Here is a 144,179-nt window from a genome sequence, read left to right as displayed (position 1 = left end):
TATGTATAGTTATAGCCCTGTTATTGTCTTCCTTCATGATACTAACCCAAGGAGTTTACCTCTGGGGTTTCCCGTCTTTACTCATCTGTATAATGGTAATGGAAAGTATGCAGGGTGTCCCAAAAGTCTTAGTGCAGTTTATTAAAGCTTAAAACTGCACCAAGAATTTGGGACACCCTGTACTATGCTTATAAAGAGAATTATAAATAAACTCCAGCTAGTTAAATGCCATACTCTTAGACTAGAGCAAGTACCAGCTGGAAACAGAACCAGGTTCAGTGCTGTAATCATTTACCACCTTTATATACATGACTCACAAAACTATCTTTCCTCCACCAACATTCTCCCCAAGAGCTATAATCCACATTCCTAACTGAATCACAGACTATTAAAGCTCAAATGGAATTTCAGAATCATTTAATCCAACCTCTTCATTTTATAGATGAGGAAACTAAGGTCCAGGGAAAAGTGATTTTCCCAAAGTCACTCAGCAATTCAAGTGGCAAAACTAGCCTTAGAAATAATCAGATCTCTTGGTTTTAAAATTAGTGATCTTTCCACCATATAACACATACTTATGACAACTTGCTGATGGATAACTCCACTTGGATGTCCCTTCAACATCTCCAATTCACATCCTAATTAATCCCCACAAAATTCTTCTATTCACCCAAATTTCTATTTCTAATGATGACAGTTCAATCATCCCAGCCACCTAGTCTTGGAGTCATTGGAAACCTTGAAGTTATTTCTCCCACTCCTTCACCTTATACGTAAAAGCATTTGTCAATACTTCCAGTTCTTCTGTCCCATTATCTCTCACATCTGAATCCTCCTTTCTACTTCCCTGTTTCAGATTATCATTGTCTCATCCTAGTTGATATAGTAGATAGAGTGCTGGCCCTGGAGTCAGAAAGACTTCAGTTCAAATTCAGACTCAGGAACTTACTATCTGTGTGACTCTGAGCAAGTCACTTAACCTCTATTGACAATCATTCATTGACTATGAAGCCTTTTAATAAAATTTAATTTCCCTGATTATCTCTTTTAATTTTGGTCTATTTTTGCTTTGCTTTGTCTGAGATCATGATTGCTACACAGGTCTTTTTATACTTTGCTTGAAGCAAAACAGATTCTGCTCCAGTTTCCTATTTTAACTCTTTCTTATAACTTTGTTTCAAATGTGTTTCCTGTAAACAACACAATGTTGGATTCTTGTTTCTAATCCAGTCTGATTTCCTCTTCCATTTTATGGGTAAGTTCATGCCATTCATATTCACAGTTATGATTACTAACTGCATATTTCCCACCGTGCTATTCTCTTACATTTACTCTTCTCTTTTTTAACCCTGTCCCCTCCTCAAGAATCTATTTTGCTTCTGACTACTACCTCCCTTAATTTACACTCCTTCCTCTCATCCTCTTTCCCTCTCTCTTAACTCCTTTTCCTTACTACCTCTTTGTTGGGTAAGATAAGTTTGCATACTCAACTATTTGTGCATGTATAATCTTCCCTTCTTGATGAAGTTTATTTGAGAATGAGGTTCAAGTATTACCCGTTCTCTCCCTCATTATTTCTCCATTGTATAAACTGTTCCTTACATGCCCCATTTATATAAGATAATTTTCCCTTCTCCCACCTCCCCTCTCCTTTCTTCCAGAATATCCTTCTTCCTCACCCTTCTGTTCTTCTTTTGAGATAATCCCAACATAATAGAATCACACTTTTGTTGTGTTTAGTTGTCTTTCAATTGTGTTCAATTTTTGTGACCCCATTTAGGGTTTTCTTGGCAAAGATACTAGAATGGTTTGCTATCTTCTTCTCCAGCTCATTTACAGATGAGGAAACTAAGGTAAAACAGGGTTAAGTGAGTTGCCAGGGTCACATAACTAGTGTGTTGGTAATCAAAATGGGCTCCTTAGCACTTAGTTGAACAAGTGCCCTTGAAAAGTTTGGCCTTTATTTCCTTTGATTAATTCAGTGTCTTACTAGATGCTAAGCCCCAGGCCCAAACCTCTATTAGGTGTAAAACCTTAGTGGGTGTGGATTGGCAACTAAGGTGGGGCCCAAGGTAGGGATAACTCCAGGGAGGGCCCAGTTTACATGTCTGGGAGAGCAGAGGCTTTTAGACCACATGGGTTTAAGTCTGCCTCTCTGTGACGATTCTAGGTCACGTGGGTGAGTCGCATGTGTGACTCACCCCTGATGCTGAAAAAGATATAAAAAACCAGGGGTTGGCCATTTGTTCTTTGGAGCTCCTCCTTACAGCAGTTGTGGTGAGTGTGACCCTGGGCCAGCCCTTGTTCTGAGCTCCCAGGCTGAACCTAGATGTTGGTAACTATGAATCTGTATTGGGTCTGTCTGTTGATGTTTGTAATTTGTTTGTATTTTATTCTGAAGTTTAGGATGCTGGTTTTTTCCCCTGAACTAAGTGAATGCTGTCTGTATGCTGGATTAAAGTAAACTTGTCAACCCCTTCACCTTGCTTTCCTTATTAAGGCAGATCAAAAGAACCTGTGCTGTTGGCAGCTTTCTGGGTTCTGGCTGTGGGTGGATCTTATACCCCCACAGAAGCTGCTAGTCAGATTGTGGAAACACTAGTAAGTGTCTCAAACCAGATTTGAACTCAGCACTTTATCAACTGCACTACCTAGCTGACCTAAAGCAGACTCCTTCCAACAGATGTAGGGATGATAAATTTCTGAAGGGTTACACATATCATCTTCCTATATGAGAATGCAAACAGTTTAACCTTGCTCAGTACCTTGTGATTTCTCTTTCATGTTTACCTTTTCATGCTTCTCTTCAGTCTTATGTTTGAACATCAACTGTTCTATTCAGCTATGGTCTTTTCAGCAGGAATATTTGTTAAGTTCTCTATTTCATTAAATACCCATTTTCCCCTATAGAATAATAGTTTGCTGGATAGGTTACTCTTAGTTGTGATCCTAACCCCTTCGCCTTCCAGAACATTATATTCCAAGCCTTCTGTTTCTTTATCGTGGTACCTGCTAAATCTTGTGTGATCCTGACTGTGGCTCCACAGTATTTTAATAATTTTTTTCTGACTGATTTCAGTTTTTTTCCCTTGACCTGGGAGTTCTGAATTCTGGCTATAATGTTCTTGGAAATTTTCATTTTGGTATTTCTTTCCCAAGGTGACTAGTGGATCTTTCAATTTCTATTGTGCCCAATGGCTTTAAGATATCTGGGAAGTTTTCCTTATAATTTCTTGAAATGCTATGTCTAGGCTCTTTTTTGTCCCTATCTTTCATGTAGTCCAATGATTGTCGAAATATGTCCCTCAGGTTTCCAGATCAATTGTTTTTCCTATGAAGAAATTTCACATTTTCTTTTTTTGATCTTTCGACTTTGTTTTGTTGATTCTTGATGTTTCATATAACCATTAACTTGGCCAATTCTAATTTTTAAGGAGTTATTTTCTTCAGTATTTTGGTAGCTCTTTTACCCAGCTATTGATTCTCTTTTCATAATTTCCTGGCCTAAATCTTATTTCTTTTTCCCATTTTTTTCTTTCAAAGTTGTTTTTCTTTATAATGTTGTTATAATTATATAAGATGTTCTCCTAGTTCTGCTCATTTTGCTCTGCATGAGTTCAAAAAGGTCTCCTCAGTTTCCTCTGAAATTGTCCATTTCATCATTTCTTATGGCACAATAATATTCGATTATGTTTGTATACGACAATTTGCTTAGCTATTCTCCAATAGTTCACCCCCTTATTTTCCAGTTTGGGACTATTATTCATTTATTCATATCCAAACTAGCCAGATAATTTGTCATGATCACAGTACTTAATGGTTGGGACTGCTGATACAAGTGGAAGGCAGGTAAATTTTGTAGCATTAGTCACTGTCCAAGTACGGACATACCCAGGTGGGGTTCCATAGTTGTCAGAATTTAGTACCTGTGCAATGGGAATAGAAAGATGGACATGGGAGGAAATGTGAAGCAATGAAAGGAAAGACAGATGCACAATAAAACTAATCTCTGCTTCATAGTTTGTCTAAGACTGGCCTTATCTGAGTAGAGGTTAGACATTTCTGTCAATATCACTAAGCATGCGAATTCAGGAAATTACTGATCCATTACAGTCAGTGGTACACACTGAAGTAGTCTGGTAGATTTAATGAGCCTCCAAAAATGCCTCACAGACTTGGGAGCAGTTTACTTGCCTACCAGGTTCTAGCCCATTAATTTATATCTAATGCCAATGGTTTTGCCAGTAAGTTAATGTCTGCATCAAGCAGTAACCTGGCACATTAGCCAAGTCACAAGCTCCTAGTTCTTGCAGAGCAGTGGTTCTTAAGCTGTTGATCTCTACATCACATTAACAGGACAAAGGTTCTTAGGATTTAACTATCCCATATACTCTCTCTTAGCATGTGGTGGGAAGGAATTCCCCCTTCTCCAGATTTTGATGCAATGTATTTATTCCAGACTTCCTATATGCGAGGCACAGGGAATGCACAGATTTTAAAAAAATAATTCCATGTCCTCAAGTAATATAGGGAAATCTATAACTCTTTCACCAAAAAAAAATTGAATTAAAAGCATGGTAAGAAAATCTGGGGATAGAAAAGAAACTTTCAGCTGGGAGTTGAGAGAGGGAAGTAGTGCTTGAGCTAGTCATTAGAGAGGTAAAGACATTCTTGTATCTTCAGCATTTCCTGATGCAAAGAGAAGGGAAGGGAAAAGTGAGTTGGAGTTATACATACATGCTTGTGGGTTCTTGAGGGAACTCCTTTCCTGATTTCCAATCCCACTGCAACCACTGCATTGTGATCAGGACTATCACTTCTTGCCCAGCCATTGTGTTAGCTAATTGGTCTTCTTGCCTCACATTTCCTTCTTCTCTATTCTATCCTTCACAAAGTTGCCAAAGTAATGTTTCTCACTTACAGATACAGTCAAGTTACTTTCTGCTCAAAAACCTATTGCTTAGCTCCCCCTTTGCCTACCATACTAAAATACAATATAGGTCCGTGCTACTTTTCAAGGTTCTCCTGTTTACATATTCTGTATTCCAGTAAAACTAGAAGAGTCCCTGATCTTCCCCCCTCTCCTAACCTCTGATTTTCTCATTCCATAAGCCTGGACCAGACTTCCCCCAGCTTTCAACTCTGCCTGATGAAATACATCTCCTCCTTCAAGGTCCAGCTAAGAAGCTAACTCAATATGCCAGTCAGTAAACAAGCATTTATTAAGTACTCACTATGTGCCAGACACTATACTAAGTGCTGGAAATACAAAAGCAAAGAAAAAGAAAGCTAGTCCCTGCCCTCTAATAGACAAAGACAACACATAAAAAAGAAGGAGGGTGGGGGGGGGGGAAGGAGTAGAGGAAGACCGAAACAAGATTGGCCTTGGTTCTGGGAGGAGCCGTTCAACCAGAGGGACAGGCTGTACGGGCCAAGGCCTTTCACTGTGTGAAATCCAGTACTAAAGTTTGCTTCCGGGAGTAAATGGTTTGGGGGGCATGGTAGAGAAAATCCTGAATGTAGCCTGGAGAGGAATAAGGTCTTCCATCTGCCTTCTCTGATCACCCCAGCTAGAAGTAACCCTTCTATCCTTAAATTTTTTAGTCCATTCTGATTGCCTTCTTTTATGAACTTAATTATATTCTGAGTTTTATTCTAAGTTACTGGTGAGCATGCCTTATCTCCCTACTAGAGTGTAAACTCCTTAATGTCAAAGCCTAGGCCATTTTTCATGTTTGTATCCTCCAGCATTTAGCATAGTGCTTGACATATACAGAATAGGCACCTAATGCATGTTTTGTTTTGTTTCCAGTTCAATGGAATTGAATTCTGTGGTATAATGAAAAGAGCAATGAATTTGGACTCAGAAGCCTGGGGTTTCTGCTACTTACTATGTGTTTGACCTTGAGTGAATTCACTTGATCTCTGTGGGCCTCAGTTGCCCTATCTGTAAAATGAGGGGTCCAGGCTGGATGATGTCCAAGTCCCCTTTCAGCTGTAAACTCCAGGGTCTTCCTTGAAGCACATACAGACCACACTTGAAGAATCTCCGCTTTGGAGCAGCATAAGGGGGGCCCAGTTAAAATCAGATTGTATGCCCATCTGTGGTTTAGCTGGCTGCCTTCAACCCCTTAGTTATTCACACAGTAACTGGTCACTTGAACACTCAGCTGCCCTTATTGTAATCCTTCAGATGGCCATCTGTTCTGCTCATGTGGGAGAGCTAGCCCAAGGGAGAAGCACTCAGCTGCCCTGCATCCTCAAATCAGGTCAATTACACCACTGTGCTTTAATTGTTCATGATGGCTAGGCTATTGTGTTTGAGCCATCAGTAATTTCCAGTCCATTGTCACTAAGGATTTCAGGGTAATGAAAGTGCCAACCTGTTCCTAGGGGGCTCCTGGCACCACGCAGTTTGTAGACCAGCCTGCAAGTGTACATTTCACACCCTATCAGCCCCTGATTTTCAAGCCATCATGTAGGTTAAAGCAAAGCCAGGCCACAAAGTACAGGCAGGGCTGGAGGAAGCCTTGTTCAAAGACAGCAATTCATTTTCGATGAAAAGGAGCAGGGGATGGCTATTTCCTAACAATGGATCTAATCTTCCTCAGCTACGGGCAGCATCCTGTGGCTCTGGGCAGAGCTCTTTTATTCCAGCTGAAGGCTAACCATTCCCTCATGTGATTGGATTGACTGTTTTACCAAGCCAAATTTCAAAAGTGGTTTTGAAAAATTCCAGGAAACTGACATTCCTATTTCTTAGACCTCAGATTTGAGAGACTCTCTGATGATTATTTCTCATCTCACACAGCTATAAATGAATAATCTTCTGAATAATTTTTACTTCTTTGAAGAGAATTTGGTTCTTTTTGTACATGAAGGAGAATGAAAAAAAATAGTTGATGGAAATATCTCGGGTGGCACGTAGGAAGATGTTGTATTTGTCACATAATCCAAACATTGAGGACTTCCAATGAGAATCAAATGTTTTAAAAACATGTACATGGCCTCAGATTTGCAATTTGTCCATGAGACCTTAAGCCATTTAACCTCTCTGAGACTCAGTTTCCTCATCTGTTAAAACAGAGGAGCAGTTAGGTGGCACAGTGGATAGAACATTAGCCCTGGGGTCAGGAGGACCTGAGTTCAAATGTGACCTCAAACACTTACTAGCTATGTGACTCTAGGCAAGTCAATTAACCCCAATTGCCCCAGAAAAAAAAAGAAGAAAAAAAACAGAAGGTAAGATTAGATGGTCTTTGAGGTCTCTTCCAGCTCTAATTCTATGATACTATTATTCAATAACTTAGGTTCCTTCCTGCTCAAAATCCTATAAGCTTATAACGATATGTTTTTATTATGGTATATATGTGTTTTATAATGATATGCATATATGTTTTATAATGAAATATATACATGTATAATGAAACTAATGAATTTCATTGAACAGTATGCTCTTCAACAGTAGGTAATATGTTATTAATAGTTTTATATAGGTCATGTGTCACTGAGCAAGTTACTTATCAGTGCTCCAGGCCACAGGCTTCAAACACAAAGTTCTTGGGGTACATTTCACCCTCAATACTCCCTAGTAGAACCAGAACCATATTAAACTATAATAGAGAAATATTTAAGAAAATAAATAAAAATACAATAGAACATAGATAATGTTAATATGTGATTTTCTAAGTCAGTATGTGGTAGACAGGGATCCTTCTACATATTTTAGGGGCCCCCAGTTTCTGTTTGACACTATTGCTCTATGCAACTTTCTAAGACTACAAGTAACAGAGAAAGTATCAGCCTGCATTAGTAAAGAAAGTTCCCTACACCTATGAAACCATAGATCCAGTCCCTAAAGCTATCCCTATATTTGATGGCATGGTGAATGGAAGATGGGCCTTAGAATAATGAAGGCCTGAGTTCAAGTCCTGTCTCTGACACACTGGCTAGGTAACCATTGGCAAATTGCTTAATCATTTAGGAGCCTACATAACTATCTAAAACTATAAGTTACAGAAAGTTGTCTAAATGCATCAATAGAGGAAGGGAGATTTCCACACTTGGAGCTCCCTACACAAATAAAACCACATGTCTAGGGTGCCATTCTCCTTCCCCCCAAAAAGAGAAGATTATATCTAGCATATTATAGAATCCCTATTAACTAAATATCCTAAATTTTGTATGTAGTAGATTTACAGTGTCATGTGCAATCATTTTTTTCTATTCTACTATGTAATAGAAATGCTTGATTTATTTCTTAAGTTCAGAATAAAATAAATAATGTTTTAAAAGAAGCATAAGTTTACTTTCAAACTCAAATATGTCTTTTGGCTTCCTATATCACAACTGAATCCTTTCCATAAAGCCAAAGGGCCAGGCTTGTGTCTCAACTTTAACTGTTTTGAAAGTCAAGTCAAGACAAACTGTTTTAATCAAAGTCAAGAATTTTAGACTGAATATTCATTTTCAGAATCAGAGACTATTAGACCTGTAAGGGAACTTGTAAATCCTCTATTCTAAGACCCTCCCTTTAAAGATGAGGAAAATGAGGCCCAACAGGGCTAAATACATTGCCAGAACTGGGACTTGAACATAGTTCTCCTACATCTCAGTCTAAGACTCCTCCCACTCTACATTCTCTATTTTATCTTGGTTCTTTCTTTCCAACACATACAAGTGCTTGACTGACATCTGGAAATTCTATAATCCATTGAGATTCTATCTGTGGGATCAGATAATCAAATGGGAGTCATCCTTCCAAACAGCCCATTTCCTCTCATCTCCTGAAGATACACTTGAGCTTTACAATGGAGCACTTTCAGCATTTAGTGAGTTTAGGAGGTTTCTTTTGCTAGGTTTCTGTATACTAAGTACATTCTAATGGTGGAATATATTAATTGGCATGGGTAAATTTTGGTATGTTTGTTTAAAAATAGTACCTGGAAAGAAGGCTGGACTTGGAATCAGGAGAAACCTCAAATACTTACTGATTGCATGCGTGTGGAAAAGTCATTTAACTCTCTGATTCTCAGTTTCCTCATCTGCAAAATGAGGAAACATATAGCAAAACATATAGTAAAAAAAAAATATAGTTGTGAGATCAGAGTTAGAGTGTTTCACAAACCTTAAAAACCTCTATAGACATGATAAAGAAGTTGGAGAATTAGACATTTTCTCTGATTCTCCTTCTGATGACCTTTCATACCTCTCCAAAACAGAAATTATGCACCAAAGATAAATCATGTCTCCTTGATTTAGGACACCTGGAATCCAAAAGAAGGTTAAAAAAAACCTATGAAACGACATCTAAACGAAGATTACTCAGCCCCCTTCCTCCCCACAAAATCCCACCCTTCTGGCATGAGGCTGCACCAAACCCAACCCTATTGCCTGATCTCTCTTTCCAGTGCCATGGATATCCCAGCTCTCTAGGGCTACATACAGAGCCAGCAGCACAACAGGCATTATTCTGTGCCACAAAAGATCTCTTTAGGAGAGTCAGGAACATAGGGAAGGGACAGGACACGTGTATGAACTTTTAATAGAGCTCAAAGCCACATCACACCCCATCTTCCTCCCAGTTCCTTGGAGACCCAAACTACAAAAATCAACTCCACAGCATCAGCGTGGCAGATTGCTGAATTGCTAGTGGCACAAAGGGAGAAGGATAGGACACTGGGACAGGACATGGTATGTGGGAGCTATGCAGCACTCCAATAAGCCTGAGGGAAAGAAATCAGTATCCAGCTGGGACTAGTTCTGTCCACCCAAAAGTCATTTGGGGCACAGACCTAGGCTGGTGAATGGTTGATTGTCAAGTGGAGGAGGAGTCCAAAGCATTGAGATTCTACATCCAAGGAAACCATCAGAGGGAAGCAAGTCAGAGAGTGAGCAATAGAAAAAATAAGAGGAAATTACCAAAGTTCTCAAGAAGAAAAAAACTCAAAGACCTTGAACATAAGCAGATAAATCCACAAGGAAAACATTAACAGGAGAAAGAAATATGGCCTCCAGAGCTAATGTGTTCAGACATCCATGAATAAATACTGCAAAACAAACAAAGGAAAAGGATCCAACACTTGATGAGACAGATCCTGTGGAATTTGAGGAGCACATGGAACCATAACACACTGTTAGTGAGTGGTTTAAAAGAGAAATGAGAATTATGGGAGTAGAATTTATGTCCTGCTTAGCAAAAATAAGGAGCAGAACAGAAACACCATAATCTGCAATGACAAATTCCACCAAAGGAACAAAAGAGAGAACAATAAACTGGGAATGCAAATACACATAAGGGAAGGACAAACTAGAAGAAGAGAACCGAAAAATAAGAACAGAAACAGTAATAACATTAATAGAAAACATGCTCAGTATACAAGCAAAAAAAAAATCCTGAAGACAGGATACATACAGACAACCTAAGGATCATAGGTCTCCCAGAAAAACAGGACAGGATAAAAATCTTAACAACATAATGCAGGAAATAATATAATAGAACTGCCCCAAACTTCTGAACATGGACAATGAAATACCAGTTGAAAACATTCATAGATCACCTCCAGAAAAGATTCCCATGCAAAAGCTTCATAAAAGCCTCCCAAGTCTTCAAAGTCTAAGACACATAGTAGTTAAATTTAATAATTTGCTTCAGAAAAACCTATGCAAATGTCACTTGCTATTACTATTATTTTTTTAACAAAAATTTACAATGAACTATCTTCATAACAACTGGCCACATTACTATTTTACTATACACAAAAACAGACAGGGAAAGACACACAGAGAATAGTTTTCCATTTGTCTCTACAGATCACTTTTTCATTTTGCATGTTAAGAGTGCTACATGTATCTAAGATGGGGGACCATTAGGTCTTGCCATCTTCCCTGAAATTACATCTTACAGCCCCTCAAGTATTATCATCTGACCTGCCAATTCCCCCTAACAACCCTTGGGTCTTGCCATCGACCCTGAAGTTGGATCCTCCCATATGGGTTGCCTTCCCTAATTAGAATGTGAGTACCTAGAGAACAGCAACTCTACCAATATTTTATTTGTATTGCTAATAATTTGCCTAGTGTTGGTACATAGTAAGTGCTTAATAAATGCTTTTTCGTTCATTTATTCATCTTTTCATCTAGAAGTTACGGTGTGCATGGCTAGGGACACAGCCTAAAAATCACCCCCTTTTATTAAAGTACTTTGGAAGTCTATAAGTTTCAGTTCCCAAAGAGTCTTTGCCTTAGTTCCCTCTCCAAAGAAAATAAAATTTTACATGTAAGATCTCACATTAGTAAAGTAATGTGGTAAGATTATGGATCTAGAGCCGGGAAGGGACCTCAGAAGGCACATGGTCCATTCTCCTCATTTTAAAAATGAGAAAAATGAGGCCCAGAGACATTAAATGTCTGCCCAAGGTCACACAGGTAAGTAAAGGTCAGAAGTCAAATTTTAGACATGAACCTCAGAGTTGCTTTGTTTTGTTCTAACAGGAAGAAAGATACAATGCATTCCTTAATTAGCAAAGAAAGTGTTTTAGGAATGCAGTTCAAGAATCACAGGTACTAGAAATATCGTAAGTATGTATTTTCATAAAGGAAACCTACAGCCCCGGTCACTGCTTCATGTAAGCAAAGAAAAGAATAGCTATGAAGGACTAAAATCAAAGGTTCTATCAAGTTTGATTCACTCAAACGCCCCAACTACACAGTGTCCCTTCAAATCAAATCAACACTTGCAGTATCCTACCAACAGTGCCAAACAGGACTTTCATTGGTTAGATGACGGTATTCCTGACTCTAGCTAGAATAAGACACACCAGAGAAGGGGTCCTTAACATTTTTGTATGTCATGGACCCCTTCTCAGAAGAATGTGTTTAGATGCATAAGATGAAATACATAGGATCGTAAAGAAAGCCAATTATATTGCAATTCATTTCCCTTAAAAAAACTTAAACAAGTTCACAGACCCTAGACTAAGAACATGTATTAACTAAAGTAACTGAATTGAACTTTTGGCTCTGGTTTTATTTGGTTATTGATATACATATATCCATCTGCATTATTATAGGTTAAAGATAAACGAAGACCATCTACAGAGGGGATAATATTACAAGCATCTAACATGGATTATGTGCCATATTATGCTCAATGATAGAGTCCAATCCCTGTTGAATTTTATTGCTTGTAGTACTAGATTTCCTCTTAAGATACACTGAAAAACCTGTATTCTCAACGGCAGTGGGCTTAAATTATTCAAGGTTTGGGTGTGGTTTTTTTTCATCAGAAGTCAGAACTAGGACCAAAACTGACCTGTTTTCCTTTCAATTCCAGATAAAAGAGGGTCCCAGTCCAAACCATTTCTGAGGCTTTGCTCCTAAAGCTATGGGGGCAGGGTTAATAGAGCTATCACTTGCTTTTATCTGTAAACAGAGAATGATAGATGACTGCTTCCTAAATGTGCTTGATTTCAGCCCAGAAGACCTCTTCTTCTTAGCATACATAAAGAGCAGTTAGATTTCCAATAGATGAAAGGTTCAATTCGATTCAATGTGTTCTTGATCTCACAGTGACCTCCACTTCTTCCTCTTTGTTATCTCTTAGGCCATCACTCATGCTCTGGCTTCCCTTTCCTTCTCTCTCTATCTTGACTTTATAGTTAACTGGTTCAACTATACACACTACCCTCTATGCCCAAATCCCTTGCCTCCTTGTCCTATCACTGCCTTTCCAAACTCCTAATGTTGGATTATCCCCGCCATCTGCTTTCTGTACTCTTATCCACATGGAACTGAATGGTGTTGAAGGAATTCAAACAACCATGTGGACTTTACATTTTTATATTACAAAGTTATGTTATCTGATCTCAATTTAGCCCTCACTGCCATGGGACAATCCTTTTACTCTTCCCTAATTTTCAATCTTTCCTTTTCTATTATCTCTTTGTTACCTTCAAGCATACCCAAGTCTCTCCCATCTTAAAAATGAAAAAATATGTCATTCACATGACCTCATCATTCCCTCAAGATATCCTCCTATATTTTTCTCTTTTTCAGAGAAACTCCTAGGAAGAAGAAAAAGAAACTATTTTCTCTCCACTTCTACTTACTTTTCTCTCACTCATTTTTCAATCTCTCACAATCTGGCTTCTGGCTTCATCACTCAATTAAAACTGCTCTTTCCAAGATTACCAGTGATCTCTTAATGGCCAAATCAAATGGCTTTTCTTAGTCCTTATCCTTCTTGACCTCCCTTCAGCATTTGACGCTATTAGCACCTCCTTCTTCTAGATGTTATCGCCTATCTGGAGATTTGTGACATAATTCTCTTCCTCCCTTTTTGGCCACTCTTTCTCAGTCTCATCCATGTCCCATCCCTTAATGTGAGTGTCCCCTGAGGCTCTGTCCTGGGCCCTATTCTTTTCTCTCCTAGCTCTACTCTCTTTTGGATGATCAGCTAACATGGGTTCTACTATTGTGTCTATGCAGATGACTCCCAGATTCGTATATCCGGTCCCAGTGTCTTTCCTGAGCTCCATTGATATAGCACCAATGGATGCCTTACAAGCACATTCAACCCAACATGTCCAATCTCAGGGCTGTCCAACCTTAGGTTTTTATTGAAACAATAGAGAGTATATTTTGATTTTCCATTCTAGTAAGAGCTCTGTGGTAGCTTGGCTTGGTTTACTAAAGCATTTATATAAATTTCTATGCTTGTAGCGGGGCCGCATAAATCACACTTTGGGCGGCATGTAGCCATTTGGACAGCCCTGATATAGATTATTATTATCTTTCTCTAAAATTTCCATCTTTTCCTAATTTCTTCAGAATCATCCTCAACTTTTCCCTTCCCTTAACTGCTTCCATGCCATGATCCAATCAGTTGCCAAGTCTTAGAGATGTCACATCCAATCTGTCCTACCTATCCCCTTCTCTCCACTCCTATGGTTATCACGCTAGATTAGGCCCTCATCACCTATTGCCCAGAGTACCGCAATAGGTTTCTAACTTGTCTCCCAGACTCTAGTCTCCTCCAGTGCCTCTCTGATCCATCCTCCACACAGCTCCCAAATTGGAATCCCTAAAACATGGGCCTAACCATAACACTTCTGTTCAAGAAGCTCCTTTGGTTTCTTATTGCCTTTCAGATCACTATAAGCTCATTTACTCAGCCTTTAAAGTCTCTAATAATGACTCTTAACTACCTTTCCAGGCATATTACTCATTTGTCTCCTTCACCTATTCCACATTCTAGTTAGACCAGACTACTTACTCTTCCCTTATATTTCATCTTCTGATTCTGTGCTTGTGCCCAAAGTCTTTCCCATGTCTGAAATGTGCTATTTCCTTATCTATACCTCATTCAATCTATAGCTCCCTTCAAGGTTCGGCTCAGTTCCAACTCCTAGAGCAGATACTGAACAAAGTCCATTGTTATCTCCCTGGTCATTCACGCCCTCCCCCAAATTATGCTGGTTATACTTTAGATATATTTTGTCTTACTTATCTTCTGTGTATATATTATTTCCCCCCACTAGAACTCAAGCCCAGTAGAATATAAGCTTAGTGCAGATAGCTACTCTTTTTATCTTCGAATCCTCCTGTACTTAATACTAGTGTCTGGTCCTTAACAAATGCTAATTGAATGAATAAATGCATTTATTAAACACCTATTGTGTTGGGGCCCTAAAGGAGATATGAAGAAGAATAATATAGTATCCCTGCTTTCAAGGAACCTGTGATCTAACAGGAGAAATAAGAGAAGCATACCAATAAAAAATTTTTAATATTTCAATGGCTTTGCAGTCTTATAGTTATGGATTATGGCTCTGGCAGCAATCTGTACACTAGACTACTTGCCTCTTCTCAAACAAGCCATTCTACCTTCTAACTCCATACATTTATACTGATTGTCCCTCTATGTCTGTAATGTTCTTCCTTACCTGATTCTTAGTTTCACTAGCTTCTTTCAATACTCAGCTTAAATCACATCTTCACCATGAGCACTTCCCAGTCTGTTCCCCCACTTCCAGTCCAGTCCCTTCTGTCTGACATTACTGTCCATTTACGCAGTTTATATCTTGAACAAGCATAGGGATCTAGTGATCTGTACCTGTTGTCTCCTCTATTAGAATGTGAGCTTCTTAAGGGCAGGAACCATGTTTTTGCCTATCTTTGTATCCCCTGTGCTTAGCACAGGGCCTGGCAAGTGCTTAAAAAAATGCTTGTTGATTGATTGGTTCCTTCCATTGGTCACTACCCACCCACATCTTTTATACTTAGCAATTATTTACATTCTCTCATAGATGTACTGCAGAGCATCTACCAAAACTAATGAAGACCTTTCTTCAGCTCTTCTAACACTTTGTGCATATCAGTGAGTCACTCAAGATGTCCATCTGTTATCTCTCACTCTTACCACAGAACTGTATAACTGGCTCAGCTCCTTTTCTGCACATAAAATTACTCAATGGCATCCTTTTATGCCACTTAATGTTTGTTGGGTTGGATTTTTTTTATTATAGGTCAATACTGGAAATATACTTCAGTCTATTTATATCTACCATATGTTCTATCCAGGCATTTTCCAGACTCCAGGCATTTTAGCTGGCTGTTCTCCATGCCTGGATTATTCTCCTTCCTCATCTCCACCTCCTGACTTTTTTGGTTTCCTTCCAATCCCATTTCCTATAAGAAGACTTTCTTGATCCCCTTTAATGTCAGTGCCTTCTTTCTGTTAATTTTCTCCAATTTATCATAGATGTAGATGCAAATATAGATATAGTTTTCACATAATTATTGTTTCTTCCATTTGATGAAGTCCATGAGAGCAGGGATTATCTTTTTGTCTTTTTTGGTATCCCCAGTGCTGGTACAGAGCACTTAAAAATGTATTGTCTTTTGGGTCAAAAGAATTTTTGATTTTTCAAAGACTATGATGTTCCAAGATTGGCAGCTATACAGCATCACCTGGATAATATTTGTGTGTGTGTGTGTGTGTGTTTGTATGCATGTATATATGTATGCATGTATACACACATATATACACACAGTTTGTTTGGTGGGAGCAAGGGGTGGGTTCACAGGTAGAGAGAAGTACCATAGAGTATTTATGTAGTTTTACACCTAAATTCATGTCTATTTACAGTGTGGGTCCCATATTTATTTAGTGATGTACTAAGTAAATGATCTGGCCATCCAACAATGTATCTTTGTCTAGATAATAGACATTTTTTATCCACTTAGCTTTTCTAATACAAATCAAAATTGGGTCCTAGATACATTTAGTACATACCTTCAGTAAACTATCATTTGCAAAGAGAAGCATCTTGATAACCTCATAATCTATAAGGATTTTTTCCATTTATACTTGAATTCTGATATGATTCCCACTTCCTTCACCTGTCATGTCCTATCTTAAGATCTAGCCATTTTCATTTTTCATCAATGCTATTTGGTACTTGCCATGTCTAGCACTTTCAAACTCTTCATTAGACAGTAGGGTAAGGCTGCTTGAGACTACAAGATTCTGGCCTCTTACTTCTTAAAAATGAACCGCCTTTCCAAACATGCTTTTCTCCATCCTCCCCTTGCACACCTTTGCATTAAAGTCATAAGGTTTCAAAATATATGTTGACTTGGTTTGAGGAGCTTGTGATGTTTTTAAAAAGAATTCTCGAACCTCATCCTTTGCAACAGATATTAGAGCATAGGATACAATTATCTTTGTGATGGCCATTTTGCTCACATTTACTTTGAGCATTTTACAGCAAAATGATCAAGTGGCCTATGAATATTTTTATTGTTGCTTTTTGGCATGTGATTAAATCAATTCTACCAAGCCCTTTGTTTGATTTTCCAAGGATTTTTCCCTTTAGCTATAGCTTCCATTTGCCTTCTGGTTTTATTTATCATGAGAATATTAATATTTATGTGATTCACTCCTTCCGAGAGTATACGAATTCATTGGTCACCAAATGTCTCATATCAAGAATTAAGTATAAAGATGGTCTAAAACCTGTATGCTTCCTAATACTTTATGCCCCTTTTTTCAACACCCTACTACCATTCCTGTGGAAGCAAAAGGAGCTGCATAGAAACAAGGACCATTTTTAAAAGTCTTTCCTTCATACTAAGGGTTACCAAGAGCAAAGAATGCATCACCTAGAGTCCAACCTACTAGTGATGAACTTCTCTGTACTTATAAATGCAGATCATAGAATTGTACACTTTTACATTTGAAAGTGGCCATCTAGTCTAACTCAGACATTTCTATACATTATTCCTGATTCCTTGGATCTCAGGTCTGACTTCTCAAATGCTTGAAGACAGTGGGTATCACATCTCCCCAAATATGTCCTAAAACAGTAAATGTATTCAATTACTTGAATATTACTTGAAGCTTTTCCGAGATGGTTGAAACTGGTAGAACTTACACTCGGCTGGTATTGCCTTTGAGAGCACAGAATGACTTCCCACACAAGATAAATATACAGGATATTTACCAAAAAAATGCGATGAGAAACTCAATTAAGAAGAGATTGTTTCTCTTATTTTCAGAGAAGCCTTCATGAAGGAGCATATTTCATGCATTGGATCTGGGCATCTAAAGGTGTATGCATTCCATGAGAGATTTCAATAGAACCAAGGGAGGAATCTGGGAAAAGTTCATTCTAGGCATGGATCATAGGTGAGAGAAAAGAGAAGTCTCATGTATCAGGAACGATCCTCTAAAGAGGAGTTTTTTTTACCTGTGGTCCATGAACTTTAATAAAAAAAAAATTTTGATGACCGCATTTCAAAATAATTTGTTTCCTTTGCCATCCTCTGTATTCTTATGCATTTAAAAATTATTCGGAAAAGGAGTTTGTAGGCTTAACCAGAATGCCAAAGGAGTCCAGGACATAAACACAAAAAAAGGTTAAGAACCTTTGCCCTGGAAGATTTGTAGAAGGGAATGACTGCCTTGAGAGAGACAGACATCATCAGTGGAATACTGAAAAAAGCTTTTAAAGGACAAGGGGGTTGATGAGCAAGTGGGTCAGTTGGTGAGAAGGGATTTGGGAAGTGCTTAGTAGATGAGCTTTGGATAAGCATTTTAATTGAGGGATGCCCATCCAAACTAAACACAGATTCCAAAACCTTCGGAGGCTCCCACATCATTAGTTTTTATATGGATTTCTGCGATGGTAACACCGCCTGCCTTTTATTTGGCCCCCCGGTATTACCAGCAGCTAAGAAAGAATTATATAGGAGGGAAACAAATTATTTTTTTGAGAGTTGGATCCTCACAAGTGAACAGGGGGAAGCCTGGAAAAATGTAAAATACTGAGCAAATCCATTGGCCATTCATGAGGAAATAAAACCAAAACTACCTGTGGTTTGGCTTGAGCAAAAAAGAAAACTAAAAATGAAGTGCAGACAAATTGAAAATCAACCCTTGATTTGCTCATTTGGAGTCTGTATTTTCTCAAGATATCATCATGGGACACACAGTGCTCTCAGCTCATTAACACAGTTGCACAGAGCGATTCCTTTGCAGGTGTAACTCCACTGTTCTGTGGAGATGAGCAATCTACCTTGCCTTGGTTCAGGAATACTCAAAGAAAATAAAATTGAGAAGAAATAATTAGTCCCCACACTAGGACCCTGATTCATTTTCAAGCACTGCAAACCACAGTCCATTTACTGAAGGAAAGGGTTTTATTGTTACTGTCTTGTCCTTGTTTGAATAAGAAATGGAATTACAAAGACATCCATTCAATCCAGGCATTTGTCCCTTTGTCTTCTAAATTGGCCACCCCCAAAACATTCTCCAAATGGAACCATGGACCTTCCCGGCTAACTAACAGGTGCTTACATAGGCAGGAAACAGAATCCCAAGAGGAAAATCTCTGTCTTCCTTCAGAGCATTTACAGAAACACAGTATCCTCTGCTAACATGGTAATCACCGCTGGATGTCCCACAAGGGGATGCAACTCTTCACCTTGTAATGTTTAACTGCTGAAGTTTCTGTATGAGAAAGATTGATTTACAACACAAGGTGCCTCATTCCCCTGGGCCAGTCTCTTCAATTTAGCCATCAAGAATGCAGTTTCATACTCCTGGGTAATCTGCTGGGGTAAATAACCAAAAAGGGCGCCAGAATACAGGAACAGAGAAGCCCTCAGCTTTTAGGCAGGACCTAATGCTGCCCAGTAATGGTGGGGATTGGCTGTCAAGCATCTTGATTCACTATTAATGCTTTCTCCCTCTGCCCCATTTCTCTCATTCCCCCTCTTCCTCTTCTTTTTCCCCCCTTTTCCCATCTCTTTTTCCTTCTTTTCTCCTCCCTTTCCCTTTCTTCCTATGCTCTTCCTTGCTTTACCCCACTCTTTCTTTCCCCCTCTCCCTCCCTCTCCTCCTCTCCCTCCTGTCCGCACCCTCTTCCCCTCTCTTTCCTCTTCTCTCCCCTCTCTCTCTTTCTCCCTCTTCCTTTCTCTTTATGCTCTCCCCTACTTTCTCTCCATCTCTGAAAAGCCTTAACCCCTGGGTCAAGACTTCTTTGCCCGGAGAGGTTATTCCTCTGTTTGTTTCCACAGTTGCTTAGAACTGCCCATTTCTGTTTTCTTAGCAAAAACAACCTTCTCCTCGCACCACCCAAACATCTATACACTTTATTCAAGGCATTTCTGAGTACTTTATAACGTTCATTTATTAAGTGTGGTGAACAGGGGGGAAAAGTGAGGCCTAGATAGAGCTAAAGTCATTCCTCCCCCGCCCACCCGTCCCAATGATCGATAGCAGAAACCTGAATAAATGACATGTGGCATGCCTTCTGTCCTGAGGCCAGTGCCCTTTCTGCCTCACCACTCAGCTCCTCCTGCAGTCAGAGCCATCTCTGCTTTTAATCATTCTGATTCCTGTTTATTAGAGATGCACAGGGTGACTGGGGAAATACTGGTGCCAGAATTACCTCCAAATTACCCCGACACCTGGGCCCCAACACAACTGTAAGCAGTCACTCTGGGATTTCGCCACTTTCCCAGCTGGTGTATTTTTAACTCTGGGTTGTTTTTCCTGTCTGATTTACAGCTGAGGGCCAAGACAAGGGAGTACATCCCTTCTTTAATACCTCATAAGGCCTAAGTAAACTGTGGGTGCTCCGCAAATAATTATCATTAATGACAATGTGTCAATTACTTTTCAGCACAGCATATTCCAGAGGTATGAATCTGTCCTTTGGCAGAGGGAAGAGACCCATCTCACTGGCATCTCCCAAGTTCTCACTGGATCATTCATTATCCACCAAAGGCTGAATGTTTGTTTCTTTAGCTTGTGAGGCGGACAGGATGGTATTTCTGACTGGTGGTTTGCAGAATCTGTAGTGTGCCCACATTTCTCATGCTAACTACATATGCCAAATATTTCCAAGTCTGTTTGCCTTGCCTTCCATTATTCCCAGTAACTCTCCAGGGCCACTGGCTTTGCCTAGATCCAGTTAGCTACGTCAGGCTTCAAGGGTACGGCATTATGGAATCGTAGAGAGCAAGGAAGGAAGGAATTGGGAGGAGTGGAAGGGATTTACAGGGGGAGGGGAGATAAAAAGTGGGGAGAGAGGCCTTGGTGGGGGAAGGGGAGGAGGAAGTATTGTTAATAACAAGACCACTGGGAGAACACTCAGCCATGGGAATGATTTCAGTTTAAGCAACAAAGAATGTTTTGTTTCCTGAGCTCACAACTGAGCAGCACTTGGCTGCAACATAAGAAAGGGATCCCTGGGGGTCTGGGGTATTCAACTGGCTCCCTCATCACCATAGGCTGTCATCTTGTCAAGAGCCTATAAACCAAACAGGATTGGGCCTAGTCAGCACCAGGGAAAGAGGCCTCTAAGGAAAACTTAAGACTCTGCAGATGTGATGGCAGGATACAATGGAATACTCCCCCCCACCCCCTCCCTTTCCCTCTCAGTCTACAGTGATCCCCTTCACTACCCTGGGAACCACACCCTCCCTGAGATGTTTCTGACTGGCCAAGGAGAGATGTAAAACTGAGCTTTTGACCACCTGTTACATTAAAGATTCTAGGAGCAATTTTCAGGAGGGATATTAATCACAGAACACAAGCCAAGATCAGGGAGGCTTGGGGGTATTTTTAAAAAGCCACATTTTAGTTTCTGATTTTTTTCACTCTTTCACCTCAACTTTAGCTTAAACTGTTAAGCAGTTATCTTTATTAAAAGGATCTGTTATCTGATGATAGTAGTCTATTCTTTGATAGGAAGAGATGGAGCCCTCTGAGTAGCAAATATAATCATTTAATTAACCTTACAAATTTCTAAAAATTATGGAATTTGAAAGAACCAGATATCTCATTTTCAATGACAGCTTTTTTCTAGCATGCTCCAACGCAAAAAATGAACACACACCTGAAAGAGATAAACAACCTCTGTATCAGAACAGGAAAACCGGGCATTTGGTGATAGTCTTTCAACTGGAAGAGGTATGAACTCATCAACAAGCAATAGTACGATTTTTTAATAAAAACTTTTTTAACCCAGTTTTTAAAAATACACAATGATATAAGTGTATCAATTATAACTGTAAAGAATATGAACTGGGAGTAGCTGAAAAACCAAAAATGTTCCCAGAGAAATGACAATGAAATATCCCTCCTTTCTTTCAGGAGAGTGGTAGGGGAATTCTAGGAGAGCATGCTGTATACATTGCCAGATATAGTTATTGTATGGGGTACGTTTTTTAAATTTTATTTTCAAACAAAGATTAGTCTTCTTTCCTTCCTATGTTCCTCCCCTTCCTCCCCAATGAGAAAGAAAAACAAAATCCCTGTGACAAATACGTATAGTCAAGCAAAATGATTTTTTACATTAGTTGTTTCTAATAAAAATATGTCTTAGTCTGCACTTTGGATCTATTGCCTCTCTATCAGTAGGTCGACAGCATGTTTCATCATGAGTCCTCAGGAATTTTGTTGGTCATTGTGTTGATCAGATTCCCCAGGCTTCCTAATATATCTTATATTAGTATATATTATATGCTATGTATCATATAACTATGTCTCTATATTAATATATTATATTTCCGTAACTATTTTAGAATATATGATACAAGTATATAAATACACATGTTTTGTTTTAATCAGCCAAGATCCGTTCTTACCCTTCTACCCCAATCCCTCCCCTCATTGAGAACATATGAAAACAAAACATTTTGTAAACATGCATAGTTAATTAAAACAAATTTCCAAGTTGGCCATGTCCAAAAAATATGTCTCATTCTGCTTTCTGAGTCCTTCACCCCTCTGTCAGGAGGTAGATAGCATGTTTCCTTATTATCCCTATGGAATTCTGGTTGGTCACTATGCTAATGAGTCTTTAGCACAATAGTATTTCATCACATTTATATACCATAACTTGTTTATCCATTCTCCAATGTACAGGCACCCCTACAGCTTCCCATTCTTTGCCACCTCAAAAAAGCTATAAATATTTTTGTCCATTCTTATAATTTGTTTTGCTTAGAATTAATCTCTCCCTTAATCTATCTTCCCTCTAATTTCCCCTCCTACCTTCTCTCCTTTTGCGCCTATTTACGCATTGAGTGAAATGTATTTCTGTACCCAACCCTGTGTTTATGCGTTTATCATTCCTTTGACCAGTTCAGATGAGAAGAAGGTTCAAGTGACAGACTCTGCCCCTGCAACCTCATTTCCTTGTTTGTATAGATATCTTCTCATGTACCCTGATCATGTGAGATGACTTTCTCTAATCTTCCTTTTTCTTACTCCTCCATCTGTGTATTTATTCCTATTCTCTCTTCTGCATTTTTAAGATCAAGACAAAATAGAACCACTCTCAGACTTTGTCTAATTGGACTCTCCCTATCAACCCTGACCATGCTAGAGATCAGAGGGAACACATGTATCATCTCCCCATATTTGAATGAAATCAGTTTATCCTTTTTCAGTCCTTTATTGTTGTTCATTCATGTTTACTTCTTCATGTTTCTCTTCACTCTTGTGATTGAAACTCAAAGTTTCTCGACAGCTGTCTTTTCAACAAAAATGCTTGAAAGTCCTCTATTTCATTAAAAGTATATTCTCCACCCTCCCCATCCCCCCACCAGCCCCTACTCCCCATAGCATTATACTCAGGTTTGTTAGATGTCATTCTCAGCTGTAAACCCATATCCTTTACTTCCTGGAAAATCATATTCCAAGTTCTCCACTCCTTTATAGTAGTGGTTGCTAAATCATGTGTGATCCTGACTGTGTCTCCTTGCTATTTGAATCCTTTCTTTCTGACTGTTTGTAGTATTTTTTCTCTTTGACTGAGGCGTTCTCAGTTTTGCCTATGATGTTCCTGGGAATTAATTTTTAAATTTCTTTCAGGAAGTGACCTATGGATTCATTCCATTTCCACTTTGCCCTTAGTTCTAAGAGATCTAGGCAGCTTTCTTCTAAGATTTCTTGAATTATGATATCTAGACTATTTTTTGGTCATGATGTTCAGATAGTTCAATGATTCTTAATTTTTTTTCTCCTCAATCTGTTTTCCAGCTCAGTCATTTTCGCTATGAGATATCTTAAATATTTTTTTCTACTTTTTTCAGCCTTTTGACTTAGTTTTAATACTTCTTGTTGCTTTATGGAGTGCCTGGTTTCTATCCGATCCATTCTAATTTTCAGAGTTTCTTGCTTGGGTGAAGTTTTCTACCTCTTTTTCCAAAATGTTAATTCCCTTTCCAATTCTTTCTTCCAAAGCACTCATTACTTTTCCAATTTTTTCTCAAGTACTCCCATTCCACTCATAAAAATCTTTTTAATTATTTTTAAACTCTTGCTTCGTCTCTTCTAGGAATTCTAGTTGAATTTGTGCCCAAGCTATGTTTTTCTCTGAGGCTTTGCTAGGTGTTTTTGGAGTCATTCTTTTCTTCTGGGTTTAGATTTGAGACTCTCTCCTACCATAATAGCTCATTATAGTGGAGTTCTCTTTTGCTTGTTTGTTTATTTGCCCATTCCTCCAGCCTACTTCCTGACTTCATAATGGATGTTAAGGCTGGCTTCTGCAGCACTTCTGAAGGAAAAATCTGGGCCAATACTGTTGTTGCTTCCTTAGGGTATTGAAGGTTGTGTTATTCTAGGACCTCAGAGACAGGCTGGAGACTTCCAAGCCTTCAGTGCTCCCCAAATGGTCTAATTCAGAGCAAAATCTGATTGCTGCCCTCCTGGTCTGAGCTCGACAAGTTTCTGGCCTGGGTTTGAGTCTGGGCAAGAAAAGACACCAGTTGGATTCTGCTCCATCAGATAACCAGAAAGCTCTGTTAGGTTGGTGGCAGAACTGTGGGCTCCCATTTGGGTCTGGGATTCCTGTCCTAGTTATTCATCTGCAAGCTGGGCTAAACACTAGAAGTGAGAGCCTATACCCCCTGATGTCACGCATGCTAGAGCTGCTGGCTTCTAAACTTCCTCCTTTATCCCTACACAGCCCAGGGCCTCATTACCTACTCCCCAGCACAGGTACCCTTCTCAGTCCACCCTGGAACTTTGATGCAAAACTCAGTAGTGGGCAATAAAGGTGCCAGTTTATACCTGTGCCTGTCACAGTGCCCTGCTCTAAGTCTGGGATCTCCTGTAGACACGGTGCAGAGCTTCGAGTGCTACACTGGCCAGACCCTTCTCCAGTGTCCACAGATCTTCCTATTTGTCCTTCTATGTTGAGCTAGGCTGGATAAATGACTCACTCAGTGTGTTGTTTTCTGGATTTCCCCTTCAGGATTAGATCTGGTGCATTTTTCTAGATCTGTTTGGAGGAATTTGTGGATGGGAGCTCATCACACTGTTTCCTATCATTTTGCCATCTTGGCTCCACCCACCTGAGGTATTTCTATTTAACTATTTTTCTTTATTACAAAGAAAGGTTTCAATTGACAGCCAAAAATTGATTGTTGCTTTACATTTTCAGCCTTTAAAGAAATCACTTTAGACATGGCATAAAGGCTTCAATTACTGGACTTTCCAAAGCTAACAACACCAGTTTAATAGAAGTTTCCTTCTCTCCCCACCCCCTTTGACCCCCAGAATACTAGTACACACTCTCAAATTAGATTGGGCTTGAAATCTTGACTCTTAACTATACTGACTTTGATGAATGCCCTAATTATGTTATTTTTAAAACTTCTACAAATAAGAGAATGTGAACTTTATGGTGGGCAGGGAGAACTGATAGTGATACAAAAACAAAAAGCATCAGTAAAACTAACAATAAAGATGATATTAATGAACTTATAATAATCAAATGCAATTAAAACAAGCAAGCCCCCAATTACAGGATTAACTTAGCCTCTGTTCAAATAAATTACACAATCTCTCCCAAAAGAAAGTTGGTTCACATCTTCCAATGGTTTGGTCATTTTATTTAATCCTACAAATATGTATTGAATAGTACCTACTCTGGGCTAGATAGTGTAGAGGACAAAGAGATGTATACGCATGATCCCTGCCCTCAAGGCCTTAAAGTATGGTTGGTTCAGGAAAAGCCCAGGCCATAAATGTAGCAGATCTGGGGAAGCAGCAGTAGACCCTGATAGAGTCAGATTGCCGGGTGTGTCTTTGATCTCTCCTCCTTTCATGAACAAGAGCATGTAGCCCCACCTCAGAAATGAGAGCTGACAGCCCCCACACACCCACTGCTGCTTCTCTGAAGTTCCCATTTGCATGTGCATGGGAGAGTGAATTCACAGTTGCCCTCTCTGGTGTCTCATTTGTTACTGCTCTAAACAGGTTGGGACTTGCTTTCAAAAGGCAGCTGGGCTCTGGGACTATGTTTCACTTCTTGACACCATTAATTGGGTTATGAGTCAACCAAGCCCTAATGAAGACAAGTTTTGGTGTCTCTTGGAACTGTCCAGGGAGAGTCACACATTCAAGCAACAAAAGCCACAGAGCTGGGAGGCTTCACGTTGTTTATCAGGCCCACATGGTCACTAAATGAATGGTTGGGGCCAGGGGACTCCTCTGTGGACAGGCCTACAGTTTTTCTGCTCCTCCCAGAAGCCCTTGGATGTCTCCAAGATGCTCACAATGAGGTGCTCAGTAATAACCAGAGGAAGTGGAAGGAGACAGGAATGGATTTTTAAAAACAAACTATTGGAAAGTGGTTAAATGAATAGAGTTTTTTGAGAACCAGTCATTACATATGTAAATGCAGGAGTCACTCTAATAGGCAAACCCATTAATCATACATTCAAGGCCTGCTATGAATTTCCTAAAAAAGAGGACTCATTAGTGATCCACTGGAAGCCAGCACAAGGTAAGTGGAAACCTTTCAGTGGGCCTGCCTTGAAGAGCAAACCTCCAAAAGTCTGATGCAGAATAAAGGGCCCCTGAATTTTAGTGCTTCTCCATCTTGCCCCCAGTCTATTTTATAGCTCATAATGCATCTGGCCAGTTAGGGTGAATAAAAACATGCATCCTGGCGTGTCCAATCACTAACAACCACGTTAAGGTCTGTTTCTGTTTATAGGATTATTGGCTGCCCTAATACTTAAGAATATAGCACGCTTTCAGCCTTCATTCAGCCTCCCTTGCCTCTGGGGTTATATATTTGCAGCTCTAGTTGTTAAAAGGGTTTGGATTTTTAATTCCCCTAGCCTGTTGTACCATTTACAACTGGCATGAGACTTAGCCACAGACAACCCTTTGGAGGGGATGCAGTTTTACATCATCTAAGGAAGTTACAAACAGGCATGGAGTCTGCTAGCTCTCCCTTAAGCCCTCTGTTCCAGAACAGCTCCATAAATCCCCAGGTCCTATAAGCCAAACATTAGAAAAAACATAATAAGCAGCCCATGGAAAGACTCTTTTTCTGAAGTGAGGTCACTGAAATGCCTTTCTTTCCCAGAAGAGGAAGGGGAAAACTTAGTAGGACATTTTCGTTGTTGTTTCTTGAGGAAATACAAAGGTCTATTGACTTTCGTGCTATAGTTTAGTCTGTTTTCAGCCATGTTAGACTCTTCATGACCCCCTTTGGGGTTTTCTTAGCAAAGATGGTTTGCCATTTCCTTCTCTAGCTCATTTTACAGTTGAGGAAACTGAGGCAAACAGAATTAAGTGAGTTGCCCAGGGTCACACAGTCAGATTTGAACTCAGGAAGAGAAGTCTTGCTGACCTCAGGCCTGGCACTCTATCCACTGCACCCATCTAGACCAGGAGTTGGGAACCTGTGGCCTCGAGGCCACATGTTGCCATCTAGGTCCTCCATTGCGGCCCTTTGACTGAATCCAAACTTCACAGAACAAATTGCCTTAATAAAAGGATTTGTTCTGTAAAACTTGGATGCAGCCAAAAGGCCACATTCAAGGACCAAGAAGGCCACGTGTGGCCTTGAGGCTGCAGGTTCTCCACCCCTGATCTTCAATGCCCCTGAGGGAGCCAGGGAAGCAAACAGGACAGGTGGGGAGAGAAAGAGAACTTTATAGTGCTCCAAGCTTTCTAATTCCTTGAATTTCGATTTGTAAAAATATTACCAATAATTGCCCTGCAGAACAAATATTGAAACATCAATTGATCAACAAGTATTTATTGAGTACCTAAGATGTTCTTCCTCTTGGCAGAGAAGTAGTAGACTAAGACAGAACGTTGCTTACTTTGGCAGATATGGTCACAGTGTCTGATGTTTTTGCTTCACTGTTTTTCCTTTATTTACTTTTTAAGAATCAATGGGTTCTGCTCTTGAATGATTTACCTACATATTATTGATTGAGACAACACACACACACACAAATAAAAAAACCAGAGCATGTAGTTGGAGCTAAAAATTACTGTTGCCTTTACATTCTGAGACTTTAAAGGAGTCACTTAAGACATGGAATAAAAGCTTCAATTACTGAACTTTCCAAAGCTAATGGTACCAAATGAACAGAAGTCACCCCCACCCCCATACACACCCCCCCAATACTGGTATCAACTCTGAAATTAGATTGCCTATGGGCTTGAAACTTAGCCTCTTAACTACATTGAGTCTGATAAGTCCTGATCGTGTTACCTCTCAACTTAAACAAATAGGAGAATGTGAACTCTGGGACATTAACTAGTTAAGGAAACTCTCTCTCTCTCTGCCAGACAATTTTCTTAATGTCATCTTAGTGCCAAAACCAATCAGTCAACAAGCATTTATAAGTGCTATGTGCCAGGCAATGGGTACTTGAGGACGTAATGATAAAAAGTGAAACAGTCCCCTACCCTCAAAAGCTTAGTTTTAACGGGGGTGAATGTACACACATGTACGTGTGTATACCCTTTAGAGGTTAGTTGGGAAGAAAGGATGATACAGTGGCAGAAAACCCAAGGACTGGGCCTGGGGGAGAAGGAATGGGGGTCTGGTTCTGGCTCTACCAGCTTAGCAGCTGTGTTGCCCCTGGGTGAATCACTCAATTTCCCTGAGACAGCTTTCTCAATTCTAAAAAAGGGGTAATATTATTAGGGCCTGCCTTCCTGGAAAGGATGTTGTGGAAATCAAATGTATTTTTATGTAAGGTACTTTGTCATTGTAAAACATTAGATAAATGTGCATTATGATTATCATTCCCATTACCTTCAGTGGTTATCAAACCTCTCCTATTGATATATAATCAGCCCTAATAATGAAGTTATTTATCTCAGCCAGTATGTCCTTGTTCATTAAATGACAGGAATCTAAGACGCATTCACTTCTCTAAGTAATTCAAGGGTAAGACCTGAGCCAATAGTGACCATTCAGGTAGAACCCCTGTATAATATCACGGTCCAGTCCCCAAAGCCTGCAGTTCAGTGGTTACTTAGAGACTGTTGTCAGAAAATGTCATTTTAAAGTGTTAATGGGGTTTTAGTCTAACTTGGCCTCAACTGAGTATTTCTGGGCTCAGTACCTCTAGCAGACAACCACAATGTTTCTACATTGACATTAACACTCTTTGACACATCACACAATGCAAGTATAACGTTTAGGAAGAAGGAAAAAAAAAGAAAAGAAAAGGAACTTGAACATGAAGGAATCTAAAAAGGCATAATTACCCAAGGCAAACTGTTTTGTTCATTCAGTGATTACAGTGGTTTTAAAGGCTTATAATTTATCATAGTTCAGAACAATTTAAATCTCAGTTGTGTGTGTTTCTAAGAAGCTGGGATACTTCTCTTCCTTCCCTCCCTCTCTCTGCCAGACAATTTTCTTAATATCTTAGTACTAAAATCAATCAGTCAACAAGCATTTATTAAGTGCTATGTGCCTGGCAGTGGGCTAAGCAAGGGGGGGATGTAATGATAAAAAGTGAAACAGTTCTCTGCCCTCAAAAAGCTCACATTCTAATGGGGGTGAATGGACACACAATGTGTGTGTGTGTGTGTGTGTGTCTACAGTATATATGCAAAAAGAATACAATGTAGTTTGGGGAGGTGATGGCTTAGGATCTGGCAAAAACCAGAAGGGCCTTCATGAAGAAACTGGTCCTTGAGCTGAGTCTTGAGGGAAGCCAGGGATTCCATGAGGCAATGGGGAGAAGAGAGTGTATTCCAGCCATGATGGACAGCCAGCACAAAGCCCTGGAGAAGAGACAGAGCATAATGTATTCAGAACAATGAGTGGGTCAGTATGGCTGGAATGAATATTATAAGGGTACTGAAAAAGTAAGAAGCAGCCAGAGCATGAAGAGCATTAAATGTCAGCAATATATCTGATCCTAGAGGTAATAGGGAGCCACTGGAGTTTATTGAGGGGGAAGAGGAGAAGCATACCATGAATAAACGGCATAGCCCTTCCATCACATACAAAAACCACTGATCCCAGCACGTGCTTACCTTTGCAGGAGGCTACAAAGCACAAGCAGGCAAGTAGTAAAGCATTTCCAAAAGTGTGTCTTTTCTTTCAGGTTCAAGTATCAGTTTGCTTGTTTTGTTGCTGCTAATCACCTCTTAAACAAACAATTGCTTTATCTATGTACTGTGCCTCATTTCACTTTCAAATTATGTGTGTGTTTTGCTCCTAACAGCTTATTATGATCTATAATTAACAATTTTGCTGAAAGCAGAGTCTTGCATTGAAAAGAGCCCACATGCTATCTGGGAAGTGCTTGAAACAGGAGGTCTCTGTTTTAGTCACAACCAGCAGGTACTGTCCCTCTTTTCCTGGCACTGGCTTCTTCAAAAGTCCACCTGTTTATTAACATCTGAGCGAGGGAAAAAAAAATCTAGGTTGCAGAAGAATTTAAAACTGATACCTTTAAATTGAATACAATATCCAGTCTACCCCGGAGGAACCCCTAAAAAGGAAATCTCGTGGAGAATCCAAGGCTCAAAAGGTACCCAGCCTCACATTCTAAGTGACCTATAGGTTACCGGAAGTATTCAAAAGTCAGGTGACCTTTTGGCAGGGATGCTGTAAAAGGCCTTGGGACCAGATGACCTCCAATGTCCCTTCCACTTTGAGATTTTATGACTGAAATTTTGTGGTATGTTCCAAATTAAATTAACAGGTACAAGTATAGAGCAGGGTTCTTAATGTTTTTTTTATTCTGTCATGGATAGTACCATGAAGTCTATGAACTCCTTTGCAGAATAATATTTTCGAATGCATAAAACACACAGGGATAAAGGAAACCAATTGTGATAAACAGAATTGTCAATTTTTAATTTTTATTTATTTTTTAATTTTTTTAAATAAGTTCACAGACCACAGATTAAGAATCACAGGTGCAAGACACTTTCTACTTAACACCTCTCAATTGTTATCACAGATTGATAGCTGGAAGGGGTGTTAAAAGTCACTTAGTCTAATCTCTTCATTTTACCGATAAGAAAATCGAGCCCTGGATGGAAACTCAAGTTCACATAGGTACTAAGAGGCAGAACTGCGATTCAAACCCAAATCCTTTGACTGTAAAGGCTGGTACTCTGGTTGCGGTGCAATGACCTCCCATCAACGTGTTCTTGTTCAGTCATTTCAGTCATGTCTAAGTCTTTGTGACGCCATCTGGGGTTTTCTTGGCAAAGATACTGGAGTGGTTTGCCATTTCTTTGTCCAGCTCATTTTACAAATGAGGAAACTGAGGCAAACAGGTTAAGTGACATGCCCAGGGTCACAAAGCTAGTGTCTGCTTCCTGACTCCAGACACTGTACCACCTTCCTGCCCTTTCCTATCAATACAGACACCTACAAATATCATCCCTGGCAGCATTTCTTTTAGACAGTGTTTATAATAGCAGAAAACTGAATAAAAAGTGGTTTGAGAACATGTTTCCTGGAAGTATTCTGGAGTATTTTACTTTTGATTCATTTGCTTTGCGATTATCTCTTTCAGATATGACAACATGCAATTAATTTCTATCAGGTGTAAAAAAATCACCTGTGAAATAGCAAAATATTATTTATGAACTTTCTGAAGTACCCCTTGAAAATAGTCTGTTCATCGGATGAATACAGTGATGAGCCAAGATTCCAAAGGACCAAAGATGATCCCTGCTGCCCACACTTTGCCACAGAAGGGACGGATTTAAAATGCAGAATGAGACAAACATTCTGAGACATGAGCCATGAGGGAATTTCTTTTGCTGGACTTTGCTTATTTGATATGAGCATTTTCCTTTCCTTATTTTATTCAGTGGTAGGGGAGAAATTTAAATTAAAAAAATGATCTGTTCACAGATGGGGTTAGGAAATGAGGAAAGCAATACCTTCATTCCTTTCAATCTGGGGAACTAGACGGAATTTCGCTCTTAAGCCCAAGTGCCCTGAGAAGTCTGGGAATGCATCTGCGCTACAAGGATTTATCGATTGTATAAAAAAGATTTCAAGGATGTACTCATTCATACAAGAAGGGTTCGAGAAGACACACGCATTATGTTCCATGGCCTCCTGATCAGTTCTCAGCTTTCTAAGCTCAGCAAATGAAAACTGCTCACTAGCCACCCCCCAGAAAGTCGTGCCCTTCAGATCGAGTATAGCCACTAAATGGCATGGAGAAGTTAGGGGGCTAGCCAAAGTAAATATAACAATAACAATAATAATAAAAATAACTTAAGGGGATGGAAACTAGGAGCTGCGGGGATCAGGGAAGGCTTCTTATAGGAGGAGCTATGTACAGGAACTGAGTTTTGAAGGAAAATAGGGATTCTGAAGGGTAGAGGTGAGGGAGGAGCCATTCCAGCCTTGGGAGACCCAAAGATATGGAAATGAGAGATGGGAATATTGTGTATAACTTTGGAAGTTGTAAAAAAGGTAGTTTAGTTGGACCCTAGAGTGAAGAGGAGTGATATAAGATAAGGCTGGAAAGGTAGACCGAAGTAGTCAAAAGGAGCATAGTGTGTCTACACATATGCCCGTCCTGAGTAGGTCACATAATGGTAAGGGTACATCTTGTTGGGATTCTTGTGGATTATTCGGGCTTTTCAAACATGGATATTCACCAGTCATTCATGTCCTCCCAATTCCCCATCTCCACCTTTGGGAGAAGGGAACAATCGAACCAACTTTGTGAACCAGATCAATAACCAGCCAAGTGATCAATAAGCATTTATTATTATGATTATTAGCAATAATTAATAATAACAATAATAGCTAACAATTACGTAACAAGTAGTCTTCTGAACACTTTACAATTATTATTTCATTTGATCTTTAAAGTAACTCTGGAAGGGAGGTGCTATTATGATCTCCACTTTGCAGATGAGGAAACTGAGGCAAATAGAGGTTACTTGCCTAGGGTCACACAGCCAATAAGTGTCTGAGGCTGAATTTAAACTCAGGTCTTATAAGCATTTCCCATGTACCAGATATAGGCTAGGTGCTCAGGATACAAAGGAAGGAAGGAAGGAAGGAAGGAAGGAAGGAAGGAAGGAAGGAAGGAGGGAGGGAGGGAGGGAGGGAGGGAGGGAAGGAGGAAGGAAGGAGGGAGGGAAGGAGGAAGGAAGGAAGGAAGAGAAATAATCATGGCCTTCAGGAAGGAGAAAACCTGTACACATTAAGAAAGAAAAAGAAATATAAGGTAATTGGAGGGAAGGAGAATCAAAAAAGGTAACAGGACTCCTAGAAATCAAAATTGTGAAGTAAGTCAGATTTGTCTTTAATCTCCTCAATTTTAAGCTGCTTAATCATTTGGGCCTCACCACTCCCCAGCACTTATTCCAGGTGGCCCACAGACTATGCCGGTTGAACATCACTTCACAATACCATTATCCTTCACTAATACTCAGCTCCTGGACACCTCTCTTTTTTTCCGTGCTTTGGACTAACTTTTCCTAAGCCCTCATCCGTTCAGGGCTCATTGTGTTCCTAGTAGGATAAATTAATCCTTTCCCTGAGTTAAAGGAAGAAAGCTAGAAGGTCCAGGTAACATGTGAATTTTTAACAAACACCTCCCTCCCACATTAATTTTGCTACCTAACCCACCAGGAAATGTCAAGCTAGTTTTGGAAAGTGGGGGCTGAGCCATGACAGACTGGTGGGGGAGATATTTATAGGCAGATTGGGCCTTCTGGTACTCCTCAAATCACATCTTGTAGACTTTCTCTACCTGCCAGCTGCCCAGGCATGGCAGGTGTCTGGGAGTCAGCTCCAACAGTATATAACCTGGGGTCCACAATCTGTCATCATGAGGATTTGAATAGTTCCAAGGGCTATCAGGAGACAGGAATACCTTGGGCCATACTTAAATTTCTCATTAGCTTAGGCCTACCTTAAATACCACACATGAACAAACATAGTCTATGTTACAGGGGTCTGCCCATGGCCAGAGAACCTTAAAATGAGTCTGCCCTAGAGAAAATGGGGGACAGGGGAGTGAGTGAGGAGACAAGCAAGGAGGAAAGATGGGTGTATTCAAGCGTAGACTTCACTACAGCTTCTAGAACTCTTTTTGGAGGGTCAACTCAAGTGCCACCCCCTACAGGAAGCCTTTCCCAATTCACCTCCCCACCCTCTCCCACTGAAATACCTCTTTAAAAAAAATTTTACTTTCTATACATTTTGCACTGATGTGTATACGTGTCATTTCCTTTCAAATATAAGATCCTTGAGGACAGGGACTTTTTTTATCTTTGAATCTTCAGAAGCAAGCACAAAGTATGGTCTTAAATGCTTATTGAATTAATGAATGAACAAGAAAAGAAACCTTAATTTTCAAAAATCTATTTTCTAGAAAAACCAAATGCAATTTTAAAAAAGAATGTATTCATCGTGGAAAGAGATGTTGGAAAGGGTTAGAGTGATTCCTGAAGCTTTTTCTATACAAGAATTTAAAGGGACCATCACCCCACATTTGTCGCTTTATTACACAGAGAACTCCTCAGGAAAAAACACATTGCAAGGCAAGAAATATTGTGACTTAAATTGCATTCATAAGATTCTCTGATAAAAAAAAATCAATTTGTCAGATCAATTTTTCTTAAACAAGTTCATCATTCTCTCAGGCAAAGAGGCAATCAATAGGGAATGTTTTTCAGCCGCTTTGCAGCCATCCCACTTCAGTAATTGCTAGAATTTCATATCGACAGGTGATAGGATGCTTTGAAGGCTGAATTGATCTGTTAGCCCGTAGTGCTACAAGGCTGTGCCACAACAATAAAACTCTATCCCCAGAGGGTCTGGGGTTGGAAATCAAACAGGAGGTAAGCAGTTACATTATGCATTTGACCCTGGAGGTAATTCAAAAGTGCAAGGTTCCTTGTTTCATGGAAAGCCCTAAGAAGGAGGAAGGGAAAAAATAAAGTGGAAAGAAAAGGAGAAGAGGAGAAAGAGAAGGAGGGAATCAAAGAAAGAGGAGAAAAGATAGGGGAAAACCTACACAAGAATTTTGACTAATCCTCATTGAAGAAGAGATAACTGTGTGAGCTAGTGTGACCACATATGTAGGGCAGCTGCACCCAAATGGAAACAAACTAGCAAACTAGCAAAAGGGAGCTAAATGATGCTGGTCAGTATCAGTTCGGTGTTTCATCTTGGCTAATGGTTCCTGTTTTAAAAAGAATGTAATTATTCAACGCTAGAGAGGAGGTAAGAGGGGACAGGTAGTGAGTCCAAGAAGCCACAGATATAAGGAAGAAAAGGATGGAAGGGTTTAAAAAAAAACCTTATCTATTGACTTGAGTTAAAATTATTCACCTTGTAATCATTCTTGGACAGCTGCATTGTACATTTATACAACCTACTAGCTCAGCAGGTTATCTTAACATGGATTACAATACAAAGGTTTCTAAGTGAAATCAAGGTTTGATTCACCATAAGGAGGGCTTTCCACAGGTGGTCAGGTCACACTGCCAGTCAGAAAGCAGATTTGAGCATTAGTGCCTGGGGAAAAAAAATCTGTAACTTACATTATAATCTAGCAAGAAGCACTGATTTACCCCTTACAGAGTCTCTGGTTATCCATTAACCAGAGAATTGTTCGTTATGGATATACACTCTCTAGTTCTGCAGATTTTCATAAACTTGTTGAAAAGTAATGCTTATTGAATGCAAATTTGCACATGACATAAATCAGTTTAACCTTCAAATTTTATGCAGAAATTAGGTATGCCTTTAAAAATCAGAGTCAAGTGTCTTACTGCATTCAAATACAAGCATATGTAGGCATACTCATTTATATTCAGCAGTATGTGGATATTTCTAAATGCTACATTGGTATACTTAGATATAGCATGTCAAAACCCTACAAAGTATAAACCATAGGAAAATAACTTGTCTCAAATGATCTCATTTGTCAGGCTGACTACGGGTATCCTGCAGTCTTCAGATCAAATACATGAAATGTCCCTATGGACATATACATAGGAGACACCTTTCACATCCTCTTCCTAAGATGGGTAAAACATCAGAAATATACACTGACCCCTACAAAAGGGAAAACGGGAACCCCCAAACCATGATAGCTGAGCTGCAATGGGAGTCTAATCTGGCTCTTGTCTTTACCTTCCTCATCCTGGGTCATTCTGTGTCTTCAAGACCAGTGATGGTTGCATAGCTCCTGTCCGCTTACATATTCTAGCTGAACCAGCATGGTATAATGATATAATGGGAAGCTAGGAAGGTTAGGAGTCAAAGACCTTGAGTTCAAATCCCATCTTAGATACTGACTAGCTGTGTGGCTCTGACAAAGTTACTTCACATCTCTTGTATTTAATTTCATCATTTGTAAAATGAAGGGGTTGGGTCAAACGGTCCCTGAGGTCCTTTCCAGCTTTAAATCTATGATCCTATAGATACAGGACAGAAAAAAAAACAGTATACTTTGACTGTCCAGTGGTATTGCTACTTCTTTACTGCCTTCCACATAGACAGAAACACACACACACACCAGAGTTGAATTGCTTTGCCTACACTGTTGTGCTAACAGAGCCATACCACCCTACAGGTTTGTCCAGCATATCTCCTCTCACAAATGTTCTTAGATGATACTGACTTTTGTTATGAATAAAACCCCAAGAGACAGAGTTTCCAAATATTAATAATCAATTTATTAATTAGGCTAGACAATAATCAATAAATTGATGATCTGTGGGGTTTTTTTCAGGAACCAAATACTCCAAGAAAGACTCTGAAACATCTTAAATCAGGTATGCACCTTCCGACAGAGGACTTCCCTGACAGTGATACTCAACTCTGATTGGTGGATATTTAATGAGGAGGTGGATTAAAAGTCTTCAACTTCTCCTCGTGAGATTGTGGCTTAATCATGAGACTCGTCAGCCATCAGCAATCTGGGCAGGGGAAGCCATTTCTATCTGGACGTCTCCAGCTAGTTTTTTACTTCATGAGCTGGGTAGCCCTAAACTCTAATGGAGGGATCAAAGTCAAGAAGACCATCTGGGTAAAAGACCTAGCTGAGGCTGGCTTTTGTTTATAAGGTAAACAAAAAGTAAGGGTCCCTGCCAGAATCCTTGCCTAGATAGATGTCTTAGGGCTGGGAAAAGATGACCTTATTCAGTTAGACCCTTCAGAGACTAACTGACATTTTCAGGAGTGGGACCTTAACAAAAATAGGAGGGAAAAGATGGATCACAAATTAATAATTAGTTATTAATATAACAATATAATATTAATTGCACATACAAGACATTGTCCCAAGTGAAAACTTGTGCCTTTTTTTGGTTCTCTGGAAACACTCTCCCCAGTGACTTGGTAAGGGAATTTGGCCTAATTCATAAAAGTCATCCAGCCCTAACTGAACACAAAGCAAAGGAACACATATCATCTATGATACTGCTCATTATATGCCAATAAAGTTTAACTATTCCGACAGAAACAGGTCAATCGACACCGTGTTTTCCGAATACTTGTGCTCTTCTTCTTCATGTGATTCTTCCTTTACCTAATTGTATTTATTTGTACCACCATGCGTCAAGATCTACTCATTTGAGACTGAAAATCAATGAGGATCAACTATTTGGTCTGACATAACGAGAAGTTAACAGTTGTTTAAGAAGTTTTCAAATAGGAATATGATGACCTTGTTTTCAACAATGGGTTTGCATCATGTTACCCAAACAGCCAGTCAGTACCTGTCTAGGATTTATATAGCGTTAGAGAGTTGCCTAAGGCTCAGAGCGATTAAATGACTTGTCTATAGTTATCAAGATAGTGTCGGAGGTAGAATTTAAACCCAGGTCTTCCTTGTCCTGTCCAACACACAATCCATCACTCTATGTTGTCTCTCCATATCTAGGACTTTCATCTAAAGAAAGGGCTCAGTGGTATCAAGTTCTTCATCTTAATTTTGATAGATAATAATATAGCCACAATTGATATAGGATTAGAGAGGGTATTAGGAATATCTTTAGATTGGAGGACCAGGAGGTAGGAAGAGTTACCACCAAAGGGAAGCACCTCCCCTCCCCTTCTATTCCCCCCACATCCACCCTCCCCTAGCCCCTGGTCATCAAAGAACCCATCAGAGAATGCAAGTCTTAGAGATGAACTGCCAGCACCAGGGGCAACCTCACCCCTTGCCCCTGGCTACTTGCCTGTTCCCGGGACTTAGTTGAGATGGGAGTCAACTCTTCCATTCTCCTGATGAGATGGAATACCACCAGGTCTCACCATCTGCCCTGCTACTGTATCCCTAGATCCTCCAAGCTTTACCATCTGTCCCGTCTCTACGCCCCCAGCTGTCATCTTAACTACTTATGTAACTGAAGGGCTTTTGGGCCTTGCCATCAATCTCACTGTGGTACCCCTGGGATTTCTTGGACTTTCCATCTGCCCTGAAGCTGACCTTTCATTTGTGCTTTGTATTCCCAGCGCTTAGCATATAGTAAGTGCTTAATAAGTGCTTTTTCATCCTTTTATTATTCTCCAAAATATCTCCCACATGGGCCTGGAGTGAAGAGACTGGAGGCAAGGAGGTCATTCAGAAGGCTGCTGGAACAGTCTAAGCATGAGATGAGGGTCTGCACCAGAGTGGTGCTTATGTCAGAGGGAAGAAAGAGGTATATGGCAGAAGTGTTGTAAAAGGAGAAGCTCAAGATTTGGCATGCATGCATGTATACACATATGCATTGCACAAACATATATGTATGTGTATTTATATTGTTTGTGTATATGTATATACACATATACACACATATGTGTGTATATAGTGTGCTGTATATGTATACATATATATGTGTATGTGTGTGTGTGTATAATATAGAGGATGAGAGTTAGGAGCTGAGAATGACACCTACCTTGTAAACCTGGGTGACTGAGAGCGTGGTGGTACCCTGAAACAACCAAACAGAAACAATAATGACGTAGTCTAGAATTAAAATGGCTCTCAGAAGCTCTCTAGTCCCTAGTTATCAAACATGTAATCCACTTCTGAGTGTGGAACCAGATTAAAATATAATTGGGAAATATTAACAAAATAAATAAAATATAATAAAACATAGATAATATTAATTTGTGGTTTTCTTAATTTAATAGGCTGTAGGGATCCTCACGTCTAGGTTAGCGGTCCCATTTTTATTTGAGTTTGACACAACTGGTCTCGTTCAACCGCCTCATTTGACAGCTGAGGAAGCAGAAAATGGTTACATGACCTCCCTAGCATCGTATCTCCTACTAGACACTAAGCTCTATGAGGGCAGGGAGATTATCTTATGTCAACTTTTATCTGCCATTCTCTAGCATAGTATATAAGTGCTTATTGTACTGAAAAGAATCGAAGGAAAGCAGTTAGAATTGTGTAGTTAGCAGAGAGATTTTTAGGGTAGAACAAGGGAAGAAGCGGTGAAAATCCATGGGAATGCCAGAGTAGCCAGGTTGGAAGCTGGGGAGAACTAGGTACAGAAACACATATTTTCTTCATAAGGTGCTCTCCTGATTAACTATCCTTTGGGAATAATGTCAAGGGAGTTGCATTATCTATCCCTGAGGTAGCACATGCACCTATGGCCATCCTTTCCACTGCTTGGGACTGGGAAATGTTTGGTCCTGGTAACAGAGGTAAAAGATGTGCCTAGGCTTGGCTCAATCCCAGCAATCATTCTTCCTGAGCCCCAGGGCACACCTATGCGGGAGGTCAGGGACCCTGGTGGTCAGAGGGTAAGGGACCCTGACACATTTCACTTCTCACATTTTACCTTGTATGATGTTTGTGTCCCAACCCCTTAAAATACCACTACTCACCAAACACCAGGATCTATTGGTAATTTTAAAAGCTGGGGGAAAAAAAGGATTTCTTTCTGAAAAGGTCTAAGATCCAAACTCACAACTCATAAGCCCTTCTGAGCTATAAGTCATAAATTCACACTGAGAAAAGATCCACAAAACTAGACAGAAAAACAGAATGGTCATCCAACTTTGAGAGCCAAAGTTTCAAAAATCATGTGTGGTTAATGGAGGTGGCTACAATGGAGAGAGTGGGAATAAGGAAGAAATGGCCCTACAAAAGTTCACAAAAGGGAAGGTTAAGGGGAAAAAAAACAGAACATCAGTATAACATTTTTTAAAATACACAAGAGAAAAAAAACAAATACAGAAGCCAACTGGACAATTTTGTTACTTTCAAAATTTTATATATACACTTTAAGAAACAAACTGTAATTGTACTTTTTCACATGTGTGTTTTTTTGTTCTTTGTGTTTGAATGTTTATTTTTGTTGTAAATTAAGTCCATAATTTTTTTAAAAGTTTAAACTTTTTTAAAACACCTAAGACAGCAAGGAGGGAGTTGAAACTCATTATTAGATTGTCCACTTGCCTCACGCAAGAAATAAGGTCCCAGCTGTGGGCTCAGCTAATATACAGGGTGTCCCTAAAGTCTGGACACATAGGCAAAAATGCATATTTTGAAATATTTGGAATATTAATAGATCTTAGTCCCCTTGACTTCTTTTTCTGGGGTGTGCTAAAGGAGAAGGTGTACGCAATGAAAATCACAGATGCAACACACTTGATTGAATGCATAAAGAGTGAATGTGTTAAATTGACGGCAATGTGGAGTTACTGCATCGAGTTCACATGAATCTTGCAAAGCACATCAACCTTTGCATCACAAATGATGGAAATCATATTGAAGATGTTACTTGTTAATATTCCAATTAAATAAAATGTTGTTGAAAATTTCATTCATCTCATTTCTCAAAAATATGCATTTTTGCCTATGTGTCCAGACTTTAGGAACACCTTGTATTTATTTGTGTATATTTCTTTTGCTTTATTTTTTTGTTCCATATTAAACCAAAAGCTCTTGGAAGGCAAAGACTTTGTTGTTTTTTAGGAGTCTAGTTGGTCCAATATACAGGGTGTTAGAGTCAGGAAAATCTGACTCTACACTTACATCATTTAACTAACTGTGACCCTAGGCAAATAACTTAACCTGTATATACCTCAGTTTTCTCATCTGTAAAATGGGAATAAATAATATCACCTACCTGCCAAGTTTGTTGTGAGGATCAACTATGAGGACAAACATTTTGCAAACCATGAAGTGGCATATAAATGCCAACTATAATTATTGTAATTATTTCATCTTTGTTTCTTTAGCTCCTAGCACAATACCCCACATATAGTAAGCACTTAGTAAGCATTTACTGAATTGACTTCAGGAAGGGGTTATGTTAGCTAAGCTAGAATGGAGGACTTCCAAAAAGGAACACAATACAGGCACCTAAAGGAGAGCTGAACTTCAAAAAGAGGAAAGAAAACTGAAAGGAGGGATAGCAAAGAGCTATCAGGATAAATTTCATTTCTTTCACAGTTTTGTCTAGGTCGGAGTACCTGTCTCAACAGGTTAATTTAGTGCCAACCATAGGACAAACCCATAGGACATCATGAGAGGCACAAGGCTTGGAAATGGCGTCCACTCTATTATAAACTTTAGATTTCTACATATTTAAATACCAGTGAGTGGTTCTGTTAAGGACTAGAAAATGGAGGACAAAATTGAAAATTACTTTGTTAGCAGAATGATTCTTTCAAGAAAACATGCCCAAGATGCAATCTACTCCTAGGAGACACCATCAAATAGAAAGCTGGTCTTCTGAGCCTCCGAGGAGGAAATCAGGTAGAGAATAAAACCAGACAGTTCCCATAGCAACTTACATCAATTCAGAGGAGACTTAACCTGCTGTCTATTAACTAACTTCTACCCAGCAGACAAGGATTGAAGCCTGCTCCAATGTTTCATAACACTTCCTTCATTCTCCGAGTCCTTAACATGTAGTTAGTTAATGCTGAGAAAATTATTAGTGTGTCAATGACTTTGAACTAGATAATCTTCATCCTCTAAATAAAAATCACGGTAGTTCTTTGACTTCAGTATCCAAAACAAAACAACCTGTGGAGAACCAAAATAATTATAATGATAATAGCTTTGATATAGCACTTTGAGGCTTGCAAAGAGTTTAACAAAAAGTATCCCACTTTATCCTCACAACAATCCTGAGAGTTAGGGGCAACTATTATCTCCACTTTACAGATGAAGAAACTGAGGCAGAAGTTAGACAATTTGCCAAGAGTCACCCAGCTAGTTGTGTTGTTGTGTTTGTCCTTCATTTTCGAAGAGGACCATGACATCAGAGAAATGATGACATGACTTGCAGTTGACTTTGATTTGAGTGAGGGAGGGCTGTGCAAGGTCATCAGCCTCACTTTCTCCTTCAGAGCCATCTGGGTCCATTGGCCTGATATTCACCTGGACGACTGGAGATGGCCCAGGATGGCCCAGCTAGTAGGTATCTGAGAAAGAATTTGAACTCAGTTCTTCCTAACTCCAAAGCCCTGACCCTATCTACTGAGCTATCTGGCTGCAAAAAAAAAAAAAAAGCAATTAAATTGCATTTCATGAAAGCTCATATATTTTCTTATCTATGTAAAGTTCCCTTGAGACTTCTTGGATACATGCACATAAGACATAAAGGATTTCACTTCTTAAATACCAGTTCAAAACTGGGTCAGGGTAGCTATCAAAAGCCGATGCTGTGACATCTGGGGGCTTTTTAGTTTTGAGATGAACCTATAGCTTCATGATAGCATGCATAGGTTTAGTCTTCACACCACAAAAAGTCCAGTGGAGCTGTTACAACCGGTCAAGTACAAATTTGGTACAAAATGAGGTTTTCCTTTGATAAAATAAAGTACTTCGGTTTAAAAACAAAACAATAATAAATAATGAAAATAAAAACAAACAAAACCTAGGATAGTTGTTGGGAAGCTTGTGGGTAGTTGGAATAAGGAAGACAAGTTCAAATCCAAGCTAGATTCTTGGTAGCTTTGTGACCCTGGGAAATTAATTTCATTTCTTTAGGCCTCCATTTCCTCATCTATAAAATGAGGGGGTTGACCTCAATAGCCTCTAAGGCCCTTTCCAGCTCTAAATCTATTGTGCTATGGCCTCTGATGAAATCAGAGTCAGCTTTAGGAGATAATGAGGATTTCAGAGTTCATAGATGCCAGTTTTTTAGAGCTATAACTTAATTTTTTTCTACCTGGGTAAATAAAAATAGTTGAGTGGAAATTACAATGAAGGGGACAATTTCTCTGTAGATTAATGGAGAGGAGGTGGCCCAGCACTTACCCCTATTAGAATTGGGATAGGGGGAGGTGGACTCAGTCAACCAATCAGCAAGTATTTATTAAGCACTTTATCATATGGCAGGCACTTAGGATAAGAAGGCAAAAGTAAAACATTCCCTGCCCTCAAGGAGCTTACAGTCTGTGGTGGGGGGAGGAGTGAGGGAAGGAGAAAAACCCACATGTACTTCAATAAGTATAGAGAAAATAGATGCAAGGTAATTTTCTAGGAGGAGCCATGATAACAAGACTTAGTAATGGTTGCACACAGGAGCCAAAGGCAGGAGCAGGAATGATGGCTGCTATGGGTAAGAAGTAAAAACTCGGAGGGAGTAAACTTTTTCTGCCACATCACATCTGTTACCTCAGTTGCTTCTGCCTCTTTGACTGGAAGGCTGGAGGGCAGAGCAAAAACTTCTCCCATAACCTCACTTTATAGAGGGCTCAAAATGCCAACCATTTCTTCATTTGCCACCAACTTCTTTGCATGGTTTCAATTCCATCATCATCTTTATCATGGCCCTACCACAGGTATCCCAAGGCCATCCCTAACCACTCCCCAGTGCCTTTTTGGCTTCCACTTGTATATCGTCTTCCCCAACCAGATTGCACCTTCTTTAAGGGCAGATTGTCTTTTTGGTTTTTTTTTCTTTATTATATCCCTGGCCTTCAGCACAGTATATATATATATATAGTAGGAGATTAATATGTATTTTTGTTTGATTTCATATCCCCAAATGTCAGCACCCTGGGGCTAAGCCTCATTCATCAGCTAGTTAGGACTCAGCCAATAGAATTCTCTACTAAAGCTAAGTCCACTATAACTATAAAAACAAACATCTGGTTAACATAATTTTTTTTAGATTCAGTCAAATATCTTAAGCAGTTTACAGGTACTATGACATTTGGCAAGAAAATTGTATTCTGCTCTCTCCCTTTTACAACCCAGATCATGGAAGACAATAATTGCATCCAATGTCTAGTGTTCAGAATTATGTCCAGTTTATGCAATGTTCATTCCTCAAACATGCTTCTTGCAGCTAATGAAAAACTGCCACAACCACATGTCTGGTTCACCTCAGCAGGCTACACCACCGAGAAGACTTCTTCCATCAGAAGGCTGTCTTTAAAATATTGTTTCTAAGTCCTGGGAGCTAATTAAGCACAGCTGGGGCTACATCAGCACAGCTCAAGTGTGACGATTAAGCCAGAAAGAAAGAATCAATCATCATTAATCACTAAATCTATTTAGCGACTTTTAAAAGTGCTAAATGGGTTCAGGCTGGTGGCAGTTTCGATTTCATACTGAACTTCCAAATAGTTCAAAGAACGAGTGTGTCTTTCACCGGTAACCTGGGTGGCAAGAGTCTCCTGTCCACATGTGCATGCAAAGAATAATAAAACCAAGGCAAAGAAAGGGGAAAAGGAGTTTATGATACCTACTGACATTACCCTACCCAATTACTTTACACAGTTTCGACTCCATTTGTGTTAGAAAAACCACTACCTAATGCTCTAAATCTGATGCAATTTGAATGAGACCTTTGTTAACACTTCTTAAAGGCATCTCTGTTACATCCAACATGTTTTGCTTAGGAAAATTTGCTCATTGAGCAGATTTTTTCTTCTATTGAGCTATCTTCTTTTGCATTTTGCCTTATGGCACACCAAAAGTTTATGAGGTCCCCCCTCCCAGATTCCTTCCTGAAGTGTTTATTGGGAGGGAAAGATGGCACACTGCAATTCAGTTGACTGGAACATTTGCGGTTCCCAAAAGGTAGGTATCCCTTTAAAGAGGCAGTAGTATCAACTATGTAAACCAAATCTCCATATGGTGAACAATTAGCATGGATCCTACTGCTATTTTGGTGTCCATGTGTTTTTCTTCGGTCAAATATGTAGGCTCAGGATGCTGCGCATCTATTTTATAGAAAATAAGAATAAAAATGGCTTCTACTTCAAAAGGTTGTTTTAAGGATGAAATGAGGTAATGTGTAAAATACTACTTTATAAATTTAAAAATATTATGCAAATGCTAGCTAGTAGCTGTATTCTCCAAAGCTCTCTCGTGGGCCTTCTCCTCTTTTCCCTCCTTGCTTCTTTTTTTTTGAACTTATCTACTTCTCCTGCTTTAATGATCATTTCTTTGAAGGTAATTCCCAAACCTAAAGTTAGGGCAGCAGAAGACCTATACTTTGGTCTTTTGTGTTACTGAGTGACGATGCGTGTCCAATGAAATGGAAGTTGACTGTCCAGTGGCTTCAGTGGCACTATAAACTGGAGAGGGAATGTTCACGACCTTGTAGTAGAGCTAAGCATTTACCAAAATAGCAGAATATTGCCTCATTAGCAACCACAAAGCCAGTTCCCTACTCAGCAGAGGCCGTACGCTTCTGCGAGTGCTTTATGTATTTTCTGTATCTGCCGATAGACCACTTGCACCTTCTGCGTTTTCTATGGGGTAAAATAAAGGCTATCTTATACCTGGTATGCATTGTTACTTTTAGTGTTTGCACAAGACCATGCTTGTGAGAACCAAGACATGGCCTATATTTGGAGAATTTTCCAGAGTAAACTCTGGGTGGAAGCACCAAGCCAAAGAGAATTAAGACCTTCTAGGGCGGTTGTTGTTGCTCATTTGTTCCAGTCCTGTCTGACTCTTCATGACCCCATTTGGTGTTTTCTTGGCAAAGAAATTGGAGTGGTTTGCCATTTCCTTCTCCAACTCATTTTACAGATGAGGAAACTGAGGCAAACAGGATTAAGTGACTTGCCCAAGATCACATAGCTAGTGAGTATCTGAGGCCAGGTTTGAACTCAGGAAGATAAGTTTTCCTGACTGCAGGTCTAGCACTCTATGCACCACCTAGCTGCCCTGATTCTAGAGTTAGTCCCCTGGTTTTAGAGTTGGTTTATATGAGCTCCCAGAGCTGAGCCACAAATCATACTAAGAAATCTTATTTCAAGCATAGGTCAAATCATGCCCCTCTACTGTACAAAATCCATTATGGCTCACTATTACTCACCAAATTAAGTTCAGACTTCTTAGTTTAAGATTTAAGGCTCTCCACAATCTGGCACCACTCTGCTTTTCCAGCTTTTCTTCAAATACCACCACTCTAAGAACTCTGTTCCAACCAAAGTGACATATCCTCCTCTATCTCCAGAATATATCCTCTGTTTTCCCATCCCCATGCCTTTGCGTGCAATCCCTATGAGTATAATGGACTCTCTCTCGTGGCATTTTTAGATCTGAGTAACTTTTAAACCATAATCCAAGCCTCATCCCCTCCAAGAAGGCTTTCATGCCATTGAACTTAATTCTGCAACTATCTAATGTATGTATCAGGTAATATTGCATATTTGTAAGTACCAAGAGGGCAGGAAGCATGTCTTATCATGACAACATCCAGTACAACATTCTACACACAATAGGAACATGATCAGGTTTTGTTGAATGAATGAAGGATTGAGTGTCTTTATTCAGGGGGACCTTCTATGTATGAAGTACCCTTCATCTTCACTATCTCAAAGCAAATGTAGCTCTCTCTATAAAGTCTCCCCACCCCTGTTTGAGCCTCCCAACTGGAGCTTTTTATTTATGTATAATATATATCTTATATTTATGGTTGTTTTTTTTAATTTCTTATCCCCAGAGATATAACTAACATGAGACAATAGGCTTTGGTCCTAGAGGATCAATATCTTGAGGACAGTGGTGGGGAGGGGAAAGCAGAAAAAGAAACAACTTTGTCCCCAATGGCCAACAGTTGACGATCTGTAACAACAATGATGCTTGCAGCTACTGTGGCTGTGTAAGGCAATAACACCAGCATACAGGAGGGCTGCTAGCACAGGTTCTTTGATCTGCTTTTTAAGGAAAGCAACTTTAAGGGGTTTACAATTTCACTTTAATTAAACATGCATATATCATTCACTTAGTTCAGGGGAAAAGGTCAGTACACTGAACTTCAGAGCAAATACAAACAGAAATGACAAACAGAGAAAATAACATAAATCAACAGGCAGGCTTCTAACTGTCTGACCATAGTAATACATACATAGTTACCAGAGAGAGAAGCACCAACATCTGGGTTTTCAAAGCCTGAGGGCTCCTTAACAGCTACCCAGAGTCTCATCTGGCCAAGTTACACAAACACTCTTTCCAATGAGTGAGCCCCAAAGCAAAATGCTAAGCTCAGAGCATATATATATATATATATATATATATATATATATATATATATATATATACTTCTTCAGGGTCAGAGGGAATTGCAACCATGTGACTCAAACTCACCATGACTTAGGCTTTCTTGTGACTTAAGCAGGTCATCAAAGACTCTTGATTCAATCAAAGGCAAGACTCAATTAAAGGCACTTGATTGCCTTAGTGCTGAGAACTAGAACTCCAAAAGAAAAAACAGCAAAAATGTCCTACTTTGCTTGCCATTGCACAATCAGTATTCTTATGCTTTACCACTAGTCTAAGCACAAATATCACCCACAGGTTCCCATCACCATGGTACCCTTCCCCTTGTCCCTCCTTTTCCTTCCCCACAACTGCCATAGGGGCGAATAATAATAACATTTATATAGCTCTTACTATGTGCCAGGCATTGTGCTCAGTCCTTTCCAATTATTATCTCATTTGTTTTTTACAACAACCTGGATTTATAGATAAGGAAACTGAGGCAAAAATAAATTTAGTGACTCACCCAGGGTCACACAGTCAATAAGTATCTGAGACTGGATTTGAACTCAGGTCTTCCTGACTCCAGACCTGCTACTCTATCCACTGTGCCACCTACCTGTCCAAAGAAGACTAGACAATCTACATGTGACCAGGGTGGGGCAGGGGCAGGGGTGGGGAGGAGGCAGAGAGAGGGGAGGTGGAGGAGAGAGAGTCAGACATACAATCTTCTTGTATCATGACATCCTCTATTCCTCCTTCTCCATCACCCCAAAACATTCCGCCCCATGTGAACAAATATTCCATTACAGCTCTGCTTATGGTAGATTGTAGACTTTTGTATAGAAGTTTCTTCTTAATTCTATGTCTATCTCAGAGCTTATATAAAGTAGGTATGGAATGACTGAATGACCAAATGAATGAATGAATGAAGTATCCTATACTTTAAACTCCCTCAGGACGTTTTTGCTACTGAATGAATCTAGGAGAATCTAGACATAGTCCAAGGTTCAGTTTATCAGTTCAATTCCTTTCTTTTTTGGTAGTAGAGTGACCGTGTCAGAGAGAGAGGGAGAAAAAAAAATAGATGATCTTGCTTTCAGGACCTATCTAGTTGTCCCTTTTACAACTGAAATTATTGAAGAATAAAGATTAGATGAAGCAAGGGGAGGTGGTGGGAGGCATAATAAAATGGAGGAGAACTGATTGTAGAACAAAGGGAAATGAGACAAAGTTAAAAAAAGAAGAAGCAACGAAAGGAAAAAGTACAGAGTAAAAGATAAAAAATACTGGCCCATTGCCTCTCCAGACCTCCACAGAGAAACTGTCGTCTTCACTGACATCCCCACTCAACTATTTTTGGCACATGTAGAAAAAATTTTAGTTAAAGCCCTATATACTGGCATATGAACTCTGAAATCCTCATTATCTCCTCAACTTGGTTGACATTTTTGAGAGTTTTTCTGCAGAGATTTCATCACTAGATCATAGCAAAACAAATTCAGAGCTAGAAGAGACCTTTTTATATTTTATTTTTTTCCATTTACATGTAAAAGCAATTTTTAACATTTTTTTTAAATTTTGAGTTGCAAATTCACTCTGTCCCTCCCCCGCCCCTTCCCTCTCATTTGGAAGGGAAGCAATTTGATATAGATTACATATGTACAGTCATGCAAAATATATTTCCATTATTAGTCATCTTGTGAAGGAAAACACAGAACCCCGCCCAAAAAAACACTCACTAAAAATAAGGTAAAAAGTAGTTTGCTTTGATTTGCATTTAGACGGCATCAGTTCTTTCTCTGGAGGTGGATAGCATTTTTCATCATAAGTCTTTTGCATTTATCTTGGATTTTTGTATTTCTGAGAATAGCTAAATCATTCACAGTAGATGATCATACAATATTGCTGTTACTGTGCAGTGTTCTCCTGGTTCTGCTCACTCCATTTTATATCAGTTTATGCAAGTATTACCAGGTTTTCTGAAATCATCCTACTCCTTGTTTCTCATGGCACAATAGTATTCCATTAAATCATATGCAACAACTTGTTCAGCCATTCCCCAGTTGATGGGTATCACCTCAATTTCTAATTCTTCACCACCCTAAAAATAGCTACTGTAAATATTTTGTATGTATCAGACCTGTTCCTTTCTTTTTTTAAAATCTCTTTGGAATGTAGATCTAGTAGTAGTATTGCTAGGTCAAAGGGCATGCACAGTTTTATAGCCTTTTGGGCATAATTTCAAATTGCTCTCCAGAATGGCTGAATCAGTTCACAACTCTACCAGCAGTGTATTAGTGTCCCAATTTTCCCATATCCACTCCAATATTTGTCATTTTCCTTTTATGTTATATTAGCCAATTTGATAAGTGTGAAGTGGTACCTCAGAGTTGTTTTCATTTGCATTTCTCTAATCAAAAGTGATACAGGACACTTCATATGACTATAGAAAGCTTTGATTTCTTCATCTGAAAACTGCTTCTTCATATCCTTTGACCATTTATCATTAAAGAAGGGCTCATATTCTTATAAATTCGCAGTTTTCTATATATCTGAGAAGTGAGGCCCTTATCAGAGACACTTGCTATAAAACTGTTTTGCCCAGTTTTCTGCTTTCCTTCTAATCTTGGCTACATTGGTTTTGTCTGTGCAAAACTTTTTAATTTAATGTAATCAAAATTATCCATTTTACATCTGATAATGCTTTCCTTATCCATACATTTGACAGGTAAATTATTTCATGCTCCCCTAATTTGCATATTATATCACCCTTTATGTCAAAATCATGTCCCCATTTGCTTTATAGTACAGTTAAATATATGGCCTGGCTAGGCCGCCTTCCCTAGCATTTCTTTTCATTAATTCCCTAGATATTCTAGACCTCTTGTTCTTCCAGATGAATTTTGTTAGTATTTCACCCAGGTCTGTAAAATAATTTTTGGTAGTTTGATTGGTATGGCACTGAATAAGTAAATTAATTTAGGTAGAATTTCATTTTTATTATATTGGCTCAGCCTACCCATGAACAATTATTTTTCTAATTGTTCAGATCTGGTATCACCTGTGTGAAAAGTGTTTTATAATTGTGTTCATGTAATCCCTGGGTTTGTCTGGGCAGGTCAACTCCCAAGTATTTCATATTGTCTGAAGCTGTTTTAAATGGAATTTCTCTTGCTATTGGATTTTGTTGGTGACATATGCAATGCTGATGATTTATATGAGTTTATTTTATATCTTACAACTTTGCTAATGTTGCTAATTATTTCAACTAGATTTTTAGTTGATTCTCTAGAATTCTCCAAGTATATCATCATATCCTCTGCAAAGAGTGATAGCTTTGTTTCCTCATTACCTATTCTCCAATTTCCTTTTCTTCTCTTATTGATATAGCTAATATTTCAAGTAAAATATTAATAATAGCAGTAACAATGGTAATCTTTTCTTCACCCCCGATCTTACTGGGAAGGCTTCCAGCTGATTTCCATTACAGATAAAGCTGCTGATGGTTTTAGACAAATACCACTTATGATTTTAAGAAAAGCTCCATTTATTACTATATTTTCTAATGTTTTTAATAAGAATGAGTGTTGTGTTTTGTCAAAAGCTTTTTCTGCATGTATTGATATAATCATATGATTTTTGTTGGTTTTCTTATTGACATGGTCAATTGTGCTAATAGTTTTCCTAATATCACACCAGTCTTGCATTCCTTGTATAAATCCCACCTTGTCAAAGTGTATGATCTTTGTGACATATTGCTATGATCTTCTTGTCAGTATTTTATTTAAAATTTTTGCATCAGTATTCATTACAGAAATTAGTATGTAGTTTTTTCTCTCTTTTTTTCTCCTCCTGGTTTAGGTATCAGTAACATATTTGTAAAAGAAATTTGGTAGGACTCCATCTTATTTTTCTGAATAGTTTATATAGTATTGGAATTAATTGTTATTTAAATATTTGGTAGAATTCATTTGTGGACTCATCTGGTCCAAGGGACTTTTGCTTAGAGAGCTCTTTGGGGGCTTGTCAAATTTCCTTTTTCTAAGATAGGATTATTTAAGTATTCTATTTCCTCTTCTATTAATCTGGGCAATTTATATTTTCTTGTGAATATTCATCTATCTCACTTAGATTGTCAGATTTATTGGCATATAATTGGGTAAAATAACTCCTAATAATTGCTTGACATTCCTCTTTATTGGTGGTAAAGTCATCCTTTTATTTCTGATACTGGTCATTTGGAGTTTCTTTTTTAATGGAATTAATCAATGGTTTATCCATTTTATTCTTTTTTAAAATAAAACCATCTCTTAGTTTTATTTATTAGTTTAATGGTTTTCTTATTTTCAGTTTTATTACTCTTTCCTTTGATTTTCAGAATTTCCAATTTGGTGTTTAACTGGGGGTTTTTAATTTGTTCATTTTCTAGTTGTTGTTGTTTTTTTTAGTGTTGTGCCCAATTTATTGATCTGCTCTTTCTCTATTTTATTGATATAAGCATTTAGAGATATAACTTTTCCCTACGTACTCTTTGGCTATATCCCACAGATTTTAGTATTTGTCTCAATGTTCTCATTCTCTTTAATGAAATTGATTGTTACTATGATTAGTTCTTTGACCTACTCATTCTTTAGGATTCTATTATTTAGTTTCCAATTAATGTTAATCTATGCTTCCACAGCCCTTTGTTGAATAAAATTTTTATTGTTTTATTATCTGAAGAACATGTTTATAATATTTCTGCTTTTCTGCATTTGGTTGTGGGGTTTTTATGCCTTAATACCTGGTCAATTTTTGTATAGGTTCCATTTACTGCCAAGAAAAAGGTATATTCTCTTCTATCCTCTTTCAGTTTTCTGCAGAGGTCTATCATAGCTAACTTTTCTGAAATTCTATTCACTTCTTTAACTTCTTTCTTGTTTATTTGGTGGTTAAATTTATCTAGTTCTGAGAGGGGAAAGTTGAGGTGTCCCATTGATATAGTGTTACTATCTATATTCTCCTGTAACTCATTTAACTTTTCCTTTAAAATTTTGGATGCTATACCATTTGATACATATATGTTTAGTATTGATATTGCTTCATTTTCTGTGGTATCTTTTAGCAAGATATAGTTTTCTTACTTATCTCTTTTACCTAGGTCTGTTTTTGCTTTTGCTTTGTTTGTGATCATGCTTGTTACCCTTGCTTTTGTTTTACTTCTGCTGAAGCATAATAGATTCTACTCTAGCCCCTTACCTTCACTCTGTGTGTGTCTCTCTGCTTCAAGTGTGTGTCTTGTAAACAACATATTGTAGGTTTCTAGTTCTTAATTCACTCTGTAATCTGCTTCCACTTTATGGGTGAGTTTATCCCATTCACATTCACAGTTATGTTTACTGTGTATTTGTGCAGCTAGGTGGAATAGTGGATAACGTGTGGAGCCCAGAGTCTGGAAAACTCATCTTTCCAAGTTCAAATTGGGCCTCAGACTCTTACTAGCTGTGTGACGATAGGTTAGTCACTTAATCCTGTTTGCCTCAGTTCCTCATCTGTAAAATGAGCTAGCTGGAGAAGGAAATGGCAAACCACTTCAGTATCTTGCCAAGAAAATGCCAAATAGGGTCAAAAAGAGTCAGAGCTAACTAAAATGACTGAATAACAACTGTTCAACCTTATTTAACCTCTTATGGCTTCTCTTTCCTATTTACTCTTTATGGTTCTCTTGAGTCTTATATTTGAGGATCAAAATTTGTGTTCAGTTCTGGTATTTTCTTCAGGAATGCTTTAAAATCCTCTATTTCAGGGAATATTCATTTTCCCCCTGAAGGATTATACTCAATTTTGCTGGGTAGATGATTCTTGGTTGTAATCCTAGCTTTACCTTCCATAATATCATATTCCAAGCCCTCTGATCCTTTAATGTAGAAGTTGCTAAATTCTATGTCATCCTGATTGTGGCTCCACCATATTTAAATTATTCCTTTCTGGCTTGATCTGGGTGCTCTGGAATTTGGCATAATATTTCTGGGAGTTTTTGTTTTGGAATTTCTTTCAGGAGGTAAATGGTGGATTATTTTGATTTGTATTTTACCCTCTGGTTCTAGTGTTTGATAACAATTTCTTGAAATTTTTTATAGTGGCTTTTGAGTAGTCCGATAATTTTTAAGTTATCTCTCTTCAATCTATTTTCCAGGTCAGTTTTCTTTCCAGTAAGATATTTCATATTTTCTTCCATTTTTTCCCATTCTTTTGATTTTGTTTTGTTGTTTCTTGATGTCTTATGGAGTCATTAGCTTCCATTTGCTCAATTCTAATTTTTAAAGAGTTATTTTCTTCAGTGAGTTTTTGTGCTTCCTTTTCCAATTCTACTTTCCAAGTTTTTTTCTTCAGTGAATTTTTGTACATCTTTTTCCATTTTTTGTGCTTCCTTTACCAAGCTGCTGACTCTTTTTTCATGATTCTTTTGCATCACTCTAATTTCTTTTCCTAATTTTTCTTCTAACTTTCTTATTTCATTATTAAAATGCTTTTTGAGCTCTTCCAGACATTCTTTTTTTCATCCTGACACCAATTCACCTTTTTCTTTGAGGCTTTGCATGTAGCCATTTTTACATTGTCATCCTTTTCTGAGTTTGTGTTTTGATCTTCCTTGTCACCACAGTAACTTTCTATGATCAAATTATTTTTGCTTGTTTTGGTTTCTGCTAATTTTTCCAGCCTATTTTTTGACTTTTAACTTTATGTTCAAGTTGGGTTCTGTTCTTGGGGTGGAGGGGGTACTGTTCCAAAGTTCAGTGGTTTTGTGCAGCTGTTTTCAGAGCTAATTCTGGACACCTGTAAGTTTTCAGTTCTTCCAAAGAGGTGTGAGCTAAGGAGAGATATGGTCACTGTTTTCCTGGCCTGTGATCCAATCTGTGAGCAACTACAGGCATTCTTCTCTTTCTGGAACTGTGACCAGGGTCCCCACTCCCCTGTAATTTCATGCTCTAGTGTGCTAGTGTTCCTCATCACCCTGGGACTGTGACCAAAGCATGAAATCAAGATCCTTGTATGGGCAAAGCAACAGAATCCTGCACCCAGGGTTAGCAAAGTATTTCCTATAATCCTCTTCTGACCAGTTGTTTGGCCTATTTACTGTCTATGGGCTGAGAGCTCTGGAAGTCACTGCTGCTGAGTCAGTTCCCCCCAAGGGCTTCTACTGGCTTGCTAGGGTGGTGCCTGCACTGGATCATACTCCACTCTCATCTCAGTGAAACAGGCCTTTCCTGTTGACTTTTTAAGTTGTCTTGAGCTGGAAAATTGTTTTATCCTGTCCTTTTGTTGGTTCTGCCACTCTAAAATTCATTCTGAGGCATTATTTTAAAGTTGCTTGGAGGGGAATTTGGCAGAGCTCAGGCAAGTCCCTGTCTTTACTCAGCCATTTTGTCTCCACCCTCACTAGAAAGTTCTTTAGAAGGCATTAAGTCTAATCCCCTCATTTTTCAGCTAATGAAACTGAGTTCCAGAGAGGTTAAATGACTTTTCTGGGTCATATAGTTAGTAATAGTCAAAAGCTGAATTCAAACCCAAGTTATCCTGGCTCTAGCTATCCACAAACTACCTAATAACTATCTCTTTTGTGGTTCATTTGTTGTAACAGAAATGTCTTCCCTTATTTTATCAAAGGAAAACCCAATCCCGAGCCAACTCTGCACTTGGCTAATTATAAGGATTCAAATGGACTCTTTGAAGTGGAGTACCAACTCTATGGAGACTGCCATTAAGCTATAGATTGATAAAAAGAATCACAGAACCTCAAGAGTTGGAAGGGACCTCAGAGATCATTTTGGGATCTACACCAGAAGGATACTCTTTACAACCCCCAAAGCAAATGGAAACGTAGCCTCCATATGTAGACCTCCAATAAGGGGAAATCAACAGTCTCCCAACAAATTCCATTCTACTTTTGGCCAGTTCTAAGTTTTGGAGTCCAACTCTGCCTCTTTTTTTTCGTCTTCTACTCATTACTCCTGGTTTTGGCCTAAAGGCACTAGCTTAATGAAGTCTAATACCTAATGCCGTGTGAATACTTGAAAACTGTCATCATATCACAAATGTCTGCTTTTATCCAGGTTAACCTACCATGTTCCCTCAACCTACTGTCATTTGGTAGTTATCAGTATCCTCGCTATCCTGATCACTGTCTTCTAGATATGCTTCAGTTGGTCAAATGTCATATTTTGATGGATATGTCATGTCACCAATGTCTGTACACCTTCTAGTAGTATCAATTACAATTCTTTCATTCCATCTCATCCCATACTAGTCTTCTCCATATCCAACCATAAATCAACTACAGATGTTCCATACAATATAATGGAAGCCTTCCTCTAGATCTCTTATTGTATAGTCCACTAGAGTAAATGGGACATCCATAAGTTATCCTCCACTCTCTCTATGCAGTAAGCCTACTTCTTTTTCCTGTCATAAATCTTTCATAGTATCCTATATGTTACCCTTCCTGCACATTTTTTATTGGTAATATATTGCAGTCTACCCACAGTCACAATTCATTCTTTGAAGAATCATTTTTTCAACAAGCATTTACTACATGTTGGACACTGTGCTAGGTGCTGGGGACATATGCGTGCACGCGCGCACACACACACACATACACATTAGGCCCTGCCCTCAAGGAGATTATAACTACTATGTGCCCCTCCATTAAACAGCCAATGAAGAATTGTATTCATTTATGGCTATTGCATTGTAGGAAAGATGTTAAGAAGCCAGAAAATCAGAAGAGGACAATCAGGAGAGTAAAGGACAAGTTAATATTATATGATGATCAACTGAAAGAACCAAGGACATTTTATCTGGCAAAGAGAATTGAAATGGGATATGGTCTCTCCTCTGTGGGGTTGCTGAGGGGAATCATTGAAATAATTTAACAGAACACAGACTGACTATCAGGAATTTTATAGAAGCAAAAAGGAATTTTCTTACCCCAAGTCACATACTTGGCTAGGTCCAAGGACTTCTAGCCAGAACCAAGAGAACCAAAAGGAAGATGACTACTTGTTGAACGAATGAATGGTAGGCATCACTGAGCTGCAATATCACTATAAACCCTAGCCTTCTGTTGCTCTCTGTTGGACATTCCATTGTGCTTTCTGTGTGTCATATCTCCACTCTCTACTAAATATTTCTACTGGCCTTGTATTACATTAGCTGCTTTCTGCTAGTTTCTTCTGGTTTTCTGCTACCGAGATTCTTGAGAGCTTTCTGTTCTTCTTTGTTTCTCTCTGCTAGAGTGCAGAGACTAATAAGTATCTCCCTGACAAATGCAGACCAAATTCTTGTAGTATTCTTTATTCTATGAAGCACTACACCCATTCAGGCTATCAGCAACAACTGTTAGGAGAACCATTCTATGATGAAACATTTTCTTTCAACTACTAGTTGACCTGGGTTTGGAAACATTTTTTAAACCATGTCAAATCCCTGACATTCCTGAAACCATTTGGGGGACTCAATTCAACAAAACTATAAAGGCTTTGCATGGAGGCAGAGAGAGAAGTTCCCCTCAGCTTCCCATAATGCTCCTGGTGATCATGCAAATAAATATAGAAGCAAGGACAAAAAGGGTCAGGTACAGGCAGCAGGACTATCGGCCTCTTTCCTTTTGTTCTTTATTCCTGCCTTTACTAGGCATATCTGCCAGCAATAAAAAAATAACTGTCTTCAAGTATTTGAAGAGCTGTCCCTTGGAAGAATGATTACATTTATTTTGCTTAACCCCAAGGGTGGAACTAAGAGCAATAGAGGGAAATTGCAAAGAAGCAAACTTAAGTTTGATGTAAGGAAAAACAATAAAAGTTGTCCCAAAGCGGGATGGTCTTCCTTAGGAGGTTGCAGCTTTCCTCTAAACATAGGTCTGCTAGCAAAGTAGATGAGAACTTGTTGGATCCATTATCAAGAAAATTCTCATTCAGGAATGGGCTGGACTCAATGGACTTCATGATCCCTTCAAAGTCTGAGATTCTATGATATACTTAATCACATAGACCTCCTGGGATTCCTTAAATTTCACTTCAGTAGCTCTCTATTCTATTTATCATAGGACCTGGTTGAATCAAGGCCAGGATAAATTTACAACCTGCTAAATTCTTCCCTGTATTCTATCCATAGGTCATCAGGCAGATACACTAAATCAGTTGACCAAAAAACAACTTTTTCACCACCTACCACATGCCAGGTACCAAGCAAAGCACTGGGGATGTAAAGACAAAAAGTGAAGTCGTCCTTGCCCTTGAGAAGTTTACATTCCATCCAAGGAGACCACGTGTACACACATAAGTACATGCAAAATAATTATAAGGTACTTTTGGGAGCAAGAGACTAGCCCCCTAAAAGTGAGGGTTAAGGTAGGATGAGAACAGTAAAGACCTTGTGCATAGGATAACATTTGAGCTAACTTAGATTACAGGGAAAACAGAGATTTGAAGAAATGGGGTAAGGAGGGAATGCATTCCAGCCATGAAAGATATCCTGTGCACAGGCAAGGACAGGGGAGACAATGCATCACATGTGAGAAACAGATTAGTTTGTCTGGCCTGAAAAGTGCATGGAGGGGAGTAATCTATAAACTAAGCCCCAAAAGGTAGGGTAGAGCCAGGATGTGAAGAGCTTTAAATGCCAGAGGTTCATATTTGATCCTAGGGGTAATAGGGAGCCACCGTAAATTAGAATCTCATCCCTTTAGCTAAAGAATTTAATCCCTGTGTAAATATTCCTGAAAAAAGGAACACTTTAAGCATTTTTTTCCTTTTTGGTTATAACATGAATGAATAACTTCAGACTGGGTTTTAATAGGGGAAAAAAAGGAGAGGCAAGAAGAGTCCTAAGAGACTGGTAAGAAAGAAAGAGGGCATTGAAAGTGGATAGAGACAGAGGTAATGGGTGTCTTTGAGACTGTAAGTTAGGGCTGGTTGAAAAAAGGATGAGAGAAGTGTTTTGATGAGAGAAGTGTTTTGATGCCCTTTGACTATAGTCCATTGGGTGTAATCCTCAAGTAGACAACCATGTGCCTGTTTAAATTAGACATCCAACTAGAACCTGTCTGTCTGGCACTTTACTCTGAAGCTCAGAAATGTTGTTTTGAGCTTTGGGAGTAAGGTTCCTCCTTGTTCCTGGCAGCAGAGATGACCTATGTGATGAGAACTGATTCTGCCAAAATAGACAACTTCCAATTGTCAGGGTTTGCCAGTCAGTCCCTTTCCCAGGGTGAACAAGACTGGCAAAGGAAAAGCAGGCATTGACATGAAGAAAGACAGGCAAAATACTAGGAAAAGCCAAAGGAGAAAGCTTGGATAGTAAGAGGAATAGAGTATAAGAGGAAGAAAAATCTGGAAAGAGATTAGTATTTCTGGATTAGGAAAGGAGACAGAGAGAGACAGAGACAGAGACAGACACAGAGACACAGACAGAAAGAGAGAGAGAGAGAGAGAGAGAGAGAGCAAAATCATGGCCCGTTTTCTCTTTATGTGCCAGTTGGGGGTTAAAAGACACTTGTGCATGAAAAGGGAGCTGTAACCTCAAAAACTACCTGGAAAGTAGGATCAGAAAAATGACTCCACGTTAATTCCAACATGTAAGGGGATCTCATGGTTGGCAGCTGGCATGGAACAAGGGTTGGGGTGGGGGGGGGAAGTATTGAGTAGTCCATGTGTCATTAAAAAGAATCAAGCTTCTCTGGCACATGTGCTGTAAGATGCCAACCCCTTCCTAAATGTTCAAGGAGAGAAACAAGGAATGTAATTCTAGATTACAAAAATTCATATAGTAGATAATAAAACCAACATGTGTACAAGAGCAGATAAAGCCTATGTTACCTATTAAAAGCAGAAGAGAGGAAGCTTGATATGTACAGGGAAAAAGGAAATACATAAATATTCCTTTCATTTAAAGGGAAGGGGAAAGCTTTCCCTATGTAAACTATAGAAGGAAGAGCCTTATTACTAAAGGAGGGAAGTTTTCAGAGCATATACCTTCTTGTGCTGCACGGAAGGAGGATTGTGAATGAACACAACTCTAAAGTCAGCTGGATTCAAATACTGCTTCTGATGCTTACCGACTGGGTAATCTTGGACACCTTGGGCCTCAGCTTCCTCATATATAAAATGAGAGATCTGGACAAGATCAGTTCTGAGTCCCTTCCAGCTCAATATCAATGGTTCTGAGTCAGGAGGTATGGGTTCTAGTCCCAGCTCAACCATAAACTAGCTAATTGACTAGCAAATGGCAGGTTACTTATGTAATAGTGACCAAAAAATATACACACATATGTATATGGGTATTAAAACTTGTCTATATCCAACCATGAGTGTGTATACACACACACACACACACACACACACACACACACACACACACACACCATTATATATACCTAAGGGGGAAGCTACATGACACAGTAGATAGAGAACTGGGCTTGGAATTTGGAAGACTCACCCTAATGATTTCAACTCACGCCTCAGACAATTACTAAGCTGTATGACCCTGGGCAAGTCACTTAACCCTGTTTGCCTCAGTTCCTCATCTGGAAAACGAGCTAGAAAAGGAAATGACAAACTACTCCAGCATCTTTGCCAAGAAAACCCCAAATGGGGGACACGAAGAGTCAGACACAACTAAAACTATTCAATAAAGGGCAGCTAGGTGGTTCAGTAGGTAGATCATGCAGCCTGGAGTCAGGAAGACCTGAGCTCAAATCCATCCTCAGACACTTGCCAGCTATGTGACCCTGGAGAAGTTGCTTAACCCTGTTTGCCTCAGTTTCTTCATCTGTAAAAAGAGCTGGAGAAGGAAATGGCATACCAGTCCAGTATCTTCACCAAGAAAACCTCAAATAGGATCACAAAGAATTGGACACAACTGAAACAACTAAAAAAACAACATATATGTGCATACATACACACATATGCCCGCATATATACATGTGTGTACGTATACACACATGTATGTATATACATATATTTATATAATCACATGGTTATACATACACATATGTTTATGTAATACATTTATATGTATATATGTATATATAATACTAAACTTAAAAATATATGTGGGGAGGGAAGGAAGATATAAGCCTGGTTACATGTTACTCTCTCTATTCCAGATGTATAAAATGAGTGGATTTCATTAAATGATCTCTCAGCTCCCTCACAACTCTAAAATTATGTCAGTTCCTCTCACAAGACGGAGACTTGTAGACATTACACTCAGTGAATGAGGAACCCCTAGAAAATCCAGTATGGCACTTTCTTTCAACAAGCATTTATTAAGACCAGTGACAGATCCCAGAAATAAATTCTTTGTCCTGGCAGAAGCAGAAGATTTCAGATAAATAGTGAATATAGACCTCTGTTGGACAAAGTTTAGGCACCTACTTCCTTAAAGACAAATGGGAAGGATGGTGGGGGTGGGGCAGAAGGAAAAAGGTAAAAATATAAGTAGGAAAAGGGGGATAAACAGAGAGGAGCATGGAAGAAAGGTAAGTTCACCTTGGAGGGATCTAATCCCAAGGTTCTCATCTCTACAAAGTAGTAGAGAGTTTATAATACTTTTTGGTTCATTTTATTTATTTTTCCCCCACAAGATATAAATCAATCCATTCAGATAGGGGTGGTAGAAAGAACACATTTTATTGCACTATGTAATTTCCCAAGAGAAGAGGTTTTTTTTTTTCATTTTGAACTTTTTTTTTTGGTTTTGTGAGATATTAGAAGTTTATGGAAAGTTCTCCAGATGAGAACACAGAACTTATCAAAGGCCTCCCATCCTCAATTCACACAAAAGTGGAAATGCACACGCACACACACAGCACTAGAAACACTGAAAACTAATTGAGTGCCAACCGCTTCTGGTACCCTAAGGATATAGATAGATATTTTGGTAGCCTGAGGCTGCCAGAAACTTTGCCTGCTGAATGAATTATAGAACAGGAAGCAGATGGGCTGTGTATATGAAACAACCACTCTCTGGCATGATGTGCTGTGCAATTTGGCTGCAAAAATTAAATTGAGCTATTGAATGTTTAATACACTATGCATAACAAATACAGCCAGAGCCACAGAACAGCATAAATTACAGAATTGGTATTCACACTGCCTTTCCCAGGAATCAATACACTGCCACAGCTCATAAGAGTCTGTTGTTTAATACACATAAAGAAGAGAAGAATTCTTCTATTAAAATGAGTTATCTGAGCTATTTACCAAAGGCAGTGATTTACCAGTGGTAAAGTCTGTGTAGTGCTGTTGAATGCAGATGATAATACTTCTTGTCCTTGTCTGCCAATTTCATTGCTCCTATCAGTTGCTGCCGCTGCTGCAGGGTCCCCTGGGTACATTAGCAGTCAGCCCAGGAAGTGTGTTTAAGTAATGGACATAATGTTCACATTTGCTAGACCAGCCTTCTCCCTAATCATGAATTATTCTTCCCCAAGGCTCAATTGGAACATTACTTTAGAAGCAGAAGATTTAATCCTTTTCAGCTGATTGGAGGGAATGATTACAGTATTATTTTCTTGTACAGGCTGTCTCCAGTGAAGGTGCCTTTTTCTGTCCCCATCTTTAATAGGCAGCAATCTTTATTTCCCTGGAGGAAAATGGCAATGAATTCAAAATGGGATAAATCTCCAGGAATGCAAGGTGCTGAGGCCCTAGATCACTGCTGCTTAGTTAATTAGTTTAGCCCTCACTTGTTTCATCTCCAAGATAGAACACTGTGTAACAAGGGGAAACAGTGGGGGGGCGGGGGGAGAGAAGGACTGGGTACTTGCAAATAAATGATCAGAATGGCCTAAAGAAACACTGTTCCATGGGCTTCCTCCTCCTGGACTTCTGTTTTTGTTTTGGGGCTTTTTTGCTGGTTTGTTTGGGTACCTCTGATTGCCAGGGGATATAATCAATACAATAAGCAGCCCACAGTTTACTCAAATGGTTCTGACTTTTAAGGATTATTCAATGTACTAAAAGAGATTTACATCTTTATGTAGTGGAAACATTTAAAACCGAGAGGGGCAAGAGTGGAGCGGAGATGTCTGTAGATAAGCTTGAATATGACAGGAAAAGGCATACAGGAGGAATATTTACATACAGGGCAAGCCCCAGACTAAATCCTGTTGAAGGGAGAGGGAAGAATATTTTACTTGCACATACAACTGGGTGAACATTCTTTTAATTACCTCTGAACAGAGAAGCTATAAATAACAACCTCCTCTGTTGTTGCTTTTATTATTTTATTTGAATGATTAATGTTTCCAGTTAGAAACAATGAACCTTGGATATTAATTATTTCTGGTTTGATAGGCTAAACTTCTGACCAAGTGGTCTGCCCTTCATCTTTCTGTTCTCAAAGAAGGACCATACTGAACAACTTCCCAGCTCCCCTAAGTTTGGTTTTATGTAGAGTTTTTGCCATGCTTTCTTCCTTATCCTTCTTTCTCTCTCTGTTCCTCTTTTTTTTTTACCTCTCTGTTTTGGTCCCTGCTTCTATCATTCATCTCTCTCTCTCTCTCACTCTCTCTCTCTCTCTCTCTCTCTCTCTTCATATATGTATATATATAATTTATACGTATATATCTATATCTATCTCCATGTCCATCTATCTTTTCCTACCTCCCTACCCCCCCATTTCCTTCCCTTCCCACCACCTCTCTCTTTTGATAAATAATTTTTTTAAGAAAAAGCAGATCAAACCTAAAGAGATGCACTGAATTATAACTCAATTCTTGACTGATACATGTCTTGCATCTGATTTAAAGCAGAAAGCTCCCAAATCTCACTGCCTGTGATTTATTTAGAATAAAATGGGGTCACGCTGCCTTGGCCCTGATTATAAATATATTACATCTAAGTGATGAATACAGTGTTCACGAAGAGCGAAAGATCAAGAGTGCCTGAGGCTGACGTTTTTCAATCTATCTCCAGTGCTGGGTAAGAGACTTAAAAATAAACATGCTTTTTAAATGAATGCTACAGGAAACCTGTGCAGTGGAACAGTGATGATTTTGTTTCTAAAGCAAAACATGATAGAAGAGGAGAGAAGAGGCCATGTCAAAGCTTTTCAGAGGATGTGCAAAAAAAATGTTTATTTACTGTGCCTTTTGGGGCTCCCATTTTCCCCCTTGCTTTATTCTTTCAAGCCATCAAGAAAGGAAGAAAAAGAACTTATTTCACCAAATCAAGGTAAAAGGTATAGAAATCTCACAGGGTATGAGCCTCATCTGAAGGTATGGTTAAGTCTTGAATTAGCCAATCATCCACGTGTGACAAAACCATCCCTGACATGTTCAAATAGAAGCATAGTATGATACTACAGTTGAAAGGCTCATCTAATTTAACTCCCTCGTTTTATAGATGTGAAATGAAGATCCAAACAATTTGGGTCACTTACTTGCCCCAAGTAAAACTGAGCTTTCTAGATTACAGTCCAGCGTACTTCCCACTATATCAGGTTGCCTCCCCCAAACAGAAGGTTCCCCTGTATTCACCCCTGGTCCATTTTGCCACCACCACTACTTTCCCTCAAAGTATTAAGGTTTTCTCCTCTCTAGACTGAGAATAGAACCAGAGCCTAGTCCATTGCCTCTCTCTCTCTCTGTGTATTCCAAAAACAATACTAAGATATAAAATCCATTCTACTAGTACATAAGGAGTTTTGAGGTTAAAAACTTTGGATCAATAGGGCCATTTATAGATACTCATTTTAGTCACAGAAGCCAGCTTGACATGATTTAGCAGATCCGTCTTTTATTATCATTATTATGATAACTTATATCAACCTTAGACTGGCTAACTCCCTTCGACCCAATCTTTAAGATATCAGATCCTCTCTGGCTTGTTTCTAGTTTGAAGGGCTCTCTTGTAGCCATAAGACAGCAAATGCTGGTCCTATACATACTTTTTTTTCATTTGTGAACATTGCCCACTCCTACCCTCCCCCCACCCCAGGCTGGGTCAAGTTCCATCAGCATCTCTCATTCTCTAGCCATTTCAATCAATCATTCAGCAAATATTTATTGAGTCCCGACTTTACTTTCTCATCAACTGGTTATTTGGCACAATGCACCTCCAGAGCCCTTAATTTTTCTAACCTTCATTTTTCCTTTTCCTATCAGTCAACTTCTGCCTTATTAAAAAGAAATTAGCAAGCCCCTCAAATTTGCTCTTCTGTGTGACCTCATAAGATTTCCCCACCCCCTAAGTAGAAGGAAAAAAAACAATTATGTACATAACATGATAATGGTGGTGTAGGAATGCTATCTACTAATATAGATCATTACCCAGCTAAAACATATTTTTGTGAAAAATGACCTAAGAATGGGAGAGATTAAGTGTTTTGTCCATGGTAACCCAGCAAGTTTAATCTAAGAGGTAGTATTGGAGCATGGGTCTTCCTGACTCCAAAGCCAGCCCAATAGCTACTATATGTCTCTAGTAGAGAAGGGGGAGTTTTATCACACCATAGTAATAAGACAGCATGAGAATTCAAAAGGAAATCCACCAATAATCCCAAAAGCTCATTTCTGCTATGAGTTAAACAATCTTCTCACTCACCATGACTGGAGCTGCTACATTTTCCAGTAAAAAACAGACATAAAATAGCAGAAAGAAAGAAGAGGAAAAACAATCAACATAACAAAGCATGGAGTTCTGGATTTGTATTTAGAAAACCTTGGTTTATGGGTTCCTGAGCTGGAAGAAATCTTAAAGCTTATTTCCAAGCCTGGATGCCTGCCTTCTGGCCATCCTCCTCCTACCGGAACTCAAATTCTGCCCTCTAAGACCCCTGGCCACACACCACTTCTTGGCCATTTACAATCCATGTAGCTGTGACCATACCTCTACCCTTTTTAACTCTTAAGTATTTTCTTCTCCCCATTAAAATGTAAGCATCTCAAAGGTAAGGTCTGGCTTTCTTGCTTACTTGTATTTGTATCTCCAACACTTAGCACAATGGTTGATACATAGAAAGTGTTTAATAAATACTTTTTTATTAATTCATCTAGTTCAGGAATTCTGAACTATTTTTTTAAATGTCAAGGACCCCTTTGGCAACCAGGTGAAACCTATGGACCACTTCTCAGAGTAATGTTTCTAAAATGCATAAAGTGAAATATATCAGATTATAAAGGGAAGCAATTACATAAAATACACACCAAAATTTAGAAGTCAGTTCACAAACCTCAACTTAAGAACCTCTGATCTAATTCAAGCCTCTGATTGCACACATGAGGAAACAGAGCACCTTGCCTAATGTCACAAAGCTGGTTAGCATCAGAAGCAATATTTGAACGGAGATCCTCTGAATCCAGAGCTAGTGCTCTTTCTTTCTTTTAAAAAAATTAATTAGTGAAATAAAACAATCATTTCTATAACATAGTAGAATAATAAAAAGCTGATTGCACATGAAACTGCAAATCTATTACATACAACTTACTATTCCTTTTATATGTAATAAATTTGTCACGTGAATTCCCCCTTGTTTTTTTTTGGCTTTTTCCTCATGCTAGGCTACCTCGTGGTCCTGCCACTTTTTAGCTGTGTGACCTTGAACAGGCCCTTCTGGTCCTCAGTTTCCTCATTTGTAAAGTAAGGGAATTGGAATACATGCCCTCTATGGTCCCTTGCAATTCTGAGTCTATGACCCAATGACCAATCCTATAAAGAGGAATCCAAATAAAATGCCCTAGATAATTTACAATCTTTCTATTAAAAAAATGGTGAATAATTGCAAATGGGTTATAAACACTTCTCTTGAAGAAGCAGGAGACATTTAGAGGGAGGTTCAAACTCCCCCCACTCCTTCATCTCTAGAATAAATCCACACATCCAACACTCTCTGCCGTGTTCCCGTTACCTCCCAAATCGTTATTTAGATTTTACATCATTTGATTTCATTTTCCTACATTTACAATTCTCAGAGTAATGGGTAACATTCACAGCCCAGCTACTTCACTAAACTCATCTAAATTTAATTTGCTACAAGCAATGACACATAGCCAAAGTTTGACTGGGAAGTCAGCAGCGCTGTGCTGGTGATTTACACGAAGCTCTCTGCCTGTGACATTTACCTCCAGGGATGTCTAATGAAAAGTTTTACATATAAACAGATTACTTTGACATCCACTGGAGTTGGAGAGGAAGATTAGCTTTCTGCAATACAATTGATATTGGAATGGACCTTACAGGCTATCTACTTTAACCTTTTCATTTTACAGAGAAGGAAACTGAAGCCCAAAGAGATTAAATGATATGAATGGCATGCCCAACCCAGGTCCTCCATCTTTAAATATAACTTTCTTTCCTCTGCACCATATCTTAGATGACATGCCCCTTTCTATTTCAATGGGCTCCAAGAAAACATGCCACAAAAGAAGACCCTCATAGTAGTTAAAAAGCTTGAAAAATAAAGACTGTCTCCATTAAAAGAGTCACAGATATATTTGGGCATGAGAAGGTCAGTCTCGACCTGGTCCTACCAGCTTCTTTTAGAACTCTAAAAATTAATGTTGATAATGACATCAAATTAAAGTTTATAGACTGTCTAAAGGCTGTGATTCTTCGTATCCTCTAGTCTCGCAGAATAGGCAAACATGGATAGGTTATGGTCTGCATTATGAAAGGGAACCTCCAAATTGATGAGATCACAGTTCCGGTTGAGTATTTGAATAATGGTGTTGGAATGTTTGAAAATATGAGTATAAGAGCATGGCTGTTCCCCCAACTTGGCCCACCAATTAGCAATCATCAGCGCTTAAGATTACAGGCAGCTCATAAATAAAGGAAGACATGAATGAGACTACCAGCATAGGAGTCATAAGGCATTCTAGTCCAAACTTTTCTACTGCCTAGCTATGTGATCTTTGGACAAATCTCTAGGCTTCAATTTCCTCATCTCCATCATGAAGTTGGACGTGATTATCTCTAAAGTCTTTTCCAGCTCTCAGATTATATAATGTCTGCTTTTGACTGGCTGTCATTATATGCTTCATTAGTAACAAACTACAAACTGAAATAAAATTTGTGATGAAACTGAGGGAATGGAGATCCCAACTCATTTCCTCACTCTTGCATTATTGGTAGATCTTAGGTTCCTTCTCCATTGCCTCCACGCAAAGGAAGAGATTTCCCCCAGTAAAAGTAGTGTCCTTTGGCTGCCTCTCACTTCTTCTCTGGGGGTAGCCCTGGACAAAAGCCAAGCCACATACACAAGCATAGTGTATTATGTTGTTTCAGGGCTTGGGCTACATGCAGTTCAGGCAGAGAAAGAGTATAGCAGATTTACATTACCCAGTTTTTTTGTCTTAGGTTTAAATCATTAAACAATTCTTTCCCTGTATGCCCACCCATGATATTCCTCCGCTTTGTCTAAAAGGTCCGTCTCCCAAGCCCAAGCTCATAGGTAGTGGTTCTTCTGGCTACTTCATTAGGATGCCACACATCTTGTCACCATAACCCCAGAACCCCATTCAGGACTTTTGGTACCCATTTGCACCAATCTGGCCCTGAGAATTCTCCAAAGATTTCCATAGCAAACTTTTAAATATTTATAATCTTCTATTTACATTTTAAAATAGATACAACCAATCCCCACATCCAAATCTATAATTACATTTCAGAGAAGGGGGTGAGGGCAGAGAAGAATTTTGCTACGAACCAATGTAATTTTAACAATAGCTTATTTATGTTAAAAAAATTATAGCTACAAAACCTTATATATCCATTATCTCGTTTGCCTTGTGAAGTGGAAAGAGCAAATGTTATTATCTCTGTTTTATAGATAAACAACCTGAAGATCAGAGAAATTAATCAGCTTTCCCACGGTAACAAAGTTCATCAGTGGCAGCTCTAGGTCTTCTGCCTGCAAAACTACTTCCTCTTAACTATCCTGGTATGCACATTTAACTCTCCTGGAGATCTAGGGCCATATCTAATTCAACTCTTATCGACAGACATTTATGAGGCCCCCACCATCTGCAAGACATGTTGCTAGGTACAAAGACAAAACTGGGGGGAAAAGAGCCTCTTCCCTCAAGATGCTTACATTCTGTTGGAGTTATATAACATGTAAACAGAAGTAATCGCTGGATAATTTGAGGCTAGAGAGAACATTGACAGCCAGGGGAATCAGGAAAGGCTTCATTTAGGGTATTACATCCCAAGTTGAGCTTTGAAGGAAGATGAAGAGTCTAAAAAGCAGAGGGGAGGGGAGAGAGAGAGAGGGGCAGAGGGATGAGACAACCTATACAAAGGCACCGAAGCAGGAGATAAAATGCCAAGGAACAGTAAGGAGTGCCTAGAACATGGAGTGCCTGAAGGGAAGTAATGTGAAACAAGTCTGGAAAGGTAGGCTGGAGCCAGACTGCCAAGGGCTTTCAGTGCCAGACTTAGAAATCTGATATTTCTGTTGTATAACTGCGCACGGTTATTCTACACATACTAGCAACCCAGTAAATGTGATTCAATTGCTAATTGCTCATAATATTTAGTCAGAACGCACCTTGCTGCTCAGAAATTTCTCATAAAAGTAGAGATTTCTAAATCTTATGCTCAAGTATTTGCTGATCAGAATGGAGCTGATAATTTTCTTTGGTCCTGCTTGCCTGGGATTGTGGAACTCACATCAACCCCGATTAGATATCTCGCATCCCTCTTCTATTGGTCTGACTATAGGGCAAATACATTTTCCTCCCACAAATTCTCTGTGGAAGGAAAATTCTGTCGAGGTGGCTGAAAGAGTGGCCATAACTTAGTCGAGATCCCATTCTCCATCTCAAAACAGCCAAAAGATGACAAATAAAATAAAATAATGACAAAAGAGAACAAGAAATCAAGAAGATATTGGTATGTAATTGGTCAAAAAGCAGGGGAAATCATCCTGTACCCCAAAATTACTTATCTTGCCTAACAAGTCTCAAGATATTTGAAAGATTCCTTGACAGACACAACAATAGAACAAAGTCATTTCTGTTTCAAGGGATCTTGTGTGATTTAATATATGCATGGGAAAGACTTTGGAGGAAAGCTTTTTTGCAATTATTTCATTTTTTGCATTTTTTTATGTCTCTCAAATTTTTTATTTTTATTTTTCCTTTTTTATTTTAGACTTAAATACTAAAACTTAAATACACAATAAGAAAAAAAGCATTGCTATGTACACTGCAGAATGTAAGAGAAGATTGAAAATATTCAGTAATGAATTTCCATTTCAAGAAAACCTATATATAATAAATACTATGCATTATGTTGAGAGCTGTCCATGTATTCTTTGCTTCCCTGTAAGTTTTCTTTTGTTCTCTACTGTGCACTTTTTACTTGGTTCTTTTTTCCCTCTTCCTTCCCCTCCCCACCCCAGAAGGCTACAATTAAGCATGGATACACATACACACACATATACATGCATATATGTGTGTACACATATATATGTGTATGTATATATACACACACCTACAGACATATACATCAATATATGGGTATATGTATGTATATGTGTAGTCATACACACATACCCTTACATACATAAACTTAATTATATATACATATACTTAGACATCTATAATCATACCCATATATGGACATATACATTCATATGCATCTATGTAACATGGTACTATACTTATGTGTCCTCTGTTTCTCTGAGGGTGGATAACCTCTTCCTTCGTAAGTTCAAGTCTTTCCATAATTTTCCAAGTCCATCAACTTGTCACTTCTTACACCACAGCAATATTCCTACCTTCTGTTGTCAAGTTACTTTAAATAGTCCAAAACAACATTGATGAATATGGCTGACATATAGTGTAGTTTCCCTATTCTTCTCTTTTGATCAAATCTATTTTAGCCTTAACTTTGTCCAAGTTCATGGTTACCATCGCTGCTCCTTTTTCCCTAACAAATTCTTCTCCTGATCTTTATTTTATATCTGTGCTCATCTTATTTCCTCTCTCTCCTGACTCCTCTGCTTTACATCTACTTGCTACCTTGCCTTCCTATTGCTTAACCTATCCTCCCTCCAAAAATCTCTCTCTTATCCTCCCATTTCCATTAATCTAAACACCTTTCCATAAAGTCCTTTAACTTATTCCCTCACCCTTTCCTCTAAAGATCCCTCCCTTATACTCTCCCCCCTCCCTATCGCCTTAGAGTTTTATTTCTTTCTGAATTTAGAAGACTTTTATGATTATATATGTGTGTGTATGTATATACGTACCTATGCATGTATGTATTGTTCCCTCTTAAACCCATTCCTGATAAAAGTAGGTTTCTAGAACTACCAGCTCTCCTCCCCCATCTAATTCTTCTGTGTCAGTTCTTCCTCTCATACCTCATTTGTATAAGATAATTACTCTTTTTAGCTGTTCCTAAACAGTTTTACTTTTTAAAATTATAACATACTCAGGTCCACCCCAATCTTTCTTATGAACTACCCAATCACTAATAACAATCTTAGACATTTTACATTTCCTTATATGAAAGGTAACAATCTGTCCTTGTTGAGTCTTTGTAATTGTAATTAGTCTTTGTTATGGACCTTATTTTTCTCTTGGTTCTTATATATAAAATCTTCAGGTTTTTTTTTTAACAAAATCCTGTAAGTCTGACAATTTATTAAATGTCCATTTTTTTAATTCAGGATAATGCTTAGCTTTGCTAGGCGATATTTTCAGCCGGAATCCCAGTTCTTTTGCTCTTCGATTTATGGTGTTTCAGGACCTGCAGTCTTTTAATGTTACTGCTGCTAGGTCTTACATGATTCTAATTGTAGCACTGCCATATTTAAATTGTTCTTTCTTGTTGCTCGTAATATTTTATCCTTGAACTGGGGGTTTGGGGATTTGACAATGATATATATTCCTGTGGGTCTTCCTTATAGGATCTCTTTCAGGTGGTGATCAGTGGATATTTTTTCTATTTCTACTTTCCCCTCTTGTTCTAATGCTTCAGGACAATTTTCTTTATTTCTTATTGTATCGATTCTTTTTTATCATAGCTTTCAGGTTGTACAATTATTCTTATGGTTTTTTTTCTTTTTGATCTGTTCTCCAGATCAGTTGTTTTTATTATGAGATATTTCACCTTGTCTTCTAGGTTTTCATTCTTTATATTTTGTTTTATTATTTCTTGGTCTCTTATGACTGCACTGGCTTCCCCTTGCCCAGTTCTGATTTTCAAGGAGTCTTTTTCTTCCTTAAGATTCAGAATCTCCATTTCTAATTGGTTGACTTTCTTTTCACAATCTTCTTGTGTTTCTTGGATTTTTTTTAAGTTTTTCCTCATTCTCTCTCATTTGATTTTTAAAGTCTTTTTAAAGTTCTTCTACGAATTGTTTTTGGGCAGGTGACCATTTGAAGTTACTCTTTGAGGTAGAAGAGGGCTTCTTTGCTTCAGTATTGTCCTCTGAAGATGAACCCCAGTCTTCTTTGTTCCCATAGTAATTTTCTATGGTTGGATCCTTTCTCCTTTGCTTGTTCATTTTTTTTAATTTGTAGCAGCTTATTTTTGGGGTGGGGGGATGGTGCCTCTGGTCTCAGATCATCCTTCAGTTCTCCTCTCTGGCTTGGAACTGAAATCAAGAACTCTAGCCTTCTGTAAGTTCCCACAGCCAGTGATGCCCCTGCTTCTTGGCTCACCAGCTGTGAGGGAAGCTTTAGGTTACATTTTGGTCCACTTAGACAAATTATTTGTATTGTTCAATAGTCAACAAATAATAATCATAATGAGATCTTATATTTTCAGTAACATCTAGTCAATTGTGTGACTGTAAAGATTTGTTCTGTTGAAGAATATAACATCATTTACAAAAGTCTGCCCACCGTCTTCTCATGTTTTAATCAAAGATGCCTTTATGATTCTCATAAAGATTTTGTAGAAATGAGTAAGTAGGCAAAATTGTTAATAGTTATAAATGATCTCTCAATTGCTTTTTTTGTTTTGTTTCTTGTGGAGTAATAATCACTTCCATGATTTTTCCCTCTTCTTTCAGATATCTTGAGAATCATTCTTTCTTTTTAAATATGTTGAGAATTGTTTCCTCAGTGTCCTCAAAACTGTGTCATCTCCAGCATAGAGATCCCATGTGTAAACATGGCCTGAATCACCTGTTCTTCTCTTTGTTTTCTTAAGTGCCATTTATACTTTTCTAAGATTTTGCTAATTATTTCATATTCTAAACTGGTACTATCTATCCAAGTGACAAGGAGATCACTTGCTTTCTGACTGGGACTATTTCTATGCTCTTTTATCCTCCTTGTGATTCCTTTATATCTTTTATACTGGTTTTTAGTATATATAAATATCTGTTCCTTTATCCATTTTTTTCTTTTGGGTTTCAAGAGCTTCTTTAAATAAATCACTGGCCTGACCAAAAATAGACAGTTGATTCACAAATGACTTCCACATCAGCAACCAACCATTTTCTGCCCATTTAGAGAAGGACCAGAATTTAAGAATACCTTAAAGGACCAAGCAAATTTTTGCATCAGCAGATGCACCTAATCCTTCTTTAAGACATAGTTTTTAATTTTGTGCCCAGTGTTGTTTGGTGCTTGCTATATCTAATGCTTCCTGACTCACTTCTTAAAGAAATTATTCATAATATGTAGAAATAAAGCTTCTGTCTTATTTATACAATTTATTCCTCTTGAACTTCCTGATCCTGAGCCATATCTTCCAATCTGCTTCTTATCGTCCTCCCCTTTTGGTGTTGTTGCTATCGTTCAGGCGTGTTCTAGTCTTCATGACCCTATTTGGGCTTTTCTTGGCAAAGATACTGGAGTGGTTTGCTATTTTCCTTCTCCATCTCATTTTACAGATGAGGAAACTGAGGCAAAGTTTGCTCCAGGTCACACAGCTAATAAGTTTCTGGGGGTCAGATTTGAACTCAGGAAGATAAGTCTTCCTGACTCCAGACCTAGCACTCTATACACTGAGCCACAGAGCTGCTCAATCCTCCCCTACATCCACCCTTACAAGAGGGTCACCAAGGATCAAAGTATATCAAGTGTTTTGCAGTTTCTCCAATCACTGATCCTTTGCAGCGAATGTTGGCATGCAAGATGCAATTGTCATAATGGTGGCCTTTTGGCTTCTGTTTATTGTGAGTTTTGCAAGGTGAGATAACCAAGTGTTCCGTGAAATGATGTGTTCTGTTGCCTTTGGATGTACAATACAACCAATTTCTTTATATTGCTTGCCAAGAAGAACCGGTAAACTATTCTTTAAATTGGTTGCCGCTTCCTTGTTAGTTTCTTGTTTCATTTTTAGCAAGAATGCCATCGTTAATATGATTCTCAACCTAAGGTCAATGTCTTTTTTGGTATTTTGAGAACTTTCAGTATAATTGCTTTCCTTTGTAATCCTATGTATTTTATTTTGTGCATTTAAAAATACTGTCCTGAGAAAGGGTCCATAGGCTTCATCAAATTGTCAAAGAGAGATGATGACATAATAAAAGTAAAAACCCTTACATCTAATAATATGTTAGCTTGGTCATTGGATTAGGATCTCACATTAAACATACAGGAAATTAAGTTAATGTATATAGATGGTACAAAAACTACCTGACTCTTCTTTAATGAGACTGCACAGCCATTTTATATTTTCTTTTATTTCCAGCCTATGGACCATAAGTGTAACTATACTTTAATGAGACTGTATCTTAGAACTACAGACCAGGACTGCACTCAAAGGCTTTTCAGCATGATAGTGCTTGCTCAAGCTCCTACTCAGCAAGCATACTGTTTAAAATCCAAAATCATCACCACACTATAATGAGACTTCAGAATAAAACCTTTGTAAAGGAAATGTCAGCTAACATTATTTTATAATGATCACTCATGGAAGCCCAAGTAAGTCCAAGTAACACAATTTAAGAAATTTTTATTTAGTACAACTCTATTTTATAGATGGGGAAACTGAGTTCCAGAGAGGTTGTGACCCACCAAAGTATCTTTGTCAACTAAGCATCTAATAAGATCATTCTATACTTCGGGATGGCATGCTAAAAGACTAATACCGTCTAGTATTATTACCATTCTCTATCTTTGATGATACCCGTATCATTTTTGAGGCCTTCTTTCTTAAACTCACTCAGTATTTTCCTCTCCTTTAGATTCCTTTTCTGGTTTTTTAAAAATTTTGTTTTTCTGTCTTCCCCCCTCTTCATATCTCTCTATTTTATCATCCTACATCCTGCTTTTACTATTTGTCTACTATTATTTTTTCATTTTCTTGCCACTCAACCTACTTTATTCATCATTACCTCTCTCATAACAGCCTTTGTCCCAATCGACAATTAGTCTTAGGAAAATCTGCCTCATCCTTTTGTACCACATCTTCCAACATCCACTATAGCTTCCCATGGGAGTGAACCACATAGCCAAGGATGTTAACCTTGAGTGGTGCCCCTAGTACCCGAATCTTTCTTTCTCTTTTGTTCGAATTCACCTGTCCTCCATCCTAGTGCCTCAAAGCCTTGTTCACTACTTGTAAAAAAAAAGAGTCAATCTATGAACAATGATAAGATAGACTTCCCTTTTCTTGATAGGAAACTGGTGAACTAATGGTACAGAATGTTACATAAGCTGTCAAATGCCATCACTGTGTTGCTCAAATTTTCTTTGCTATAAGAGAAGATTCTTTTTTTAATTTTAATTTTTTGTTATTCTAAATTTGACAAACCTAAGTTTGGCATATGCACAGAACAGAAAAGAAGGATTGTACATGAAACCCTAAGTCTTTATTACATACAGCTATATTTACAAAAATAATATAATAAATTCAACACGTCAGTGGGCAGACAGTATGTACATGGCAGATTGTTTTGGAGATGGCTGGGAAGTGGCTTGGTGGCCTGATTCTGGGCAATATAAGGTGAAACAGCTTTATCATAATCCAGGGTCCCAGGGGAAGGGATCCAAATTCCAAGAGAAATATACAGTCCCATTAAATCTTCATAATTTATATACTTTTTAAAAAGTTATAAGATCATTGTGGGAAAAAGACTGTCATATACTTCTTCTGTATGCCATATAGCTCCTAGTACAATGCTAAATACACATTCAATAAACATTGTTGTTGACAAAAGGATAGAACTAATACAAGTCCACAAAATACCAATTGTTAGCCTAAAGAACCATCCCTTGAATATATTTGTCTTGTCTCTTAAAAGGTCAAAAGGAATCAAGTCAGAGAAAATGATCGCATAGACTCATAGAATTTTAGAAGGAAAAAAAAAAGCTTAAAGAATCTAACCTATTGTTGTTCACAATGGGGCTTGAAATATGTTGGGAGAACCACAGCCTAACAGTATCTTAGAACTGGAAGAGATCTTAGAGGCCACTGCAGCCCAACACATACCTAATAAAGAATCCCTTCTATGACATATCTGACAAGCAGTCCAATCTTTTCTTGATCTTCATCAAAGGAAAATCCATTTCTGGAAGATCTTCATCAAAGGAAAATCCACTACCTCCTGAGGCAAACTACAAATCCTAGTCATGAGATAGGAGTGAGAGGGTTTGGGCAAGGAGGGAGGATTTAGCTTGTCCTCATCAGACTGGCCACTGTGAATTTAGAGAACCAGCAGATTCTTGACCAAAATATTTAAGAGACGACATGGTAGAGTGGAAGGTTGGGAACAGTTCCATCTCAGCTACGTACGTACTACTTGCATGATACTGGGCAAGTGAAACTGACTCTTTGAAGCTCAATTTCATCATCTGTGAATATAGCATTATAATACTTGCACCTGACAAGATTGTTGTGAGGATCAAGTACTATAATGTTTGTCAAGTGTTTTGAAAACCTTAATGGGCAAAATGTAAGTTGTTATTGAATAAAAGAATAAATATAAAAAAGCATTTTGTGCAAGAACTGTCCTACACCTCCAACCTCAAATAATAGAACTAAAAAGATGCTCACCTTTATCAGATGAGAATGCCGTTTTGACCAAGCTAAAGAATCCATGGAGTTATAGAATCAATTAATCAGTCAAAAGTATAAACTAGGGGAAAACAATATAATTCATCAACTGAAAATTAATGAAGTGCTTCAGCCTCTTGACTCACAAGTCTCTCACACTACGGTCTCACTGCTTCACTACTCAATTCCCACTAACCAGCCCTAGTCTACCATTGCTCCCTGTATCTAGCAGCCATAAGGTCTTTCTTGACTCAAGAGTTCATCTGCATAATTCCCCTCTTTTTTCTATTTTTCTGCCAAAGCAAATCTAGCATAATGAAGCCCCCAAACCGTCTCTTCCTGCTCTTTTCCTGATTTATAAATTCAATTTAATTTGATTTAGTAAACCTACCATGTGTGCCTACCATGTGCAAGGGAGTGTGCTAAGCAAAGATATTATACAAAAAGAAAAATTAGACAGTTCTAACTCTTAAGGAAGCTACAATCAAATAAGAATAAAAAAGACATGTACTCAAATAAGCATAATACAAGTTAGAAAATGATTCTGTGTACAAGAGAGGTCAGAGTGAGATGAGAAATCAAAGGAAGAAAGGATTACTTCTGGTAGTGAAGGAGAATCATAGAAGGCATATGGAAGGGGTGACATCTGACCAGGCTCTTAAAAGGAAAATAATTTCAATATTCAGAGTTTGAGATAAGAGTTGCCAAGGAAGAGTTTGCCTTAGACACAGGGGATGACATGTACAAAGATACAAAGGTAAGAGAGGATAGGATTCAGGTGAGATTAGATAGTAACGAATAATGCACATGGGCTAAAATTGTTTGTCCTTCATTCCAAAGGAGACCAAGGACATCACATGATGCTGTCTTGACTTGCATGGTGAATTGGATTTAAGTGAGGCAAAGTCATCAACCTCATTTTCTCTTCCAGAGTCACCAAAGTCCAGAGGCAGGACAAAAGTCAAGATGACTGGCGTTGAGATGGAGTGGATCACCTTGGCATCTTCGATGTCTGACCGAGCTCTAAGATCTCTACAGCACCTGCTTCAGCTGCCTTTTGGCTGTTGGAACAAATTGTTCTCATCTGCCCATTCCACCAGGGGAAGTCTTCACATGCTTTGGGTAGATATTCCCCTAACTTAACAGGTTTAAGACCTGCTGTTACCTTCAACCTGGTTTAGCCCATCTGTTGTGACAGTTAAAATTTACTGGGGTGTACGTGCTACTACATTTACAATACGTACAATAGCTTCTTGGAGCCACAGGTAAGAGTTGGGTGAAGGTAGATACCAAAGGCGGATGGGCAGCCCTGAAAAGGGCTCAGCAAGCCCTCGCACCAGAGGTGCTAGTCCTCCCTGAGCACCCTAACGCATGAAAGGTGGGGGAAAGCAACAAATAAGGTAACTAAAGTGTTTTCGTACTGGATTGAGGAAGGCCTTCTGTAAATGCCCAAACATCCTTAGAATTTATATTTTATTCCCTAGGCAATGGAAAACTATAGAAGTTTTTGAGCATAAGGAATAATATGATCAGACCTGGGCATTAGGAAGATTACATTGGCAAAAATGTGAACAATGAATTAGAGATGAAAGAGAATGCAAGCAGGGGACCCATAAGGCAGGAATAACAAAGATCAGGTGAAAAGTAATAAGAACCTACCCCCAAGTGCAGCAAGCATGGAAAGGATGGAATGGATGCTAAATATATTGAAGAGATTGAAGTGACAAGATCCGGCAACTGACTGGAGTGGAGTGGGGCATGGGGCTTGGTGGAGGCATGTAAATGAGAGCAAAGAATCAAAGATGAATCTAAGACTTTTGAGCGTAGCTGCCTAGGAGAATGGCTAAACCACCAACACATGTGGGAAAGGCAGGAGGCAATTTTGCAGTTTGAGACATGTTTAAATCCATCTTGGGGTTGAAAATAAAGGAATAGAGCTCAGGGGAGAGATCAAAGCTGGATGTTTAGACCTGGGAATCACAGTTTAAAAAGACCTTCAAAGTAATCTAGCCTAACATATACCTGAACAGGAATCCCCTCTTAATGTAACTGATTTAAAAAATCAACCATAATCCACATAAGACTACTAATGATGACCTTACCAACTGAGAGAAGTCTCCATTCCACTTTTGTATGGCACTAATTATTAGAACAATTTTCTTTACCATTAGACAAATCCTGTCTCCTTGAAAATTCCCGTGATTACTCCTAATTCTTCTATCTAGAGTCCAACAGAACGAGCCAACCCCTTTTCTACACGACAGCACATTAAATCCTTGTACGCAGCAATCATGGTCTCCCCAACCCTTCTCTTCTCCAGGTAAACAGTTCCCTAGTCCCTTCAACGAACTGTTAGATGAGGTAGTCTTTTATCCTAGAGACAAAGAAAGATCCACAGAACTTTCTCAACAGGGGAGCAACATCAGATCTCTGCTTTAGGAATATCAGTTCAGCAGCAGTGTGGAGGATTTATTGGAGAAAGGACACACTTCAGAAGAAAACAATTAGGAGGTGGTAATAATCCAGGTGAACCATAAAAAAGGCCTGACCCAGACTGGTGGCCAGGAAGAGGAGAGAAGGATCAGATGCAAGAGGCATTGTAGAGTTAGAATTGACTGGACTTGGGAAGTGAATCAAGATGAGGGGGGGAAATGGTGGTTTACTCTGCATTGGCAAACCTCTTCTGAACTGTCTTGTATTTATATCTTTTTAAAATCTGAATCAGATGTTGAAGCATCATGGTACAGAGGAAGTGCAGGGGGTTTGGAGTCAAAAGGCCTGGGTTCAAATTCTGATTCTCCTATTTGTTACCTATATGACCTGGGGCAGAATCACTAAATTCTATAGGCTGAAATGTCTTCATCTGTAAAATGTGAGCATTGGACTAGATAATGTCTAATAACCCTTCCAGCTCTGACCCAGTGATGTATTTTCTGTAGATTATATATGTATGTATGTACATATATGTGTGTAGACACATAAATACATATATACACACACACACATATATATATATATACATTTTTTTAAAACCTGTGATTTCATTGAGGAATTTCAAGTGAAGAAACTCCTTCACCAATGCATATCATACAATACCCTGCAATTTATAGTCTCAGAGTTTTCTGCTTAAGTTTACTGTCAGAAGCTTACTTGAACTCAAGTCTTCCTGACTCTATGACCACCTCTGTGTCCACCCCACTGTACTGCCTCTCAGATAGCTTTGTCCTTTGTTTCCTCATTGTGTCATTGGGATTTCATTCTTTAGCGATTCTAATCCCTCTTGAAATTTCTCTTCCAGAGGATTTTTATGCAGCGGGACCCTTCCTATGTTTTCTCTATACTTTTTAAAAATCCTCTCTCCCCAGATCTAAGATATACAACAGCCTATACCCAGATTTCCTTTCCTTCCGAATCACAAACTCACTGTAGTATAGACCTTTGATCATAGATCATGTTTGATTTCTATGTTCAACAGAGGGGACAGATGTAGCCAGAAATAATTTGGCAGGAACATGGTCAAACTTAAAATAGTATCTTAATCCTGAAGAAGAATATCTTATATCTGTATAATGTTTTACAGCTTACAAAGTCCAGTCCTATATAGATCATCTTAGACAGAGCAGGTATTATTAATTTTATTATTCATTCACATTTGACAGGGGAGCAAATCAGGTCATAAAGTTTAAGTGACTTGGTCAAAAACACAAAGGCAGTGCTCTCATCGGCTCAGAACCGGGCAAGAAGGCTGAGACTGTCAGCTGTTACTTGCAATTTACGTGCCTTTTAGACAATGAAGAAATAGACTTCTCTGCTTTCTTCCAGCAAAGGTAACCACAACATTAGACATCTGAAGTATAGTCTATGTTTTCTCTATCCCTCTGCCACCAGAATGTGAAAACATATTGTATTCCCACCCAGATGGGTCAAGCAGATCAACTGATAACCAAGATTATCAGAATCAGTACTGACATAACAAATGAACCACATTTCCTGTTACAAAGAAAACATTTCCTTTAGGGCTACTTATTTATCTCTTACTAATAAAAGCTTATAATCGAGTTATACTAAACACATTCTGAGAATTAATTAACAAGTAACAAGATACTAAAAAAGATATTGGCCATGGTAATTATTCACCTGGAAGCCAGACTGATGTGGCTGGCTGCCTTTGCTCCCAGCAAATTCTCATTTGTAGGTAACTGCTCATCTTACCTGACTGAATATGTCTACGTTGCAGGTGAAAAAAAAGAGTAATCTTTTACCAACAGGACCCACTAAAGTCTCCTAAATTGTTAATGCAATGTACAAATTAGTAAATAAGGCTGGTTTGAGAAGTAAGACAAATAAATGACCAAGACACATAAGATACATTCAGGCAACAAATAAAGAGTGAAGAGATGATGGATAAATAAAAATTCTGCTCTAAATAATAAAGAAGCAGCAGAAATTTAGTTCGTAATTCTGATCATTCTGTGAAAGATGTATTTCTTACCCCACCAATTTGGTTATACCCATGCCCATCCATCTTGTTCAACTCTTGCCCACATCCTTCCAAATATCCTCCATCAAAACTGTTGGAAGTCTTCCTCTGAGTCTCATGGCATGGCACAAATACAAATGAAGCCCATGAGCTTTCCATCATTCATTCCTCTCTCTTGCTACATGATTCACCCACCTTTTTTTCCTCCAGTCATTCATCCATCATGACAGCCTTTACCCTGTTTCTTCTGTGCAATTCTTCGTTTATAATATGTTGCAGCCTGCTCACGCCCACCACACGCCCCTCCAGTGCCCTTTGGGTGACCCTCACTTTAATTTGACAAGAACTGTATGAAAAATGTAACTGAAATAAATCACAACAAGGTTCCAGTTGGTGCTATTTTCTGTAGCTTTCCAATAGTATTTGACAAGTTTCTAACACTGTCATTGTTGATAAGATAGCAAAGATCTTTCGACTGGCACAAGCGCCCAGTATAACCCTGTGTAGCGTGTTTGCTCAGTAAATACAAGGTGATAAGTTGGTTTTTTTTTTTCTTTCAAAGAACAGATATAAGAAACAATTCTATAATCTATTTTCACCTTGGTGAAATAAACAAGCAGACAGTATCCAGTCAGTCTCTTGGTTCTTATCCCTGTAGAACTACCTAAAGTCTTTAAAATATTTTCTACCAAAAATAACCTCAGCCTAGCTAAGCTATCAACCCACATAGTGCCATCATTTCGTTAGTTACAAAAGAGTTGCCGAAAACCCTTGAAAACTGAATCAGCATAGTCAATATCCTGTCTTTTTGTATCTCTATATTATTGAAACTATTTCAGTTTTAACCTCATTCTCCAGGTTTCCTATATCAATGCAAGGAAAATATATGTTCTTGTGAAAATATTTCTCCTCTGTTAGGCACATCTGAAATTGGTGATTCATAATCTCTATGAATAGAATATTCTGTTTGGGCCCTATGGGGACGTGACATTGAATACCACTACTTGTAAAATAAAGCTAAGACATATATATGTGTATGTATAAATACACATGTGCATATACACATAGGCATGTATATGTATATGCACAATGTATATTATTGCAAACATATATTAATACAAATATGTATGTATGGACACGTTTATGTATGCTTCTTCGTTTTATTTTATTTTTTAATAATATGTAATATATTTTATAATGAAACCTTATATAATATACTATATTATTACATAATTTTCTAATATTTCTAATATAATATATTTGTTTTATTTATTATAAAATATAACCTGACTCAATTTTCAAGGGCTTTCTGCAATCATTTTGTAACATATCTATACACATGTGTGCATTTGTTTGTTCATGTATGCATATATATTATATACATACATGTATATACATATATACATATTTGAGCCTCTCAATAGACCAATCATATATGTAAGTATAGATATACATAGGTATGCATGTGTGTATATGCATGTACACATATGTATATTTATGTCTATGTGTATTTTATATACACACATGCATATGTATGAGTATACATATAAATACATTGTATACACAGACATTCATATATGCACCCAGTATTTTCCCAGGTGGTTTTCTTAGTTGTTTTAAAATATGCTCACTTTTCAAGTGTGAGAATCAATCAACTTATTAAGTGCCTACTATGTGCTAGGCACTGGAGATAGTGTAAAGAATCGAGCAATCCCCGCTGTCAAAGAACTTATGTTCTAAATGTGACTATCTTTGCTAGAATTGTTGGGGAAACTTCATTTTTTAAAAGATGAACAAGAATTTGGGGGAGGAGGGGGGAAGTTTAGGTTTTTTTGTTTTATGGTGATTTTTTTTGACCTTTCAGGTACAAAAAGACACAGTGCCAGCCAAAACTTCTTTTTCCCCCTCTCACTATAAATGACTTTTCCTATTTTTCAATTTTTTTTTTCAAAAAAAATAAAGTAATTTCTGAGCTGACAACTCCTTGGCAACAACTTTCTTTTGGCTAGATGTAATTTGAAACAATTGAGGAAGCAGACCCTGAACATTCAGACTTTTTTAAGGGTAAACTGACAGACTCTAAACTACCGTCGTGTTGTGTCTGACACCAGGAGACTTGAGAGCAAATTTGTTAAGGCCAAACCAGTATTTACAGGCATACAAATGCATGGAGGCTGTTTTCTTGTGTTCTAAGATTAAGTCAGACCCTGGAGAATTCAGCTGTTTTCAGCATTTCACAAACACATACCTGACTATCCCAAAGGTAATTCTCTCAGACCATAAGAATACTCTTTAGCTGTGCTGACCTTAAAAGGTCATCAAAAGGTCAAAGATAAAAGCCAAACAAATTCTCCCCCTCTCCCACCCCTCCCCCTCCGCAGACCTGAATTCTGTACAATGAAATGCAGAATGCTTCCAAGGGGGAGCATCTCTCTCTGTTTGGTCAGACCATTCCCATTGACTGATGTGTTTCAGAAGGACCAATGGGCTCAAGCAGCATCATTTGACATTTTATTGTGTTAATGTTTTAGGAAAGTCACAAGGTTCCATAATTCAGAAAAATGATCCTGTGAGTTCAAGAATATTCCAGAGTTTCTTTTCAGCTTTCTATAATCCCCCCTAACATTTATGTTACTTTACAGTTTTCAGTAAGTGCTTTACATGGTTTATTTCACTGGATCCTCCCAACAGCCCCGGGAGGTAGGTGCTATTATCATCTCCATTTAACAAGTGAGGAAACCGAGGCTGAAAACGGTCAAGTTACTTGCTGAGGGTCACATGGCTAGTAAGTGTCTGAGGCAGGATTCAAACTCAGGTTTTCCCAATCCTTTGCTTGGGAATGTTCCATTCCTTAGCATGAACCCAACATAAATACAATACTGTATTGAGAGGTGGTGATGGTTAGGGTCTAAAGACCCAGTCTAGGCATTAATAAGAAGGTGAGGGTCCTGACTCTCAGCAAGTCATGACCTCTCAGTGGCCCCAGGCAGCTTTCTGGGACAATAAACGATATAGCTACTGAAGTGTTGTGAAGGGGTCTGGGTACTGGACGTGGGTCAAAAGACAAGGGTTCAAATGTTGCCCCAGATGCTCAGCTGTGTAATCCTTAGGCAAGTCACTTAACCCGTCTGCCTCAGTTTCTTCATCTGTAAAATGAAGGGTTTAGACTTAATATCCTCAAAAAAGCACTACTGAATGGGACATGAGACTCTCACTGTGCTGGACGTCAAGTTTCTTCAATGTCCCTTTGTAGTAACAATGCTGTAGTAAGAGAAAACAGCTAAAGATTCACAGAGGACATCCCTGAAAGGACTAACCACGGAGACTCCTGGTAGACAAAAGGTCAATGTTAGGCAGCCGTACTTGGATCCTTCCAACATCTACGCATATACACACCCATACACACACACACACACATACACATGTACACATACACATATACACACGTACACACACGCATACGCATATACACACGCATATACACATACACGCATGTACACATACACGCATGTACACATACACGCATGTACACATACACATATACACATGTACACATACACATACATTCCTCTTCTTTCTTAACTTTTTGGTTTTGACTTCTTTTCTGAAAATTGGGAACTTACCTCATAAGCCCAAGATGTTTCCATATTTAGAGGCTGTTGGTGGTACAATGGATAGAGGGCTTGGCCTAGAGTCAGGAAAACTTGGGTTCAAATTTGGCCCCAAACACACACTTGCTGGTGAATCCTGGGCAAAGTCACTAAACTTCTTTTTGCCTCATCCTTTTTCATTTCATTAATTTTTCATTTTATTGATTTTCATTTTCCTCAATTATAAAGTGGAGGTGATAATAGCACCAACCTCTGAGTGACCCTGATCAAGTTCCTAAAAAAAATCTGTTTGCCTCAGTTTCCTCAATTATAAAAGGGGGATAATAATAGCGCCTAACTCACAGGGTTGTTGTGAGGATAAAACGAGATATTGGAAAAGTGCCTGGCACACAGTAGGTGCTTCATAGATGTTCACACCTTTCCTTTCCTTCCCCTACCCCCACCCCGAATGTGCATTTTTGTTTTTTCCTCTGAAATCATTTTTACTGACCTGAAACCCAATAGTTTGGGGTTGCAGTCAGTATTTCTTTTTCCCCCTCCTTCCAACAGGTCAAGTATCATTCCAGTGATTTAGAAACATATTACTTGAAATGATGGTTATCAGGCCAGGATGCTAACCCCTTCCTGAAAATAGAGATTATTTACCTCCTATCAGTCATACAAGTTAAATCTGTGGTAGGGGCAAATGAGAAGAGGAAAGTGTTTGGGAAGTCTCGAGGCTCAGTATCAATGTGAATTATTATTATCGAATATGATCTCCAATAGGCGGAGAGGAAAGAAGAGAGTTGTGCCGCACAATTACGACAAACCAAATGAATGACGGTAAAAATACATGATAATAGCTGAAATATATGCGGTTCTCTAAATCTTACAAAGCATATATATGTGTATTATATATATATATATATATATATATATGTGCATGTATGTGTGTATGTTTTCTAATTTGAGCACCTCAATAGTCCAATAGGGTAAGTACTACAAATATTATTTATTCCCATTTATCAGTATGGAGACTGAGGCTCAGAACAGTCAAGTAGTTTGCCCATAAGCACACAACTAGTGCCAAAGGAATGATTTGGTATCAAGCTTCTTCAAGTCATCTAGTCTGTTGTTCTTTCCTAAACCACACTATCTCTCTCTGAAAATGAGTAACATTTTATGTTTACTTATGCCTAATTATTCTAGACTACCCTTAATTTTATTTTGGTCCCCCCTCCTTTGAGGAATAGTTTGTGTTAATATAACTTTGAAAATTCATTGTTTAGAACTTGGAATGTTTTTCTTTATAGAAATGTCAAACAAGATGGTTGGGCTTCCCAGTCAGTCTACAAAAGTTTATTTAGTTCACAACATAGCCAAAATATAGTACTGTGGTAAAACTACTCTTGAACCTAGACACTGTGAGTAAGACTATTTCTCTGAGAAAATGAGTTCAAAGTTCTAATTTGGGACATGCCCTGGGCTTCCCTGAAGCCCTTGGCATCTGATACATGGATTCCATTTACACACACACACACACACACTCTGCCAGACGCTGGAAGCAGGGACTTCCCCAGCTAAAAGATGCTAATTACAGTCCCTCTGCCCTTTGTAGGGGGCTTCAGCAAAGTAAAGTGAGTGGAGTGTGCAAAGGGCTCCATGTGGCTGGCAAGGTGATGATCTGGTATGAGGACAGTGTAATATAGGGACAGGTATTCTGGGGCAAAAAAAGAAAATGGAAGGAGGAAATAAGTGAATCAAGTGGAGGAGGCATTAAGGAGGAAAGTGGGATGGAATCTGACCTTCCCTCCAGTCCTGCATTTCTCCTGCATCCCCTTGTTGCTTTATATCTGTTTTCTGTTCTCTCTCTCTCCTCTTCCTCCTCCCCTGGCTGAAGTGGATCCAAGGGTGAGGGAGTGAGGAAAGAAGAAAGGTGGCAGAAGGTTTTTCTTTCCCACCTCCCTTCTATCTCCTGTGTTCTCCTCTCCCCTTGCTTTTCCCCCTTTCCCCACCTTTCTATAGCTAAAGCCGTCCCAGGCCCTCAAACTCTTTTGAGGCTAGAGTGAAGGAGGAGGAGAAGGGAGTTTTTGCAAACCTTTATTCATAGGATAGAGTATTTATAAGTAAAGAATATATGTAAGTGAAAGGGAATGGTCAAGAGAGAACCTCCATGTGGCATCTTGCTTATCCTTCCTGATTCAACATGATTATTTGCCTAATATTTTTATTATTTCATTTTCTGAAGAAATTATATGCAAAGAGAGGCTTCTTTCCCAAATATCTCTCAAACATCATCTCTCAAATATCATTCAACAGTAGGGGACCCACTACTAGGTCAGATCTAGGTAGATACTGAAGGTCATCAGAAGTACTTAATAAGGGCAATATTAGTTATATGTCCTTTAAAAGGTAATATCTAGTACAAGGGGGGAACTGACCAATGAAGGCCCATTCTTAGGAGTATGCTTGGAACTGGTCTTCCTGATAGGTTCTTCAGAGCAAATCCCCACCGTAGAGGCGTGGTGAACCTACTGCCAGCCATGAATGAGTGATGGGCCTGGTGCTGTCTTCTAGTTAGCTGAAGAGCCCCACAAAGCTGATGAGGCAGGAAGCATCGAGCTGGCATTGAGTGGTACTTTACTGTCCTGGTCGATAGCAAGGCTGGCCAGTTCCACGTTAAATGAAGAATCCCAATTTGTCTAATTCACTAGGAAAGGCAATTTGTCTATAGACTTAGAGACCTTCTGTAAACTGTGCTATCAGGATTTATAGAGAATGCTTTCATGGAGTTCTCATTAAACTCATTAGACAGCTTTGGACATCCAACTGGGGCCATCCATTTTCCTGCAATACTACTTCTCCATAAGGCATCCAGCTCTTCACTACTTATTAATTTGTTTTGAACCAAAAAATAATGTGTCTTAGGGATGATTTAATCCACAAATTCTAAATTCATCCGACTGAACACAATGAGCATATATTAAGGATCTACTAGGCTTACCACCTACCTTACTATAGAGGGTTGAGAGGTTCAGGATTCAGAATGATATATATTTTTGGACAGGGTTGATGTTAGAATTTGTTTTACATGGCTGTGTATATTTATTTCAGGGGGTTGTATCCCCACCTGGGATGGGTGGGGGGAAGTAATAGGTGGGAGAAAGAGAAAAGAATTTCTTGTTAATGGAAAAAAAATTTTTTAAGGATCTACTTTTGTGACACACTATGCTTGGCTCGAGGGGATGCAAAGACAAAATAAAATTATCCTTACCTTCAATATACATTCTATTATAGGATGGGGTGGGGGGAGGCAGGGAGGAGGCAAGATGAAACACATAAACAGATATAAAAGAGCTTGACGGGGGAAGAATGCACCAATAATTAGGGGGATTGGGAAAGTTTCCCCTTGTGAACCAGTGCCTCCTATAAAATGTTTCCTTTTTAAAAATGTATACCCCACCTTTTCCAGTGCCTCTCCTCCTCTGTCTTTCTAACATGAACTCTTTCCCACGGACACAGTCATGTAATAAAACCCTGACTTAAAGGGCTTTCAAGACTCTTCATGCTCAACATAGTTTCCACAGTAAATCCTACCCCAGAATTTGATTGCTAAGCTCTCTCTAAGCCCACAGCTGACACACATAACAAGCCAGGCCTGTCATCAAAGCAGGACATCCAACGGGCCAAGCACAAAGTCATGTCACCTTCAGTGAAACTGAGCCCACAGAGCAGAACTCCTCTCATATCAAGGGGTTTAGATTTAGGCTCAAGATTTCATGTTGACAGCAAGCCTTGACATCAGCCAAGAGGCTGACTAAAACAGGGAGAGCTCAAGTACAATCCAAGGGTTATTTGCAGCCTTCCAACACACTTAATGTGACCTGGCTCCATGCTAGGAAGAGCGGGAGACAGACTTTTTTTTTTACTTCCATACTTCTCTGCCCATCCTACAGCTCTCCCACAGCATAAGCTTACTCCCAACTTTCTTATTTACCCCTTGCCACAAACTAAGGATGGTGACAGCAGGTGAGGCCAAAAGAGGGAAAAGCTCAAATACAAGAAAGAGGGAAGCAATCGAGGAGCCAGCAGTTTAAGTCAGCACATGCTACATCAGCACAGAAAAGCAGACATCCGTGGGCCATTGCATCCTGATTGACAGGTCATTGAGCCTTATGGAAAAAGCAGTGATTTTTGTGGTTGTTGAGTCGTTTCAGTCGTGGCAAAGATACATACCAAAGTGGTCTGAGTAAAAGTAAATTGGTTTTAATCATGACTTTGCTACTCATTCGTTTGACTTTGGGGATATATGTAACTTCCCTGAGGTTCGGTTTCCAGTTCTTAACCTGAGATCCATGAACTTGTTTAAAAAGAATTTTTTTGATAACTGTATTTCAGTATAACTGGTTTCCTTTGCATTTTATTTTATGCCTTTAAAAACATTATTGTAAGAAGAGGTATGTAGGTTTCACCAGACTGCCCAAAGGGTCTATGGCACAAAGTTTTGAGAACCCTCATTCACATAGTCCTTGTGTGGCCTACAAGTTTAAGAACAAAAAAAAAAGAAGCCATCCTCTTAGAAGAAAATCAATCTAGCATAACCAATTGATTTGGCTGTCAAAATGAAAATGGCCTGACAAGTATGTTGGTTGAGAGTTTATTACTTGGGTAGATATGAAATGATTCAGAGGAAGTAGAATGAACAAAGCTGATTGAAATTTGGACCTGCCTACACCAATGAGAATCTTCAATCCTGAGCCCTCTGTGGGATTTCCTGCTCTCCTTGCTCCTTCCTATAGACCCCAAAGCTCCAGGGTTTTGGGTGGATTTTTTTTCTTTTTTCTTTTTTACAAGCTGCCTATTTTAGAAACCATGTTTTATTTAACATTACTGATGCCAATAATTTTTGGACTTGAACATTTAAAGTGAACCCACCCTCCTTCTCCACCTCAACCCTCTGCCCCCACCAATTTTTTTTCATAAACTTAATCCCCAGAGAAGCATATGTTACACATTTCAAGCAACTGTAGTACGCATTTATTTGTGAAATTATCAAGTGTTGCATTATAAATGTGCTTAGGAACCACAAGGGCTTTCAGTCGGTCAGGACATTTTCCTATTTAAACATTGATTTAAAAACCTTGCCAAAATAACCAGGAAATCAGGAGAGCAAAATTATGCAGTACATAAAGAAAGCAGCTGCTCTCCCCCAGTCCTAGTGATTTAACCAGTCGTTTCTTTAAACAAAATTGAAGAATGGCGGTTGGAGGAGGGAGAGTGAGAATCAGATCTGGTGGCAATAATCTCATTTCATTACACTGAGCAAACCGAAGTGTTAGCCATCAAATGCTTCTGATGGAAAACATTTGTCCCCTGAGTGAGTGTTTTTTTAAAGTGAAATGTGTAATATGGTATATGAATTTAATATCAAATTACATTTGAAGGGCCACTTTAGTAATTAGGTTGGAAAACTATTTCTAGCAGGTACTTTTGAGCTCAGAAGCACACCCCAGGCAAAATTCTGCAGTATCAAGAAAGATCAGATGTAACAAAGGTTTTAGAGATGTTGCAAATAAATAAATAAAATCCAAGATGCAGAATATACACCTCAAAGAACAGAATTCAGTGCTGTAGTCCATATGTTCATATAAATTGAAGTCCTTGGGAGAAACAAGTAGATTGTACTGAGAACACTGGGAGATCAGAAGGCGAGCTGGAATGGTCTGAGTTCTGATACTTATGCACTATGTAATCTTGTGGCATTTACTTTAATGTCTCAGGACCACAGGCAGCTTCCTAAGCCTATAAACTGGAGAGAAGGTATCAATGTGTATCTGTGTTCCCTTAGAGGGAATGGGGCAGCTAGGTGGCCCAGCGCATAGAGTGAAGGACTAGATCAGAAGTTCTTAGCCTGGGGTCCATGAAGATTTGAGTTCAAATCCAGCCTTAGACACTTACTAGCTGTGTTGACCCTGGTCAAGTCACCTAACCCCTGTATGCCTCAGTTTCCAAAACCATAGAATGGGAGTAAAATAGCACTTACCTCCCGGTGTTGTTGTGAAGATCGGATGAGAAGATATTTGTAAAGTGCTTGACACAGTGTCTGTCACATAGTAAAAGATCAATAAATACTTGTTCCCTTCCTTCCCCTGAGGATTCCCTGTTCCAATGAATTCACAGATCTACTTCCTATAATTAATTACATTAGTAAGTGCATAGTAAAAGTACTAGCATCACTACTGTGTAACATATACTCCGTATTTTGTTCAGTCCCTGTATTCAGCCCCTCCCAAGACAGTATCCCTTCTCTTCAATCCCTTATCCATGGCCCAGGACAGGAGGGCTGGAAACAGCTAACCAGGAAGTTCCATGTCTTATTATAGACCTCCTGTCTAAGGTGAAATGAGAAAAGGGAACCCAGAGTGACTAACTCATCACTAGATTAGAAAGTGTAAAATCTTTGGTGGTTCTCATAGTCACAACTATACTCGGGCACAGGTACTCAGGATTGCTCCCCTAGGACCCTAATATCACTTCTTCACCAGTGGGTCTTCACTAGTGAGTCCAGACGCTACTTGTGCTGTGGACTGTTCCTGCAACCCCAAATGCCCCAGAAGCAAATGCCAACACAGTACCACTTGACTATCATAAATCTAACCCCAGTGGCAGCAGGGAGGCAAACATTCCTCAGCTATTACTATGACCCACTTGGTTTTTCCAACTTTGAAGTCCCCATGCAGTCCTGTATCTGATTTTAGCCCCTTCTATCCACCATCCAAATGAGCCCAAGAGACCAAGATCATAGGCTTATAAATTTAGAGCTGGCAGGGATTTTAGAAGCCATCCAATCTGATGCTGTCATTTCGTAGATGAGAAAATTGAAGTCCAGGGGGACTGTGACTTGCCCAATGCCACATAGGTAATAGGTGGCAAAACTGGGATTCCAACCTATCTCTCTATCCATGACATAATGGATGAAGCTATGTTAGAATGTCATTGTTATATCTGTTATTAATATTATTATATATTAAGGGATATCAGTGATAATAACACTAATAGCTAGGGATCTCACTGGGCAGCTAAGTGGCAGAGTAGATAGAAGGCTGGATTGGGAGTCAGGAAGACCTGAATTTAAATTCAGCCTCAGACACTTACTAGCTGTGTGACCCTGGGTAAGTCACTTTCCTTATCTGTAAAATGAGCTAGAGAAGGAAATGGCAAACCATGCTAGTATCTTTGTCAAGAAAATCCCAAACGGGGTCGTGAAGAGTTGGACATGACTGAAACAAGTGAACACCAACTACAGGGAAATCATTATTTTTTAAGAAAGAATTCACTGTTTTAAGATTAATGCTATTTATATCAACTTATTATGAGGTTAAATAATGACGCAAAGTCTAACACTTTATACTATAGAACATAAGTTCTTATCCTGGGGTCTGTGAATTTGGTTTTTTAATACTTTGATAACTCTATTCAATAATTGTTTTCCTTTGTAACCTTGTGTATTTTATTTTATGTATTTTTTAAAACTGTTCTAAGAAGGAGTCCATAAGCTTCACCAGACTTCCAAAGGGAGCCCAGGAGGCCGAAAAATAATAATAAATTCTTCGAAAGGATTCTTAATGAATCATCTCCCCTTTGGAAATAAAATAAGAGAGAGTGGGCTATGACCCCTCTCTAGCATACTGTTGGGACTGTGTATTCTCAGAAATATGGTCTTGGAAATGCATCAAAAGTGGGTCAGAAAAGCACTGACCCATAAAAGAAAGATGTAACAAATCTACGAATCATTTTAAAATTAAAGTAATTTACCATCGTGTTAGGAGACATAAGTCTGTTAGTCATAATATATGGTCACTTTGTGAGGCAAAAGTGAAACAGCGGAATGCATAATGACTGCTTTAGTGATTTTGACCCTCTCCACCATTCTGCTAAGTTTGCCACTTGGACATATGAATGGCTCCAAGGCGCCATACAGGAGAAAGGGGTCATGGTCCAAGTGTGTGTTGACAAGTGTATAAATGAACAGTTGAACAAAGTCAATGTCACTGGAGCGAAAGGCATTAAAGAAACCAAAAAGGGAGCAGTGTGAGAGGAGGACAGAAAACAACTGAGGAAGAAAACTACAAACATTGACGTTAGTATGTTCAGCGAGCTCTGAGCTTCTGTGTTCTTCAGAGGTCAATGGTTACCATTATCAGATTATGCTGCAAGAAGGCCGATTAATGTAAAGAACCATGGGTGAGGGTGAGTGTAATGAGAAAGGACTTGGTGGAGCCGGACCAACCCTAGGCCAAAGTATGAAGGAGATAAAGTTTGTTTTTGGCGACTCCAGCCTCTGCCTCTCTGCACCTTTGAACCCAGATTCTCTGACTCCAAACACAGTTATTTTCCTTTTGAATCTCATTAAATTTGGTCTGTGACATCTTTGAGGATCTTGAAGCTCATTCAGTGTGTTAACTCTCTCTCTGATGATAGTGCCATCCATACCTTTATACAAGCTGTTGATTAAAAATAGCATAAGGCCAACCTCAGATGACTGGGAATAACAGCTAATAGCAGCAGCAAACTGCTTACTTGCCTTACCTATCAAACATTCCTACTAACACTACACTAACACTAAACAATATTATTAACCAATCTTTTTTAATGGGGGAGAAAGCAGGGTCCTCTTTGCCCAGGTGTGATTGATTATAGATTTATCATAGCTCTAAAGTAAACAGTACTTGCTTTAAGCAGGTGTCTACAAGAATGTTTTCTGAAGAAATCCAAGCTCCAATCCTCTAATTTCCTCCTTTTCTTCCCTTCCAATAAAACCAAAGGTGCTTACATCTTAAAACTTATTAACTTAAAAACTGACTCTTCCTTAAATCTTGTTCCCCAACCCACCTCCCTCCGTGTTGCTCCCAACTCCCACCTTCTAAGTCACTTCTCCGGGACTGTAAGGAACAGAGTAGAGAATGTGGTTATTTTACAAATTCACATCTTTTTGCTTAGGAAACACTGCCCTAAAGAAGTTTATTATTTTTCTTTTAATAATGACTATTACCAGCTTTTCTTGAATTCTGTTTAACTCAGGGTCAGCTGACAAGCTAATAAAAGATGTAAGTAGTAGCTGTGAGAAGCCCTGAAGAGAAGTCACCTTCTAGCCACTTGGACTTGTCCCTAGTAGTGAGACACTGGCCCCCTAGTCTCCCTATCTGAGCTGTTTTATAGTGAACTTTCTGACAGGCAGGAATGATCAGTAATTAGCATATTCTTATCACTGGCCCAATGCAAATAGTAGTTGCTCTCACCAGCATGATGGTTTTCTAGCTTCCTGAGAATGATCTTGCTTTTTGTTTAGACATAGTAACTAACTCCCTTAGTTCTCCATGTAAGCTTCCTTATTGGACATCCCTTTGCCTCTCCAGCAATATCCACTCCACAATTCTCTGCAGTGTTCACACACCTTAGCTTTCTATTTTAAGTATCTGTGATTGCAGTTAATCCCCCCACTATGAAACTCCCTTCATCTTGCAGCTTTGACCTACCTAATACCTTGATGGATATCAAAATCTCTACCCAAGGAAGAAGATTCTGCCAGATGTTAATCATTTAAACCTTATTGTGCATTTAAGTTATAGGATCATAGATTTAGAGATGGAAGAGACAATATTTTACAGACTTCATTTTATAAATGAGGCAACTAGGGAAGAGAGAGGTTAAGTGACTTTCTCAGGGTTACACAGCTAGTTAAGTCACTTTGAATCCAGATTTTCCCAACAAGTTCAGCGCTCAATCTACCACTTTATGTTGCCTCTAGGAGCAACACCTTTTACTTATATGAACTGATGCCGAGTGAGAGGAGCAGAACCAGGAGAACATGGTACACAATCACAGACACATTGCATCTGTGATGACCAACTTCGATAGACTTGGTTCTTCTCAGCAACGCAAGGTTCTAAGACAGCTCCAAAAGACTCTTGATGGAAAAAGCCATCCACATCCAGAGAAAGAATTAGAGTCTGCAGACTGAAGCAAACTATTTGCTCTCTCTTTTTTTGTTTTTGTTTTTGTTTTGCTTTTCTTCCTCAAGGTTCATTCCATTGGTTATAATTCTTCTTTACAACTTGACTATTATGAAAATATGCTAAATGTGAAGGTATATGTAGAACTTATATATATATATACACATATATATACATATATATATATATATATACGTCTTGGGTAGGGAGCGGGTAGAAGAGAAGGGGAGAAAATTTGGAACTCAAAAACTTGTGGAACTGAATGTAGTAAACTAAAAATAAATAAATTTACATTTATAAAAAGCAACACCTTTTAAAGATCTATTTAAATTCTAACTTTTGTTCTCATTAAAGAAAACATGACCTTCCCCATTAAAAGCATTAAAAATATCAGATAAAATCTGGTAGAGTTATCTTTTTTTAGCGGGGAGTCCCCTATATCTCTGAAGTCATATCATATAGGCAGATTATATATAAAACCACCTCTGTTTTGGGGCACATTTACAGTGTTGAATATGAGATAAGAGGTTATAACATACATCCAATAACATGCATGCTAATGTGTCTCTGAAATAGGGGAACTGAGTGACATAGATTAGCGGAACCAAACAGCCTTCCAAATGCCTCTTGAACCAGATTAAAATGTAATTTGGGAGTATTTAACAAAAATAAATGAAAATGCAATAGAACATAGATAATGTTAATATGTGGTTTTCTAAGTCAATATGTGGCCAGCAGGGATCTTTATAGATGGTTTATTTCCACCCCTGTTTCTTTTTGAGCTTGACACCAGTTATCTAGGTAGTCTTTCTAGAATTAATGAAAAGATGAACAACCAATAAATATTCATCTTTCTAAATCTCAGTTTCTTCATCTATAAAATGGACATAATATTTGTGCTACCTACCTCTCAGAATTGTTGTGAGGAAAGTGCTCTGTAGGCCTTAAAGCACTGGTGTTTCACAGTTATGATGAAATGTTGTTGTTATTGAAGGACTTTCATCTGGATGTGAACTTTCATAATTAGGTTTTTAAGGATAGGCAACTTAAGGGGAATTTTTTTCCCCAGAGGCTTAAACATGAACCAAACATTTGTTTTTGTTCCCCTGATTCCTAATGATAATTTGTCAGTCTTATTTATAAACCTGTGGAACAAACAGTATGCCATTTTCAGGATTTGTTCAATGCATAAATAGTCCAATAATCAATCTGCCATGTTAGATCATCTCTGAACTATTCCTATTCTAGGATCATAGGATTTACAAATTTAAAAACATGGTAGCGAAGGTCAAGTTCAATTCCCCAATTTTACATACGAGGAAACTGAGGCTCGGAGAGATTTAATGATTTGCTCACATTCACACAGTACATAGCAGAGCTGTTTTAAAAGCTAATGTGCACCAAAGCCTCTCTGTTGTTTTTTTTTTAACCTCAACTCATAGCCTTATTACCTTCTCTAATGAGAAGGAATCCTTTCTAGGATTGTTTCTTGCCTGAAAAAAGGGACATATGCATGTTCCTAAATTGAATGGCTACTTAAAACCATTAGATGTTTTTCTATCTAATCTTGCTCTGTATTTCTTTTTTTTTCTAGTCAGAGACTATATTTCTCTCTAGTTTACGCCTAAACAGAAACTTCTCCCCCTCAAGCATGATGCCATATTGTTACTGAGGGAGCAATGAAATCCCCATCTGTATCTTTCATTCATCCTTCAGAGGAAAGAAAATCTCTCTCATACCTCCCCTCTGGTCTATAGTTGAAGATGGATATTTGTTTAGAAACTGCAGTATTTGCCATGACTCTGCAGGTTTGCGTTTATAAGGTTAACATTTCAGAGGTTATTTCCACCTGAGTATTTCACACACAATTAAGATGTGTTCTCCACCAGGTGAACATTAGTGCCTTAGATATATCCTTATAATACAAACAGTCCTGTTGAAGTGCCACTGTGACAAAGTATTTGCCTATGGTTCTAGTGACAGAGTCTGTCGTCCAAACACCAACTTAGTACAGAACAATCCATCATCAGACAGCTGAAATGAGTTCTTTAATCATTACAGCCCATTTTTAAAAAGAAAAATCTAAAATGGTCCCCATTTGTAATATCTTTTATAGAAGATCAAGAGGTAGAGAAATTCTATTAAAAACTTCTCAATATCATCCAAACAAAGTCGACATAATCTCTGACATTAGGTAGCTTCAGTAGAATGGTGTGTGTAAGAACAGAGAGCAAAAGGTATACAGAAAAATGTTACAGACTTGGGAAATAAGATTTTACTAGCTAACAGATTACTCTGAAGCCTCAAACCTCTATTTCAGTAGAGAGGTTTCCAGAAGAGAGTCAAAGGTACTAAATTTGACAAATACTGAATACCATCACCAAAAAGAAAAATTAATTTGATTATATTTATCTTGTAGGAAATAAATGGCTACTTATATGAAAGTCATATCACAAACATTTGTGTATGTAAATCAACTAATCATCAATTAAGTAAAGAGCAAAATTAACATCAGTTTAAGAGACAAAAAGGATCAGAAGACCACACTGATCTACTCAAATAATATATAAAAGCCAAAAAAAGGAAGGAAAGAAGGAAGGAAGAGAGGAAGGAAAGAAGAAAGGAAGGAAGGAAGGAAGGAAGGAAGGAAAGAAGGAAGGGAGGGAGGAAGGAAGGAAACAAAGAAGGAAGGAAGGAAGGAAGCAAAGAAGGAAGGAAGGAAGCAAAGAAGGAAGGAAGGAGGGAAGCAAAGAAGGAATGACAGAAGAACAGGTAAATGGAAAAAAGAGGAAAATATCAGAGGTATTGGCCTTAATTAACAATTTCCTGCATAAGTTTAACCAATATAAATCAATAACCCCATCAAAAAGTAAAAAGGAACCCAGAAACTGCTTTAGCCAGAAAGCACATGCTCTCTTCAGCAGCCGAGAGATAATGGCAGCCACTGGCAATATTAGCTTAGAAAACAACCATTTATAAAATCCTACAGAAGAGGATGGCAGAAGGTTATGAGCAGAATCACCTCAAAACAATGAAAAGCAGAGGAAACAAAGACAAGTCTACAGAAATCTTGTAAAAAGACCTAAATGAGTGACATCATCCTGAAAGCATCCATAAATGATACAGCAGGACAGTATGTAGATGGAAAATGGAGCACTTCTGTCTTCATTTCCACAAATGAGCTATTTTAATTATCAGTATTGGTGGAAGCACTACATTTTCGTACTCTAACACCTTAGTCTTCTCCATACTAGATGGTACTATGCAGTACAGTGATGTCATTTTGATCCTCTATGAGAACGAAGGACAACAACCAACAACCACTATGCAGTAGAAATGGTCTTAAATGACAGTCGATTTAGAACATCTAGGCCAGGAAATCCATGTTACAAGTGATATGATCTTGAAATCATTGAAAGATTGTCTTATAGGACAGAAGGTGGCACAGTAAATAAAGCACCACCTGTAATCAGGAAGACAAGTTCAAAAGTGACCTCAGACACTTCCTAGCTGTATGACTCTAGGTAACACAGCCTCTGTTTGCCCCAGTTTCCTCATTTGTAAAATGACATAATAATAGCTCCTGCCTCCCAGGGTTGTTCTGAGGTTCAGATGAGTTTATTATAAAGCACTAAGCACAGTGTCTGGCACATTGTAAGCGTTATATAAATGCTAGCTGTCATTATTATTGTTGTGATTGAGAAGGGGAGCATATAAGAATCCGAAGTGTCATAAACAATATTATTATCTAAAAAAGAGATAATAAAAAACAACAATCTATTTCCTCTTTTATCTTCCTAAGTCCCAACTTGGAATCAAAAAGACTGGTGAAAACACTGTACCACCTAAGTAAATCAATCAATGAATCAATAAACATTTACTAAGTGCCTACTCTGCTTCAGACATTGTGCTAAGAGCTAGAGACACAAAAAAGAAGCAAAAAACAGTCTCTGCCCTCAAGGGGCTTACTATCTAATGGGGAAAGACAACATGCAAATAGATATATATATGAAGCAAGCTATATAGGATAAATAAAAATTAATTAATAGAGGGAAGGCACTAGAATTGAGGAATTGAGGAAGGCTTCCTATTGAAGGTGAGATTTTAGCTGGAACTTAAGGGAAGTCAGGGAGATGGGCAAACAGAGTAGAGAAAGAGGAGCATTGCAAGCATGGAAGACAACTAAAGAGAATTCTGGGGACCAAGAAGATATAGAATATGTTGTTGTGTGGAATAGCCAGGAGGCCAGTGTCATTGGATCAGACAATATGTATCAGGGAATAAGACGGAAGGAGAGTGGAAAGGTAAGACAGGGCTAGGTTTTCAAGGGCTTTGAATGTCAAACAGAGCATTTTGTATTTGCTCCTTAAGGCAAGAGGAAACCATTGGAGTTTATTGAGTTGAGAGGTGTGTAGCATTAATGTGACCAAAGATCTTCCCCACTCATTCAATAGGCTTCAGGTGGGGCTAGGTGGGAAAGCTTCCTTATATCTTTGTTTGTAAATAGAACTAAAGCCTCTACTTACCAGGTACTAAGCCAATCTAGGTGTAAAACCCTCAGGGTCCTAAGGGGAGTTGCTCAGAACAGAGTCAATGGTATGTGCACTAAGTTGTAGTCACTCATGAATTCAGCCAATCAGAGACCAGAGTTCTAGTCAACCATACCCTGGCTAGGACTGTATATAAGGAGAGCCCAGAGTTTGAGAGAACCAGAATTGAAGAGGGGCAGAACTGAGAGCAGCAGAACTGAGAAGAAGACATTGAAGCAGCAGATATCAAGAGGACACTGAAGAGCAGACATTGAGAGAGCCAGCATCTACAGAGCTGCAGAAGAGAGTGCTGAGAGGAGAGTTAGGATTCCTGAGTGATTGTTTACAGGAAGGCCCTAGCAGGGGGGAAGGTTACAGGATGACTTGGCTCCTTGCTATAATATTGTGTTACAATTTCCTTCTTTCTACATTGAGGTGGGCTTACTGGCTTTGGAATTATTATTCCTACTACATGGAATTGGAATTACTGCTGCTGGGATTGGATACTCTCGTGTCTAAATAAATGTTATACTTCCTCTGCCTTCTACCTAGAGAATTTCTTATATTTCGTGATTCTGAACCATTCAGGCATATTCATGGTCATCCTCGAGGTAATGAATCTTGCCTTACTGATATAGAAGGCCACAAGCCCTCTACAAGGAAACACATGTTTCTAGGGCACATAAGAAAAGGGGCACACATGTGGCCTAGGCACGTTGCAGAGGAGCATACACATAGGAAACACAGGTTCAAGGCCACATATGTGGGAAGACAATTCGTACTCCTAATGCGGCAGGACCACTGGTGTTTTCTAGTGAAAATTCTCGTACTGTTCCCTCCAGGCCTGCTCCTTATTGGTCACAAATTTTGGACATTCTCTGCTAAGTGTTTGGTTGCTTCTAGGTCTCAATCTCATGGTCTCAGCTGAGCCTCATTCCACAAGACATGGGCTGCTAAGCATGTCTCTGATACCATCTTCTAGCTTCAGCTGAGAGTCACAGATGATGTTCTGTCCTTTCCATACAAGGACAAGAATATGCTTAGGCTCCAGAGGGTTAAACTTCAGCACTTTCAATGAGGGAGGTGGGCCTGTCACAAACCCTGAATAAGACCAAAGAAAACTCTCAACATTTTTCTTCTCATAAGGAAATTCTGTCAGGTCCCAGAGCCTCTGCTGTATAAGGCTTTTCTTTATCTTCTTCCAGGGGCCAATTTTTCTTAGCACATAGAGCAACAAATCAGCTGATTAGAGCCTGAAGGCATTGAATATGTTTTTTTAAATTCTTTTTCCTGGATCTGATTCCCAATCCTTTGTTCCAGACAGTTCTATGATTTAGTACTAGAAACTGCCAAGCTCTTTCAGATCTCTTGTGCAAATGAAAGGGAGATGAAAGAACCCCAAATTCTTATGTTTTATGAGTTATCTGAGTACTTCATACATATCTATTTATGGGTTCCTATCTCATCTTTCGTATTTTGTATAGGGGAAATGACACCTCTTCTACCCATAGGCAATGCTACCTTGAAAGCTATATGGGAGCTAGTAGCTTGCCTACAGATGGGGAAAACCAAGCAATTTTTCTGGAGTAAACTCCAAGCAGAAGCAACAAAGACAGAAAGAAAATTTGACCTGTCTGTGATGAGGCCTTAGTTTCAGACCCAGATTGTAGGGAGGGACGGTTGTATCTTGGGCTGTGGTTAGAGCCACCTTAATCATCATCTGTTTTCAATTCCTATCTTTATTATTAGTATCTACACGACAATAGGTCTAAAGGCTTGAGATTCTCTTAGATAGGTAATTGATTTTCCCTGACTATAGATTTTCAAGTAAAGGGCAGTTGGTCACTTATTGGGGATGTTGTAAATGGAATTATCATTCAGGTGTGGGTTGGACTAGATGTTCTCTCAAGTTTCTTTCGACTTTGAGATACTGTACTCTGAAGTGATTCATCATTGAATAATCTGCCAAAAAAAAAAGGATTTGCTAAACAAACAATAGTCTAGTAGTGTAAGGGGGATATTTAAATCTCATGAGAATAATTTGTCTTCAAGCGTCATTTGCACACAATTAATGTGCTAATTATAAAGTGATCTTACTCCGTTCAATAAAGAGGTGGTGTGCTTCTACTTGGCCACATTTTGTTAATCATTAAATTATGTTAATCTGTCTAATTAAAATAATTTGAACAGTTCAATTCACTCTACTATTGCAAAGGATACTGTGGCTTTAAGTTCTGTGACAGAACCTTGTGCAAAATTGAATTCATTTGTTTAGTTTACTTATGGAAACCAGATTACCAAGCCTATTTAGAGTGGAGAAACAACTTTAAATCTCTGTTGGAGAGGCTTGCTGGGTTCTGTTTATGAGTTATAGTATAACAAAGATTTTTAACCAGACTGAAGTTCGTTCAGAAAGTAGTTTCATACTGAGTTTGTGAGTCAGAATTGTTTGAAAATGGGACTATTTGCATCAATTAACAAACATTTATTAAGCATCTACCATATGCCAAAACTGTGTTCTGGAGGGTAGAAACCTGTGTTCTCAAGGAACTATATGAAAATATAAGAGGGGAGAACTTGTCAAGGAAGAGAAGATATAGTATTAGTGAGGTAGGACTTTTGTTTTGGGGAAAAGATATCTATTCACTTTGTTCCATTTCTGGTAATATACATGGGGGAAGAATGACACCAGTAAAAAATAGAAAGAATAGTTGGGGAGTAAAGACTGGGTAAGAAACTGAGGAAACTCCTTACATTCTGGCTCCTCACCTTACCATTCCACTGAATCTGTTCTCTCCAAAGTTACTAATGATCTCTTATTTGCCAAATCCAGTGGCTCTTTCTCAGTCTTTCTTCTCCTTGACCTCTCTGCAGCCTTGACACTGTTGATCATTCTTTCCTCCTTGATACTTTCTTCTGTCTAGATTTTTGGGACCTGACCACTCCTTCCCTGCCTCTTTTGCTGGATTCTCCTTCAGGTCAAACCCTTTACCCATACCCCTTGGGGCTCTGTCATGGTCCTTCTTCTCTCCTCCCTCTATATTACTTCATTTGAGGATCTTATCAGTTCCCATGGATTTAATTGCTATCTCTATGCTGATGATTCTTAGCCCCAGTCTGTCCGCTGACCTCCATTCTTATATCTCCAACTGCTTTTCAGACATCTTGAACTGGATGTCCAGTAAACTTAACTTATCCAAACTTAAACTTAACATAACCGAAACAACTCATTATCTTTCCCCCTAAGTCTCTGCTTTTCTTGCCCCCCTTCCCTATCAGGTTAGGGGACAACACCTTCCTCCCAGTCCCTCAGGCTCACAGCCTAGGAGTCCTCCTGGATTCCTCACTATCTCCCACCCCTAATGTCCAAACTCTTCCCAGAGCCTGTTGACATCACCTTTTTCATCTCCTAAATACACTCCCTCCTCTCCTCTGACACTGCCATGGCCCTCATTGTCCCTCACACCTTGATTATTGCAATAGCTTGAAGGTTTATCTGCCTGCCTCAAGTCTCCTCCCACTCCAATCCATCCTCCATTCAGTCACTAAAGTGGTTTTCCTAAAAGGCAGGTTGGGTCATGTCACCCTGTATCAGTAAGGCAAGATTCATGACCTTGAGGATGACCATGAACATGCCTCTATGGTTTGGAATTGCAAGATATAATCCCAAGCCCAATAATTCCAATTCAATATAGCAGTACAGTAAGCCCACCTCAACATAGCAACAAGGAAATTATAACACAGTAGTATAGCAAGGAACCAAGTCATCCTTTAACCTTCCCCCCTGCTAGGGCCTTCCTGTAAACAACCACTCAGGAATCTGAACTCTCCACTCAGCGCTCTCTTCTGCAGCTCTGTAGACTCTGAGTTCCTACTCCGATTCCTGTAGCTTTCGCTGCCTCAATGTCCTCTTGATGTCTGCTTCTGAATCCTGCCACTCTCAGTTCTGCTGCTCTCAGTTCTGCTCCCCTTCAATTCTGCTTCTCTCACACTCTGGGCTCTCCTTTTATACAGTCCAAGCTAGCATCTGATTGACTAGAACTTACTGCACATACCATTGGCTCTGATCTTAGCAACTCCCCCTAGGGCCCTGAGGGTTTCACCTCCACACAGGCTTAACTAGCAAAACAGTATGAGCCTGGGCCTCATATTTAGTTAGAGAAAGGGTGTGGGCCTGCCTCTAATCAGGCCTCCTTTTGAGGCCTATTCAATATTGATTGACCTTACACCTTCTATAGGTGTTCCTCAGGCATAGCCATTTTTCTGACTGATGCCACATGTATGTGTAGGAATGGGGGAAATGTTCTGTTACTTTTCTTATTCTGATATTCCATTAAAAGCCTTTGTTTTGAATTAATTGTATCCTCTGGCTGACTAATTACAGCAGACATACTGGAGGTGGGGGGGGGGGGCTCTTTCATGAGCCATTAATTTTTTAGTAGATACTGACCCATAGAATACTGGCAAACTTCAGTTAGTGTTTTTCAGAAGGAAAGGAAAGGGAATGAGAATTTATGTATCACCTACTATGTGCCAGGCACTGAATTTAAGTGCTTTTTGCAAATATTCTTATTTATCCCCAAAACAACCCTGAGAGGCAAATGCTGTTATGATCCTCATTTCACCATTGAAGAAACTGAGGTAGATAGAGATTAAGTGGCTTGCCTAAGGTCACAGAGCTAATAAGTGTGTGAAGCTAGGTTTGAATTCAGATCTTCCCTACTCCAGGCCCAGTGCCTATCTACTACACCACTAGGTAGTTGCCTCTGTGTGTGGCCTCTAAAGCATGTTGAGGGTGAGGATAAAGTGTTACATTCCCAAGGCAGCCTATTTCACTTTGGGTCAGCTCCAACTGCTAGGACAATTTTTCTAACATTAAGCCAAATTCTGTTTCATTGAAAATTTCAACCACGTCTCATCACCCCACCCTCAGGGACTCAGCAAAATATGACTAGTCCTTCCATATGATAGTACTTCAAATACTCAAAACTATTGTGTTCCACTAAAATCTTTTCTTTCTAGTCTAAACTTCCTATTTCCTTCAACTGATTCTCATATGGCATGATCTCAAACCTTTCACCAATTCAGCATACTGAAATTTATTCTGTCTAAATCGTCACAATTTTGGAATTAATGGTGTTCAAACTGATAAAGTTTTAGAATTTACACGTGGTTTACTTACTCAAATTTTCTAATTGTTTATTTTCCCCTTCCCAATTCTGAGGAGAAATTAAGCTAGAATGAATGGTGTTTATTATGATTAAACACTAAAATTATTTTAAATTTGTGTAAAAACATTTCTAAATAAAGAACTATATGAAATGTTAACAAGTTTTTAATATTTCTTAAAACTCAAAAACAAAACAAAATAAGGTTATGGAATAGGTTTATAACTTCTAATTATATACAGAGAAATCCATATTTTATATATAGAGAAGAATATATTTAATATAACGTAATCACAGTGTTTCCACGCATCATCCTTAACTCATTTTCCTGATCATGTTTTGATACGTGGTTTTAGAGTCGATCTTTACCTGTTCAAGAAGAGAAGCTGAGATATAAACCTCCAATAATTATCCCTCCATTATAATAAATATAAGATATGTCAAGGCTAAGGGTGAACCATTAAAGAAATACATATTCTCTGATGAGGTTTTAAAGAAAGTCACCAATAAAGTGGAGGAAACCATTTAAGTAGTTGGATCCATTAGAGACTATGAATCTCCTTCTGAAAGTGTAAAAAAAGTGTTTCCTCTCTTTAGATTAATTCCTTCTGAAATGGAAACCCACTTGGAAATTGAGAAAGCAAAGAATCTTGTAATCCTTATCTAGCCTATGAATAAACAAGAAAAGGAAAATGCTGAGATAGGCTGAATAACCAATTTCTTAATTTCTTATATTGACTTAACTGAAATAGTAGAGTCATAGATATTAATAAAATTAATCTAAACTTTGTCTACTTGGGAAATTTTTCTAGTTTCCTTCTAGAAGTATCATTTGTACTCACCTGAATCACTATAAGTGGGTAGTATTAATCCATTTTGACTAGTCTTGTGAGGTTCTCTGGTTTGTCTCAGAGACGTGTCCCATGAAAACAACAAGCCTTACTCTTGTGGAGATTAACTACTTCAGTTCCCTTATGGGTTCAATGACCACCAAGACTTTTTCTTTTTTTTCCTGATCCTTCCCTTCTCACCTGAACATAATAGGTTCATAATAAGTGTTTGTTGAGTTGGGCTTAATTGAATTGAATATAATAAAAGGAAGAACATTAACAAGAGTCATATATACATATGTATACATATATATGTATAAAACCAAGGTAGATTATCCCATGTCCAGATGTGTTTATATTTTGGTCAGGATATTAGTTCTTAGCTACAACCACTGCATCATAATGAATAGTGGCTTTTCTTAGATTGTGTCATCTTCTACACCAGTGACGTCAAACTCAATAGAAACAAAGGTCACTAACCAACATAAGGATCCCTGCAGGCCTCATGTTAACTTAGAAAACCCCATATCAACATTACCTATGTTCTATTGCATTTTTATTTATTTTATTATATATTTCACAATTGCATTTTAATCTGATCCTGCAGTACTTGGATGTGCTGCAGTCACATTGGTCAACAGATCAATGCTTGACATCTCTGATCTACATAATGTCTACACCACTGGTTGAAAACCAGAATTGGGGGCCTACACAATACCTAAAAACCCAATTTATTCATGTTCTTTTGATAAATTTATTCTGTTTCAATTCAATTTTATCCAACTTCACATGCGTTTAGAAAGCATTTACATCATACCCACCATTAAATTGGCATCTTGCAGACACAGTTAGATTCCAATTAGTATGAATAGTGATTCCTGTGAAGAGGTCACATACATTTTATACCATTCTGTGTCATAATTGTGCAAAATATAATAATTTGTTCCAGCCCAATGGAAATACGCAGTGCAAATTCAAATAATGCAACCACTTCACAAGATTCATTATTCACATTAATTGGGACCTAGTTGTAGTACTTTACTCCAGAAATCATTATATATTCAGATAATATCATTCCTAGGCCTGCTAAACATGTGTCATTCATATTCTGCCTCAAAATTCATCTATTTTTTCTTGTACAAAAATGTGTTATTATATTATTTGAAAGAGCTCTTTTATTCCCTTCATACCTAAGTTTAGATCTCCTAAGATCTCACAGCTACTTGGAGTTTTATTTATTCATTTTAGTGAAAAACTAAGCCCCAAGTCTTCAAATTCCAAATCCAATGCTCTTTCTACCGGACAATGTAGACTGGATCTAAAGGATACTTTGGTGTACTCCATGGAGCTGGGACTGAAAATGGACTATTATTAGTAAGCTTCATTCTTTCATATTTTGAGGTATGTTTAGCTCTCTGGCTAAGCATAAAGTCATTGAACTAGAAGGGTGTTCAAGAGAACAGCTGGTCCATCCCCCTTCTTTGAGACAAGTGAATGTCTAAACCATCTGGGATAGCATGAGGGCAAAAGTTATGTAAAAATATACAAATCACTGAGTTCAAGCTGTCTCCTGTCTCTATTCCTTTGAACAGGCTACCTCCTCCTCCCCCTCCATACACTAAATCTTCATTTCTGTGTCTGATTTCTTACTCAAGACTGAAATCAGGTATTACCTGAATCAGGAAGCCTTTTCTGGTCTCTCCAATGACCATCATCACCCCTCGTAAGAGTTTTTTCCCTCTCAATTTAATCTGTATTTATTTATTAGTATATATGTACCTCCCTCCCATCTCCTCCCCAAAGGAGAAAATAAATTCTTTCATGGGTGGGGAATGTATCTTTTCTGCCTTTTTCTCCCTAGAGTCTAGTCAGTACCTTCAATATAGCAGGGCTTAACAAAGTTTTATGCAACCAAATGACACCTTTTCCCAATACACTGTTCACATCTTCATAAAAAGGGGAAATGAACTGAATATATTCTCGGCTCAGGAGGCTTATAACCCAATAGGGTTATTCTTAAACTTATCATCAAATATGGGAAAAAAGAAAATTCACTCAAAGATGGGTAAATATGGTGCCCAGGATTCAACCTGGTCCACAACAGTCTAGGCATGGTACCTACTGAAGGTGGGGGAATAGAAGAGAGGACATCCCAAATTCCTTTCTGATCCTATATTTCTGTGTCTGTCTAGTACCACTGGATTGATTCCTACCTCATTTCTAAGTTCCTTCTGTGGGGCAACACGCAGTGCCTAAGAAAGATGAGACAATTCTGGCCTTCAACTGCTCATTTTCATGTATCAGCATCCTTTATACTGGAAATAAATGGAAGCATACATACTTCTGTGAAAATAGGGTATGCATGGCTACCTTTTAATGCTGGAGTGCTGTGTAATGGACACTGAGAGTACATTAAGTATACAAAAAGTGCAACACATCTTCTTAACGATACAGACACATGTATAATTTATGAATCATCAATTCTATGTCATGGTTCAAAATCTTAATAGGCTTCTGAGCAGATGTCTTAGAAAAGGTTTCTAATGATACAGACCAGAGGAATTATGGCCCCATTTTGGGTTGGTCTTGACACAATAATTTTGCAGCTATGAAAGTTTAAGTTCCATGTCTACTGTCCATAAAATGTCTGACAGCCATTGAATGACAGGCAGCTCTTGAAATTGCTTCCAGCTGAAGACAATCATTTTCCAGTGACAGGCAGAGCAATGTCCGATAATTTCTTGTCTTATGGGATTTTTTTTTGTTTTTTTTTCTCGAGATATTACAGATATGTATGTGTATATATATGTGCCCACACACACAAACACACACACACACACACACACACACACAAACACACACACACACTAAATGAAACCCTATCTGACATCAGTGTAATCTTTGAGCTTTTGTTATTTGCATCTTGAGGTGCAAGGAGTGTGTGTGTGTGTGTGTGTGTGTGTGTGTGTGTGCATATATGTACATATACGTGTGTGTATACACATACATATGCACAAATATGTATATATATATATGCAAATAACAAAAGCTCAGAGAATTACACTGAAGTCAGGTAGTATTTCGTTTAGTGTCTAATAGGAAGCCCTGAAAAAAATAATAGAAAATTAAAGAGGATTTGACACCTCAAAAGGAGATTTTCGAAAGACAAGCAGGCAGGTTTATCATGTCTGGTGGAGAAACTTACTTTCAGAAGTAATTCACTCAAAATTCATATGTACTAAAGTTCTCCGAGAGTTGTTCAGTTGTCTTCAGGAGAAATATAATTCAAATGTCCTTTGCTCAGTTTACACATCTTCAAATCAGACAAGGGGAAAGTTCCTCCATTTTAACATACCATTATAACTTGGCCGAAGCACACTTATCTAGTGAGTGCCACAGGGTAGGGCATAGTTCTGGTTGGCTTGTGTTATTAAATCATTATATTATCTATAATACACTGAAGAGTAATGTGATGAAAGCAATGAAACGTTTTACATATTTTGCAATGTCCCAAATCCCCATATGGTTTTTTATTTGTTCTCCACATGATTTATTTCACCATACATAGCAGAGTGAGAAAAACTGTGAAATAGGCAAAGTAATCACTATCCCCCAAGTCACCCAGAGCTCTCATGCTGGCTCCAAAGGTGACTTAGCTGGTACATGCCACCAGACCATACCATACAGCAATGCTCCAAACCTTGAGCTTACTCCCAATCAAAATCTTCTTTTCCTAGGTCATTCAGTCAGAACCATCATCTTATTCTGTTTAGAAAATGATAAATGAAGCTGTTAATGGCTACTAAAGGCTAACATATTACCCTTCCCTGATAGTATCTGCATTTTTATAGCAGCTTTTAATGCCATACCCTAGAAAAGTAACTAATAATGGAAGGTTCAAGCACTGAGATAGGGCAGCTTGGGAGATAATTTTTACCAGAAAGGAACCATTTCTAGAAGCCTGGAAATTAAACCTAATATGGTAATAATGTGATTAAAGATCTTTCCTGCCCACTCAATAGGCCTCAGGTGGGGCCACTAAAAAGAGGTTTGTTTGTGGGCAGGCCTACACCCTTTACTTACCAGGCGCTAAGCCCCAGGCCTACACTCTTTTGATGATTGGGTGTGAAGCCCTTGGGGCCCTAAAAAGAGTATATATACCAAAAAGGTAGCTATAGAACTCAGAATCTGCAGAGAGCTATGAAAGTCAGAAGTCAGAATTCAGGTCAAGGAGAAGGAGCAGGAACTCTGAGTCAACAGAGAACTGAGAGAGAGTGCAGAGTAGAGAGTGGAAACCAGAGAGATTCAGAGAACAAGAACTGAGGGGAGAGAGAACTCAGGCAAGCAGACACTTGGGATTCATGAGTGAGTGTTTTACCGGGAGGCCCCAGCAGTGGGGAAGGTTGCAGGATTACTTGATTCCTTGCTATAATATCGTGTTATAATTTCCTTGTTGCTACATTGAGGTGGGCTTACTGGTTTTGGAACATAATTACTGCTATATCGAATTGGAGTTATTGGTCTTGGGATCTGATCTTCTGGTGTCTAAATAAATGTTATACTTCCTCTGCCTTCTACCTAGAGAGCTTTTCATACTTTGCGATTCCAAACCACACAGGCATGCTCATGGTCATCCTCGAGGTCATGAATCTTGCCTTATTGATATACCTACTCACAGTCTACTTGCTAAATATCCAATGTGGTCAAATAGTGATCAAGAAATCCAAAGAACAAGTACAGTAAATGAATTTTTCCACATCAGAACTGCATAGAAGTTAGTATAAAAAGAAGCCCACAGGCAATAGGAAAGGGGAATCACTAGAAAATCGAGCATTTGCATTCACATAAAAACACCAGTAACTTCACACAACATCAGAGACCAGTCAAAGAAACTTATAGCCTGTAGAGAGCTCTATTTGGAGAAAGCTCAGGGATGGTCAGAGACCCATGGCCCGGACCTTAGAAACCACTGCCAATAGCAATTACCAGTGCAGTATGCTTGCAATTGCTGCAGAATTCAAACAGACAACACAGAACCATGGGCTCCCACATCGCTAGCATTTTTGGCCTATGATGTTACAGAGGGCTGTAAAGTTGCAGAGCTCTGAACCTCATGTACCTTCGGGAGGTAGCGACCAAGCAGGAACTTAGATTATTCAGGTCTGGACCAAGGAGAGCCCATTACCCCACCTAAAAGCCAAGGAGGTAGAAACTGGCCCTGACACAAAGCCCCAAATTAGGAACTAAATCTGCAAAGATAAGTAAACACAAGAAGTTATAGACCATTATAAAGAATTATAACCGATTCAAAGATACCCAGAAGTCCAACCTAGAATGAGAACATCTGTTTCTAACAACTGCAAGCAGAGATATGGATTTTCCACAAGGACTGAATGAACATCTAGAAGAAATTAAGAGATTTTTTAAAAATTAAATAAAAGCTCTGGAGGAAATAATTGGAAGAAGAATACACAGCTTAGAAGAAAAACTGGTAAACTGTACCATCAAAATGGAATTCATGAAAAATACACAAGACAAAGTCGAAATCAATGACTCCGTGACACCTACTAGTTGTGTGACCCTGGGAAAGTCACTTAACCCTGTTTGCCTCAGTTCCTCATCTGTAAAATGAGCTGGGAAAGGAAATGGCAAACCACTCCAGTATCTTTGCCAAGAAAACCTCAAACGAAGTCACCATGAGTCAGACTGAACAACAAACCAACATTCTACTAGGATGAGAAGAAACAAGTATCTCTTTAGAATCTTAATGTCTTTAAAGAGTTTTGAGGGAGTTAAATAAGAAAAATAAATGACCTAAGGATTGATTGGCTCTGTTTTGAGAGTTTTAAGAGGGATTAAAAAAAGAGTTTAAAAGGAATATATAAAGTATCTGTAGGAGGAAAAGGTGAAACCTTTCATGTTTTATTATTCGTGTAAGGAATATGGAGGAATGGAGTGGGGAAGGGTGCATCATGTGAACTCACTCTTATTTCTCCTACTCTTCTCTTTTCTGCCCACTCTGCAAAGATATCACAAAATGGTAGATGTCACCATTGACAAAAACTTTGAGCTAAGAGTATCCCAGAACTTTGATGGGTAGAGTGAAGGGGATATGAAGGTGGAAAATAGGGTCAAGGCTTTACTTTTTAAGGAAGCAAAGGACTTCAGTTATGATGGATAGGATTTCTACCCTGGATAACTCCCCGAGAGCATTCTTTTCTTGATTCTATTTAGAAATTGTTACAAATTCAAGACTGATTGAGGTCTCGGGATGTTTGAGGCCTTAAAGTTATCTAATCCCTGGGCCAGGTGTTAAAAGTCAATCTGTTCCCCTAGAATGTAGTAATTCTTTTTTAATCCTGTTTTTGTGTTCATGTTGGACATGTAAAAGGTAAGTTTTGGGGTTTTTTGGTGGTGTTGTACTTAGAGTCAGAATTCCACATGCAAAATGCTATTGATAGATTTAAATGTCCAATCCTGAGTCTAAAAAAAATCCCCCAAATACTAAAACATATTTTAGTCCCGTATGTTCAATAATTACATGTCCTTGTTTTCAAGGAATACTGAGATTTGCATTTGTTTGATTTATTTGGCACATAGCTAAAGCAGAAATACTTTAGGGTTAAAAAGACTTGTTACTGAAGAACATCCCTGATAGGAGTTATGATGAAGAATGCAGTCATCTTTCAGACGCACCCTATAGGCTGCTACCTATGAGCAAAGCTAGTCCTGTTGTATCCATGCAAAATTAGGGGAAAGAGACTGAGAGCAAGAACACAATTGGGAAACATCTTCTTTGATGAAAAAAAAGATCATAGGACTCTGGTTGCGCTCTTATCTACTTATTTCAATTTTGCTACTGACTAATAGGAAGCAGAATGGTAGGATTATTAAAGAGCTAGTCTTGGAGTCAGTAAGGTCTAGGTTCAAGACATGCTTCTGAAAGAGGTTGTATGACCACAAGCGAGTCACTGCACTCATAGAAGCCCAGGCAAATTTGTAAAACTATAAATTATAAAGAAGATTTCACCTGGGAATTCCCCACTTCATTTAAATCATGGTTTTGAACCATGTTTTGAACCATGAACCCTCAACGCACACACACAAATGACTAAGATTTTACTAATTTGACCACAACAATTAAAATTATATTTTGAAATGAAGACCGTTGTCCTAAATGTAAGAATGGTTATCAAAGTGGGGCCAATCTGGAAACCATCATGGGGCAGCTAGATGGCACAGTTGATACAGCACCGGGCCTGTACTCAGGAAGATCTGAGTTCAAGTTCGGCCTCAGACACTTAGTAGCTATGTAACCCTGGGCAAGCCACTTAAGCCAATTTACTTCAGTTTCTTCATCTGTAAAATGAGCTGGAGAAGGAAAGCAAACCATTAAATCCCTCAGTGGGCCAATTTTTCAACTCCAAGAATGCAGAAGTCCTCATCTAAACTAATCCTAAGAATTGCATCCCCGGAAGTTCAGGATTAATGGTGTTTGGAGGAGAGAATGAAAGGGAATATGGGAAGTAACTATGACTACTTAAGGCCAATAGGGACTGCCAACCTCAATTTTCAGGTATTCTTCAACCTGTGCCAAGAAGCCAATCAACTGTATGCTCTGTTGTGTCAGACCACGGGAATCCTTGAACTCAGTGCCAACACAAGGGCTTGTCACATCCTGCATTTAATGCTATAGGAGACCTTAGGGGCAATTGAATTCAATTCCTTTTAAAGATGAGGAAGCTGAGGTCTAGAAAATTAAATAACTTTCCCAAGGTCAACCCAGGTCCTCTGACTCCAAAGTCAATGATCAAATTTTCCCATGGTACCATATTACCTATCCTTTCTCCTGTCCCTTTTGCTGCCTCCTTTTAGTGTTCTGTTGTACAGAGCTATTTTCCTTTTCCTGATATGGAATGTTAGGTCGTTAAAGGTGCGAGCTAGGAAAGCTATATGCATTTTTAAGCATTCTAAATAGTACATTAGTTCATAATGTGAATGTTTTGAGATCTGATCAACAAGCCGCGTCTCAATACATTAAGCAAAGCAAACAAAATTAGTCTGTTTTATGTCAGGTACTTAGCACAAATCCCTTAATAATGTGTTTGAGTACAGAAACCATTAATAAATGCATAATTCCCAAAGACAGGCTTGATTAATTAAGCCATATATGTATCCTTGTAATTAAAAAAAAATGAAAGAAAGAACATGAGGCAGATGGGTGGGATTCCTGAGTACAGAATTCAAAGGTTTCCTTTTTCGTGGCTTTTGTCTTTCTCTCCATGATGGAAGGAAGGCTGATGGCTATCAGAGCTGCCAACACACAGTCACAGAACACCCCCAGACTCTATGACTTATTAAAAAACACTTTGGTATTTATCTGTCATTTGCTAACCCAGTTCTCTATCAAGTGCCTGCCTGCCGAAGTCTGATAGTTCATATTTGAGGGGGCAGCTAGTACTGCTGTGTCAATGAACAGATTAGGAAGCAAAGAGACCAATGAATCATCCAGCAGATGGTATGAGGGCAAGGTCTTTAAAAAGTATGGGATTTTTCCCCCTTTTCCCTCTCATTTATTTCCTTTGGAATTATCAAAATAATGACAAAGATCAAATATTACCACTGAATAGTTTCCAACATCTTATCTTCACCATGAAGGATTTACCTAGAAAAAAAGAACCACAGCAGGGCACTGTCGGGGGCTGCACCCCGACCACCGCCTTCACTTACCCTGCCCTCGGGTCTTCGGACGTCTCCGGCTCCTCTCGGGGGATGCGAGAGGAGAAATCACCAGGCAGAACACCGGAGCAAACACAACACACAGCTTTATTGCATGGCGTACCAGAAATCCCAGAAATCCCACTGACCCTCTCTGGGGCACGCCTTATATAGCCTATTGGGGTGTTCCGGGTTGGCTCCTCCCCAGTTCCTCCCCGAGGGTGGAGCTCCTCCAGTAAGAGCCGCCCCGGTACTGAGGTGGCGGAAGCCATACAGGCATTGCCACATCAGCAGGTCCAGACTCCCTGGTGTCTCACTATCCTCTCGGGGGGCCTAGGTCCAGAGCGCCCCTAACAGGGCACCCCAATGAAAATCAACAAACATCACCAGTGTGTTGTGGCAGATTGCCTTTATCATCTCAACCCCCAAACTGAATTACAAGTAACCAGAGATCCTACATTGTGCTCAGTTGTGAGGGCTACTCATGTCCTTTTTGATAGCTAGGTATTTTTTCTAGTATTGTGTGTAATGGGCAGGTCAGTTGTTAATAGTGTAGAATGTAAGTCCCTTGATAGCAGGGACTCTTTTAATTTTATCTTTGTCAACAAATCAAAAGCAGTCATTAAATGCCTAATAGGTGTCAGGTACTGTGCTAGGTGTCTAGGATACAAAAGGATGAAACAATCACTACTCTTACTGAGCTATCATCCTTCCATGTATTAGATTCTAAACAAATGTTTGTTAAATTGAATTGTGCTTCTGTCCATGAAATATTTTTTTAAATAGAGCAAAACCTATTGCTTGCCACAAAAAGTTTTATAGAGAGACATGGACAAGAATCATACAGGATTAGGAGGCGTAGATGGGTTGCCATATGCACTTGTAGATGGTATCCCCACCCTAATGAGATTACAAGTCCACTGAAGTATTTAGGCAGCTAGGTGCCATAGAAAAGAGTGCTGAATTTAGAATCAGGAAGGTGGAAGATCTGAATTTTAATCCTGCCCCAAGAAATTTACCATTGCTATAGGACCTTGGGCAAATCACTAAACCTTCTTGGGCCTCAATTTCCTCATTTGCAAAATGAGGTTCTTGGTCTTAACAGCCTCTAAGGTCCCTTCAAACTCCGAATTAATGATCCTATGATCTTTGTATTGCTATATTGAACTCATTCTCCATATGTAGCAACAATTTTGCCAGCAGCTTCTGCACCTGTGTAAGACCAATGACACCAGCATACAGAAGGGCTGCTAAGATAGGTTCTTTGGGTCTGCTTTACTAAGGAAAGTAACTTTAAGGGGTTAGCAATCCCACTTTAACCCAACATACAAATATCATTCACTTAGTTCCGGAGGAAAAGCCAGCAACCTGAACTTCAGAGAAAATACAAACAAATTACAAACATACGTTATAAACAGACCAAATCACAATTCATAATTACCAGGGAACCAATGGGTCTGGGTTAGCAAAGCCAGGGGGCAGTTACAACGGCTTGCCCTGAGTCTCAACACCCCTTCCATGAGTGAGCTCCCAAACAAAACATCTGGGTTTCTTCAAAGCTGGGGGGCTCTTAACTACAGCTGCCCAGAGTCTCCACATTCCTCCAGTGAGAGAGCCCCAGACAAAATGCTAACTTCTGAGTTCAGGGCTTGAAGGATTCACATCTAATCAGCAAAAGGGTGTGTGCCTGGAGCTTTTATAATCAAAGGCACTTCATTTATTTAGCATTCTAAAACAGTAAAAAAGTCCCACCTTAATGACAAAGGATTTGAAAAACGTGTACGTGCTCCAGGCCAGATGCAGCACAACACGCACTGACCTGCCTGTTTGGATGTGGTTGAGAGACCATGCATTCAGCGCATATGGATTAGATTTATTTGGAAAGTCTATTTCCATGGACACATTATTTCAGTCATGCCTTCTTATTTACACTATCCAAAACTTCCAAATCTCCACTATCCCCATGTTTCTGTGAGTTTTATCAATGTGGGCATTCCCTATAATGCTGTCACTCACAAGCTATCCTTCCCTTCCTAGGATGTGTAAGTCTCATTCATGTCTGACCATAAATTCTCCATCAGAGTTCTACCCAGAAAGCTGGGTAGCTTCGTTACATTCTTTTATGATATGACATCCTCATATCATATCATGAGGATGTCAGTGGAAGATGAAGTTACTCAGTGGAAAAGCATTTGGCCACTCCTGTCTGCTAACACACTATGTCTTGAGTCATCAGTCTACAGTAGTTCTCTCCTCCAACTTTAATTCCCCCTGAAATCAGAGAGTGTGACAGGAAATACTTAGTTAACTGTGTATCCCTGCAAATCACTTAAACTCTGGCAACCTCAGTTTCCTTCTCTGTAAAATGGGGGTGATAATAGCACCTATTTCCCAAGGTCGTAGTGAAGACAAAATAAATAAAAATTCTCTGCAAACTTTAAAATGCTACTAAAGTGCTAGGTATTATTATTATTATCATTATTATCTTGTATATTGGTTTTGTGATTGTAATTCAAAACAATCTTAAAAACAGTAGTATGCTTTTGTGGCATGGATAGAACATTCCCACATGGGACAAGCATAGTCACTTATACTGGCATACTGGGAAAAAGCAGTAATTCCCAAAGGAGCAGTAGGGGGTATATCTCCATCTTGAGGTAAGTAACATTTTTGAAAGACTATGACTTTCTCTTCTTGTCCTTTTGACTTTCCTTTTGAAATACTGTGACAAAAAATAGAACAGAGTTCAACTGATTGCCCAATGAGATCCTGTCACAATTAAAGTCATTTCTTCCCCTTTAGCATCTCAGTGGTGAAGAAAGAAGGCCAAGACCTGTGATCTGGACAAATCTGGATAGAGTTGGCACTTCTTAAGTCAATGTTATACGGTAGAAAGAGGAGAGGGTTAACACCTCACTACCGTGATCTGGGTCAGGAATGGAGAGACAGGGCTAGATAAGGTCAGTACAAATTACTATCTTAATGCAGGAAATCTACTGCCAAGGAGAAAGTGAAGACTCGAAAACCAAGGGTGCTGCATTACCTTTCCAGTACTTAGTAATGTTTTCATGAATTACTAAGACTAATAAATCGACATCTATTGGCCCACCTTCAAGTAACAAGCTTACTCAAATATACAGTCCTTCACTGAACTCATACTTAAAGTCTTTCCAACTTGATCTGCCAAATCTTGAGATCTAGAGCAGAGACTTTGAGCTACTAGGATCATCTCCATTTTATAATGAAGCATCAGAGTGGGGTTTTGCAGGGGATTATATAGGCTTACCATTAAAAATAAGCACCTGAACTATTAATACACATGTCAAAGAGGTGAAACTACCAAATTTTGTATCTATTACACATTCATTCCTTTAAGGTCAGCTGCTTTATTTTTCTCCAAATTACTGATTCACATTGCTAGAGTGATTTTCTTCTATAAGGCCATGAGCTAATTAGCATTTTAAATGGCTTTTAATGCTTTTCCAGAGAGCTCGGGCTTATTTACCTTACAGTTGGTATCTATGTTGAATTTCTTTTTCTGTTCTCCTCAGAACATTATGCAACTTGCAAACATATTCAATCATTGCTTCCTAGTGTAGATAATACATATTCCTTCAAGCAATTTACTCCCTACATACTGACTTTCTACTTGGAAGTATTCATTATGATGGTCCTTTTAAAATATAAAATCTTGCAAGGTTTATCATGGAGCTACTAAATTAACTATTCTGATCAATTTGATCAATCGGTCAAAATGATAAAATGAGATGTAATAGGCATGACCTAAGAAAGGATATTTGAAACATCAGATTTTAAAAAAATTTAATCGTCAGCTGCCAATACAAGAATCCCTAAAATATAAGAATATCCTTCTTGAATAGATTACATGGCATATTAATCACAAGGTCATGATTCTACAATATGGTGTTGCTAAGATAAAACACAAATTCTTCAAATCAAACCAAGTTAACAATCATTCACTGCAGTGCTACTATGTGCCAGGCACTATGTTGAGTGTTAGAGATTCAAAGAAAAGTTAAAAACAATCCCTGGGGGCAGCTAGGTGGAGCAGTGAGTAGAGCATCGACCCTGGAGTCAGGAGGACCTGAGTTCAAATCCAGCCTCAGACACTTGACACATTTACTAGCTGTGTGCCCTTGGGCAAGTCACTTAACCCCAGTTGCCCTGCCAAAAAAAAACAATCCCTGCCCTCATGGAGCACACATTCTAATGGGGTTAACAACACAAAAATAACTATGCACAAACAAACAAGATATAAACATCATAACTTGAAAGTACTCTCAGAGGGAAGGTGCTAGCATTGAAGAGATCAGAAAGGGCTTTTTGCAGAAGGTGGGATCTTAAGCTGAGCCTAGAAGGAAATCGAGAGGTAGAAATGAAGAGGGAGATCGTTTCAAGCATGGAGGATAGCCACAAGTGAAAATCCATGGAGTTTGGAGACAATGAGGAAATCAATGCCGCTAGATCATAGAGTACATGGAGGGGAGTAAAGTGTAAGAAGACTGGAAAGGTAGGAAAGTCTCAGGTTATGAAGAGCTTTACAAAACAAAAAGAAGATTTTGTGTTTGATCCTCAAGATAATAGAGTTTATTGAGTGGGCGTGTGATAGTAATCAGACCCACACTTTGGCAGCTGTATGGAGGATAGATGGAGTGAGGAGAGACTTGAGGCAGGGATACTGACAGAAGACTTTTAACTAACAGCCTATGCAAGAGGTGATGAGGGTGGCGACTCTTCATCATCTTGGTTTTTAAAACCCTAAACAAACACAAACATTCTAGGCAAGCTTTCCAGATTTATTACACATTACTTCTTTTCACTCTCTCTATATTCCAGCCAAACCAGACCACTTGTTCCCCTACCTTATTATCCCATGTCTTTCCTCCATACCTTTATACAGACTGACTCCCCTATTCCTGGAATGCACGCCTTCCTTACTTCCACATCTTAGAATCCCTAGCATCTTTCAAAGCTCAGCTCAAATGCTGTATCCTAAAAGACTTTTTTCTGATTTTCCTAGTTGTTTTTTGCTCAAATTCTCACACATAGTCTGGTCTGTGTATATGCTGTAGCCCACAGTAGAATGTAACCTCCTTTATGTTTTGCCTCTATCTCTAGAACCTGGCAAAACTACCATGGGCACAGTAGATGCTTAATAAATACTTTTATAATATTGGATAGAATTGGATTGGATTGAAATATTTATTTAATCTACAATAGGTTTTTAGCCCAGGTATTTAGGGAAATTCGTCCAATCAGCTTTTTAAAAACATTAAAGCATTTACTTGTATATTTACCATCTTTGAAGCTATAATCATAATGCTATTGACTACATTTGAGCTGTATTATATTTGATAAGATCCCAAAGCAATTCTTGGTGCGTGGTTTTTATATCAGCATAAACAGAGACAAGATAGGGGTTCAAATTGCTTTATCATCAGAAGCAGAGATAATATTAAAGTTGAGCTAGTTTGGGATTTTTCTGATGTAAAAGTGTAAGGACTTCAATAGCCTCTCTACCCCACTAAACAAAGAAGCCTCCAGGAAGCTCAAATCCCCTGAATCGCTCTGTAAAAATAAGTCTGGCAATAACATCCCAAAGCCCCTTTCCCCACAGGCAAGTAATTTAAATATCAACCAGTTGTCAATCCTTCAAAAGCATACCCCTCCACATCCTAACACTGGCATGAATCAACACCAGTCCACAGTTTTAGATGTTTAACTACCTCACCCTAATCCTGGGTCCTACTCAAGCCATATAAAAACTTTATAAAAACCCACCATTCTTTACTGGTTTGGGTGGCCAATTCCTCCAAGACCCCCAGAGGGATGGCTTCTTCCATCCTTCCTGACTACCTTTCTTTATTGTAAATCTATCCCCTGATAGTGAAACTGATTGTTTCACTTTTTCTGTCGCGTGCTCTGTTTCTTTGTGCTGAACTTTGGGATCTGAACCTCAGCAAAACTATAAGACAAAAGGCATAATATCTACATTTTCTAAGAAGGATAGCATGGTATCAGAAGAGATATCAAGGGTCATTTTGTCCAACCCATTCCTAAACATTCCCTCTATAGCTTCCTTGACATGCAGGTGCCCTTACAGTCTAACTTGGGAGACGATGAAAGAACCACAGAGATCATCTATTTCAATCAAGAAAAACAAGAGCTCTTTGAAGTCTTCATTAAATTTTTAGAGTTTAAAGGGGTCCTGAGACCAAAAAGCTCTAGAGGTGGTGTTAATCTACATTGATATGGGAGTTTCCTCACCTGGGATTTCCCCATACCAACAAAACCACCAGTCCAGTTACTATCTGTAACCAGAATGGCCTTTGTTTTCTTTGAATGACTCAGCTTACCTCATTGAGCCTCTGGACACTGTGGCTTGCTCTTCCGGGGCAGGAGGCCCGGGGAGCATGCCGGGAAGCAGACAACTTCCTGTGTGATGAGTCATGGGGCTGGCTGAGGGGAGGTGTTAACCTCTACCCTAGGGGGAGGGGCCAACTCAAGAACCAATCAGCCCTGGTCATTCAGGCGGAGCTTGATGATGTCAAAGACCCTATAAGAGGGGAGAGGACAGCTTGAAGATCCTTTCTCTTCCTTTTCCGGTTGGAGCCAGCGACAGTTACAACGACAGTTACAGAGGCAGTTACGACAGTTACGTCAGTTACAGCCACAGCGACAGACACAGCTGAAGCAGGAGCTGCCAGTAGCAGAGCTAACCTACGGGAGAAAGCTGAACAAAGACTTCAGGCCATTACAGCGACAGTTACAGCGACAGTTGGAGCCAGAGGCAGTTACAGAGGCAGTTACGACAGTTACGTCAGTTTCAGCCACAGACACAGCTGAGGCAGGAGCTGCCAGTAGCAGAGCTGATCTACGGGAGGAAGCTGAACAAAGACTTCAGTCCAGTGGGTAATCTTATTACCATAAAAGGGGGAAACATGATTTTGCTTTACGCAATCATGTTTCTCTGTAGCCTCCTGGTTACTCTTTCAAGGCGTACTTATTGGGCCTGGAAGATTATGATCAACATATCAAAATGGGGCTTCTGGTTCATGGGTTGGTTACTGTGGAGCCTAAATAAATGTTTTGATTCTTCTGCCTTCTACTTTGAGAGTTTCTTATATCCGGCGGTTCCGAACCTTTCAGACATGTTTATGATCCTCTTTGAGATTATAAACTCTGCCCTCCTGATACATTTGGCGTCACAAACAGGATCGCTAGGTATAAGATCTCTATTTAGAAGCAGAACAATTTCAGAGGAAGAGATGAATATCCCAGGATGGGAGGATCCATTTTATTCCTCCCTAGCAAAAGAATTGGCTAAAAAAGCTGGACCCTGTGAAAACTGGGAACCAAGGCTACGGAGAGGAGATCCTAGGGATTTGGAAAAGTGTTTACGAGAAGTTGGGATTCAGTCAGGGGCATCACTATCTAGGCAAAGCTGGATAGTGTTATCAGCCTACCGGCTAGTATACGAAAGATTGAGATTAAGTGAAAGACATGGGGGCACTCCTACCCCACAGGAAGAAGAGGAATCTCAGATAGCAGGAGACCAAACTGACTCAAATGAGAACTTTTCTATTAATGTGGCTAAGAGCAACAGGAGACCAAAAAAGCCCAGAGTGCATTTCAACCCAGCCCAGAAAGAGCCTGACTGCCTGCTTCGTCCTAGCCATGGTGGCAGAGGAAGTGAGTGGGGAGAGAATGAGACAATGTTAGGGGCTGAGGCACAAAACACTACTGGGGTTCAGGATGTGCCTCACACAGAGAATAGAAGATGGTTAAATGATCAGACAAGGGCTCGACCCATACAAAGGAGGAAGACAGAAACCCGAGGTGAAGATTCAGTTACAAGGGAAATTCAGGAAGATTTCTCACCGCAAGAGGTCACAGATATTTTGAGTAGATTCAGCCAAAGAATAGGAGAACCATTGATATCTTGGATGGTAAGACTCAGTGATCAAGGGGCCGGTGGAATATCAGTAGATGGGACAGACTGCATGAGATTCATAGGTATCAGCCATGATCCTCTAGTTCAACAAGCTTTTAGAGAACATCATCAGCAAGGAGATGGTGATAGCAGGACTACTCTGTTGGCATTAGCCGCTGTGGGATGCAATAAGAGATATGCTACTGATTCTATGTGGCCCACTGAGCACAGACCCTGGTATTCACTTAGAGATTGTATCATGAGACTAAAGGAGGAGGTAATGAAGACTGCCATTATGGTAGGAACTGCAGACAAATATTACAATGATTCAATGGAACTGCCTCATAGGAATTTAATAATTAGGACAGCTCCCCCTGCTTATAAACAACTAATTTTGAATTTATTACTTGGAGAAGTAGGGAGCCGTCTTACAACAGTGATAAATAAGATTTTACAGTTATATGACTTAGGTGACTGGGGAAGGGATAGATCTCCTCAAGAGAGAAGGGTGAATAACCAGCAAACTTGGCGCCAAAGGAGAGTAACAAGGAAAGAAATGTTTACTACTTTATTGAGAGCAGGGGTAGGTTTTGAAATGATAGATGGAATTCCAACCAATGAATTATACAGAATGTATAGAGGACTTGATAACACGAGAAATAGGGAAATAAGAACTGCTCCTGCAAGCCCACAAGCCACTCAGACTGAAGGTGACCTTGTGTGATTAACGGATGAAAACTTGTACATTTGGGGAAAGGCTGAGAGGACAATCTTAGTCTCTATCTAGGGTGGGATCCTCTTGGCTTCCTCATTATGTTCCTTTTGAAAAGAAACATTTCCCACCTGAGTTTGGCTCTGATGTTGGATCTTTGCATAACTGAAATCTCAACCAAACTTGAGATGATTTTATTTGAAGAATTATAGTCCATACTTGTCTATTCTTTTTGTCCTTTGTTTTGGCTAACCTTGTTGCTAGTTTTGTTTCCTTCAGGCTTAAGCACCCTGCACTTTCCGGTGACTGCCTAAGCATGTAGCATTCTTGGAATTCCTGCCAGCTTGTTAAAGAAATGACCTCTGGAATGGGACTTTTTGGGGGCAGGGCCATCTCTACATCCAATTTCAGCATGAAGAAGCTATGGAAAATGAGACCTTCACCCCTCACCCCAAGATTTTGAGCCCCAATCGTTCAAGGGGGGTGGAAATGATGATAGTGTTCTGTTTACTTATTTTGTGTTATCCTTGCTGTGTTGTTTTATTGTTATGATATTATTGATCCTATGTAATGGATACAAGGATTTAGGGGTGGACATTTGAATTATTAATAATTATTTTGGGGATGATTGATTGAAGAGATTATCTTGCTGGGATCTAGGGGTGGATCGCATTTGAATCGTTAACCAATGTTTGGGAATGTCACTGAATGATATGTTTTGCTTTATAATGAATGATATGTTTTAGTTTCCTTTGTAATTGGATCACAATGTATGTTCTAGGATACATGGCTGATTAGATTATGTATCCTATAACAAGGGGTGGAGTGTAACCAGAATGGCCTTTGTTTTCTTTGAATGACTCAGCTTACCTCATTGAGCCTCTGGACACTGTGGCTTGCTCTTCCGGGGCAGGAGGCCCGGGGAGCATGCCGGGAAGCAGACAACTTCCTGTGTGATGAGTCATGGGGCTGGCTGAGGGGAGGTGTTAACCTCTACCCTAGGGGGAGGGGCCAACTCAAGAACCAATCAGCCCTGGTCATTCAGGCGGAGCTTGATGATGTCAAAGACCCTATAAGAGGGGAGAGGACAGCTTGAAGATCCTTTCTCTTCCTTTTCCGGTTGGAGCCAGCGACAGTTACAACGACAGTTACAGAGGCAGTTACGACAGTTACGTCAGTTACAGCCACAGCGACAGACACAGCTGAAGCAGGAGCTGCCAGTAGCAGAGCTAACCTACGGGAGAAAGCTGAACAAAGACTTCAGGCCATTACAGCGACAGTTACAGCGACAGTTGGAGCCAGAGGCAGTTACAGAGGCAGTTACGACAGTTACGTCAGTTTCAGCCACAGACACAGCTGAGGCAGGAGCTGCCAGTAGCAGAGCTGATCTACGGGAGGAAGCTGAACAAAGACTTCAGTCCAGTGGGTAATCTTATTACCATAAAAGGGGGAAACATGATTTTGCTTTACGCAATCATGTTTCTCTGTAGCCTCCTGGTTACTCTTTCAAGGCGTACTTATTGGGCCTGGAAGATTATGATCAACATATCAAAATGGGGCTTCTGGTTCATGGGTTGGTTACTGTGGAGCCTAAATAAATGTTTTGATTCTTCTGCCTTCTACTTTGAGAGTTTCTTATATCCGGCGGTTCCGAACCTTTCAGACATGTTTATGATCCTCTTTGAGATTATAAACTCTGCCCTCCTGATACACTATCTCAGGATTCATCCTAGTGTCTAACTCTCTTGAGATGTTTGGGGACCTAAATCCCATAACTATATGAACTGATCATGCTTCATGTAGGAGGCAGCATGGAACTACGTACAGAATGCTGCTCTTGAAGGCAGGAAAACATGTTTTCTAATCCTACCTCTAACATATATACATGCATACATACATATATACACATATGTGTATGTATACATACATACATACATACATGAGTGTGTGTATATTGGCCATGGGCAAAGTCAGTTAACTTCTCAGTTCCCTCAGGCAATTTCCCAAGACTAGAAATTTCTGGCAAGTCTATCTATGAAGGAAGCTTCACATGTTCACCATACTAATTAAATCACATCTGAATGAAATACATATATATGTATATGTTAAACATGATCACTTCTGTTGCAGACATTTAACAGATGTAAAACATGATATACACAGACAATAGATGACTTCCTCAATTTCTTAACCATCTTTTCCATGTGGAGTTACTATGCATTATACGTGTTGGGCTAGTAGATATATCAATATGTTAATGTATTTACAATCCTATAGTCTATTTCCAAGAAGATATAGTGAAAGCAGCAATATTCTGCATCACAGATCTTTGCCCTTAGAAACTCAGTGAGAGCCCATGGACCACAGTCTTTTAATAACATTATGGAATACAGCAAGAATATGGTTACCACCTAGACATTCAGAAAATATGCCTGAAATATTCTCCACATGTTAGTCAAACCAGTGGAGACAGGCAATAGTCTCAAACTCTGGTATCATGGATGAAATCCTGTCATTTCTTCCATCTCTAAATATGCATTTTAGAAAATACACACATATATGTATGTATATATACATACACACTCACACACACACATACACACACACAAACATATGCTGAAAATTACTGAATGTCCACAATTGCGCCTGGAAATTTGAAGCATTAGGAGCGTATTAGCAGGATTTAACTTTAACTGGCATTCACAGGACCTTGGCAGCAGGGTGTATGTAATATTTGCTAAATTTAAATCAAATAAGATTATGTAACATTTAAAGGGCTTAAGTCGAACAGGAGTGAACAGGATCTCAAGTCCAGGGTTTTTTTTTTGTTGTTGTGTAGGTGTGAGTAGTGTGTGGGTTTAGGTGTATGACAGAGAGAAAGAGACAGAAAGAGACAGAGAGAGACAGAGAGAGAGAGAAGGAGAAACAGAGACAGATGCAGAGAGACAGACACAGAGAGACAGAGAGAGAGAGACCGAGACAAGAACAGAGATGGAGACAGAGACAAAAACAGAAATGGAGACAGAGACAAAGATTGAGTCAAAGCCATACAGAGATGGAAAGAAACAGATTACAAGGAGAAAGATAGAGAAACAGAGAGAACATAGAAAAGGACAGAAAATGTGGCCTTCCCTAGAATAGAATAGGAATATTTTCTTATGTACATAGGATCTGAATCCTTTAGTTTACAAGTACAATCTATAGGTTTAAAAAAAAGCTGCCCTAAAGGACACCAGAAACTGTGACTTAAAAATGTTCTTTCATAATTTAGTCTGAAAATAAGGAATTTTTTTAAAAAATATGGAACCAGTAATAAGAATAAATAATCACTTCTATTTCACTCGCATGAGTGCCAAGTTTCCTCCCACAATGAAATCTGAATTACAAATCTCTAAAAATAGGGATTTCTAATGGAGACAGTGACCAGGCAAATGGCACCACTATAATTTGATAAAAATTTACTTAGCCAAGCCTATCATTTTAAATCAAGTTGAGTTGTTTTTTTTTGAAAAAAATATTTATTTAGAAGTGATTTATTAAGACCACCACTGAAGCCTAGAAGACTAAAGGCAGATCTGACTTGTTATTCCACTTGTGTTCTCTTAAAAGCATTAGCGATAAATTTCTGACATATGTCCTACAAGCACAAGCTCAGTTCTTTACTTCGGGAAATATTAAGTCTATATTGAAACCTGATTGACTCTTATCGGTCCTCTGATCATCTTACAGCTGCTTGGGGTATGCTTAAGGTGACTTCTTCCCAGTTGAAGCCTCGGCCGCCACAGAGATAATTCCAGGCCTGTCTCATCTACAACATCTTCTCCCTTTGGGGGAAAATTGACTAATTTAGGACTTCATGCTCATGGCTGGGGCTCTCTGAAGAACTATTGTACGAATATTTCTAAACTGCACTGTCTTCCAATGGACCAAATCTGCAATTCCCCTTAAGGTTTTTCAAAGGTCCTCCGTTATCTTATCTAAAAATGGAGCCTGATGGAGCAATCTTAAAGCAACCTGGCTGTAGTATCACAGTTCTGTGGGGGAGCTTTTAAAAGTCTTCTAATGCTTCTGTGTTCTTTAAAACATCTGGAGTCATCCTTAATTCTCCATAAGTTGTAGGGTCCTTAGATCAGTTGGTTACATCTTCTGAAACGCCAAGGCCACAAATTTGCATAGAAGAAACAACAGACCACAACCTAACCCATCTATGTTTTGGGTAAGAAAGGTAGACCAGGGGATGTCTCCATGCAACCCATAACAACTATGGAAATAAAAAAAAAACAAGCAAAAGATCTTTGTACATTTCCTATTAATGGCCAATTGCATCATTCTCATCTTTTTTTTTTCATTTTTTTTCCATTATCTATTCTGGCTCCAGATACAGAGGACCTTAGCTCAAATCTAGCTCTGACACTTACTACTGTTGTGACCTCAGGAATGTCACTTCTCTAAGCCTCATTTTTTTTCATATTTTAGGCAGTGGGGTGGCACAGTGGATAGAGTCTTGAACTTGGAATGAGGAAGTCCTGAGTCCAAATTTGGCCTCAGATACTTACTAGCTCTTTGACTGTGGGCAAGTCACTTAAGCTTTATCTGCCTCTGTTTAGACATCTATAAAATGGGAATAATTGTAGCACTTACCTTTCAAGGTTTTCCTGAGCATCAAATGAGATAATATTTGTAAAGTGCTTTGTGAACCTTGAAGTGCTATGTAAATGTAAGCTGTTGTGGTTATATGTATAAAAAGCAGGTTGAACCAGATCCTCTCTAAGGTCCCTTCTGACTAAATCTGGAATCTTGGGTGTCTGTTATTTGGTCAAGTTCCCTTCAATTCACATTCATCTGTACTACAGTTTTAATTTATTTTTGCATCAAAAGGATAAACCTGCAAAAATATTTGGAATGCAAGCTCTAAAAACTATCTCTAAAGGAGCTAAAATTATATATAACCTAAGGGAAAAAAACAAACAAACAAGAAAGGGCAAAAAGCATCACAAAGAGAGAGGCTTACCAAAGGAGGAAATAAAGACTTTAACAGTAGAAGTTCCTTTATCAGTATCCTAACAAATAACACCTCCTGTGCCTTAAATATTTAATGTGAAATCTGTGGATTTATATCGCTTACAAAATGCCAGGGGCTTATTATCTTTACAGTTGGCATGACAGGAATATTCATATCATTCAGTTCCACTGTCTAAGACAACAGGAATTCCTCCAGGTGCTAATGGCAGATAACTTGCGCTGGGCTTCAATAATCTACTAATTATAGAACCCCTCAGGTAGAACAATGTCATTAATCTGATTAAATTATTTATATTGCTGGAAAGCTAAATCTTATTAGGTCATTGGTATTTTATTTGATTTCCTGGTCTGGGTATGCAAAGGGAAGAAACCAGACACTCCACTGTACTTTTATCAGCTACTATGAAAACTGAAAAAGGAATAGTGATATCAGCCTTTGTACTGACTGCCCTTCCATGCTTAGAATGTATTCCCTCCTCACTTCCACTTCTTAGAATCCCAAGTTTCTTTCAAAGGTGCCATCTCTAACAAGAAATTTCCTGATTCTGAACCAACCCCACAGCCCAAGTTTCTCTCTCTCAATCTCTCTCTCTCTCTCTCTCTCTCTCTCTCTCTCTCTCTCTCTCTCTCTCCCCCTCTCTCTCTCCCTCTCTCTCTCTCTCTCTCTCTCTCTCTCTCTCTCTCTCTTTCCCTCTCTTTCTCTTTCTCTATGCATCTCTCTCTCTCTCTCTCTTTCTCTCTCTCTCTCTCTCTCTCTCTGCATCTCTCCCCCCCCCTTTCTCTCTCAATTATTTCATAGATACTGTACTTCCTTGTGTACATGCTATTACTCCAATAGAATATAAGCTTCTTGATAACAGGGGCTGTTTGATGTTTCATTGTACCTCCCATGCTTAGCCCAGCGTCTGGCACAATAGAAGATGCTTAATAAATACTGATTGCATTGGATCAATGAATATTGCATGCAAAATCCCACTGCTCAGAGGCAAAAATCTGCCCTTACCCCATGCCATTGCCCACTTTACCAGGGCACTCTCAAGGTGCTTAGAATTTGCCCATCCCTTTTTAGAGCTACTATATTTCGGTTGAGTGCTTGTTACTGCTACAGCAAGCAGCAGGACCAAGAAACGCTGATAAGATTAAAGGTCTATCAAAGCCATTTACTGTTCGAGGTACTGTCTAAATTAAAGTGAGGAGGTTTCATTTTTGCTGAACAGATCACTGACAAGATTTCTGCCTGTGCATATAGCAAAACTCCCCATGCCAAATGTGCATTTAATAGCCTAACAATTACACAGTACAGACGTCCTTTTTTCAGGCTGTTAGCAACATCCTGGTCCATTTCCATATCAGTGCTAGTCTAATAGACGTTTAGTTAGAGGTTAAGGAAAGCTTAGAGATTAGATTAAATCCAATGGCATTTAAGCACTACTTTATATGGCTCCTCATTTACAAAGTGTTTTACTGACTATAATTAGACTAGGTGATTGCCGTTTCCTGATTCACTCTCATTTTTTTTACAGAATGAATTATCCTTAAATTCTGTTTCATTTCTTTTTTCTTATCAGAAATCAAACCATGAAAAAGATGTGGTGAGAGAACAATGGGCTTGTTTTTTTAAATTTTTGTATTATAGTAATCAATGTGACCTGATGGTGTAACTTTATTGGCTCTTTCGTGATATCAGATCATAGATTTAGAGCTGGAAAGGATCTTAAGAAACCATCTAGCCTAATCATCTCATTTTAAAGATGAGGAAACTGAGGCCACCCAAAAGCTAAGTGACTTGCCTGAGGACACACATGTAATAAGTGACCCAGGCCTATTTATGAATTACTAGTTAGTTTCTCTCTTCTCATATTCATCTTCCTTCCAAAAGATATCTTATAAGGATTTTAGAGCTAGATGGTCCCATAGTTCAAACTCTTCATTTTACAGGTGAAGACACTGAGGTCCAGGTAGATTTGACAACCACAGAGGGTGGGTCTGTAGTGACATGTATAGGAGTGTAAGGGCAGTTAGGTGATAACTAGGAGTTAATAGATAGGCTGGGGCTGGAGTGAGGAGGGCTAAATCAAATCCTGTTATTTATGTCTAGATTGGAGTGGACTTTAAGAATTTGCTCTGATAAAGTCTTCAGATCAAGAGGACTAACCCAAACCTTGGTGATTCTGATCTGCAGGACTCTATGATGTACCCTAAGAAAGATTCTAAGAAAGAAGGAAGAAAAAAAGGGGGGAAAGTCACATGATAACTTTATTATATATTTAAAAGGAACAGCAAGTTGCACATAATGGATTTGCAGTTTCATGTACAATCATCTTTTTTTCTATTCTATTATGTTATGGAAATGCTTATTTTATTTCAAATAAATTTTGTTCTTTAGAAAAAGTCATTGGGCACAAGCCTAGTGACTGTATGATTTTCATCTATCTAAACAAGTTTGGAGAGGCACATCACCAAAGAGCTAGTCACCAGGTAGTGGTCTTTTTCAGGCCTAAAGAGTCATGAAGACCAAGGAGGGGAGAGGGAAGATAAGAAAAATCTGACAATTTCGTGATTTGGTTGAGGAATACCTGCCTGCTCTTTTTTTATTATCATCAGCTAAGTCACAGAGAATGGGCACTTTTATATAAAGCAAAGCTGCAACTGTGTGAGATAGGTTTAAAAATCATGGCTAAATTCCACCTGGAAGATTCATTACAATATAGCCCACTTACCAAGATTAGCCTTCTAGGTTCTGCTAGATATGGTATTCTTTATTTTCCAAACAAAAGGACTGGATACATATTTCTGCATAATTTGAATGATTGTCAAGCTAAACCCAATACCAGAGTAGGAAAAGGCCGGGTAAGATGATGATACATACCTAGAAATGAGTAAAATGACATTTATATATCCAATCAAAAGTAATCATCAAGTTGTTAATATGATAGAAACTGAAAAGGGAGTACTATATTGCTAAGTAAATGCCAGTAAAATATATATATATATGTATATATATATGTAGGTACATATATAAACATATGCACATATGATAGCATTACTAATTACAGCTAATAATAATAGCATTTATGTAGTGCTTTAAAGTTTGCGAAGGACTTTGCAAATATTACTTCATTTGATCCTCACAACAACTCTGAAAGGCAAGTGTTCAGACTATCCCCATTAGACAGAGGTTAAGTGACAGGGCAAGAATGAGTAACAAGGGCAGACTGATAACACCCATCATAAGTCTTCCATTGTCCTTTGGGTCAAATACGTGATTGAGTTGACAATCATGATTATCATGAGATCACTAGATTCTACCCCGGGTCACAGAGCTAGTAAGAGTCTGAGGTCAAATTTGAACTCAGGTCTTCCTAGCTCCAGGTTGAGTGCTCTATCCACCAAGCCACTTAGCTGCTACTAAATCAATATAGGAATGAGACATTTAAAATTAGATTTTAGTATGTCAATGCATCTGTGATATCACTGATATGCATATTTGTTAAGATCATAGGATAATAGAGGTAGAAGAGATTGTAGAGACCATTAAGTCCAACCCTCTCATTTGGCAGATGAGGACACTGAGGCTTGTGGGAGTTGAGTGATTTGCATAAAATCATCTAACCAGCAAGTGTCAGAAGGAGAATTGGAACCTAGGTTTTCTTGAGTTCAAGTGCACTCCTTTTTCTACTATATCACACTTTTCCGCTCTATTGTCCCAGATAACAACCCATCCATATCAACTCTTATATTGTCATCCCCCAATTGATAAATGGTCAAGGGATATGAACAGGCAGTTTTCCAATGAAAAAATCAAAACAATCTTTGCCATATGAAAAAATGCTCTAAATCATTATTGGTTAGAGAAATGCAAATTAAAACAACCTTGAGATATCATTTTATACCTATCAGATTGGCTAAAATGGTTGAAGGGGAAAATGACAAACATTGGAGGGAATGTCCCAATAGAAAAATTGGGACACTAATTCATCGTTGGTGGAATTGTGAACTGATCCAACAATCCAATCTGGAATTACGCCCAAAGAGTTATTAAACTGCCTATACCCTTTGACCCAGCAATACCACTACTAGGTCTATTTCTAAAACTGATTAGAGGAAAAGGAAAAGAACTTATATGTCCTAAAATATTTATAGCAGCTCTCTTTATGGTAGCAAAGAACTGGAAATTGTGGGCATGCTTGTCAATTAGAGAATGGCTAAACAAGTTGTGGTGTATGATTGTGATGGAATACTACTGTGCTATAAGAAATGATGAGCTCAATGATCTTAGAAAAACATGGAAAGACTTGCATGAAATGATGAGGAGTGAAATGAGCAGAACCAAGAGAACACTGTATACAATAACTGCAATATTGTTTTAAGAACCACTTTGAGTGAATAAGTAATTTTGACTTTCCATAAACACTTCTCAAGGAATCTACTCAACCTACAGGGGCCTTCTTCTGTTTCTTTTCATATTTCATCATTACCACAGCAGTATTCACACTGTCCATGTATTATCCTTCATTCCTGCCCTTCTCCTTTTCTAATCATGTATTTCCTTGATGATATATTCTATACACCTCATACAGAGCAAGCATGAGTGATACGCGGCAGACTGATAACATCTATCGTAAGTCTTCCCATCATCCTTTGGGTTGACAATTATGATTATACTGAGCTCGTTTAAGTTCCTCCATTCTCAACCATATAGCGTTAAGGGGGAAATAGTGGTGTTTCTAAAGTAGGCTTTTTATTTTGGAAGTAGCAGCAGTTAAGTACCTTAAAAGGAATTTACCAAATGCAACATAGCCCATTCTCCTGCTCTTTTCAAATTCTGAACCCGGCTCATCGTCCATCTACAGGACCTGTCCAAGATATAGATCAACTAGATCGATGGGCTACCTGTATAACTGCTTATCTAAATCTGGGCAATATGCGTCCTTTGCTTTCTTGATTTTTACCTGCGTAGAGGATAGGCCAAGGTTATTTGGTAGTCTATGGACCTCACTGAAAGGTCCCCTAATGTTCTGGAACTTGATACAGTAAGCACGATGTCCTCCACAAACTAGAGAACCTCTCTAGAAATAGGAAATCCCTCTTCTTAGCTGTTAGTGGTCTTTCCTGCCTCAATTTACCTTGTATTGACTTATGTTGGGATGGGTCATACCTGCCCCCTTCAACGGAATATAAATTCCAAGGGAGGAGGAGAGGGTTGGTTAGGGACTCTCATGGTTTTGTCTTTGCATTCCCCAGTACCTAGCATAGTGCCTGGCACATAAGAAGGCTCAATAAAGGTTTGCTGAATTGCATTGGATTTGGACTTTTCATAGGACATGATCCATGATACTGGCAGACACCTTTGCTGCACATATGTCTCCCTGTTTGATATCTTGCTTGTATTGATATTTTACCATCACTGAACAAAATTATCTCCCTAGTTGCATCTGTGATAGAATCTGCCTACTACCTCTAGTCAAACTAGTTTAAAAAGCAGCTACTAAGCATAATGGCTGCTCAACCCCACTTCCTTGGAAAAAGAATAATGCCTATCCATATCGTGCCCAAAGAAGTCAGTTTGGAAGGAGAAGAGTGTCAACTCTGTTAAGTAAGCATAATTTCATCTCTCTCCTGGGAGTCTCCTGCACTGAATTCTGACTGATAGGTACGATAGGAAGATGTCTTCTCAATCCCATGAACTTTGGAAAACATTCGTATGGCGGCATGAGTTAGGTGGAAAAGGATCAGGTCATTCTACCACACTCTATTTATTCAACAGTTATAAGGAACCAAGTGTCCAACAGTAGAGTAGGTATCAGTTATTATCTACAACATTATCGAGGAAAATGGGAGAATTTCATAATACTTTTCCCAACGGTGGGTTGATGATACTAATCATCATGCCCCGACATGGGAGGAGTGGAGGAGACTCCCTAACATCGATGTTCCTGGCCTTAGTTACCCATCTCCATTTTTGTATCTGCTTGGACTTTCTAGGAGATCAAAGGAAGCATTAAGAGGGAATGAACCAGTCAGAATAACTGCCCAACTCTTAATTAATGCCATGCCTAAACTACTATGCAGAGCAAGGTCCACATAAGCACATTTAACAGCAAATAGTAAATGTACAAAATATAAAGTACTCAGAGATTAGAAGAATCTATAAGAAAATATCCTTCTCTGGTACTATTGCTTCCCTTATCATTCTAAGCCTGGAGGATGTTTGTTATCTCCAACTAGAAACCAGAAGTATTTTCCCATTAAAATGTCTTGTGCTTATTTAAGTTTCCAAGGAACTCTTCACTGGCCTCTGAGAAATACCCTTCCAGTAAGTTTCAGCTTCTGAGGAGCTAACCCAGGTTTCTATCTCCCTGACCAGACTTTCTGGAGTCACAGCAGACTAATGGTGTATGTAGACTACCTTTTGCATGAAATAGCACTGTCAGACTTAGGCGCCAAGGATATGACAATATATAGACAAAAGATGCACCAGTGTTTTATCACCAAACATCCACAGTTGACAACTAGAGTAAATGAGCAAAATGTCACAAGGCAGTACTTCCATACACAGGTCAGATCACTAGGGAATTTTTCATCCCAATAATAAGTTATTGAAGCAGACAATAGTCCCATTTCTATAAGTTGAGATTGTTATTCATTACAAAAACATATTTCCATGTACTTCTTTACTTTTAGCTTACCAGTGATATTTCTAAAGATGCCTCAAAAATAATAGAATAAAGATCCTTTAAATCAGTTTTATCAAATATCTTCTATTTCTAATTGTTTTCTGCCTTAGTTTCACAAAATGACAGATATTCTATAGCTATCAAGTTTTATAGTTCTTTATCTTGACGAATTGCTGCTGTGCCATAGAAAATTTAGAATGATATAGTGTTTGTGCGACTGCCTACTTTGAATTAAAAACAATAGCCCAGAAGAAATACAGAAATACCTACATGTTCCCTATATCCAGCATGAAGCACTCCAGTTAGTGATCTCAACCCACCTAGTTTCTTCTTTGTTATTTTCATGACAAGACCTTTGTCTCTGGGGGGAGCCTCACCTGAAATCACAGTCTCATGCTGGAGAAGGCATCATTATATTAATACAGTTTCACCTCTATATATTGATATGAAAAGGATGATGCATATCATTACAAAGTCTCAAAAATTAACCCTTGTGCACTAAACTAAAAACAGAATATGAGAATCACAGAATTCTAGATTTTTGTCTCCTGCAAACTTCTGGTACCTCAACTTGTATTCTTCTTACTACCCTGAAGCATTCTAGCTTAGCAGAGATAGAGAGGTTCTCTCTCCACCCACCCTTAAATTATATCTGCAAGACTCCATGCAAATGCATTGTTACCAGGTCCTCTTAGGTGGATTCCTTCCCTCCCCTGGAGTCTGCCATTCCATTATTTAAAGCCATGATTTAGAAATATGAATGTCATTTTCAAGGCCATCCTCTTTTTCCCTTCCTCAATTTGCTTTTCTCTTCTTCATCCCTTCCTTTTGGGAGACTAATTTCAATTATGGGTGGGGTGAAGTGGAAGGGAATGGGATAGAAAGACAAGTTCATTCATAAAGGTGTTTGTGGAGAAACATACAGATAAAATTCCATTAACAAAACTGGTCTTTGACATTGATCAAATTTCAGAGGAATTTACCTTTGAGTATTTTCATTTATCTATGAACATATGCTAGACAGAGAAAATAAACAGCTTAAAAACTCAGTGGACTCAATAAACTGAACTGAGTTACTTTTTTCATAGTTTTAAGATGTCAGTGAAAAAAAGTACTCCAAAAAATGCATGTATTCACCGGGCCTCCAAAGCACTATGTTCTATTCCATGAACGGTTTTTGTCTCTGAACAACAGATATGGGCTATCCCTGTTTTTCCTCAATAAATCTCTTCAATGTACACAATTTTTTTTAGTTTATTTGAGTAGTAGTTAATCATCAGAATTTCATAAGTATATGTATTGTTCTTGAACAGATTCGTGAAATTTTCTATTTGTTTGCTATCATGCATGAAACTGATAGTATGGCCTAGAAACTAGAAACATTGATAAGGCTCTGATTAGTTGTTTTGTAACCTTGGGGATAAAATATGATTGTACTAGTACTGCTCTGCATCTCAAGGAATACAAACTTCCAAGGCCCCTCTAATATAACCACAGGGTTTAACAATCATATACAAACCACCTAGGAAGAACACTTTCACACAGTAGAAGACATGTACTTCCACCTCATGGCCACCCTTGGGCTGAAGTCTTGTTCTAGTCCTGAGAAATAAATCCACACACAAAATTGCAACACAGAAAATTAGCCCTGTCTAGAAATGCAGACCAACTGGAGTGGCTTGGAGGTGTTAGAGTCTATATGAGGCTTAAAGTGATAATGTAGATCAAGTGCTTTGCAAGACTTTGAAAAGCATTATATGAGTATTAGTTGCTGTTGCTCCAAATGTTAAACTCATAGCTACATGTAGGATAGATTGGCTTTCAGGAGAAGAGTGAAGGCAGAGACACCACCTAGGAAGCTACTACCACAATGGAGAAATGGACCTCAGAGTCCGTCTAGTCAAATCTAATTTTACAGATGAGGAAACTGAGGGTCTGACAAGTTAAGTCACCTGCTCTAGATCCCACAAACAGCAAGCCTTGAAACCAAGGATTTTGTGTCTTTGTATACCCAGCACCTAACAAAGAGCCTTCCAAAAAGTAGACACTTATTGTTAGTTGAAATGGATTGGATCAGTAGGCCTGCCTCTTTTTAGTGAGCAAGTCATTAAAGACTTCCTATAATATTTTCCTTCCACTGCTTCTCCCTATTATGTGGATCAATTCCGCTGGTCATCTCTCACCTGACTCCTCTGTAATGTTTTAGAAATATGTTTGTACTATAAACCAGGGTAGTCATGGACCGCTGTAGCTCTCTGCTTGACAAGGAGATTGGGCATTTATTAACTGAGGTTTATGCCCTTTGGGTGTGGCTATTATTTAAACTTCTCATGAAATGGTGATAATTAACAATCAATGTCATTACTTTTCTCCATCCATTTTTGACAGCCAGTAGCGTGTTTAAGCATGTCGGTTTAGAAGTAATAATACACACTTAGCTTTATTAGCTTTAATTTGGTGTGTATTTTGACTTTTGATCTTCTTAGGAGATGATTTCATATCATGCATAGCTGATTTAGAAAGGGATTTCCCTTGTCAGAAGCAAGGCACTTCTTTCTGAGCTAATTTCCATTATTTTGCTAAGTTGATTGGTCCTTATACCTAGTACCTTCTGGACTTTACTTAAAGATGGTCTAAAACTTGATTCTCAGCTCCTTTTGTTCTCTTTTCCAATACTTATTAACTCAATTCAATAAATGTTTATTGAGCACTTATTGTGTGTAAGGTACATGTACTGGGGGAGATACAGAAATAAGAAATAATGCCTGTCCACAAGAATTTAAAATTGAACAAGGCATATACACAGGTATATATAATCCAAAAGGAGATACTATAAGGACAAAGGACTCTGATGTGTTAAGAATTCGAGGAGGAAGGACTAATTGTGGTTGGAAAGAGCATTGAACCTAGAGTGAAGGTACATGGATTCAAATCTCGATTGCCACTTACTGTGTGACATTTGGCAGGTAATTTTCCTCTAAATCTCCATTTCCTCATCTCTAAAATTAAGAAAGTTGAATACTGGTTGCAGAAATCAAAAATAAAATATATCTTTTTAGATATTAAAATATGTCGGAGCCAAGATGGTGGCTGGAAAGCAGGGACTCGCTTAAGGTCTCCCCAAATCCCTCCAAACGCCTGTAAAAATGGCTCTGAATAAACTCTAGAGCTGCGGAACCCATGAAGTAACAGAGGGAAGCAGGTCTCCAGCCCAGGACGGCCTGGATGGTAGCTGGGAAGGGTCTATTGCACTGTGCTGGGAGCAGAGCACAGACCAGAGTGGGCCACACCAGGACAGACCAGACCAGGAGTCAGGCAGAGCAGGCCTTAGGGCCATGAATCACTGAGCTGTAGCAGTTACCAGACTTCTCAACCCACAAACAACAAAGACCATGAAGCAGGTTAGTGGGAAAACTGCTAGATTTGGGTGAGAGCAGTCCAGTCCCAGCCCTGGGGGCAGTGGAGGTGGCACGGCTGTGGCAGCAGCAGGAAGCTCCTGCTGCTGCTTCCAGAGCTCCAGCATCAGTTGCTTCCAGAGTCCCTGGCCCACAGGGTGGGAGGAATCAAGCAGCATATCAGAGCGGGAGTCCAGACAGTGCTTTGCTGGTGCAGAGGCTTCTCTTGCTTTTCCCTGCTTGGATCTGGGTCATGGTCTTGGTTGGCGGTTCTTGGGGGAGGAGGAGCGCTGCTGTGGTAGAGCTTGCTGTGATGGTGGAGTAGAAGTAGCTCTGAAAAGCTTGGGACAAACTACTCTCTGCTCTACAAGCAGTCATACCCTGACAAAAAGCTCAAAGGTCAATTAGTTCGCTGGGAACATGACCAGGCAGCACAAAAGGACTGAGGCTCAGACTTCAGAATCTTTTTTTGGTGACAAAGAAGATCAAAACATACAGCCAGAAGAAGTCAACAAAGTCATAGAGTCTACATCAAAAGCCTCCAAGAAAAATATGAATTGGTCTCAGGCCTAGGATATGGAAAAGCAAGTAAGAGAAGTAGAGGAAAAATTGGGAAGAGAAATGAGAGTGATGCAAGAAAATCCTGAAAAACAAGTCAGTGACTTGTTAGAGGAGACCCAAAAAATACTGAAGAAACTAACACCTTAAAAAATAGACTAACCCAAAAGGCAAAAGAGCTCCAAAAAGCCAATGAGGAGAAGAATGCCTTGAAAGGCAGAATTAGCCAAATGGAAAAGGAGGTCCAAAAGCCCACTGAAGAAAATACCACCTTAAAAATTAGATTGGAGCAAGTGGAAGGTAGTGACTTTATGAGAAGTCAAGAAATTATAAAGAACCAAAGGAATGAAAAAATGGAAGATACCTCATTCGAAAAACCACTGACCTGGAGAATAGATCCAGGAGAGATAATTTAAAAATTATTGGACTACCTGAAAGCCATGATCAAAAAAAGAACCTAGACATCATCTTTCAAGAAATTATCAAGGAAAACAGTCTTGATATTCTAGAACCAGAGGGTAAAATAGAAATTGAAAGAATCCACCCATTGCCTCTTGAAAAAGATCCCAAGAAGAAAACTCCTAGGAATATTGTCGCCAAATTCCAGAGTTCCCAGGTCAAGGAGAAAATATTGCAAGCAGCCAGAAAGAAACGATTTGAGTATTGTGGAAACACAATCAGAATAACCCAAGATCTAGCAGCTTCTACATTAAGGGATCGAAGGGCTTGGAATATGATATTCCAGAGGTCAATGGAGCTAGGATTAAAACCAAGAATCACCTACCCAGCAAAACTAAGTATAATGCTCCAAGGCAAAATATGGACTTTCAATAAAAATAGAGGACTTTCAAGCTTTCTTGATGAAAAGACTAGAGCTGAATAGAAAATTTGATTTTTAAATACAAAAATCAAGAGAAGTATGAAAAGGTAAACAAGAAAGAGAAATCATAAGGGACTTACTAAAGTTGAACTGTTCTGTTTACCTTCCTACAAGGAAAGATGATGTTTGTAATTCATGAGACCTTTCTCAGTATTAGGCTAGTTGAAGGGAATATACATATACGTAGACAGAGGGCACAGGGTGAGTTGAATATGAGGGGATGATATCTAAAAAATAAAATAAAGGAGTGAGAGAGAAATATATTGAGAGAGGGAGAAAGGGAGAGATAGGATGGAGTAAATTATCTCACATAAAAGTGGCAAGAAAAAGCAGTCCTGTTGGAAGGGAAGAGGGGGCAGGTGAGGGGGTATGAGTGAATCTTGCTCTCATTGGATTTGACTTGAGGAGGGAACAACATACACACTCAATTGGGCATCTTACCCCACAGGAAAATAGGGGGAAGGAGATAAGAAAGGGGGGATGATAGAAGGGAGGGCAGATGGGGGGGGGAGGTAGTCAAAAGCACACACTTTTCAAAAGGGACAGGGTCAAGGGAGAGAATTGAATAAAGGGGGACAGGATAGGATGGAGGTAAATATAGTTGGTCTTTCACAACATGATTATTGTGGAAGTGTTTTGCATATTGATACATGTGTGGCCTATGTTGAATTGCTTGCCTTCTTAGGGAGGGTGGGTGGGGAGGGAAGAGGGGAGAGAATTTGGAACTCAAAGTTTTAAAACCAGATGCTCAAAAAAAAAAGGTATTTTTGCATGCGACTGGCAAATAAGATATACAGGCAATGGGGTATAGAAATTTATCTTGCCCTACAAGAAAGTAAGGGGAAAGGGGATGGGGAGGGGGAGTGGGGTGACAGAAGGGAAGGCTAACTGGGAGACAGGGAAATCAGAATATATGCCATCTTGGAGTGGGGGGGAGGGTAGAAATGGGGAGAAAATTTGTAACTCAAAATCTTGTGGAAATCAATGTTGAAAACTAAAAATATTATATAATAAAATATGAAGAATCAAAGGAAAAATAAATAGAAATTAAAATGTATCTCCTTCTATATGTTGGGTGGGAGAGGGCTAGAGAGATAGAATATTACATGCGTTGTCAGATATACTCACTAAACTGGTTACTTTTACATAAATTTTTTTCTATGTTATAAAGGTAGATTCTTTTAAAAATGAGGCAATCTATGCAGAAATAAATGTGATATAAAAACAAAAGATTATTAATATTTATCTTTTAAACTTTTAAGGGATTGTGAAAAATAACCTCTGAATAGACTATCTGACGATCTACTTCTTTGATATCTCAGTTCTCATCAATAACTTCCCAGTGAAATGTTCTGCTTCCAAAGGAATGACTCTGTTGTAGAAATGTAGATTATGTAAATCTGTGTGTATGTTTTCCCAAGATCCTATTCAACTATAGTCAGAGAATATCATGTTGCCTTTGTGCTACTTGCTTATTTTTTAAAATTTAATTTTTTCCCTTCCCTCCCTCTTCCAATCCGTCACTAGAGAAGGCCAACATTTGAGACAGATATTTATGTGAAACTGTACAAGATAGTTCCATATATGAGTTCTCTCTCTAGAGGTGGATAACATCTTGTTCTTGATTTGAATATTCATAAACTCAGAATAGGTTAGTCATTCATATTTACTCTTTAAATAATATTGCTGTTACTATATACAATGTTTTCTTGGTTCTGCTTATTTCGTTCTTCATTATTTTATGCAAATCTTTTCATATTTTCCTGAAATCAACCTGTTTATCATTTCTTATTACACATTAAGTTGTAGGGTATGTTCATGGAAGACTAGTACCAAAGGCCTGGCCCACTGAAAGGGACACTGTGGAGCGCTTAGAGCTTAGTTAAACACCAAAGACACCAAGCTCACCCACCGCATCCTGAACCATCACCTTACCTGTCTTAACTTTGTCTTGCCACTGGACTGTGATGACTCTGGAAGAGACAGTGAGGTCAACAACTTCACACAACTCTGCCTAAGTTAAATCCAATTTATGCACAAATCAAAAGACATCACCCATTTTTACCTATCTCAAAGTCCTGTGGGAACAGGCAGGTGACAAAGTAGCAGATGCAGACACACTGGGAGCTGCAGTCACAACCCTGCATACAGGCAGCCCAGCCTATGGGGTCATCTTCTCACTGGAAGCAGCAGTGGAAATCAGCAGGGCCCTGGGAGTCTGAGCAGCCTTTTAAGAACCACGCTGCTCACATCCTGGTGTGAATAAGGGGCTAGAAAATGTTCCCTAAAAATTGTCTGCTTTACTCAACCCTGTCCTCTTTACCGTGGCAGGTGGGGATCCCACACTGCAGTCAAAACAAAATAAAAAAGATGTACAAAAACTTTTGTGAAGATGATTCCACTCACCATCAGTACATGGAGTGTGTGCATGCTTATGGACAACATAAGATCCAGTAGATCTGAAAGACGAACAGCTCTTGTTGCAAGAGAATTCAGCAGGTATCACATCCAAATACCAGCCTTGAGTGAAACAAGGCTAGCAAATGAAGGTCAGCTTACAGAAGTCAGAGCCAGACACATATTTTTCTGGAGTGACTGCAGTGAAGGGCAGCCCCATGAAGCCAGTGTAGGTTTTGCAATCAAAACTGATCTAATCAACAAACTTGTATGCCTACCAAAAGGTGTGAATGACAGGCTCATGACATGTGATTGCCCCTTACAGGAAAGTACCATGCCACCATCATCAGTGAGTATGTTCCCACCATGATGAAACCAAATGAAGTCAAAAAAAATTTTATGAAGACCTGAAGACTTTCATCATCAATGTGCCAAAAGAGAAGAAACTTATGATTCTGAGTGACTCTGACAGTAAAGTAGGCACAAACTACCAGACACATGGCGGTCAAAAGAAGCAATATAAAAACACTCGCAAGGTCTCTCTAAAGAACTTTGGACTCAATTACGTGACATGGGAGATGCTGGCAAAGGACTGCTCAGCAAGGCGTGTCTGCATCAAAGAAGTTGTGCTCTATGAGCAAGGCAGAATTGTAGTAGTTCAAAGATGTGAGATGCACAACTGTAGAGACATCTCCACCACAAATATTCATATGGAACTATTTGCATCTGACCTGTGGTAGAACATTCCAAGCTCATATTGGTCTGATCAATCATGGTCAGACACACTGCATCTTGACTCCAACACAGTGATGCCATTTTGGTCCTTTTTGAGAATGAAGGACAACAACCAACCAACCAAGAGCACAGTAGCATTCCAGCACAATCATACACCATGATTTATTCAGCCATCGTGATCCCAATTGATGGGTATCCCCTTGATTTCTAGTTCTTTGCCTTCACAAAAAGAACTGCTATAAATATTTTAGAATATACAGATTCTTTTCCTTTTTCCCTGATCACCTTGGGAAACAGACCTAATAGTGGTATTGCTGAGTCAAAGGGTATGCACAGCTTTATAACTCTTTGGGCATAATTCCAGATTGCTCTCCAAAATGGTTAGATCAGTTCACAGTTCCACCAACAATGTATTAGTGTCCCATTTCTTTCACACCCCCTCCAGCATTTGTCATTTTCCCCTTCTATCATTTTGTACATCTGGTAGGTGTGAGGTAATATCTCAAAGTTGTTTTAATTTGCATTTCTCTAATCAATAATGATTTAGAACATTTTTTTCATGTGACTATATATAGCTTTGATTTCTTCTTCCAAAATCTGCCTGTTCCTTTCTTTCAACTATTTATCAATTGGGAAATGTCTCATTCTTATAAATTTAACAAAGTTCTTTATATATTTGACACATGACGTCTTTATCTGAGAAATTGTCCATAATTTTTTTGCAATTTTCTACTTTATAATCTTAGCTACATTAGTTTTATTTGTACAAAATCTTTTTAATTTAATTAACCAAAATTATCCATTTTGTATCTCACAATGTTCTGTCTTATTTATTCATAAATTCTCCTATCCATAAATCTGATAGGCAATACATTCCATTTTCTTCTAATTTACTAATGATATCTTCCTTTACGTCTAGATTATGGATCCATTTTGGCCTTATCTTATATTAGTAAATGATGTAAGATATTGCTCTTTACCTAGTTTCTGGCAGACTGCTTTCCAGTATTCCCAAGAATTTTTACCAGTTAATTCTTATCCCAAAAGCTTAAATCTTCACATTTATCAGACACAAGGTTATATGTTATTTACTACTGTGTATTGTATATGTACTCTATTTCACTGATCCACCATTCTGTTTCTTAGTCAGTTCCAGCTAGTATTGATAATTATTGTCTTATAATACAGTTTAAAACCTAGCACTGCTAGATCTCCTTCCTTTACATTTTTTCCATTAATTCCTTTGATATTCTTTTTTTTTAAAGGTGTTTTATTTATTTTTAGTTTACCACACACGGTTCTACATAGTTTTGAGTTCCAGTTTTTCTCCCCTCCCTCCCCCCTCCCTCCCCAAGACGGCATGAAGTCTCATATAACTGTCATGTATAACTTCGCATTGAATTAATTTATGCTCTAGTCAAGTCGTGGAGAAGAATTTTGACCAATGGAATGAATCATGAGAAAGAAGAAACAGAACCAAAAAAAAAAAAAAAACAAAACAAACAAGAAAAAAAAAACCCCAAAAACAAAAACAAAAGAGAAGCAGAAAAGGCGAGCATGTAGTGTGCCTCAGTCTGTATTCAAACTTCGCAGTTCTTTCTCTGAATGAAGATAGCATTCTCCATCGTGAGTCCCCTGGAATTGTCCTTTGATATTCTTAACCTTTTGTTCTTCCAAATTAATTCTGTTATTATTTTTTCTAACTCAAAATAAGTTTTTGGTAATTTAATTGTGATGGTACTGAATAAGTAGACTAATTTAGGTAGATTTATCATTATATTGACTAGGTCCACTCATAAACAATTAATATTTCTCCCATTATTTAAACCTGACTTTATGTGTATAAAAAGTGTTTTATAATTATGTTCAATGTAGATCCCAGGTTTGTCTTGGCAGGTATACTCCCAGGTAAGTTATATTGTCTACTGTTATTTTAAATGAAGTATCTCTTACTATCTCTTCTTTCAGGGCTTCGTTGGTGATATATAGAAATTCTGATGTTTTATGTGGGTTGAAATATTTTATATCCAGCTACTTTGCTAAAATTATTAATTATTTCAACTATCTTTTTAATCTAGTCTCTAGGATTTTCCAAATATACTATTACATTATCTGCAAAAATAAATAGTTTTATTACCTCAGTGCACATTTTGATTCCTTCAATTTCTTTTTTTCTCTTATTTCTATTATTAGCATTTCTAGTATAATACTGAATAACAGTAGTGATAAGAGTCATTATTGTTTCACTCCTGATCCTATTGGGGCAGGCTTCTAGGTTATCCCCGTTACAGATAATGCTTGCTAATGATTTCAGGTAGATGTTTCTTATCACTTTAAGAAAGAATCCACTTATTC

Source organism: Trichosurus vulpecula, chromosome 9 (assembly GCF_011100635.1).
Source record: "Trichosurus vulpecula isolate mTriVul1 chromosome 9, mTriVul1.pri, whole genome shotgun sequence".
NCBI classification, from domain to species: Eukaryota; Metazoa; Chordata; class Mammalia; order Diprotodontia; family Phalangeridae; genus Trichosurus; species Trichosurus vulpecula.
Note: the sequence above shows the minus strand (reverse complement) of the source record.